The sequence below is a fragment of the Martes martes genome (assembly GCF_963455335.1).
Source record: "Martes martes genome assembly, chromosome: 1".
Classification (NCBI taxonomy): domain Eukaryota; kingdom Metazoa; phylum Chordata; class Mammalia; order Carnivora; family Mustelidae; genus Martes; species Martes martes.
In genome coordinates this window covers 28,436,690-28,580,868 of record NC_137888.1, presented here as the reverse complement: position 1 = coordinate 28,580,868, position 144,179 = coordinate 28,436,690, and the positions used below count along the sequence as shown (strand labels likewise).

The 144,179-nt window shown below is 37.5% G+C and overlaps 2 protein-coding genes and 1 pseudogene across 3 annotated transcripts; 1 reads left to right on the top strand and 2 right to left on the bottom strand.

Moving 5' to 3' along the window:
- Window positions 1-32,178: 32,178 nt before the first annotated feature.
- On the bottom strand, window positions 32,179-32,939 carry LOC308357854 (transmembrane emp24 domain-containing protein 2-like; annotated as a pseudogene). Its single transcript has one exon. The product of its transcript is annotated as a transmembrane emp24 domain-containing protein 2-like (transcript).
- Window positions 32,940-48,605: 15,666 nt separating this feature from the next.
- LIPI (lipase I) lies at window positions 48,606-109,885 on the bottom strand (the record flags this gene model as incomplete). The annotated part of the gene is made up of 10 exons (XM_080825201.1): window positions 48,606-48,740; window positions 56,367-56,543; window positions 64,081-64,192; window positions 73,033-73,122; window positions 74,796-74,963; window positions 76,162-76,251; window positions 81,244-81,345; window positions 84,484-84,592; window positions 86,709-87,094; window positions 109,840-109,885. 10 exons carry the CDS (start codon window positions 109,883-109,885, stop codon window positions 48,653-48,655), a joined length of 1,368 nt encoding a protein of 455 aa, XP_080681327.1. The 3' UTR covers window positions 48,606-48,652.
- Window positions 109,886-116,785: 6,900 nt separating this feature from the next.
- Window positions 116,786-130,450, top strand: RBM11 (RNA binding motif protein 11). The gene is made up of 5 exons (XM_080817241.1): window positions 116,786-116,934; window positions 120,722-120,884; window positions 122,188-122,260; window positions 126,284-126,380; window positions 127,930-130,450. The coding sequence occupies exons 1-5, from the start codon at window positions 116,839-116,841 to the stop codon at window positions 128,212-128,214; spliced, it is 714 nt and encodes a 237-aa protein (XP_080673367.1). The 5' UTR covers window positions 116,786-116,838; the 3' UTR covers window positions 128,215-130,450.
- The last annotated feature ends 13,729 nt before the right edge of the window (window positions 130,451-144,179 follow it).

The window sequence follows — 144,179 nt, the reverse complement described above, 5'->3', positions numbered from 1 at the left end:
TGATTATACACATACACACACACACATACAGAGGAATATTACTCAGCTATAAAAAAGAACGAAATTTACAATGATGTGGATGGAGCTAGGGACTATTATGCTAAGCAAAGTCAGTCAGTCAGAGAAAGACAAATACCATATGATTTCATTCATATGTGAAATTCAAAAAACAAAATGAAGGAGCAAAGGGGGAAAAAGAGAGAATGAGGGGCAAACCAAGAAACAGACTCTTGTGATGAGCACCAGGTGTTGTATGGAAATGTTGAGTCACTATATTGTACACCTGGAACTAATAGTGCACTGTATATTTACTAACCGGAATTTAAATAAAAACACATATAAATACATACATACATATATACATAAACAAACAAACAAACTGAAAAATTACTACTTTAAGTCATGCCCATTTCAGATCTCTCTAAAAATGGAAATTGGAAAACAATAGCAAGAAGCTTTAGCAGGAAAATCTGCCCTTTTTATTCCCAGGAGGAACTATAGGCAACAATATTATACACAAAGTTAGAAGAATTTTATAATTGTTTGTTGTCATATTTTATAAACATTGAGCAAGCTGAATTGTGAATCAGAACTGCCTGATGAGTACAATACTCTGTTTAATATAATTTTCTTACTAGACAAGAACCTCGTTGCTGAAAAATCTTAGTTTTTCTTTGCTAATTCAGCTTTCAGAACCTGGTACTGATACATGTAACTCTTATTAAATGTAGCTGTGCATATGATTTGGGAATCGTGAGGGAAATTGTTAGGCTTCATAGCATATGTCACTAGACATATGTCCTAGCTACTCATGTCACTACTTTTAAATGTAGTCTTGAATTGAGGTTTTGCTACCTACTTACCTGCAAAGTATAAAGATAATTCATTTCTCTGATTGAAAAATTTTGTTCCCTGGGGACAGAAGATTCAGACTTCTCTCTTCTCTGTTTAGTATGAAAATACAAAAGGATGTGACTTTTAGAGTCTGACGAGCCTGAGATTCACTGCGGTTTCTTCTCATAAGCTGTGAATTGTCAACAAGTTATGAACCCTTTCAAAGCATGGAAACAATTACATTAGCTGGAAACATGAGTATGATAATTGGAAGAAATGGTATCAATATAATTTCTGGGACATAGTCAATTTTTATAAGTGTTGACTTTCTTCTTTTATGATTCAATATCTAATGACTGTGCAATCAATCCCCATGTGTGAGGCTTTCCCCCCAAAATCAAGCAATTCTCTATACCAGCTGAGTGTCCTACAGTTTCACTCACTTCTGAAACTATCTACCTGTATACCTATCTACCAATCCCAAAAGACTGTCCCTCACTTCAGAGGCCAATCTCAAGTCACCTGTGCTTCTTGCCAGGCTGTGAATCAATGGTTCCCATGACCCCCTACTAAGGTTCAATTAATTTGCTAGAATAGCTCACGGAATTCAGGATACCATTTATTCCCTAAATTATAAGTTTATTATAAAGGATAATAAGGGATACAATCAATAGCCAAAAGAAGAAATGATGCAGAGGGCAAGGTATGGGAAAATGTGTGGAGTTTCTATGCTCCGAATGCACTATTCTCCCCAAATCATGACATGTTTTGCAACCGAGAAGCTCTATGAATCCCATCCATTTTGGGGTTGATAGAGGCTTTGTTATATAGGTATGACTGATTAAATCACTCACCATTGGTGACTGATTCTACTTCCCTGAAAATGAGGGAAAGGGACTATTCATGGTGGTTTCCCTTAGTTGCCAGCATCCCCCCCCCCCCGCCCCCTCCCTTAGGGGATTTCTAAAAGTCACTTCATTGGCAAACTCAGGTGTGGTTGAAAGGCACTAGTTATGAATAAGACACTCATTTCACCTTTATAGTGCTGAAGCAATTTTAGGAACAGAGGACAAGACACCAAATATGACAAAAAATGGTCCCATTTCTCCTATCGCTCAGGACTTTGCAAGGGTTTGAGGAGCTCAAGGCCAGGAACCATAACAAAGACCAGAACATATATTCTAAGTCAGAATGTCACAACATCTAAATAGAAGCCAGTTGGCAATTGTAAGACATTAGTATAAAAATGAGGTTTGCTGTTGGACCTTCAATTATTGAGAGCTTATTTTATAGGAAGCAAAATTAACATTTTCTCCTCACACTCACACAGACGAAGGAGGTAGAGACAGTGTTCCTACCAGGATGGAGACAGGATTCTGTGTACAAGAAGAATGTGAGAGAATGGTTTTATTATCAGGTTCTTTCCTTTTACTGGCAGTAACATCTGAAGAACTTTACGGCATATGAAATAGACCTTAAATGGACTTAAGTGCTGGGAAATTTTCATAAGCGTGTTTTATTCCGTCTCTGGAAATCTGGGAACCAATAAAATCGCTTTGCTAATTCATTCAGTATGTTCTTTCCAAGCGAAGCTATTTATATTCTAAACTTTATAGATATACATAATTATTAATGCAAAAGCACAGCATCTCATTTGTGACTACATGAAAACTAACTGTATAACAAGGGAAATGTGATTTTGAGACACCTGAAAGGAGGGTTGCATAACTTAACAAATATTTATGAATTCCTATCCCAACTGTGAAAGCATATATATCTTGAACAGATGACTGAAGGTAAGTGATCCCCTTAAAGAACTTGACTGTGAAATAGGTTTTAATTTCCATGCAAACTGTAGTACTGTTGTTCTAAAAAAGAAAGATTAAAAAGAAAGTACTTAAAAGTGAGAATAAATATGTAGCTTATTAGCACCTTATTTTGTGAATTGGACCTGCAGAATGAAACCTTTCTTAGGAGGAAATTGAAGTTAGTTGTGCATATGGAATGTAAATTGATAGTGTCCATATTTTCCTCTACTCAAAGAGAAATATGTAATTTGCACTTCAAAACCCTGCTACAAATTATTAGCTATGTCCTAAGCAGTTATTCATGTTAAAATTATTCTCACTAATTATCAAATAGGCCCTGGTTCATTACAATGAGATGTTCCTATGATCCAAAGTTGAATGATAGAGAGAGACTTGGGAATTTTAATCTTTTGTTAATCTTTTGGAAAATCAGTTCTATTAAGGGAAATACCTGTAGAATACTAGTTCTACTCAAGCATGTTTCCACTTTCAACACACTTTATCTATGTTAACCCCACAAATGTTTCTGACTAGCAGGAAGAGCCATTATAATTATGTATAATTACCCAGGGGTGAATTAAACATGGATTGAAAGAATTCAAGGTTCATAAGAATAAATATATCAGGCATTTCTTTTTTTTTTTTTTAGGCATTCCTTGATATAGTGCTATATTTGGTTATTTTTGTGACAAAAAACATGAATACCTTGAATATCTAAGTTATCAAAGGAAAACACATTCAAAGGCATGATTTTATAAATAAGCCATATGTGTACATCAAAATCATAAAACCCTACATTTAAAATTTTCTTTATAAAAAAAAGAAATAAGGGGCACCTGGGCGGCTCAGTGGGTTAAAGCCTCTGCCTTCGGCTCGGGTCGTGATCCAGAGTCCTGGGATCGAGCCCTGCATTGGGCTCTCTGCTCGGCAGGAAGCCTGCTTCCTCCTCTCTCTCTGCCTGCCTCTCTGCCTACTTGTGATCTCTGTCTGTCAAATAAAGAAATAAAATCTTAAAAAAAAAAAAAGAAATAAAAACAGACAATTGGACAGCCAGTTATTGGCACTATGGTAAGATTACCCTGGTAACCTGGTACCAAGAGAACCTTTGGTACTTAAAAGCCTAATTAGCCATTTGTCCGAAGAAGGTCATCATTGCTGCCACCAATTTTTACTCAAAAAGGCAAGTGGTAAAGACTGATGTGGAATCTCATGGGTATTTAAACCAGAGATTTACCAATTATTACATAAAACTGACTTAGAATACACTATCCAGAGGTTGAAAGATTCGGCCTTCTATAGAAACTTCCATTAGGATAGGCAGGCCCTCCTGGAGACTGTTACTAAGTATTTTGGTACTTAAGACAGTGTACTCTTAAGTATCTTGAAAATGATACACATTCTTCAGAGAGCAGAAGTTACCCAATTCTCTTGGGCTATTCTAGATTTTATACTTTACAGTTGAAATGCCAAATTGTTTTATCATTATGATGAAAACACACCCAATTAGCCTTTGTTTCATTCTCAAAATTTGGAATAACACATGGCAGCTGGAGAAATGTTACATGGTTAGGGATATACATTCAAGGTTGATGACTGGCACTTTCTAATAAACTACAGATATGGCATATACCCATTTACTGCCTAAACTCGCTTTATAAAACCCTGTTAAATAAAAATCAGTGTTGAGAAACTAAGAAATAAAGATAGAAATAGAGAAACTAAGGAATAAAAATAAAAATAGACAATTGCACAGCCAGTGATGGGCGCTATAGCACCCCACAAACGATGCCCGTGGATGGCGCCCAAAGATGATGCCCGTGGATGGTGCCCATAGATGATGCCCATGGATGGTGCTCATAGATGATGGCATACACCTGTTTACTGCCTAAACTCACTTTATAAAACACTGTTAAATAAAAAGCAGTGTTGAGAAACTATTTTTAATGACAAACTGTTACACAGAAAAAGAAATACATACATTCTGGACAGGTGAAAAGATTATACAGCCTCTTACTCTATATGATTCTGGTTTTAAAAACAATTCTTAAATCATTATTTCTCTTTTATTTTCAAAAACCCATAGGAGGGCTTTGAGAAAACATCTAGATAATTTAATAAATAGAAAAATAAATGTTGGGATGCTGTAAGTTAGTGATTAAACTAGTAGGTGGTAACTTACAAGATTTAAAGTGCTGTAAACGAAAACAAAAAGAACACTTTCCTGAAAACTTTTAAATGCCTGAAAATCATATTGACTGTCCTAAAACCCACACAGTTGGATATATTCTACAGCAGTAATTCAAAAAGATAGCCTTACATACCATATGGAATTTATATTTATAGTGAGTTTAAGTAAGGAATGGATTACTTGTTATCAGTGGAGGAGAAGAAACTCACACCAGAACTGATGTGTGTAAATCATGTTAAAATAAATTGATGTAGATATTAAACAATACCTTAACCCCAGATGTGCGAAGAACAAAGAACATTTTTTAAATTGGCTACTAAATCCCTTCCCTGAAAGATCTTTGAGTCCAGACAATTGCATCCATTACTGATCCTCAGAGTTGTTTCAAACCACATTCTAGGGTGCCTGGGTGGTTCAGTTAGTACGCATCAGCCTTCCGCCCAGGTCATGATCCCAGACTCCCCGGACCGAGTCCTACCTTGGGCTCCTTGCTCAGCAGGGTGTCTGCTTCTCCCTCTGACCCACACTCTCTCTCTTATCTCAAATTAAATAAATAAAGTATTTAAAAAACAAACAAACAAAAAATCAAACCACATTCTTTTGCAGTTATAAGGTAAGCAGACATTAAAAAAGAAACAATCAAATATCTAGGTAGGTAGTTATGGTGAGGGAGATTCATCCGCAGGTGGGCTGGCCCTCACCGGAGTAGGGAGTATGCCACATGACAGGCAGGTCACCAGAACAAGAACAAGAGAACCAGTCAGTAGCAGAGTCCTGATTAGAACTGAGAGCAGACAGAGGTCATGGAATCTAACCTCATTTTTCTCACTTAGCAGCGAGGGTTTTTAGTGTCCTGTGAGGCAGAGAGAGTGCCCTTCGTTTCTGTTTGTTTGATACAAGTCCTGCATGGTTTAGGACTATTCCTTGAACTTAGCTGTTTGTTGAATAATTAATGATGACTAAAATCTGTCCACAGGTCATGTGTAGTACTGAAGAGGGACTACAGCTATTAAGGTATCTATTAGAAGTCTTACTTTTTATAAAGCCTCTAATTAATTATTGATATGGATCGCTGACAATTTCACTCTCACAAGGTAGAGAAAGCGGGGAGGTTATTTGGCCTCTTGGCTCTTCTTCCTTTGCCTTCCTCAGCCCTCTCCCTTGGTCCACACACAGGCCATTTTGTCGTTTTCAATTTATTTTGTACCTCTGCTAGAACTTCTTTCCATCCTCCAGTGTAAGCAACTTGTCTTCTGCCCAATATTCACTCACAGAGGGACAAGCCGTAAGAAGTCACACTCTAGATGGTAAGGCGAAAGAAGCATCACTAGGACTAGAATGACTGTCTCCTATGGTAAAATGCATATTTCTGCTGGATCTCAGCACTGTTTTTCATTGAGCCCATGTTCCAAACTGGCCCTGAGTTAGGTAGAAGAATAAAGAATGGGACATTGTTTATCCCCAAATTCCCTAACCTAACTACCCAGCTGAACAAGTTAGAAGCTCACCTCACCACCCTTTGTTTCTTCATGTCAGGATGCTTGATGGTGTGGGAAGCTCCACTCATAACAACCCACAGTTGAAAACTGTTAGCAACCGACCTTCTCTCTCCTTGTTGAGTTACATCTCAAGGCAACCTCCCAGCAAGTCAGCTTTAAGCCCAAGTGCCCAATCATACACCTTAGTGGAGCATTCATCACAGCCAACTTCCGTTAGAACCAATCAAGACCATACCAGAGACCAAAGTTCTGACTACCTGACTTGCTGCTGTCATGGTACCTAAAAAAAAAAAAAAAAAAGAGTTTGTCATCTAAAAAAGCTGATATGTAGGCAATGCCCAGTAGCGTTTTGGTTTTTGTTTCTGTTTTGTTTTGTTTTGTTTAAGTTTCAAATCTATATCTTCAGGGCCACAAACTGGGGATAGAGTTAGCTTACATTTAAAGGAGCTAAAACATACTTGAAGACAACAGCGGTAACCAATTTTATACAGGAATTTTCTTTTAATACCTAGCTTTCTTTGTGTTTTCTAAATTGTATGATTTGTTGATATAATGCTCTCTTTTTAAATGAAGTGTGCTTTTTTTGATAAAAAGAGAATGGAAAAATACACTATTGACATCATCGAAGCTGTAGGAAAACCATCTGTATGTCCCACAAGCCTCCATCACCCACCTGGTAGCCATTTACCAAAATTGAAATCCAAATACGAGAAAAAGTAAATAATATTTGTGTTGTACTTGCCTTCCAAGCTTCCAAGCCCAAATCTATAAAATGAGGAGAAACTTCCTAATTATTCATAATTTGCTCTGTGGAGTTGAAACAGATGGATTATAAAGATGATTCCATGATAAACAACTAAATGTGGTTACTACCTTCTGTGCTTTCTTGGTTCATATTTTTATTGTTTTTTTTTTCTTTATAAGCAGATAATTCTTTCTTTTCTGTAGCAATGCAAAATTTGTAGCTGCATTGGAAATGTCATAGTTATTTTTTTTTTCTTAACTGTAGGTGTCTATTTTAAAAAGGTAGAGAAAACAAACAGGAAAGACTGGTGTTGGAAAGGGTAAAGAAAAATAAAGCTTGAAGAGGAAAGAAAGTGAGAGTTATTTGAAAACAAAAATTCTTAAGAGATAGGGGAGATAGTTACTTAATTAGATTAAGGTTCTTTTCTAAGTTTTCCTCTTTCTTCATCTCTTGGAAGACATTTATTGGTAGGAGAAAAGAAAGAAAAGTTTAAAAAGATAATACTTAGGGGCGCCTGGGTGGTTCATTTGGTTAAACGACTGCCTTCAGCTCAGGTCATGATCCTGGAGTTCCAGGATTGAGTCCCTCATCGGGCTCCCCAATCAGCAGGGAGTCTGCTTCTCCTTCTGACGCCCCCCACTTCATGATCTCTCTCTCTCTCTCATTCTTTCTCTCAAATAAATAAAATCTTCAAAAAACAAACAAACCCAAAATACTTAGGTGTAACGAGACTGACCATTTCATGAAGATGTTACTGAAGCTGCACCTTTTCCAATACTAGTCAGCCTGGCATTATGTATGCATGCAATGTGAAGGAAAGTTAACACACATTGTTGGACGGGTGATCGAATCGTGATTCCCAGAATAGAATCAGACACTGATTCATTTTCCTCTTGAGATTCCATCATCTTAGTATCTAAAATTGAAAATTCAAAGGAAGTTTAAGATACATAGTTTTGTTCAAAATTAAAAATCAACAGGAGTCTATTATTACAGATAAATGTGTTTTGATTCACTGTCCATACTAAAGAACATCTAGACTTAAACAATATTTATACATAGCTAATATAATCTAATATTGGATATTACAGTGTCATGTTGTACAAAATGCTTTTCTAACATTCAAACTGGTCTTTAAAACAATTATCATGGGATAAATTTGCACATAAAAGAAAAGAAACGATATTGTGGGTTAAGGAAAAATGTTTCCATTCAGATTATATGATCCTGAATGAAGTCATTATCTCCAAGAGATATCTGTACTCCCATGAGTCCCAAAAACAGAAAGAAAAGAAAGAAAAAAGAAAAAAGAGAAAAGAATCTCAAATTAAGATAATTTAACAAAGGTTTATTCACAAAAGACTACTTACAAAGGTAAGGGGGATGGGAGTGGAGTATGATGTAGGAGCACTGTAACTCTGTGTTGCCTCCTCACCGTGCACGGGAGATGGGAGAAGAACAAGGCACAAATGAGTCAGCTGCAAGAGAATGGGGGGGGGGGTGACGCGACAGTAGAAAAGCCTGTTGCCCCAACAACTCCTCAGTCTCATATTTATTAGAAACTGGGTAACAACCAACAAAGAAGCCGGAGTAGATTACACATTGACCATGAGTCTTGTAGATACGTAAGAAGAAAGGCAAAATATGTCTGGTCACATAACACATGACCCGTAGTGAGCAAGCTCAAAGGAAAGGATTGTCTGACTGACTGCTGGTGCTCTCTGAGGAAGGGGAGACAATGGAAAAATGAAGCAGGTGGGGTTCTGGAGTGAGCCAGGCATCCCCAGCTGCTCAGCTTCTAGGACATCTATCATCCTCTCCCCCAGAGGTCTTTTGCCAGTACATGTTTTTCTTAAGGCTATTATCTAAGCATGCTTTGTAACTAGTATAAGTTCTCATAGGTTATATTTTAAGCAGTATGTTGTTCTGAGGGATGGTTACAACTCTGGGTTAGTAGCAGCAGAGAAAATCATTGGGAAGAAACCATCTTTTTTTTAATTTTTTAATTTAAATTTTTTTTTATTTATTTATTTATTTATTTATTTATTTTTTTAAAGATTTTATTTATTTATTTGACAGACAGATCACAAGTAGGCAGACAGGCAGGCAGAGAGAGAGAGGAGGAAGCAGGCTCCCTGCTGAGCAGAGAGCCCGATGCGGGGCTCGATCCCAGGACGCTGGGATCATGACCTGAGCCGAAGGCAGCGGCTTTAACCCACTGAGCCACCCAGGTGCCCCTAATTTAAATTTTTAAATTTTAATTAAATTAGCATCATTAGTTTTAGGTGTAGTGTTCAATGACTCATTAGTTCGTATAACACCCAGTGCTCATCACATCATGTGTCCTCCTTAATGCCCATCACCCATTTACTGCATCTCTCCACCCACCTCCCTTTCCACAACCCTCAGTTTGTCCATCTTAAGAGGGGAAGGGAAACGTGAACTTCTTATGAGACACAGAGTGGCCAAAGAGACCTAGTAAAGAGGGAGCTTGGAGAATAATCCCTGACCCCTCTCTACTCCTTCCCTCTAATTTCTTTAACATAAACAGAACCTAAAGGGCAAAGGAACCTACTGAGGTATTCAATGTAGGTCATTCTACTTGGATAAAAGCAGGGTAAACTGTGCACTACAGCTGGGGATGGGGACAAACAGAAGATATCTCTGGCATTTGTCAGTCGGATCAATCCCGTCAGCAATGGGAGTGGCAGCTTCGGTATCGGAATTGTCCAGGAAAACTCACACGCATTACCATATCGTAGCTTTGCATTTACAATGATTCAAGGTACAAGTGCACACATAAAAATGGAATTATCTTCCAGGGTATTTTAATATGCAAATACTTTGGCACAACTATATGCATTCTTTATTATAAATTTATTTCAAATTATTTCTCCTTTACATAACTTGAGGCATTATATTCGTTTCTGAAAGACTCAGATATGTAGATTATGTTTTTTACTAACACTTTAGTGTAATGAAGGGGCCATTCAAGAAAGTGTTATGATGTAGAGGTATTAGGTCCCATGCAGCTGAAAACCATTGGCTTAGACTTATCACTATTCATTCTAGGGCAAGGAGCACCTATTGAAACATACTTCCTGTCCAATTCCTGTATGAAATGGGAATTCTATTAACCAGAGAAATTGAGAATGTCTCATGTAAGTAACAAGTGTGTCTTCTATGATTTATAACATTATGCACTCTCTTATTAACTAGCAATTGAATAATTAAAAAGTTACAGCCCCATAATGTGAAAAACATTTGATAAGTTCTTTGAGACAAAAAAAAAAAATAGTCCCTGTTTTTAAGTAGTTGGCAGTCTAGTTACTGAGACCGTAACAGGTCTTTTGAAGGACATTAAAGAGAAGAGAAAGAAAGTTGTCTCTTTAATAGTGTCTGCAGTATGGACTTTCCATGCTTCCTGTTAAAAGCACATCCATATGATCTAATAATTAGCTGAGCATAAACCAGCCTAAAGGATAGTTTATGGTTTGGTTTTATTTTATTATTTACTTATGTATTTGCCAACCAACATAAATTTCCAGATCACAGGGCAACCATCCTTTCCTTGGGAATTCTCCCTGGGAAAAGCTGTGGGCAGAGGCAAAGGTCAATGGTAGCCCCACGGTAACTCTACACTGGAAAATATCCAGATTGTCTAAGTCTAAAACCTACTTTTTTCTATCAGTCAGGTCTTAACCGAATCACTTCGTGACTCATTCTTATGAAGTTCTGCTGCCAGCTTTTATCCTAAGTGTTCTCAAAGCACTCATTTAATGGACCTTCCTGAAATTGTGCTCAGGATCGATAAGAAGCTCACTGACACTTGGAATTCACCATTTGCTTCTTTTTTAAACCTGGGTAGTTACCTATCTTCTGGGTTCTAGCATCTCAACCCCTCTCCATGGCTCTCTCAAATTCACCAACATTGCTTTCAATGTCATTCCTAGAAGACTTTTTGGTCCAGTGTATTTATCTGACACTTGAACTTTTTTTTTTTTTTAAGATTTTTTATTTATTTATTTGTCAGAGAGAGTGAGCACAGGCAGACAGAGAGGCAGGCAGAGGCAGAGGAAGAAGCAGGCTCCCTGCCGAGCAAGGAGCCCGATGTGGGACTCGATCCCAGGACGCTGGGATCATGACCTGAGCCGAAGGCAGCCGCTTAACCAACTGAGCCACCCAGGCATCCCGACACTTGAACTTTTGTAGCAATAAGAATCTAATGCTATCCCCACCCAACCTAAACTCACAACTACACATTTTAGATCACCTTTGACGTCCCTATCTTTAATATTAGAGATCTGTTCTTTTATAAATTTCAGACTTAAAAATAATTTCTACTTGCATCTCTATGAAGTTAGCTGAAATTTTTTACTTGTATTCTATTATTACCAGAATTACATAATATATTGAAGGCTGAATCTCTCCAATTTTCTGATTAGATTAAGCTGGAAATGGGTATATGTTTTTTTTTTTTCTTTTCCTAACTAGGCAAAGGTTCTGATTCTCATGCAAACTGTAGGCAGATTAAAACACCCAGGTTCTGAGTTTTTGAGAGACTTCACACCAGTGGACTTCATCTGAGTAGTTCCAGCTTCTAAATTAGGATATAGACATTGAACAGAATGGGGGAAATCAACTGATTACTTGGTAAATGTTGCCTCTGTGATCTCCAAAGGAAACCATGTGTTTTGTGCTGGGGCTCACAGAGCAAGAACATTTACCTTGCTTGGATATCACTAAAGAAGAGTTTTGTAATTATTTATAGAATCCTTACGCATTTAAGCCATCTTGAGAGTAGCACTCATGAGAAAAAGAACATATGGAAAGCTTATTGTTTTTTGGTTTGGCATTCCTTTGGATTAAATTTAGCACTTTCTTTTAAACTATCTCCCTTTGCGGGTCATGTGTGATTTACATCCACTTAACTTTCTAGGTGTATATCCAGACCTATTTCCACAGGAGGAAGAGGATAACCCTACACCCAATGAGGATTCTTTGCTTGATACTGTTCAACTAGAGCACTTTCTACAGGTAGGTGTCTAAACAATGTTCTTTTGGATTCAGATTATTCACCTAGGTATGTTCTGAAAATCCCACCAGTTTATGCCACTGTAAAGCTGAACATAGAGTCTAGCATTCACAGACTTTAGATTCTGACAAAATGCAATCATATTTCTGTGTTGACGTTGAAAGGAGTTTCTTTCGTTCGTTTTTACTTATTATTTTGATCCTTGTACACACAATCACATTGCTGCCTTGCTAACTACGGGAGCAAAGTCATACCCATCACAAATACCCCAAAGAGAGATGTTTATTACTCTTCTATGAATTCTGTCTCCTATTATGCCTTAAAGATGCTACGAACTTGAGCCATTACTACATAAATGACATTTCCAGCAAGCCCCCAAATAACATCTTATGAGATTTCAAATGCCATGATTATGAAACAGTAAAAGACTTAGGGAAATAAAGAACAGCACAGGATATGTATAGAATATATTAAAACACATATTCTCAATTATGAAAACATATAATAAGTAGTGAGCTTTATTCTAAACACCAATTAAATCAGAACCACCACACAGGGAGTACAAGGACATATTAAACCATATACCAACAAAAACAAAAAATCTCTTTCTCCCGCATGATGAAATTCAGCATTTACTAAGGAAAGCATAACATCAAATGCCTATAAAAATCCTTCCATCAACTTAAGAAATGTATACACTATTAAGAAGATTTTAAAAAGTCTTTGGACAAAGACCAAAAATGCCAAAAATGAGTACCAGTCAATAGCGAAATAACTACATTTATTAATGTTATATTAATAATACATTGACTACTGCTAAGCACTAACATTTATTCATTTATTGAGCCAAAACTCACTTAACATCAACCATATACATCAACATGGTATACTACTGAGAAAATAAGAGTTTACCATCTTCTAATTCCTTTGAGACCTTCACATGCATTCCTTCATGCAATCCTTATAATAAATTTATCAGACATGTACTGATTTTTATAATTTTACAGAGAAGAAAATTGAGTCTTATAGATAGTAAGTCGTAATGACAGTCAGATAATCAGTGACATAGTGGCCATTTGAAGTCACAGGAGAGTAGAGTCTAATTTAGAGACCAGTAAAATGATGGTTGGGAGCATAGGCTCTGGATTAAAATCTTAGCTCATCCCTTTAGTAGCTGTTTGATTCTGGGAAAGTTCCTTTACCTCTCTGTGCCTCAGTTTTACATAAACATCAGTTTGTGTCTCTCTTAGGAGCTGCTATTACACGAGTTTAAGCTTGTAGGACACTTACAACAGTACCTGGCTTTTGACAAATATTAGCCATCTTGTACCATTTTCTTCACCCTGAGTAGCCCATGGTCTGACAGAAATCAATGCCAGCATGAATAAATGGTTATAAACGCACCAGGAAGAAATGTAAAACCGTAGATACAACTCTATTTGACTGGAAAGCATATTTGAAAGCTCTGTTAAATTGAGAAGGGGAAGGGTGAGATCACAATGGTGAATCAGTGACTGGAAACTGATGAGGCTTGTCAGAAATATTCTGTTGGAGAACCCAAGTCATAAAACAAAAAGTTTTGACAAAGGGGAGGAGATGATTGGCTAGTGTTGGGAAAAGACATCTTCTGAAGTCAGCAAGTATGATAGTTCAATATCAAGAAAGACAAACACAGTAAAGGAAGATAACATAAAGTAATAATGTATTTGAAGTGCTCTCTAAAGGGTAACATGTGTAAAATCTGCTGTATGTAAATTATTACAATTATAAGATCATTATTGCTCGGCTAACACACTCCAGACCCATCACTTGGCCATGTGAGATCAATTTCCCATGCCTCAGAGAATACCAATAACATCCAATCAGAGGTATCAGCAACCTCTGTCTGCAGCTGAGTAGACCCTCACAGCTATTGGGTGAAATTGTCTCCAAAGGCAGTTTTGGAGATATTAAAAATCTATTGCCAGTAAGCAAAATGTAGGTTGCCATCAACACCTCTGCTTGCAGTGTGTCTCAGATCACTGTACAAAATGATTATCAATTTATCTTTTATCACATTCCAAACTTATTCCTTCTTCCCTGTGAAAAAATATCTTCTTTGAAGATTGAGGCATCCAGTTGTTTCTCTATACCTTTGGAGTCTGGCATCCACTGGCTATCAGCCTCTTACTCAGTCTTCCATTTAATCCCAAATTCTGTTTATCCGATGACAACCCTGCCCCAGTGCAGTTCCCTAATCTTATTGCTAGTTCTGGGTAGAATGTGGTTACTGGGCTCTATTACCCATTTCGTTCCCTGAGCTACATCTTCAAGTGCTTCTCTCCAAAATTCTTCACCTCTAAGCACCTAGGATCAATTTCTTATTTTCTGATTATACTTCCTCGGTTTTTTGGATCTGTCTCCCCATCACCTCTTCTACTCTTGCTTTTCATCTACACAGACATTTCAGTTTACTGACTCCCCCAGTTTCTCACATTTTCACTTATTCCAAGACCTTATGGGTCCTTAAAATGTGTGTCTATCCTTAGGAATTATGGTCCTACAATGCATATATGACCATGGATCCCATGTGAGGCATGATGGAAATAAGGATAAATACATCCCAACCCCTGCCTACAAGGAGCTGGTTTCCAGCCTAATCCACTGACAAACAAGTAAAATCCAGAATGGTAAATGTCCAGAACTTCATCTGCGTGTGCTTTATACAGACTGAGAATATCAAGAAAACTTTTCGAAAGTGGTTATATGTACTGTGCCCAGAAGAATAAAAAAAAATTAGAAATAACTGAAAGTAAATGAGAGGATGATATGGGTATGATGGTAGGGAAAGGACATTATCTTCAGGCCAAGGGAGCTTGGAGATGAGAGAAGACATGAGAATATATAGGGAATTTCATTAGCTCAATAAGGTTGGAGAAAATGGTATGAAAGGAAAAGCATGAAGGAAGGAAATTAAACTGTATCATAATGGTATAGCAAGGATCTATATAACTTGCTAAGTTTCTTGGACTTCTTGCTTAGGGCTTATAGGAAGACATTGAGAGACTTCGTATAAAAGCATGACATGCTTACACTGTGTCATACGGCACCATCACAAGATGTGTCATATGGCACACATTGCACTGTGTGCAAGATGTTTAGAAGGGAGGCAAAACTTCCAGTAACAAGAGATTCTAAAAATCAAGTACCAATAGTTAAGCTGTAAAGAAAGTGTTAGAGAGAGGCCAAGGAGTTGGAAGAGGTAGGCTATATGGGACAAAGTGCATTGAGGTAGAGGGAAACGTCAATGTTGAGTCTGACCCATTGATCTTGGATGACACAGTGGCTGCTAGTAGCTTTTACAAAATATTAACAAGTAGTGAATAGAGAGGTAAAGAGAAAATTATTGCAGTATTGTATTTCCTTCTTGGTAGAAATCACAGCAAAACTTATCATCAATACTTGATATTTTAACAGACCAATATTCATCTTACTTCCTCGATTAACATTATTTTTCTGCCTGAAAAACTGCTCATACCTTCTGGCTGGCAGGTTTCTTGTGGCTATAACCAGGCATTTCTGATAATACCACTGAGTTGTGTGTTCACTAAGGGTGCCTTGATTGTTCCTCATTGTATATACACTATTTTCTGTTATCACTATAAACACGAAACTTAATTAAATATTGTGAACACCAATAATATGAGTGCAAATGCAGTTACAAATGCTATGAAGATTAAGTTGGTGCCTTTTCAAACTGTCACTTCTTAGATGTTGAGTTTGGAGTGTGTGTTTCTAGTAAATGGATAGTTCACTTTAATCATTTGGTTCATGACTAGAATATAGGGGAATGGCTTTAATCTTATCTTAAAACTTAGAAAACAGGAGGCCATAAGGGGAGTGGACAGTGATTCAGAGTATGCATAAAACACAACTCACCAGTGTCAAACTTTGCTGTTTCATGGAAGCAAACTTATCAGTCAATATTCAAAATTTACGATTTCAAAAGCAGAACATTGGACTGAGAAAGCTACCATTGCATGTGTGGAAGAAGGGAAGAATCTGTCTGAGGATAGCAGTTCTAGTGATTTCCTTCATCAATGGTTCCCAAATGCAAGCCCATGAAAATCTACATAAGGATAATTTGGAAGGACCTGTGAAAGAAATACCTACGCCCAGCTCCCCAACCCAGAGATCTAGGAGAAAGGTCAAAACCCCTCCTAATCACATATATAGGTATAGTTACCAGTAACTATACAGTGGTTTTAGTGAAGGCCTCTAACGATGCTTTTAACTACACAGAATTGACAATTAAAATGGCCAGAAGGTAGACTCTTAAATGGCACTTACCATTCACATCACATCTTTTTTTTTTTTTTTTAAGATTTTATTTATTTACGGGGTGCCTGGGTGGCTCAGTGGGTTAAAGCCTCTGCCTTTCGGCTCAGGTCATGATCTCAGGGTCCTGGGATCAAGCCCTGCATTGGGCTCTCTGCTCTGCGGGGAGCCTGCTTCCCCCCTCTGTCTCTGCCTGCCTCTCTGCCTACTTGTGATCTCTGTCTGTCAAATAAATAAATAAAACCTTAAAAAAAAAAAGATTTTATTTATTTATTTGACAGACAGAGATCACAAGTAGGCAGAGAGGCAGGCAGAGACAGAGGAGGAAGCAGGGCCCCCGCGGAGCAGAGAGCCCGATGTGGGGCTCGATGTGGGGCTCGATCCCAGGACCCTGAGATCATGACCTGAGCCAAAGGCAGAGGTCCCAACCCACTGAGCCACCCAGGCACCCCTTCACATCACATCTTAACAGCACAAATATGATACGATTTCACTCACAAGTGCAATCTTTTTAAAAAAAATTAACAAAAAGCAGAATCAGACCTTTACATGCAGTGAAGAAATTGATGGTTTCCAGAAAGGAAGGGGAGTGTGTGATTGGGCAAAATGGAGAAGGGGATAGATACAGGCATCCAGTCATGGAATGAGTAAATCACAGGAAGAAAAGGCAGAGTATAATGGTAGAGTAGAATGCACACTGTAGCATACATACTATAATATTGTATAATGATACTGTAACAGTGCTGGAACAGGACAGATGGTAGCTATACTTGTGGTGAACATAACATAATGCATAAACTTGTCAAATCACTAAGCTGCACACCTGAAACTAATGTAATGTTACCTGTCAACTATACTCAAATGAAAAAGAAGAGCATTTCCCAAACTAAATACTGTCTTCTATGATAAAGAGTCAGAAAATCATGACCCAAGTTTAGTCCATAATATAACTGCAGAAACATTCAAGACAGATCAATGACTGCTCTGTTTAGAGGTTAACAAGAAAGTACATGTATTTTTTAATCTTCTTTTTTTTTAAATAGGCTCCACACCCAATGTTGAACTCACAACCCTGAGATCAGGAGTTGCATGCTCTACCAACTGAGCCAGCAAGGTGCCCCAAAACTACCTGTTTTTATAATGTACAAATGTGCCTCGTTTGACACCAGGTGGTCTTCTAGAATTTATCAGTCTACATTCTTGGGTGGCTGCATGGTTTCAGGAGAACAGCCACGTAAGCAGGAAGGAATTCCCATCTCAGGTGATCAGAAGTTAGCAAACACATTTTTCATTTGTTGAAATCACAGTGGGCATTTGAATACTCATTTATTAATTTTTTCATTATTAGATATTACTATGGGAACTTGATGGGAATTGGGAAACTATAGCTCCATCACAAACAGAAACAATTAGTTATGAATTACAATTATACTGGTAGCTATGGGTCTCACAAGAAATCTTATAAGGACATGAATAAAAGGACATGAATAAAAAGATTTCTAAAAGGCAACTACTAATGTTCTGAACAGCTTTCTTGACTCTCTGCTTGTTCACATTTGATCTTATCATTTACTCTGTTGTTCCAGAAGCATCTTACATTAATTTCCCAACTACCACTTTTTATTACGTTACCACTGCCATCCTGAACGATAGAAAAATAGAACTCACTCAGTTACGTCTTGCATATGTATGACATCATCTTCCACCCACGCCAAGAGCAGCCAAATGTACAGCCATCTAGAGAACATTGATAAGAGAGAACCCATAGATAAAAAGGCGAAGATGAAATGTCGGTGCAGGATAAATGGGCCATCCAGCATCCTGAGTCTGAATATGTCCAGAGTGCTAGTGCTATTCATGTCTCTTCAACAGTCCCAAATCTATTGATCTTCTGGGCTTCCCCTACTTAGACTGCTAAATATCTAGGAAATAATACTGAACACAGTTGACTCTTAAACAATGCAGGGGTGGGACGCCTGAGTGGCTCAGTTGGTTAAGCGGCTACCTTTGGCTCAGGTCATGATCCCAGCGTCCTGGGATCGAGTCCCACATCGGGCTCCTTGCTCGGCAGGGAGCCTGCTTCTTTCTCTGTCTCTGCCTGCCACTCTGTCTGCCTGTGCTCACGCTCGCGCTCTCTCTCTCTCTCTCTGACAAATAAATAAATAAAATCTTTAAAAAAAAAAAAACAAACAATGCAGGGGTTGGGGTGTCGATCTCAGCCTCACTTAGCTGAAAAAAATCACTTATTAACTTCTGACTCCCCAGGAGCTTAACGACTAACAGCCTACTGGTGACTGGAAGGTTTACTGGTAACATCAACGTCAATTAACACATATTTTGTAAGTTATATGTATCATATACTTTATTCTTATTGTAAAGGACACCAGTGAAAAGAAAATGTTATTAAGCAAATCATAAGGAAAAGACATTTACAGACTATATTGTAAAAAAAAAAAAAATCTGTGTATCAAAAGACCCGTGCCGTTCAAACCCATGCTGTTCAAGGGTTAACTGTATTTATGAACTGGTCTTAGGCCTTTAAGTGCTCTTATCTTTAGTCATGTTTTCCAGTGATCTAACTTGGGGTTTACCCTAAATTTTACTTCCCTCAATAAGGTGGAGTTGTTAAGACTTTTGTATTTCTTGCTTATTGTTACACCAATAATTGATTTACTGAATTGCGCCGTGAGAAAAATTAACTTCCAGCTAATAATAAACATATCTTGTAACCTAGACACATCTTAGCCAAGTACGTTCCCTGGTCTTGCCACATGCAAGAGTGGGTGGAGACAGAATGAGCTGCAGTGTTACAGTTGTTGCCCATGAGGCTCATGGGAGATGCAGGCCACTGAGGGGAGCTTATGCATGGCACATTTCCCACCAGCAATTTGGGGAAGCTCTGCCCACACCCCATATATCTTTTGATAGGGGGGTTATGTCTGAAAGAGAGAAAGAAACTCTGAACACAAGCATCGAATACTTTACAGTGTTACCTAGAGCTGGACGGGTCCCAAAGCTTTTGCATCAACTTGCTTAATAAGCAACTGTAGCCCAGTGGCACACTGACTGTACAATACACACTATCAAACTTCAAAACAGGAGACCAGGGGCACCTGAGTGGCTCAGTGGGTTAAGCCTCTGCCTTCCACTCAGGTCATGATCTCAGGGTTGTGAGATCAAGCCCCGCATTGGGCTCTCTGCTCGGCAAGGAGACTGCTTCCCTCCCTCTCTCTCTCTGCCTGCCTCTCTGTCTACCTGTGCTCGCTCTCTCTCTCTCTCTCTCTCTCTGTCAAATAAATAAATAAAATCTTAAAAAAAACAAACAAACAGGAGACCAAAATTTATATTTTATGTTTCACAAAATTTAATAAAAATATTTTTAGGGGCGCCTGGGTGGCTCAGTGGGTTAAAGCCTCTGCCTTCGGCTCGGGTCATGGTCCCAGGGTCCTGGGATTGAGCCCCGCATCGGGCTCTCTGCTCAGCGGGAAGCCTGCTTCCCTTCCCCTCTCTCTGCCTGCCTCTCTGTCTGCTTGTGATCTCTGTCTGTCAAATAAATAAATATTTTAAAAAAAAAATATTTTTAAGCTTATACTCTCTTATAAATGCAATTAATTTTTTTTAATTCCAGGATATGCCAATTAGGAAATTTCTCCTAGTTAAATTTAACCAGCCCCCTGCAGGTGGGCTAATTAGTTCTAAATTGCAGTTACACTGGTGGCTATGGGTCTCACAAGAAAGTCTTAAGAGTGTTGCTCCAGCTGTGAAGACATGAACAAAAAGATTTCTAAAAATCAATTATTGAGAAGGAAGAACTGTAGTGGCCTAGCTTTTCACTTGTAGGATCCAATTAATAGTACCATTTAATATTTTATACTGATAGGTATTCAATTTATAAACTTATAAGGACATCCACTTGCTGAAACTTGCTGAAAACAAAACAAATTGTCCATACACTTTTGATGAAGGTAGCCATTTGGGGCTGAGATTTTGCCAGTGAGACCCCCCCTGAAAATCCACTGGGGGATAGTTTCAGATTAAAATCAAGATTATTGCTTTTAACGTAAGAATAAATAATTCATCCACTATCAATGATTTTTGAGATTATAATACATAGCCCTTATGGCTTGTTTCATGGCATAATATACACACACAGTTGATCCATCATCTCACATGGTACATTTAGAAAATACTACCTGGTAAAGTCAGGTTTTGAAATTACCTCCCATCTGATCATTTTCTTATAAAAACAATTCCACTTTCTATTTGTTCCTAACTCTCACCTTCACTCTATCCTTCACCTCTTGCCTGTTGCTCATGATCAGTGACCTGCAGCATTGCCTATTTCTGGAAATCCTTCAACATGAAGATACTACATACAGAAAATAAGCATCTCTGTCAAATATTTGTTCTATTCACAGGTGTCTTTGCCTGCTCACCTACAGACAATTCTTTATAGGTTTTATATGCTGTTAATTTATATGCACTTTTAGAAGAAGTTTCCTCAAAACAAAAGGCTCATATAATTTAAATTATATGCTATTGTTACTAGGTAGTGCTTTCTTTTGTATTTCTCAACTCATAAATTGAAGCAATTAACAACCAATTGCACAGAATTTATAATATAAGCCCAAAGGTTGTTACAGAAAACATCTGCTTTATTTTGTCTAATTACTCTTTCTATAATTTCATATATACTAGCAAAGCTGGAGGCCTGGACTGGTCAGTAACTATATTAAATAGAAGAAAGAAAGGTTGTTCAAATTTCAACAACAACTAAATGAAGGAGCTGACCCCTTTGAATAAAATAGACACAAGACAGCCTTTAAAAATTTATCATTTTCACTGTTTTGGAAAAAGTTAGAAATAATCCATTTAACTTTTGCAACTTTATTAATCAGAGAGAACTCATATCCTAACTTCATGAGTATCCTCTCAGGTTAAAAAAGAATTTTTTTAAAAAAATTTAGATAAATAAGTTAATGTTGACATTTATTTGAAGAACTCTTAAACCTCTCAAAAAATATTTTGACAACTAATTAGCCACAAACCACCACAACGCAGGATAGTAATAAATGGAAATAATGAGTTTCATTGTAAAGTTTAAGCCAGTGGTAGCATGACCGGGAGTTTTTGTTAACCTAGAATGCATAATTAGCTCTAGAGGGGAAATGAAAGGCAAAATCACTTTATATATTGGTGTAAAAAAAGGTATAAAAAATTAGAACATAACTTCCTAAACCACTATTGTCCCATTGCTATTAAGAATCAATGAAATCTATAATTAGGAAACATTATGGAAAGGTTAAAGATGAGAATACATGTGGTCTATCTACAGGAAACCTAAACTGTTTAGGTTAATGAAATGTCTATGACAGTCATATTAATTAGCAGGTTCACAGGAACCTAACTTTTATTTTATAAATGTCATGATAAAAAGTATTAAGGCTCCATGCACATACCGTGTTCCATCTAGATTACTGCACAGTGCTCACCTCTTTCAATCTTCTAATTATTTCCCCCCTAATGATCTGCATGCTATTAAGTATTGCATATTGCTGGAAATCCTTCGTATGGTAGAAATTGTATTTAATGATATTGTTTTGAAGATAATTAGAAATTCTAGAAACTTGCTATTTTTTGGAAGAGGATTATTGCATTGTCAGTGCTTCATCAATATAATGTTATTAAGATGACAGATTTCTTAATTTTCCTCTTTGTTGCTATTTCTGTCTATGTCAACCAAAACCCTTTCTTTCATTCAAAAGTCAGAATGTTGTCCATCAAAAGCCAGTTTACGCCAGGAAACAAAAAGCCAGAATCAAACTGTATAAGAGACATTATATACTGTAGAGATCGCAGGGCCAGAAAAAAAAATGAATCAACATTAAAAAAAGGACAAAACCAAAATATCATCACAATCAAGCATTACCATCACACCAATTCTATTTCTATACCATGAAGTTAACCACTTATCCGCAGGAAAACAATCACTGAAGACAGAATTCTCTGGTAAGAGTTATTGTTGTTCTTGCCTGCATCAATTAAAATATCTATAAACAGTGCCTCTTACCACTTTTCCTACTTTCAAATGCATGAGTATGTCTGATGAGCTCAGCCTAAATTTCAAGTGCACTTCTGCCCGCGAGGACATAGAGGGATTTGAGCCTTGCTTCACTTTAGAGAGGAATTCACAGCTTGGAAAATCCCATAAATATAGGGTGGTTTTTCAAAAGATGATAGACAAAAAATTCACTTTACAAAAAATTTACAATTTACTTTACTTTACTTACAATTTCCTTTATAATGTGCGGTAGTAGTTCATATCTGGCTAACCCAAATGCCGAGGAAAAATTATAAACACTATGAAAACTTTTTTTAAAGATTTTATTTACTTATTTGAAAGAGAGAGAATGAGAGAGAGAGAGAGAGAGCATGAGAGTGGCAAGAGTCTGAGGGAGAAGCAGGCTCCCTGCCGAGCAGGGATCCCCAACACATGACTCGATCCTGGGACTCCAGGATCATGACCTGAGCCGAAGGCAGTCGCCCAACTGAGCCACCCAGGTGCCCAAATCTACGAAAACATTTTAAAAACAGACACACATGTAATGTTATGGGGGAAAAAAAAACAGAAAGTAGGTGGAAATATCAGAGTACTCATCCTGTGACTGAGTGTTTGACCATCGAAGGCAGATAACTGCTCTGGTTAAGTGTGCATTACTATGGTTTTACAGCTGGTGACACTGCAGTCTTACAGAACTGGATGACTACACCCTGAGCAACAAGTTGAGTCTAGTGTGAGGAGGATGAGTACAGAGTTCCAAGCTAAGAAAACAGAAGAGGTGGGAAATTGAGTGGAGTGGGAGAGAATCCCATTCAAGTGAAAGTCACAGAAGGGAATGTCACAGATAGTGAAGATCTGAAATATTCATAAAAGCTCCATACAGATTATGGGTGACCCCTAAACTGCTCATGTGTAGAGGAGCCCCCAAAAACCCCCTGCAGAAAGCAAGAGCTGAGGGACTAGAACAGAGAAGATTTCAACTACTGTGTACTAAAAAGATTTGAAGGTTTGGTGTTTGAGCTACAGATAGATGACTAATACTAGAAAAGAGTCACTCCTCAAAGAAAAATAACAGAACACAGAGTCTCTACAATGTATCAGCCCCAAATCCAGTATATAATTAAAAACAGCTAGATGTAAAAAGACAAGGAAAATATAATATATAGGAAAAAAGTAGATCATGGACAGACACATTGAGATGGCCTACATTTGGGGATTAGAAGGCAAGGACTTTAAATTAGCTAGTATAAAGTATGATCAAGAATTAAAGAAATAGATGATCATACGCATGAATATATGGGGAATTTCCAGGGAGAAATAAAGACCATAGAAAAAAGGAAATAGAAATGCCAGAACTGGGATGCCTGGGTGGCTCAGTTGGTTGGACGACTGCCTTCGGCTCGGGTCATGATCCTGGAGTCCTGGGATCGAGTCCCGCATCAGGCTCCCAGCTCCATGGGGAGTCTGCTTCTCCCTCTGACCTTCTCCTCGCTCATGCTCTCTCTCATTGCCTCTCTCTCAAATAAATAAATAAAATCTTTAAAAAAAATAAAAATAAAAAAAAAAGAAATGCCAGAACTGATGAATACAATATTGAATATGAAAAATTTACGAGGTAGGCTTACTGGACATGGTAGAAGAAAATATCAGAAAACTTAAAGATAGATGAATAATTTTTTTTCAAAAGGAAAAATAGGAAAAAATATTGGTTAAATTGTATACTTTCTAAACACAAAATTTAATTAAATTCTCTAAATTAACTGGAATGTTTATTGTCACATCATTTGCTTTTTCCATTACTTAAAAGTCACAGATTTTCTTAAAAAATTTAAAATATCCATAAGAACTGAATCAGTATCTTAATGGGTAATACTCAGACTTCTTTCTTATTATAAAGTCCCCAATGTTTCCATGATGAAGATTTAGACTTACAAACTTCTGTCTTGTTCAACAACATCCACCTCATTCAATTTCTCTACTCTTCCTCTCTATATAAAAACAAGTTTTGACTATAAACTTGACCAGTTAATTACTTAGAGAGTATAATATGTCCATTTATTTAACCAATACTTATTGATTAAATATATTTTTAGTTAAATTCAGGACCCAGGAATATAGCTGAAAATTACCTAAGTAGTTTTGCTATTCATTTAAAGAGAGAAAGAGAAGTACACTCAGTCTAGAATCAAAAAGAAATTTCAAGTCTCAACGATAGAGCTACATCATTGCATGGAATTCCCAACTGCTTTTATCATTTAGCCCCAATCCAGTTAATGCACAGGAAACAACTATACCACATCACAAAGAAATGGTTTAACTTTTATAATCTTCTGGTGTTAAAACATTATCAATGCCTTTCAAAAATATTTAATTTACAAGTATTCCTTTTGGAGTTTGCTCATCTAAAATCCTTAAGCCACAAATTGATAAATTTCTCTAATTACATTCAATGTGTAAAAATACTGATTAATGGGGCATAAGGCTTTGAATTATAGAGATAATGTGAAAAGTTAACCAAGTTCATATCATACATTTTATATATATATATATGTATACATATATATTTTTTTAAATACTGTCTTTAGTACTTCTCATCAGCTTTAATCAGATTTTTTTCTAGCTTGAGACCAAAATGGCCTACAGTGATTAGATTCGGTGCCTTATTATGCAGCGCTGAAATGTTTTCAATACAACTTTACATATTTTGCTGATATACTATCCAAATTCCCTAGTAATTTATATTTTAAACTATCGCTTTAGCTCTTCCAAAAAATTTAATGAGCTTCTCTCTTGAGATAAAATAAGTTTAATGAAATTCAAAATACATTAAAAATTTATATTTTAGATTGAAAACTGATGTGTTATGATTTTTGTGATCAGGATATAAAATAAATATTTTTAAAATCTCACTAATTTAAACAAATTCCACTCCGTCTCACATGAAGGTCATCTGTGTATGTGTTATTAATCTTTAGGGGTAAAGATCATAGTGTGCTCCATGTTTGCATATGGATGGCCAGGTGTGTGATGTTTCCATCATTTTATAAATGTATAAAGCAAAGTATTACTTTTTACTAAGAAAGTTAGTCCCTACTGGTACAAGGCTGAGAACTGCTGTAAGTCACCACCAAATGGAGGACAGTGGCTAGTTGAATGTACATGTTATGTACATAGCCACTAGGTGGCAAAATTTAATTATTGATTCAGATTCTCCCCCATCTTCTTCCCAGAACTGCATCTAGATTTCAGGGACCAGACAGGAGTTTCCGAGTTTGCCTGGGCTGGAAGTAGCACCAAACGTTAACCGCCGAGACAGACTCACTCTTTCGGTCTCAGTCATTAGTCCCTGAAGATCACTCTTGTCCCCACTCTGTCCCCAGCACAACCATAAATCCTCTCCAAATCTGCCAGGTCTGTAGAACACACATTTCTGACCTCAGATCCACAGGATCATCATGGAACTCTCTTGTCATTCCATCCGCTGTGCGACATGCCCTAGTTTGACTGAGCGCCTCGCCACTTTTTTTTTTTTAAGATTTTTTTTTTTTATTTATTTGACAGACGGAAATCACAAGTAGGCAGAGAGAGAGAAGGAAGCAGGCTCCCCCTGAGCAGAGCGCCCGATGTGGGGCTCAATCCCAGGACCCTGGGATCATGACACGAGCCGAAGGCAGAGGCCTTAACCCACTGAGCCACCCAGGCGCCCCGCGCCTCGCCACTTTTTGACAGCAGCGTGTGGGATGGGGTCACTGAGAGACTCCTCTGTCTCATGACTATAACTGGAATACTCCACAGCTGTCAGAAGTGAGGCACAAACACGACTTTAAAAAATGAGGTCTTTCAATCCCTTCTGCCATAGGTCAGTATTGGTCCTCAAGGCAGGGCGGCAGTATAGCCTATAGATGTCAGTGTGTCAGGAGCAGGAAAAGGGGAGGGGAGGGCAGCTAAAGGGCCAGGCTGTGGATAAGAGAGAGGTAATCAGGCTGAAAAACTAGATGCAGTCTTTAAACCTTACAGGGAGATTTGGTCTTGTGTTACTCTCTGCCAGTAGTTGCTAATAGTCCTCAATTAGAATCACCTGGAGGGCTTGTGAAGCCACTATTGGCTGGGAGAGTTTCCCATTCAGTAAGAAGAGAAACCCAAATCGGAGTAAGGGGGGGCAAGGTGGGGTCAGGTAGTTACAACACGGTGAGCTACTCCTGGAAATGTCTCATGACTTTGGAAGAAGTAATTCTTTTTTTTTTTTTAATTTTATTTATTTATTTGACAGACAAAGATCACAAGTAGGCAGAGAGGCAGACAGAGAGAGGAGGAAGCAGGCCCCCCGCTGAGCAGAGAGCCCGATGTGGGGCTCGATTCCAGCACCCTGGGATCATGACCTGAGCCGAAGGCAGAGGCTTTAACCCACTGAGCCACCCAGGTGCCCCTGGAAGAAGTAATTCTATTCAGCTGTATTGCACACCGAGTCCAGCCACACACCAAGACCTCTTGCAATTTACTCTAACAGCAGCATTGTGTCTTTAGACACTTAAAAATTTACAAATCAGAAACAAGCAATCCAATGATATTAATTTGCCTGTGGCTAATGTATCAGTCTGGATGCCTCCAGCTTGCCTTGCTTGGTCAGACACATTTGGTCACACAAAACTCTGGTGCACTTGACTCATCCATTGGCCTACCACTGACTCGATGTATTAAAGGTATCACCTGCGTAAAGCCATCTTTCTGCATGAGACAATTCAGCCCTTGTTTTCTTTATAGATTTGAAATATTTTTTTGTTAGCAGTAATGAAGAAAAAAGCCAACATACATAAAGCAACGTATCTGCTTGAATGTTTTACATTGTTTTTTATTTAGTTGTGTGGCTTCACATAATTGTCTTAAAATCTCAAGGAACGCCTACAGGTTGAGGAACAATTCATGTTAAAAGGCTGCCCTCTTGTGACAATGTGTTGTATGTTTTTGCTGGTAAAACTTGACCTTACACCCTCTAAAATCCAATTCATAATAGCATTAAAGAGATATAAAACCTCAATGTCCTTTGGGATTTCTTTAAAAAATATATTGTTTATACGACAATTTTAGATGATGAATTGTTCTGATTAGGTAAGGTGTTCCAGGGAGCTGAAACTTAAGCCCTTCTCATTATTTAACTAACTTAATATATACATTTCCGATATATACGACCCTCTTCTCTGCTTTTAAAAAATTAGTTAGATTTTGCTACAGACTGAGGTGTCAGTGGCACACATCATAGAACTTGATGACTCATCTATGTTACGGTAAATATGAATGTCACCCCCAAATTGAAAAGCAGTTAATCAGTAAATATCACTAGTGGCAAGATGAATAGTTCATACCTTCTGGCTTTGAAGGGCTCTAGGTCTAATGCAGGAGCTAGCTGATGTAAACAAACGATCACAAAGAAAAATCATGAATGCCATAGTACAGGTGGCTGTATATACCACACCTGGAAGTATAGAAGAGAGAGTACTTAGTTTTCCTTTGGAGAACCAGGGAAACAGACTACAAACAGCTAACATTGGAAACGCTTGAAATTTGAATAAGACCCATGGGATTGTATTATATGCTAAGCACCCCCTAGAAATTGGAGATATGTTCATGAAAATACTTAATCCCTACTTTTAAGGAACTGAGTTGTAATGGGGAAACCACACCATAAACAATTTGAACGCAGTGTGATGAGGGTTCATAATAGTCTGTGGATTTCCTCTCCTTCTTATCTCTTGACACTGTTTCCTTCTTTTCATTTCATCACCACTCTGTAGTATAATAGTGACCATGGTGTTTTTATGATGTTGATTTTGGGTTGTTGTGTTGTTTTTGTTTTTGTTTTTCTGCCAGTATTTTTCTAGGTCTTCTTGCCCAGTTCTTTGCCCAGAGCAAAGTTTCACTGGTTTCACTAATTTAGAGGAATGGGAAGAAAGTATTTTATGGAAAGAACAGTAACTTACAATTTTTTCTGACTTTTAACCTCTAAAAACAGGCCTTGGGGAGAACTTAATCATGGAACTAGTGGAGAAAAGTATTTGGGTGAATTAGAAACACTGGATAAATGTGAAAGGAGACAGATTTTCCCCAGATTAGGAAAAAAAACTTACTCTTCACATCTCTACATTCCCTTTCTGTGGTTGAAAGGAGGGAAAACAGAAGGTCCCTTGATCAGCAAAGGAGACCTAGAAGTAATTTCCTAGAAATAGCTCATGAGATGTAAACGTCCCAGGGGGAAAAAAAAAAAGACAAAAAACTACAATGATGTTTAGGCAGAAGGGGCCATCGAGAGACTCATGAGGGGATTTTTGCACTCCAAATACGAGAAAGAAGCAACATTGGTCTTGTGGGCCTCAATGAGCCATGTGGGGATGAACAAAGGACAGGCCAGCAGCAGCTATGTGGACAGGTGATCAGTTAAGGACCTAACTACCATCCATCCCCCCGCCCCGGCTCTCCTTACCAAGGCTGTGCTCTGCCATCCAGATGCATTCTTCAGGGCTAAAGCACCATTCTCCTAGCTCCCAGGTGTGCGGACAGCTGATTCCTTGCAGTAATGTCACAGCTGACTCAAAACATCCAAATTCACAGACCCTTCTCCAAGACGGATCATATCCACAGCCGGGTCAATGTGGGTATATAAAGTCCTGGCTCCTTTACCCCAATTTAGGACAGTTTTAGACCCATCAGAGTCAAGCTCCCAAAGAAAAGGGGGGGCTGGGGTGTGGTAATTTATCAAAGACAACGATTATTCCTAATGGTGTGACATCAAAACTGCAATTAAACACAACTTTAATGATTAAATGAAAATTTTAATTCTAGTAAGATAAAAAAGAAATTGGTAATAGCTTTGACTCCAGGGCAGGGAACTCTGGATATATGTCCTTTTAGTACATTTTGATTCTGTGTCATGTCAAGAGATTAAACAAACAAGGAATAGGAAATTCCTTGTGACACATTATATACAGGTTTCAAAAGTTCTATAACTCAAGACAACTTAGACAGACATGAAAAGTATGGCCTAGAAAACCCTGTTAGATAACACTAAAGGGGATTTAATTGGTAAAAAGACACTGATATAAAAAATGCATGTGAAGAGCTTGATTAAATTATTTCATGAAATGTGAGAATTTCTAAGTGTGAGAATTTCTAAAAATGTCTAAGAAATCTGAATTTCTTACATGGTATGTATGATTAATAAATGTAAGTAGATATTTTGCTTTTATTCACAGCCTAATTTACATATTCAATTTATATATTCAATTGTGCTCACATGAAAACCTGAATTTCCTCGATGAGAAAACTGGGGAGACTTCTGACCCGTTCTCCTCCCCCACACATGGATGTGAACACATAGACATAGTTGTGAGTCAGTGATTTTTCCTAGGTAAAAAGAGAAAATAAAAAGAACATCGAAGGCCCCCCATCATGATCTCTATTAAACAACAACAACAACAAACAAAAACAGAACAAATTAAAAATATCCTTATTCTGGAGAATAAATGACAGAGATCTGATGCAATTCCGACCTAGAGAGGACCGACCTAACTCATGTAGACTATGCATGTTTGGCAGGCATGGATCTGCCAAACACGTCTACTAGCAGCCCCTCAAAGAGCACGAACTGCCCAGATATACCTCTACCACGCAGGTCAACTCATTGGGCCGTTTCTCTCATGTCCCTGCTATTGCCGGAAAGAAAGTCTATTGTGTCTTTTAAAACAAGACCCAGATGATGGTTAATCCTTAATTGTTTCTCCTGTTTTGCGCCTCCCTCCACCTGAGCCAGCCTTCAGGTCTTCCACTGGAGTTTCGCTTTGATAGGGCTGGAACGGGCATCTCACCATGCTTCAGAAGGGATGAAAAAAATTAGGCCACATTAGACGACCACATCTTTACAATGCATAAACTTTCCTTTCACTCCTGCCAGGCTGATGTGGTAAAATGTCAATGCATTGCTGGGCTGAATTTCTCCAACTTCTTGGAGGTGCCCACCTTGCTTACCTGATGTCTTTTATTATCCTACCTCGCAGGCCCAGCGCCCCGGCATCAGGGCTGGAGAAGACCTCTTCGGTAAAGCATAGGAGAGATAGGTCTTTTTGAAAACGCGAGTGTGCTCATGCCCTGTTCTTACCTGAGAATCTTAAATAGGTCCTGTTTAGAGTAAATCCTTTTCTGTGATACACAAAACTTCATGGAATCAGGCCTGCCTGTGTCCCTTCTGTTCTTCCTTCCTAACTCATAGTCTACAAGTCTACCAGGATGCATTCTTTTCTATATTTCTCTCTTCGCATATATTTATCCCTAATTATCCATCAAGAACCAATTTTGCTTGTTTGTTTTTAAAAAGAATTATTTATTTACTGAACTGGGACAGATTAGATAACAACCAATTCTAAGTTTAGATCTTTTAACTAAATTTTGCGGTGTTTTCAAACACACCAGAAAAGGGAAAAAAAAAAAAAAACCCAAAACACCCAAAAATGACATTGTAACTGTTGTCCTAAAGTAAAATACAATCACTTTAAACTGTTGCAAGTATAGGCACCCCAGGTTGAGAAATTGTTTATCTTAAACATGAAAACCTGTAATAAATTTAGATTAATTATATAAAGCATATTACTTCTAGTTTTCCCCTTGCAAAGATCCAGATCAAATGTTCAAGTAACTAATATACATCAGTCACAATACAATCCTGGATTATACACCACAACCAGATGCTCCTTTAATTTTAAACTCATTGTCAGAGACCAAGAGAAAGTCATTCCATTTTACACAAAATTCACATGGAAGTCCCAAGAAAAACAAAAACAAAATCCTAGTACTGACAGTGATGTTCAGTACCCTGATGAAACAGTGGCCAAAATGCCACTGATCAAAAATAAAATAGTGGTTGTATATCATGGCAGTGAAATTCAGGAGGCTGTAATCCTTAGCATCAGAAATCCAGTTTTTTTTTTCAGTTACATGAATGCACACTTACTATATGACAAGAGTGGAGAAGGCAGATAGGCCCGCATACGAAGAGAAGAGCTACCATTCACTGCACACCAGAGAACTGGCTTTAGTAGATACTTTTTACAAGGTTAGGCAGAAACCTACAAATGGTTATTAGTTGCTTCTGTCATTAATTCAGGTTGGAGGTGACTGAGTCCTAAGGTTCAACATATAAATTTAGGGGGAGAAATGTTGTTAGGCTTATCTTGTTGTTAATGTAAATGTTGTAATGTAAATGTTGTTAGGTTAGGGCTTATCTTAAAGAAAATCACAAGACAGACAAGTATAAAGGTGACCATATGACCAGCCTGGTCATACGCTCTAGTCAGAGCTCTGTCAATAGGCTGGGTAGAAATTGTCAAGATTCAGACTGCTCTTTCTTGTAAGGACCCAACAGAATGAATCTTTAATGACTCGAACTGTACGTTAAAGGATCCAAAGAATGCAGTCATTTTAGTTAAAGTACTATCAGTAAAGTACTAGTCTGAACAGACTGCATTTTATTTTATTGGGAACACAAAAGGAAAAGAAGATATAACCGGGACTGTATGCCTGTATTTCATTTACAGTGTTTGAGTTCTGACAGGCCTGTATAATGGAGGCAGAACTCAACTAAAAAAATATGCCAATCAAGTGTCAGATTTTCACTATAACTTTCCTAAAAAGGTGTTTTCCCCAGTATCTACAAATCACAAAGAAACATGAGCTGTGAATCCCTAACTGTACATAAGTACTGTTCTGAAAAAAAAGTAGAAACAGATGACATTAGCATGACCAAGATGTTTGGTAAACAGTGAATTATGATTTTGAGATCATCCAAAAAAGGCTTTTTAAACAACCCTCCAGACTTCAAAAATTTCTTCAGGTAGTAGATCGGTCCCAGTCTCACAGCAACTAGAACAAGAGTTTCAGTGAAGGACCCAGGGACCACTCTGCTGCTTGAGTCATCGTTGATCGCTCTGCGCACCCCCTCCTGATCTTACATGGACTCCTGTTCATGCTCGACAGCCGCCATCATCCCTGCCCGCTCATTAATCGTTTCTTGTCCTGGTGAGCTTCTATTTCAATGTCTTGTCCTTTGGGGTCCTCCCCAATATCAATGGAGAACATCACTGTCTTTGGAGTCATGGTAGACATCCTGTTGCTAAAACAAAACCTAATGTGTTGCATCCATGCCAGCAGCAAATGTGTATTTCCCACTGGACTCTCGGTCTCCTTTATAAATTCTTCTATTATCAGGCCCTGTCTTCCCCACATCGATATCAGTAGGAAGCCTCCATCCACCATCTTGGAGAGTAGGCCCACCGTGGTGCCCAAGGTGACCTGCCCCAAGAAGCACTCCTCTTCATGCCTGTGGATCCTGGCAAAGTAGCCCACGGCTGTGACCAGAAGGGCAGCCACAAGGGTGGCCAGGAGCACCAGCAGCTCAGTGACCACAACCATGGTGTGAATGGGGCCAAAGCCAGGACCTGGAGTGGGGCCTCCAGAGCCGCCACCACCACCACCACCACTGCCTCCCCAGCCACTGCTGCCTCTGCTCCTTCATCAAGAACAAATTTAGTCATCTCTATTATCAGTCAAGCCTTGCCTGACCTCATCCACTGAAGCTGATCCTTGCCTTTCTCCACACCACACCTGGGAGTAATCATTACTTCTGTAGTTATCACGTGGAATTGCAACATATGTTGATACAAGTAGCTTTCCTAATACAATATAAATTCTTTGAGTCTAAGAATTCAAACTTTTCCATTTTTGTATTCCGTATACCTGTCATACTTGAGTAAGGCTTATTGATGAGATTGAGATGATTAGGCACATAGTAACCCCACTCCTTTTAAGGAGATGCATGAGGAACACCTGTGTATTTCCAAAATATTTTAAAGATGCAAAAGCAAGTCTTCAGAGATATACTTCCATAGAAATATTCCAAGAAGTAGCTACCATAATATTGAACGAGATTAACAAAAAGTTGGAAGAATGACACTACCTGACTTTGAGACTTACTTTAAAGCTACAGCAATTAAGACAGTGTGGTATTGGCAGAAGAATCACCAGAACAGAATAGAGAACACAGAAATAGATACAGTTAACTGATCTAAGATAAAGCAGCAAAGGCAATACAATGAAGGGAAGCAAAGACTGTCTTTTCAACAGTGGTTGAACATTGGAACAATTGGACAGCCACATGCCAAAAGAAAAAAAAAAGTATATCTAGACAATCATCTTACCCATTAGAAAAATCAACTCAAAAGAGATCATAGATCAAAATGTAAAATGAAAAGCTATTAAACACCTAAGAAAATAACATAGGCAGAAAACCTGGACAACATTTGACATGACCATGACTTTTTAACACCAAAGGCACGATCCACAAAAGTAATAAACTGATAAGCTGGACTTCATTAAAATTAAAAACTTCCACTCATTGAAAGACAATGCCAAGAGAATGAGAAGACCAAGCCACAGACGGTGAGAAAATATTTATGAGACCCAGCTGATAAAGAACTTATCCCAAATACACAAAGAAGTCTTAAAACTCAACAATAAGAAAATGAACAGCCCAACTGAAAAATACAAAAAGACCTTAGTAGACACCTCACAAAGAAGATATATAGATGGAAAATAAGCATGTGAAAATATGCTCAACATCATATGTCATCAAGGAAATGCAAATTAAAATAATAATGAGATTCCACTACATTATCTATTAGCATGGTCAAAATCCAGAACACTGGCAACACCAAACGCCTGTGAGCAGGTATAGCAAAGGGAAGTCTCATTCACTGTTAGGGGCAGTACAAAATGGTATAGCCATTTTGGAAGAGAGTTGAGCAATTTCTTATAAAAACTGATGAAGGATAGCTGGAAAGCAGGCAGGAAGAGACTAGCGCGCCACACCCTCCCCCCACCCCAAATCCTTAAAAGGATTTTATACTACCCTGGGAGGAGCCCTCTACCCTTTGGACAGATAGTGACAAAAACCTGATCTGATCGGATGATAGGCCAGGGAGGGTTAACCAGATTAAAACAGCTCTCCAACAAGCCCAGGAAACCCCCTATACTTAGAAACTCTGATGGGTGGGGCATCTGGGTGGCTCAGGGGTTGGGCATCTGCCTTTGGCTTGGGTCATGATCCCCCCCCCCCCCCCCCCCCCCCCCCCGTCCTCAGATCAAGTCCCACATTGGGCTTCCTGCTTGGAGGGAGGCCTGCTTCTCCTCCCTCTCCCATTCTCCCTGCTTGTGTTCCCTCTCTAGCTATCTCCCTCAGCCTGTCGAATAAATAAATAAAGTCTTTAAAAAAAAGAAAAACCCTGATGGCAACCCTCTCAGCACCGACAGAGAAAAAAAAATCCTGTAACAAAACCAAACATACTCTTGCCATATGATCCAGCAATCGTGCTCCTTAGTATTTACCCAAAGGAATTGAAAACTTATGTCTACACAAAAATCTACACATGGGTGTTTATAACAGCTTGATTCATAATTGCTACGACTTTGACGTATCCAAGATGTCCTTCAGTAGGTGAATAGAGAAATAAACTATAGTATCTCTGGACAATGGGATATCATTCAGTGCTAAAAAGAAATGAGCTACCAAGCCATGGAAAGACATGGAGGAATCTTAAATGCTTATTTTTTAAGTGAAAGAATCCAGTCTGAAAGTGCTATATACTGTATGATTCCATACCAAAGGGGGGAAAAAAAGGCAAAAAGCAAAAGCAAAACTAGGGAAACAGTAAAACTATGGAAGCTGTAAAAACCAAAACTATGGGAAAGGTAAAAAGACAAGAAGTCGGAGAGAAGCAAAGGATGAGTAAGTAGAGCCAGAGGATTTTTAAGGCAGGGAAAAACTTGTATGATATTGTAGTGATAGATACGTGTCATTATACGTTTGTCCAAACCCACAGAATGTACACCACCAAGAATGTTAACTCTGTAAACCATAACGTAAACTCCAGTGGGGATGAGAATGTATGAATGCAGATTCATCCATTGTAACAAATGTATCACTCTGCTGGGGGATGTTGGTAAAGGAGGGGCTTGCAAGTGTGCCAGCAGAGGTGCTAGAAGGTGGAGGAGGGGCCGTAAAGCATCTTCCACACCAAGAAGGCACTTTGAGACCAAAAAACACAAAGCAAGCCACTCCACACCATTTACACAGTTCTGTTCAGGGTAACTCACCAACAGGGAGAGGGTTTCGGGCGGGCAGGCGATCCAGGTGCTGGCAGCTGCTCTCTGGGAAGTCTGGATTTTAGAGAGGGAGGGGTTACTAGTTATCTACAGTGATGCCATCTGTGTACCAGCAGGGAGAGAATGGAAGAACTGAGCTATCTCTACTAGTTATCGACAGCTTTAGGGAAGATCAGAACTAGCCTTCCTGCATTCGGGTCAGGATATACAGTAACCTCCAAGGGACCCAGCACATGTAGCCCCGAGGAAGGTCATCGCACTGACATAGACAAGCTGGAGCGCCTAATATGGAGTCAGTATTGTCAGCCGTCCCTACAAAGGAAATTTCTGTAACTTCCCCTCCCTTTTGCTGTGAAGCTTAAACGGCTCTAAATTAATAACAATAATAAAGTCTTAGTAAAAGAAAATGTTTCAGGCAGTCTCTGAATTGAGACCATCTGGCTAACAGTCAAGCCAGACGACCAGCTTCTAATGACTTCATAGCACAATCTTGCCCTGTCACAGACTGTGAACACGGCATGACTTCTCTGTAACTTCTAAAGTCACTGACACCAACGACCCATGCCCAATGCCTTGCTTCTTGCCTCTACCATATGTAAAGGTAGTAGTTAGCCCCCATGCAGGCAAGTGTGTTCTGTTACTAGGTGCTAGACATTGTGATGACTTAATCCTTATGCCAATCCCGTGAAGAAAGCTTGATTACTGCCACCATTTCTCAGCTGAGGAAACTGAGGCAGAAAGCTTAAGTAGTCAGATGCAGATCACCAGCTAGTATGTGGCAGAACCAAGATCTGTACTCTGGGAAGCCTGGCCCCTGGGCTTGCACTTGAAACCACAAGACCCCCACAGAGTTGCTGTAGGAGTCCCCCTCCCATGAGGTCAGAGTCGTAGACATTCTGGTTCTCTGGAAATGCACTCACAAGTGCTTAAGATGTGAAGTCCTGAGCGACAACCAATAGCCTTCCGCAGCTTATTTTGCAAAATGAGATTTCGGGGAAGAAAGAGCGACAGTAACGGAGGCACAGCATTTTTCCACTTATAAATTTATTCATCACAACATTTTATGCACAAACACATAGTTTGTGTGTTCATCGCACAGTTATAAATAGATACACTCAATCTGGTAAAATGTAGAGGAAGTGGGCAGAGTATTTTTAATCTTGATAAAATGCTTCAAAGAGAAGCCCATTCTCAGGCTCTTTGGGGTCAGATATAGGGATGTCTGTGGGCTAGATTCTTTACCGCTTCCTCAATAGCCTTGAATGTAGATGTTCCATGTTGAGTCTATTTTTGATCCTCAGAACAGCTGGTGTACCCAGCACCGGTTCTTCTACCTGATTTAGGTGATCCGATGTCCAGGAAGTTCTTGCCATTAAGGGATGATACTTCATGGGCGTTTCTGTTGAGATCTTTTTTCTCAGAAACCAATTCCACTTTCCCCTGCCTACATTTGAAAATGCATCCTTTAATTCGTTTCTTCTAATCTCTTTCTTCGCAGTCCATCAATTTTATAGCAGAAAATAAACACTACACCCACTACTGCAACTAGGAGTGATGACTGGCATTATTTTTATATGTCACCTCACAGTATTATGTGTTTTTTTTTATAATAATATAAAGGTAGAATAACTCTTAGTTACTTCAATCATTTCTAGTTCAAGTAGTACTAAATAAAGTTAAATTCCTAGTACCCTTCTCGATTGAGAAATTGGAATCATTCTTAATGCTATTTTAGAATATGATAGCATATTAAAGGTGTATAATTATGAGAGAAAAAGAGCCGGTTTAAAAATTGGATTTTAAAAAACTGGATTTGGGTTTTTTGGGGGGGGGGGTCTCATTTCTGCACAATTTGTGAGCACTGGCTGCCTTGTTCAAATATCTTTTCAAGAATATCTGTATAGAAAACAGCCTTGGAGTATAGAAGTAGTATCTCCTTCTGGAGCGAAAGACAGGCTTGTTTACTGTTCAGTATAATATAGAGCATGTCCCTCTCTGGGGAAAAGTCCTGGCAAGTAAACTGCCATAATAAAAGATGTAGGTTCCCTAAGCTTGTTGTTGTTCTCCGCAGTGCAAGGTGCAGACATCACTGGACCCCTTTGTGTTGCCCTGTGAGAGTTGTGTACTCGGCTATGCTGTTGCTAAGACCAATAGGGTTTTTTCCCTCTGAACGAGAAGTCTTACATTTTCAGCCCGCATCTATTCAACTGTGGCAGAAAAACGTGTTAGCTTGCAAGTAGGGTATGTCTCAGCCCCTTCTAAGTTATTGACAAAAAGATCTAAAAAATTTTTAATCCACATTGTTATACATAGATACAGGTTGGGGGTGAATTAGTGAAGTGGGGGGAGGAAAGAGAAATTAAGAGGAAACGCTAATAGGGATAGGATTTATGATTTTTGCATTCTACTTCTTTTTGTTTTTCCATGTTTTTACAATGGATATGTATATAAACAGAAAAAAAAATCAATGTTTCATAAAAATAACACGCCAGGTATACATACTTTATTACCAATGTGAACTATATTTCTTTTGAAATGGTAGTTCCAGTGTTTTCAAACTTAGGAATATAGAGAAGTGATGAATTTTTCTGTATTCTTTTACACCCTATCACTTTATAGCATTCTTATTTGTTACAAGGGTAGCTGATTCTATTGTATTTTGTTGGTATAGGGTATTACCATCTACTAATAACTTTAGAAAGGAGGACGCAGAGTTAGTGGTGTCTGTAGATGGTAGTAATACATAATATAATATGTTACTAAAGTGTCTTAGATAGCATGCTTCTATAAGCTATATATCAAATATACCTTCTTTGTTGTCCATCAAATGTATATGTATTTTATATACACATGTGCTTCCATCTCACATTTTATTTGGGTAAAATTTCCAGATAAAAATAACTACTAACAGTGATAACAGGTTTTCTTATCTTGATTCTGATTTCCGCAAGAGTAACTTGGCTGTTGCGTTGCTGATTAAGTGAAAACCATTGATTTAAGTATTATCATCTTAAAAATGTTTTGTTTTCTTTGTCATTTAATAAAGTTTTATTTTGTCCTCTATTTTTTTGAGCTAAGTTTTGGATTTTGTACTGGGTTGAACAGTGTCTCTCCTCCTGCCGTTCCCCAAATCCACATGCACTCAAAACCTCAGCATGTGACATTATTTGAGAATTGGGTTTTTTGGCAGATGTAGTTAGTTAAGAAGAGGTCCTGCTGCACCTTTCCTCCCTCAACTTCCATATTTAATAAGTTGGCTTGTTAATAGTTCCACCTTCAAAATACTTGAGTCTAATCACTACAACCAGCAAAACAAACGAGACCAAAACGACAACGACAAAAACACCATAGACCTGGCCACCATGATCACACAGCCTTCTTAGTGGTTCCTCTGCTTTCCCACTTTCCTGCCTAGGGGAGTGGCCTTCCAGTAATGAAATACAAACACTGTGACTCTTATGTTTGAATGATATTAGTGGTTTTATATTGTATTTAGGATAAAATCCAAACTATTACCATGGCCAAGAAGATCTTTACAACAGGGCTCCTGCCAATGTCATCAACCTCAGCTCCCGCCACCCTGTCTCTGGATTCATGAGCTCCCAGCTCCACTGGCCTTTTTCCTATTCTTCCAACACACTTTCATTCCTCGGGTCCTTACACTTGGCTATACCCTCTGCTGGAAACGCTGTTCCCTAGATCCTTGCATGGGTGGTTCCGTCTTGGCACCCAGGCCTCTGTCGTACTATCAGTACCCAGTTCAGTACCCTCTCAGGGAAGCTTTCCCTGACCATTTCAAAGAACTCAATCCCTCTCATATCCCTATATATTTTCATTGTTATTCTTCTCACCACCTCATCACTCTCTGAAATTGCTTTTGGTTACCTTACTGATTCTTTGCTTGAAGCCTACGAGTTCAAAACCTGCTCCCTTTTGCTCATGGCTGGGTCTCCAGCAAGATGTCAGGCACACAACAGACATTCAGTGCATGTTCGAAGGAATGAATGTTTACGTAGACACGTCTCATTTACACATTCTAGGTGCAGCACATAGTCTGTCTTGCCACGATCCACGCTATATCTATTTCATGTTTTAGAATTCATTTTGCTTGACTTTTGCTGCCTAATAAACCATCCCAACACAGAGTCTTAAAACCACCACCACTGGGTTTAGCACATGATTTTCTGAGTGTATTATATTTCTTCAGGTCTGGGCCAATCTACCCATCTCTGTGTCTGTGGTCAATCTGCTGGATGGCAGTTGTTTGGCTGAGGTATCTTAATTTTCCTCCATTCCTTGTCTCATCCTTCCAGCAGCCTAGCTTGGGCATTTTATTATTTTTTTCCCTTTTATATAATTTCTTATTTTTATTTTTGTATATTTTTTTAATTAACATATAATGTATTATTAGCCCCAGGGGTACAGGTCTATGAATCACGAGGTTTACACACTTCACAGCACTCACCATAGCACATACCTTCCCCAATGTCCATAACCCAACCACCCTCTCCCTTCCTCCTCCCCCTGGCAACCCTCAGTTTGTTCTGTGAGATTAAGAGTCTCTTACGGTTTGTCTCCCTCCGGATCCCACCTTGTTCCATTTATTAGCTTGGGTATTTTAACATGATGTCTCTGGGATCCAAGTCAAGAAAGTACTTGTCAGGTCTCAGGTCGGGTTGCATTTGCTATTGTCCCGTGGCCAAGGTAAGACACATGTGCTCAGATTCAGGGTTTGAAGGTGTTATCTACTGGAATGGTTACAGGGGGATTTGAACAAATTGGGTGGTATTACTGAAACAATCTACCCCAGGTGGAAAGCCACCATACACTGTGTATATTTGTTTCCAATAGTGTAATTTTCCTGGATTTCTGGGCTACTGATGGCTAGAAAGTGAAATAATGTAGGAGAATTTGGAGAGTGGAAATTTTCTTGCTCTCAGAAAGTATTGAGTCGGAGTAGATAAATGACCACACACCTCTGGCAGGAGAGTGAAATGGAATCACAGTACAATGAGTCAATCTCTCTTCCCTCCTCCTATTCTCAGTTCAACCATCCGCCTCAATTTACCATTTGTGTCTGGTTATTATAATTTCCTTCTGAAGTTTGGAAGATTATAAGTAATTTTCCTAGATTACAGATATTTTCAATCCTAGATTCTGTGTATTTCCTTGACTTGTTCAAATGAAAGGGAGGTAAGGGTGAATCCATCACGGTTGGCTTCCAACATCATAACCCTATGGTGTCTTCCAAATTTTTCTTTACATTAAAACTGCTCCTAGGGGCGCCTGGGTGGCTCAGTGGGTTAGGCCTCTGCCTTCAGCTCGGGTTGGGATCGAGCCCCACATCGGGCTCTCTGCTCAGCGGGGAGCCTGCTTCCCCCTCTCTCTGCCTGCCTCTCTGCCTATTTGTGATCTCTGTCTGTCTGTCAAATAAATAAATAAAATATTTAAAAAAAAAACTGCTCCTATACTCAAATCTTATTAGTCAACTGTTATTTTCTTTGGTACAGATTATGGGGAAATATGGTTGAAATAAGATGGCCCCTATGATCAGTAAGTCATTATTTCACAGAAACTCTATCTTGTGTTTCAGAAGAAAGTTTCTTCAGGGTAGTGCCCTAGGTCATATGGTTCTGAGAATACATTTAGCTTGATCATTAAGATAAAGTGTATTCTTTTTTTTTTTAAAGATTTTATTTATTTATTTATTTATTTATTTGACAGACAGAGATCACAAGGAGGCAGAGAGGCAGGCAGAGAGAGGGGGAAGCAGGCTCCCTGCTGAGCAGAGAGCCCGATGCGGGACTCGATCCCAGGACCCTGGGATCATGACCCGAGCCGAAGGCAGAGGCTTTAACCCACTGAGCCACCCAGGCGCCCCAAGATAAAGTGTATTCTTAATAAATTCTAATTCTCTTTGTAACTCTCTCATCTCATACTCCCTCTCAACTTAAAGAGTCTTCTTCTAAGAGTAAACCACCTTCTAAGTCCTTCCTTCTTCATTTACTTTGACAACCCTCATCTTGAAAACTTTTTCCACAGACACTTTCCCAAGTGAGCATCTTTCCTACCAAGGGTTAAAGAGTAACAGAACACTAACATGTGCGGGAGAGTAAAAAAAAAAATCCTTTGATAACTTACAACAAGTTCAACTGACAAAGGTCCAGTGATTTTAGAATCTATGCCTGTTGCAGACATTTTTTTTTCTTTTAACCTTCAAATTGTTTCCTTTCCCAGGGAGTTGTTTTTAAAAGACCTGAATTTTATCATTCTTCAATGCGTTTCAAGTGTTAGTGTTTTAATACTTGAATGATATATGTGGAAGAATTTTTTGGAATTGAGTTCTAAATGCAAATTATTCTTAAGCACTCTGTCTTGACTAACATCATCTAATGTTAAAATCTGGTTTTACTATATTTTTAGGAAAGAGTTTAAGACACAGTTAATATTAAATTTGATGTACTGTGAGAGCTCTGTGATCTCTAATCAGAACAACTTGTAACATTTTGTTCTTCCAAATAGCCTGCAGTTAAATGGTGACTGCCTACTCTTCCTGACTAAGCTAAAAAGAAACTCACTGCTTCATTTAATTTTGCATTTATCATTCAACAAATATTTATGAAACCCTTGAAACAGGCCAGGCATTGGTCTCAACCCTGAAAATACCAGAATGTCCTACTCGGGAAGATCACATCCTCGTGATGGATACAGACAAGGAAGCTACGAGTTAATAGCCCATGCTTTAACAGGGACATGAAATAGCATCTCTGGGAAACAGAGGAGGTGAAAGCAAAGGAAGTGATTTTTTGAGACGTAACAAGCTAACTATGGAAGAGACCAAGAAAAGGACCAAGTGAGAAGTGAGGACAAAACTGAGTTAAGCCTGGAAGGTGCTAATGGGGATCAAACAGGAAAGCTAGAAAAGTATTCAACGGAGTCCTAGAGAATCTAGGGGAATGATCTGTTGCTTTGAATCTTCAAACATTCTCTGCAATATTATGTTCCATTTGAAACACTTTAATCATGACTGTTAGCCTACATGCAAACACATTCTTCCATGTCCCTGTAAGAAATAATTCTACCCCTAGCCAAGAGCCTAGCATTCCAGAAACTTAAGCCATGATACAGAAATCCAAATTCAATTCAACACCATCTGTATAACCAGCTGTTCACCTCCCATATTTCCTTCTTTTTTTCATGTACCACATGTTCATGGGAAAAAAGAAATTATGAATGAAAATGTTATCTGTGCTTTGAAGTCCTACATTTTCATAACCCCAAAGTCATCGCCTGATGTTCTCTGACAGCGGCATTTCTGCCGCCTGGAGAAGCAGACTATATTGTCTTGAGGCAGGACTCAGGTATTTGGTAACTGTTAACAGGGTCTTCATACTAGGAGCCTAAAAGCGTATTTCAGAAAACCAGCACATGTGTCTAGCAATTTGCTAGAATGGTGACATTCAACAAGACCCTTGGCAGCTGGCAGGCACTCACCAACCACATCACAGTTTCTGAGTCAGGCTCTTCTTTTTGGAATATGCCATCTTCTCCAGTGACTTCCTGTGACTTCCTGTTCACACGTCCATCCATTTACTCGTCCACAAACATTTGCCTAATGCCTATTACAGACTCAACAGACAATAAACAACAAACGTATTGTTCAAGTATTGTCAATTACTCAAAGGCTTTCTTTTTGATCTTTTACTCCCCGTGGTCACTGAAGGTAATAAAAGTATCTAACTTATAGGGCATTTTTTTTTTCTGGGCCACAGGGAAACTTACGTATTGTTGAGACATAGACACATTATACAATAAACATGCTGATCAGCTGTGTACCTGCTAATGGTGAAGTGAGACAATTACTGAAAATAGAGTTAAAGAAGCTGATGAAATGGCCTGAGGCTATCACTCAACTCCAACACCCACTGCACCGCTTTGTATCCTGTAAATATCACATAAATTGTCCTTGAGAAGTAGATCGACTTGGGCACATATGAAACAAGTCTGAATTTGAGGTTAGTCATGTTATTAAGAGTTTCCCACAAGGAGTGAAGGAAAGGCTCTAGTTTACGTAGGTGGCAATCACCAAGAAACATAAGGAACCTTCTATTAATGGTGTAATGGCATGTGTATGGCTTGTTAGCTCATCTTGTTTCCCCATAAAGTGCCCTAGAAAATGTGGGGGTCTCTTTCATAATGAAGTTGAACACAAAGCCATGGTTACATCTTTGCAAATTTAGTATATACAATATCTTATGATATTGGAAGTTGGGTCATACAACAGGCCAAACTTTAGTCAAAGAGAAATTGCTTTGGAATCTAAAACTAGGTGTTTATCACTGCTGGAAAGATGGCAATGCCCATGGCTTCTGCTGAAGCAGAGTTAAAGACAATCACTGTTCCGCATCTGTGTTATTTTGGGGTCCTATCTTCTCAATATAAAGTCACATAGTAGCAGTTATGGTTTGATTTGGCAGTAATACAAGGTCAATTCTTTGAACACAATAATCTATCTTCGATCTGCATCCTATGCTCAGCAAAAATATATGTACTCTTCAAAACATACTACGCTCTTAGCACAATGTTATAGAAGTATGCAAATTCTTCAGAGATCAAAGTGCTGAAAGCCTCTTACAGAATAGCCCATTTCTTTTTTTTTTTTTTAATTTAACTTTAAAAAAAATTTTTTTATAAACATATAATGTATTTTTATCCCCAGGGGTATAGGTCTGTGAATCGCCAGGTTTACACACTTCACAGCACTCACCTTTATAGGGCGTTTTTAAGTACTAAGTGAAATAGTGCAAGTCAAGGACTTAAAACAGACTGGTGGGGCACCTGACTGCCTCAGGCGGGCATGTGACTCTTGACCTTGTGATCTTAAGTTCAAGCCCCACCTTGGACTTGGAGTTTACTATCAATCAATCAATCAATCAATAAGTCAATCACAGACTGGTCCATAGTAAGTATGCATTGTGTATTTGCTATTAATATTATAATAACATCAAAAAACAGCATTAAAAAAAATAAAAAAAAACAGCATTAATACACAGGCCATAAATGTTATGGCCCACTATTTACCCTAAAGATACAAATGTAGTGATCCGAAGGGGCACATGCACCGAATGTTGATAGCAGCCATGTCTACAATAGCCAAACTATGGAAAGAACCTAGATGTCCATCAATAGATGAATGGATAAAGAAGATGTGGTATACACACACACACACACACACACACACACACACACTCACACAAAATGGAATACTATGTAGCCATCAAAAGAAATAAAATCTTGCCATTTGCAATGATGTGGATGGAACTTGAGGATATTATGCTGAGCAAAATAAGTCGATCAGAGAAAGACAATTTCATATGATCTCTCTGATAGGGGGATTTGAGAGGCAGGGTGGGGCAGTTGTGGGGGGTAGGAAGGAAAAACGGAAACAAATTGGGATCTGGAGGGAGACAAACCATTAAGAGACTCTTAATCTCACAAAACAAACTGAGGGTTGCTGGGGGGTGGGGTGTAGGGAGAGGCCTGCTGGGTAATGGACATTGGGGAGCGTATATGCTATGGTGAGTGCTGTGAAATGTGTAAGACTGATGATTCACAGACTTGTACCCCTGGGGCAAATAATACATTATATGTTAATAAAAATAATTTTTAAAAAATAAAAAAAAATGTTATGACCCACAAGAACAATTTTATGAATGTAACTAATTAAAAGTATTCTTATAATTGTACCTTGTGTATTTTGGCCACACATACACACAATTTAAACAATTATCCAGTACATCAGAATGGTTTTACAGCTTATAAATGATACAATTAGGTTTTTTTTAAGTGTATAGTTCATTAAACAAAATCTAGGATTATACTTCCTTGTCATTTCAGTCAACTATCGTGGGAACCAAGGTATAACATGTTGGTTTATTGGTGATTTTTTTTTTAAATATAAAGCTTATTATGCCATAGAAACACAAAACAGGCAAATCAGTAAAACAGCAATATAATATTTAATTAGAAAAATCCTAAAATTAGCCTAAAAATAATAAAACGATGTTGTTGAGAGGATTTTGAAAGACAAAGTTGAGTCTGATTCTGTGATGCATGCCGAGTAGGCATTCTGAAAGATAAAGAATCTAAACATCTCATCTCCCTGCTTCCTTTCCTATCTGTTCCAGAACAGTATGTCTTTAAAGCAGCCTGGCATAACGATTTTGTGCATAGTAATCTGTGTGTACCTTTTGTTGTCTCAGATAATTGTTGTTGAAACTTGTGCCTCATTATGATCCTCCAAAAAAGTGCATTTTTCCCCTTTTATTTTTGATCTAGGATTTCCACAAGTTAAAAAAATATGATTAAAATAAAAAGTTCATAGTTTGAAGACTATGAACTTGAGGTTAGAGGAGTCAAAGCCTTCTTCCTTTATCTCAAAAAAAAAAATGGGAAGAACTAGGATTCTCGAGAAGTTATTGCAATATGGAAACTTCTAAACACTTTGCAAGTTTATGTCTTCAAGTTATCCTTGGAAGATCTTATGGCAAGGAAGTTTTATTATGAGGGTTGCAGGACCCATTAATATGCTATAAGTCTCTCTATTACCTAGAGACCCTAAGCAACCAGGAACACTGGAACAGAATTTCTGCTCCTCATAATGTATCTATAGTGCATTTTATTTAATTTTAAATGTCATTAATATCACAAAATGAGACTCAAAAGCTGCTGGGGCTATCTGGAAAAATAATTGGAGGGGATTAGAAAAGTGAAATTGCACAAGAGTTTGTGGTTTTGTTTAAGAATGTGGGAAGTCTGCAAGCAAATGCTTACCTGACAGAGTAGAGAGCGGGAGTCTCTGCAGGCTTGAGTCCAAGGCCTGTGGAGTGAAGGGTTAAAACAGACACTGAAGGAGCTGTGTTCAAGGACTGTAGGATAGTCTGGGGTACAGGCTGCACTGATCGGATCCCTAGACAAAAAAGTGAGGAATCTTCTACTTATTTCTGTCTGGAACACACATCTAGTACTTCAAGGGACTTCACATAATGGCCCCAATTAGCCATCAAAAGACTTAGGAGGCTAAAGTCATCATTGTGGAACTAATGAGTCATGGTAGGTATTATAGACTGAACTGTGCCCTGCCCCCCAATTCATATACTGAAGCCCTAACCCCCCGTACCTCAGAATGTGACTATAATTGGAGATGGGGATCTTTAAAGAAGTGACTAAATTAAAATTGAGTCCATTGGGGTGGGCTCTCACCCAATCTGACTGGTGATTTCATAGGAAGAGGAAATTTAGACACATTAAAGAGACACCATGCACACACAAAAGACCATGCATGTAGGATACAGCAAGAAGGTAGCCTCTGCAAGTCAAGGAGAAAGGCCGTCGAAGAAATCAAGCCTACTGACACCTTGATCTTAGACTTAAGGCCTCCAGAACTATGAGAAAATAAATTTATGCTGTTTAAGTCGCACTTTCAGTGGTATTTTGTTATGGAAGCCCTACAAACTAATGAGAGACTGTGACTGTAATGGACAGACTGCTTTAGAAACATATGAGGGGCACCTGGGTGGCTCAGTGGGTTAAAGCCTCTGCCTTTGGGTCAGGTCATGATCCCAGGGTCCTGGGATCCAGCCCCGAGTTGGGCTCTCTGCTCAGCGGGGAGCCTGCTTCCCTTCCTCTCTCTCTCTCTGCCTGCCTCTCTGCCTACTTGTGATCTCTGTCTGATAAATAAAATCTTTAAAAAAAAAAGAGACATACATGAAACCAACCTTGGGAGTATTCAGACTCAGGTGAGAGCGAGCTGAGACCCAGGAATCCTTCAATTTCTTCATCAGTGGAAGTAGCAAGGCCAACCTCACAGGGTCTTTTAAGGATTAAATGAATTGATATATATACATTAATAAACTGTGTAGAAAGACAGTGAAGTATGTGTTAGCTATCAGTATTTTTATTATTATCATTACAGGCAGACACTAGTCAAAGTATTGACTCAATCTTCACAAAAATTCTTAGATTGACTGAGACATGGCGAGGTTGAGTTTTTACTCAAGTTCAAACCGCCAGTAAGTGGACCCAAGATCTGACCTTAAGCCAAATAGATCAAATGGAGCACTAAACAGAAGTTATATTTATGTTCACAAGATTTAAATTAATCCAAGTGACTTCTCCAAGTGACAAATTTACAATTAAAAGCATACGGTGCCTGGGTGGCTCAGATGGTTAAGCAACTGCCTTCTGCTCAGGTCATAATCCTGGAGTCCCTGGATCCAGTCCTGCATCAGGCTCCCAGCTCCATGGGGAGTCTGCTTCTCCCTCTGACCTTCTCCCCTCTCATGCTCTCCCTTGCTTTCCCTCTCAAATAAATAAATAAAATCTTTTAAATAAATAAATAAATATATATATTCACTTATTTTACTACTACAGTCTGAGATGTAGAGAATGATACTATTTAGATAGTACTGAAGCAACACGTTTCTCTTTTTTTCTAAAAACATAGTATCTGTTAATAATAAGTAATTACGGGAAATACTCAATGACAAACATTTGAGGTAAACAGCAACAAACAGCTTTTGGAATACATTCAGAATGTGAGGCACCTGAGTGGCTTAGCTGGTTGATCATCTGACTCTTGATTTTGGCTCAGGTCATGGCTCAGGGTTATGGGATCAAGCCCGGGCTCTGCACTCAGTACGAGTCGGCTTGCCCCTCCCCTGCCCCTCCCCCTGCTTGTGCTAACCTCTCTAAAATAAAATAGATAAAATCTTAAAAAAAAAAAGAATATATTCAGAATGTTTTATTATATGCACTTTAATAGTTTTCTGTATTTTTTTTATTTTAAAATTTTTTCAGGAAGTAGAAATATCTGAATCCCAGATTGATCTAAAAGAATGCATTGATCCCATTTACAAGTTCTTTAATTCACAAACAAGTTTTTATATTTGACGGAAGAAAGCATTTTATATTTCCTTTGATGTGCATGTGTGTAGATTGAGAAATACTTCCACATTTTCATCAAGTACAAAATTGTATTTGCAAAGTGGTGGTCTATGGAAAGAGAAAAAGAGAGAGAAAAAAATAATTATTAGTAAAAAGTGGCAAAGTTTATATTTTTTCCTCATAAACAGTAGGATATTCAATACCTGCGACTGATTAGTTTTCCAAATGCAGTGACAAACTTATGGCCTCTTTTCCATTCCATCTCATTTGGCTACACAGGGATGAAGTAGACACAATATTTACGAGAAAGAAAAAACTCTCTGTGTTTCAATTTCTCCTCTCCTTGATGTGTCATTGAGATATTTACTTTATATGGAAGACATTTCTGGATACTGAAATAGCTGAAGCCTGAACTCAACACTTAGTGGCTGGGCCATTTTTTCTATCACGATAGGCATCATTAAAGAATGGGGCTTAATTGCATACACAGATTTTCTAATAATCTAATCAGTCCTCTTTTCCACCTACTAAAGTGGAGATGATAATCAGTAAAGAATTCTATATCTTGGAGAGACTATGTATTTAGCATTTGAAGACTTCTGAAAAGTCAAGTCACTATGATGAATCAAGCATCTTGTCTAGTTTTTATCTTCCTATTAATGTCTTTCAAAGAATCTTAAAAACCTTCTTAAAATCCTTAAAAAGGTAATCAAGTAGGATAAGAAAAGACTGGTTAAAGTTCAGGAAAGGAGCTAAAGAAAAAAAATGGTTGAAATAAATGGAAATTTCCTATGTGAGCAACAGCAACTTAGTCAAGGAAAAGGGGCAGTTCAGCTGCACGAGTGCTGACGGCTCCCCTTTACTTGACAAATGCATTCTCTAGTTCAAGATGTACATTGTTCCAAGGCTCCTTCTAGCTTGGTTAGGACATCATCAGACAAGTTTTTTAAATATTCACCAGCATATTTAGGTTAAGTTATTCAATTTTTAAATAACTCAATTTTCTACATTTGCTCATGTGTTTAAAAGTAATAAAATATAGACATTCATTTTTTATTATAAACATGGATACAGAATACTACAGTATCTTCCATTTGAAATAATAAAGGCATCTTATACGTTAGTTAAAAATAATAAAAAATAAAAATATGGGGCGCCTGGGTGGCTCAGTGGGTTAAAGCCACTGCCTTCGGCTCAGGTCATGATCCAGGGTCCTGGGATCGAGCCCCATGTCGGGCTCTCTGCTCGGCGGGGAGTCTGCTTCCTCCTTTCTCTCTGCCTGTCTCTCTGCCTACTTGTGATCTCTATCTGTCAAATAAATAAATAAAATCTTTAAAAATAATAATAATAATAATAAATAAAAATAAAAAAGGAGTAAAAAATATGTTAATAAAAAAGAATAAGGCATCTTGAAGTTTGAATTTTAATACTGTAACAATAAGTGTAAAATGGTAATACTTCAATCTTGTAAGAGTTTTAGGTGTCAGCAAAAGTAGCTTTTTGTTGTTATCAAAGATCATCAACCTTCCTTCTTTATTAAGAAGTGTGGGAATGACTTCACCACTTTTCCAAACAAATGTATATATACTTACGTCAATTCTTTATCTATCCTGTTATATCCCTTAATCACTGAATGTGCCTTCAGTGTTCTGCATCTCCCTGATCTGCCTCATTTTTCAGTTGTCACAGTAGGACAAGTGTGTCATTAGACTTCTTAATACGTAAATTACCTCAGTCTTAACCATTGTATTCACATATTTACAATATAACATCAAGGTGAGTACGATTTTATTTTTTTTCCACAAGAAAAGCTCACAACCCCATTTCCATTATATATGTTCAATCAGTAATATAATAAATGTATATTTTTGAATTAAATATTCCATATTTTACAAAGTCTTTACAAGTATTACAAGACAGTTTAGGCAGGTTTACAATGCCTACCCAAAGTTCACTTTCACCAAAATGTGTGAGAAAAATTAATTTTCTTGATTTTTACATTGAGAAAAACCTATCTACTTCCTCTGCCATGGCTCTAAGTTTGACATCATTAATTCTATGTTATGTTATTCCATAGTTCCTTCTCAACAACCCATAAAAATGTTTATAAAGTATAATTTAAAAGAATACTTGTATTTTCATGTTCAACTACCATGTGAAGATTTTTTTTTTAAATTTCAAAAGGGCACAGAATATTGCATTTCTAATGCTTCACTTACACAAACCAGTGAAATGAATACATTACTTTGATAGAGTATCTAAAATAATAAAAGAAACCTGTGACAAAACACTCCAAAATTCAAACATAATTCAATTATTTTAATCCATGAATTATTCCAAATAATAAGACATATATAAACCTATTTGAAAAAACTCCCAAGGGCTTTTGTACAATATATCACCACATCCAAGCTTATAATACTGTTTTTAAAAGTTACTTAAGGGCGCCTGGGTGGCTCAGTTGGTTAAGCGACTGCCCTCAGCTCAGGTCATGATCCCGGGGTCCTGGGATCGAGCCCCGCATTGGGCTCCCTGGTCAGTGGAGAGCCTGCTTCTCCCTCTCCCTCTGCCTGCTACTCTGCCTATTTGTGATCTCTATCTGTCAGATAAATAAATAAAAATCTTTAAAAAATAAACAAAAGAAATAAAATAAAATAAATAAAATAAAAGCACAATGTCTAAACACCTATTAGTTTGGGGAAAATAAAAACCAAACAACAAAAACATTGGGGAAGGTGCAGTCTTTGATGATGCGGTAGAAGCAATGGAACTCTGCTAAGTGCCAGTGGGAATGCAAAATGTACAGTCACTTTGGAAAACAGTCTGGCAGTTTCCTCTGAAGTTAAACATACACTTAGAGTATGACCCAGCTATTTCACTTCTAGGTATTTATCCAAGAGAAATGAAAACTTATGTTCACATGAAAACCTACACGCAAATATTTATGTTGGCTTTATCCATAGATAGCTATCAAAAACTGTGAACAAACCATATGTCTTCAAACTGGTGAGTGGATAAACGAATTTTGGTATATACATACAATGGAATACTATTCATCAATAGTATTCCATTGGTATAAACAACAAAATGCATAAAGTTTGAATGTTCGAAGCTAAGTGGAAAAAGCCACACTCAAAAAGGCACATGCTATCATGATTCCTTTTTACATAATGTTCTGGAAAAGGCAAAACTTGAGACAGTGGTTGCCAGGGGCCAGGAACGGGGTTATTGGGCGCCTGGGTGGCTCAGTGGTTTAAACCTCTGCCTTTGGCTCAGGTTGTGATCTCAGGGTCCTGGGATCAAGTCCTGCATCAGGCTCTCTGCTCAGCGGAGAGCCTGCTTCCCCCTCTTTCTCTCTGCCTGCCTCTCTGCTTAATTGTGATTTCTCTCTCTGTGTGTCAAATAAACAAAATCTTAAAAAAAAAAAAAAAAAAAGAAAGAAAGAAAGAAAAGAAGGGGGTTAGCCCAAGACAGTTTTCGTCATTGATGGAAATGTCCTGTATCTTGAATGTGATGGTCATTACATGACTCCATGAATGTATCCAAACTCATAGAACCATATACCAAAAAGAGTACATTTTACCGTTCACTCAAGTTTTAAAAAGTAGCATTAGTCCAACTTCTCTCAGGAAGTCATCCCAGGTCTCCTGCACTGTGAATATATATTCCTCTCAGTCCCTAAGTTCAAAGACCCCGCTCTGCTAGAAATGCCCTGAAGGGGAATTTTGCTGTAGCATCAGAGTTTATTATACAGAGATCATTACTGGTTGACTGCATACACAGCTTATCTGGACCATAAGACATCACATTTTTAAAACTCACATTCCCAATAATTTGGCAGCGCTAATTCTCATTAATTGCACATTATCTGTGCGGACAGATCTAAATAGGAAAAGCAGCTAAACGGTTACGGTAATTATCTAGGTAATTAAACTTAAAGCATACATTTCATCCAAGCATCTGTTAGCATCCCCAGCCAGGAGAGAATGTTGAGTTTTCTAACCACCCACAAAATGTATTTTTGGTTCCCCACCCCCCCGCCCTGAGTAGAAACAACTGCATCTAAATTTTATAAACTTAGTAAATTTTCATTGCTTACCCACTGTTAAGATTTTACATAAAAATTGAAATTACATGCATGCTTATTTTTCCTCTATAGCATATTCCAATTACTTTACCCTATTTTTTTAACCTATGAACCAATGAGTAAATTGTGTACAACAGCTGTCTATGCAAAAATGATTAAGAAGACAGGGAGTCACATTTAATAGCGGACACATCTGTCTGCCTTTTTCCCCTTTCCTTTCCCCTTGTAAAAAGGGACTTAAAAAGGAGAAAGCAACCAGTGTCTGTAGACTCACCACCAACCTATATCAAAGTGTGAACATTGTGTGCTGGGGCAGAAGATTTGAAAATATTCCTCCTCCTCGATGTTCCTTCTATAAATACAGAACAAGGAAACTGTTTACTGTGCAGATAGGTTTCTATGCATCGAGAGTCAATACTCATGATAAGCAAGCATTGGGGGGAAGAAAAAGCACCGAAATGCCTAACAATAAAGGAAAGACTAATTTGAATATCCCACAAAAGACGGAATAAAATGGCTGCCATTAATTTATATTTTGGAAGGAAAAAATGCTTCTAATCAGGTCCCTGGTATTGCACAGCTCCAAGTACATTACGCTCACCTCGTTATCTATGCGAACAGTGATGCCCGCAGCTCAAACTGCATGATTCTGCACAGAAAGCTGGCTTGTCATTTAATGCAAATAATTAGACTCATGATTCACTTGTCACACGTGTAATGATAAGTAAGCATGACAAAATAATAACAGTGATAGCTCCTGCTTGTAGCATTACATTTGAATTAAATTTTCCAAATACTCCACAATGGGAATAAATCACTATATTAATTAGTGGAAAAAATGTTTACTCCTATCAAAATAACAGCAACTAGAAGAAAAGAAAACAACAACATCAAAAACCAAGAAAAGTCTGGCTTTAAATCACTGCAAAGGCACTTCTCAGCTGAGCAACCTTAGACGTGTTATAGGAAGCCTCTCAGTTTCTGTTCCCTCACAAATAAAAAGAAGAAAAAAATTAGCTCAGAGAGGTGTTGCAAAGGTTGCAAAAGCAGTGTCTGGGATGTGGTAAATCTTAACACATTTAACCAGTATTATTCATCTTGAAAATGGCTTACTAAATGTTAAAACTATTCAACTAAATGCAACACGAAATAACTAGGTAAATTAATAGGAAGTAAGTAAGGCATTCAGGACAAAGCTATAAAATCACTGATTCAAATATTTAACTAATTTGAAAAAGGACGTGTCTAAAGTTATACATCAACCCTCCATGATATATTGGAGTAAATTATTTGAGGAGTTACTGCATTGTTCAATCTCATGTTGTCTTATCAGGCAAAATATTATATTATGGCTATCCAGAACAATACATATAACCACTTCAAAAACCCAACTTACCCCAAAATCGTTTGAAGTATTCAGATCTTGAAAAATCTGAATTTGAGTGACCCAGCTTACCTATTCATTTATTGCTTTCAATCACAGGTTAACTGCATCAGCCAATCAAAATTATATTGAGTTTTTTATTGTTGTTGTTAAATCAATATATAACTACAGTAAGATAAATTACAAGCCAATCCACTTTTAATTAATGTTTTGCCTGTTTTATCAAAATATTTTCAGCCTTTCTGTAGTGTCCTGTTATTTTTTTTCACCTTAGAGGTCATATTATCTTCTCTGGTGATACTACTTTTAACATTCTTCATCCTACTTTCAGTGTATAAACTCTGATTGAATTTGATCCCATCTTATCACAGAGTAAGCATAAATCAAAGGACTTATTTCCCTCGCCAATCAGAAGAATCTACTTCCCTGACCACAGTGTGAGGTTCAAAGGTATGTACTTGCCCAGTCAAAGTCAGTGATGTGCAAAGAGACTATAAAAACTCTTTTCCCAACCATCCTCATGGAATTTGAGTTTGGAATCAAGCAGCAGCCAAGTTGGTATTATAAAGACTGAGGATAAAGCAATGTGAATGGCGAAGCCAAGAGCTAGCACAGAAATGCACTTGGTCCTTTGAATGCAGCTAAGCCAGGAGCCATTATCTTCTTCTTCTTCTTCTTCTTTTTTAAGATTTTATTTATGTACTTGAGAGAGTGAGTGAGAGAGAGAGAACAGGAGCAGGGGCAGAGGGAGAGGGAGGAGCAGGCTCCCCTGCTGAGCAGGGAGCCCGATGGAGGGCTCAATTCCAGGACCCTGGGATCATGACCTGAGCCAAACGCAGACGCTTAGCAACTGTGCCACCCAGGTGCCTCCCCACCAATTCTCCTCTTTTGATAGAGATCTCATCTAAATGCATATTCTTACTATTTATTAATTTTGTTCTCCAAAAATTCTTATTTAGTATGGGCAACATTCATAGAAAGGTAATTAAGGAATCAAATATATAAATACAGAAACATAAAGAGAAATAAAAAGAAAGCTCTGCAGTGAACCAAAACCCAGCGATTTCTAGCAATCCGCAAACCGTGGCTATTGGCTCTCAGTTGACTCTCATGATTGGAACAAATCACATGTCACATATCCAAATAGACAGATGGTCAACTCATTAAAGAGGTCTTAGTGGTTCTTAGTGCTTTCACAGAGGTGTTTGTGTGGGAATATGAATTCTGCCATGGTGAACACATACATCAATATCGTGGGGACAAGGATAGTAGGAAAACCTCTTCAGTTATGAGAACAGGGAACTAAGAAAAGCATATTAAATAGACATATAAATACTGCTGGATTCTATCATCTTCAAAAAAAAAATCAAGTCATAATGTGGAACGGAGATATTTGTGATATAACAGACAAACCAAGACATCTGATCGTCAAATTAAGGTATAGAGTCAGATTTTCCTCATGCTGTTATCGTATATATGCTAGACCTTCACTTCTGCCAATATACTCTTCGGGTTGAATTTCCAGTGATATATAGACTCTTAGATACAATAGATGAAAATAGACTTTTTTTCTCTTCCCAAATAAAAATAAATTTAAGAGAAAGAAAAAAATCATTGAAAGTTATGATGACTTCTACCTTCTATGTCATATGCCTCCTTATACAGTTTTTAGCCATTGAGCCCCATGCAAAAACTGTATAAAAGGAATCTCAACCATTCTGTAAATATATATGTATACATAAGAAATTATTGATCAACTTCTGAGGAAGACATCTGTCTCATTTTTTTTTTCATTTTTATTGTGTCTAGTGCAATGATTGTGTTTTTTCTTGGCTTAGGTAATGTGATTCCAAACTAAGTTTCATTCAAACTAATTTTCACTTTTAAAAAAGTACATTTTGCACCTTTTAGATATTCTAATATTTATGTGAAATATAACCTGAGATACACAATAAACAGATATTTGAATATATAAACTTTTAAAACATTTCTTAGCATACCAATATTTTCAAGCTTAAAAGACTATACAATGAGGGGTGCCTGGGCGGCTCAGTGGGTTAAAGTCTCTGCCTTGGGCTCAGGTCATGATCTCAGGGTCCTAGGATCAAGCCCCGCATTGGGCTCTCTGCTCATCAGGGAGCCTGCTTCCCTCTCTCTATGCCTGCCTCTCTGCCTACTTGTGATCTCTCTGTGTCAAATAAATAAAATCTTTAAAAAAAAAAAAAAAGGATTACACAAAGAAATCAAAATTTAGTTTTCTTACCTTTCTGGATGCGTAAGTGATTGTAACATGATACGCTGGATGTTGTAACCAGCTGGGAGACATTGCAAATTTGTGTTCTGAGAATATGTCAAACTCATGCTTGAAATATTTACAACATCATTTAAAAATTGAGCAAGAATCTTGACTTCTTGGAGATCATTAAATGATGTGCTCTCCCTAAAGAGAGAATTTAATATGTTCAGCGTATCAATAAAATATAATTTAACTCTAAAGTCAATGTCATGTTAACAATGCAAGACAGAAAGAATAATTTAAAGGAAAAAGGCCAAACAGTATTTGTTAAAGTATTTGATAAAATAATTTAAAATATGACCCAGCAATTGCACTACTAGGTATTTATCCAAAAGATACAAACATAGTGATCCGAAGGGGCACCTGCACACCAGTGTTTATAGCAGCAATGTCCACAATAGCCAAACTATGGAAAAAGCCCAGATGTCCATCAACAGATGAACGGATAAAGATGTGATATAATATATATATATATATATATATATATATGCACACACGCCCAAAAATAGAATATTACTCAGCCATTAAAAAAATTAAATCTCACCTTTTGCAATGACACAGATAGAACTAGAGGGTACTATGTTAAGTGAAATAAGTCTATCACAGAAAGACAACTATCATATGATCTCACTCATATGTGGAATTTAAGAAACAAGACGAAGGATCATAGGGGAAAGGAGGGAGAAAATAAAATAAGACAAAATCATAGAGGGAGATAAACCACAGAGACTCTTAACTACTGGAAACAAACTGAGGGTTGGTTGCTCAGGGTGGGTGGTAGGAGGATGGGGTAATTGGGTGATGGGCATTAAGGAGGGCACATGATGTAATGAGCACTGGGTGTTATATGCAACTGATGAATCACTGAACTCTACCTCTGAAACTAGTAATACACTGATTAATTAATTTAATTAATTAATTGAATTTAAATGAACATTTAAAAAACTAATTTAAAATAAGTTAAAGCAAAATAAAATAAAAATATACACACCTCCATACAAATTATTTGGGGATACTTTCTGAGAAAACAATGGGACATCTTATCTTTCTGACTTGGTGTCTAGATTGTATGTTTAAGATTAAAGAACTTCCCTTATGCTTCTTTTTTTAGACACCTCAACAACTATCATAGTTCCCTGAGTGGGCTGGACACTCAAATAGTAATTTTTCATTCTTCTGTGCCATTTTACCAAGTATTTGTGAATTAAAGGAATAATTATAAAAGCCTCAGATTCAAAAGGAAAAAAATAAAGGTAGAATTAAATAAGTATATTTTTCTGAGCATTTACAGTGCACCCAGAACTGTAATAAAGTTTGACACTTGACCTTACCTTAACAACTCCCTGTATTGCCATAACAGATGAGAAAACTGAGTGTCAGAGCATACAAGAGCCTTTCCTAAGCTAGTGACTGCAAAGCTACAATGCAAACACAGTCATGTCAATGTTCTTCAACACTCTACTCAAACTGCTCATCTTTGTGTCCCAGGAGCATTGCCTGGAGTCAGTTAGATCAGTATGGATCTGCTTAACTACAAAGAGAACTCCAAAGAAGAAGGAAATGGAGGAGGAGAAGCGGAAGTAAGAGGAGGAGGAAAGAAAAGGAGGGAGAGGGAGAGGAAGGGGGAAGCAATGGAAGAAGACAGAAGAGAAGAAAAAGGAAGAGGAGAGAAAGAAATTAAAAAAGAAAAAACTATTGTACTGGGACACCTGGTGGTTCAGTCAGGTATGCCTCTGACTCTTGATTTCGGTTCAGGTCGTGATCTCAGGGTCGCAGGATCAAGCCCTATGTTGGGCTCCACACTCAGCATGGAGTCTGCCGAGATTCTCTCCTCTCCCTCACCCTCTGCCCCTCCCCCTGCTCACCTTCTGTCCCTCTCTCTCTCTCTCAAATAAATCTTAAAAAAAAAAAAAAAAACTATTGTGGGGCACCTGGGTGGTTCAGTGGGTTAAGCCTCTGCCCTCAGCTCAGGTCATGATCTCAGGGTCCTGGGATCGAGCCCTGCATGGGACTCTGCTCAGCAGGGAGCCTGCTTCCCCCTCTTTCTCTCTCCCTGCCTGCCTCTCTGCCTACTTGTGATCTTTGTCTGTCAGATAAATAAAATCTTTAAAAAACAAAACAAAACAAAAAATCTGTTGTATTAATTTCCTCCTTTAAGGCAACAATGATTTGTTGAACGAAGGCAACAACCACATGTAGAACACATGAAGAATGAGTCCAGTTCTTGTGCCATCTTTACGTTTATCCCCACCTTTTCCTCCTCTTGATTCTTCAGAACAACTAGGCCCAAAAAAGGTTGTCATCACACTCCTCAAAGCCCACCACTGCTCCCTGCAGGCACTATTATTACCTCCTCTTTCACGGAATAGAACATCAGTGATCCTCTAATTTCTATCCAAGACCTTATCTGGATTTCTCAGTGATACTTCCAAGTCAGTGCGTCCAGATGGGAACGTGCTAACTTTCCCTACAATTTCACACCCACTTTAATGATTTCGAACACCAACTGTTTGCTCAGGACCACCAGATCTCTGCCTCTAGCTGAACTCTGTCTGCTGAGATCCAGACATACACATGTACTGTTATTCACCATGTCTACTTGGGTATCTCAAGGATGTCTGCAACTCAGTAGGTTCAAATCTAAATGACATCTTCCCTAACAACCCTCCCCACCAAGAAACAAAACGAAACAAAACCTGACAGCTTTGGGATGCCTCGGTGGCTCAGTCGATTAAATGTCTGTCTTTGGCTCAGGTCACAATCCCAGGGTCCTGGGATCCAGTCCCACACTGGGCTCCCTGCTCAGCGGGGAACCTGCTTCTCCCTCCCACCGCTGCTCTCCCTGCTTGTGCTTTCCCTCTCTCTCTCATAAATAAATAATAAATCTAAGGGAAAAGAAAAAAACAAAACCCAACAGCTTACAAATTTCTTTGTCATTTTAAATGGTGCCACCACCAATTACTCAAGCCAGACAATGAAGATTCACCCTTGATATACCCTCTTTTAACCCTTACTTCCTATCTATCGTAACTTCCTACTGATTATACCTATGAAATATCCTGAGTCTGCTTTGAATCCATCCTCAGTTTCCATCTCCACTGCAAGCACGCAGGATACCACTGTTCCTTGCCTATATTCTTGCAACAACAACCTCTCTCTTCCCCATAAACCCACTGTGATCGAATTGTTTTTCCAAAATAAAGATCCAGGCCCGGCTGCAACCAGACTGCCCCAACGAAAACACTTCAGTGGTCTTCATCTTCCCAGGGAGGAAAACAGAATCCTAGAAATGCCCTGTTAAGTTCTAGTTCTTATAAAATCAAGGCGTTTTCTAACTCTCTCGTATCTCTCTTGCTTTCCCTGCCTCCATTCTAAGACATTATACAATTCCTTCAGTTCTTAAAATGGGCTATGTTCCCTTCTACTTCAGGATCTATGCATTTGTTGGCCCTTCTGCCTGGAATATAGCAAAACATGCGAATTTCCGCCCATCATTTGGGTCTCAACTAATATGACATGTCCTTAGAGAAACTTTAAGTGACCTCACTATCCCCTATTTCATGTTTCCACACACACTACAATTTGCTTCAAGACATTCTTCGTATTTTGTTTATACATTTTCATTTATTTCTGAATACTGTTATATCCTTCATTAAGCTGTAACTTTAATGAGGGTAGGACCATGTCTATTTTTCTCATCACAGTAACCTCAGCACTTTGCACAGTCCCTAGCTCAATGGAGATACACATTAAAAATTATCTGAAGAGAGGGGGGCGCCTGGGTGGCTCAGTGGTTTAAGCCTCTGCCTTCAGCTCAGGTCATGATCTCAGGGTCCTGGGATTGAGCCCCGCATCGGGCTCTCTGCTCAGCGGGAGCCTGCTTCCCCCTCTCTCTGTCTGCCTCTCTGCCTAGCTCTGATTTCTCTCTGTCAAATAAATAAAATTTAAAAAAAAAAAATATCTGAAGAGAGGAATGATGAACATCATCATTTTATTTGTATTATGTATTTATATAGTCTATTAGCTACAATGGACAGAAATTATGCAAAGACTGCACTCTAATCTGTCCAGAACTGTATCCCTAATTCCTAGTACAGTTATTTGCCTATAGAAGCTTTCAAGATATTATATTGAATGATTAAATTGGTTCCTCTCCATACCTCCTAGCTCAGTAAATGGCACCATAACTTAAATGTTTGCCTCAAAACTTGTTTCTTTTCTTCACTTTCACATATTTGATTTATCATAAAAATCCACCTATTCTAAATCTTAATAAATAAACAAATCAATAAATAGATAGATAAATAATTTCTACAGATTTAGTCCAGGCCTCCATCATCTCTCACAGAAATTATTACAACAGCCACCTCTCTGGACTTGTGTCACTCTCGTATCTCCATTACTCATCCTCTGAGGGAATCATTCTAACTAGAATGTCCAAAATTGAACCTCCTGTTTAAATTCCTACATTGATGTATTAATATATTTGGCATCATATTATAATGTGTGGGTAATTTTTAGTGACATAAGAAATGATTACACTGTAGCATTTGGTATAAAAAATCAGGATAAGATCCTTATTTTGCTAAGTGAAAAAAATAATGCACAGGGCTATGTACAAGAAGAAAGAGGAAGGAAATGAGGAGGTAAAAGAAGAGGAGGAGACAAAGACGTAGACCAAATAGTAAATGTGGACATCCCTGAATGATATAATTATATATGCTTCTCCTTTTTTACTGTATGGCACATTCTCTACAGTGAGCAAATAGTCCCTTTCAATTTTGAACAGGGAAACAAAAGGTCATTTAAAAGTTTCTGACTTCCCTGGTTTCTGAAACAGTTCAAATCCCAAAGCATGACCAAAGCTATTAGCAAAGCGTTATTAACAGAAAAACAAGAAAGCCTATGGCCAGGCTTAAATGGACAGATTTACCATGAGTATGTCATCCATGTTTTATATTCCTTCATGAAAAATGCACTAAGGCAAGTATGTGAATAAAGTGCATCAATATTTCATGGTGTTCTGCACAGACATTGATGTTCATAAAGGAAATCAAGAATCACAACTTCACTGCCTTCTGAACAAGCTGGCAACAGCTTCTCTAGGACTATAAGTGTTTGTGCTGTTACTGAACTCTGGTACTTTCCTGTTTCCGTGCCTTTGAAAGCACTCTCTCTCCACTCCTGGACTGCAGTCTCTCCCCTTCAAATGCTCCCTTGCTTCTTTCTCTATACACCCACAGCACGTAAGTATTCTGCTACTACAGAACTTATTACTCAGAGCTACCAACACGCATTAGTCTCTTCCAGTATTCTGTGGCTTCCTTGAGAACAATAATAGTACTATTTTATCTTGAATAACCATTATTTGGTGAAATGTCTGAATATGGTCCATTGGTGCTTAAGAGGTGGATTCAAAAACCAAGAAAGCATGGGTCTTATAAGAACAAATAAAGGATCATACACCTATGTCTTATCTATATGCACATATATCCACTATTTTATGCGATTTAAAGCAATAAACTATTATAAACTATTTATCATTATAACACTATCAGTGCTCAAAATGAAGTGGCAAGAACTTAAGTTTCTCTTAATAAACGATGAGCCATGAGGTGCCTGGGTGGCTGAGTTGTTAAGCATCTGCCTCCGGCTCAGGTCATGAGTCAAGGGTCCTGGGATCAAGTCCCGCATCAGGCTCCCTGCTCCATGGGGAGCCTGCTTCTCCCTCTCCTACACCCCTGCTTGTGTTCCTCTCTCGCTGTCTCTCTCTGTCAAAGAAATAAATAAAATCTTAAAAAAAAAAAGAAAGAAAGATGAGCATTGATGTAAATGAAGAATTTGAAGAATCAGAAATCCTAATTTGATTTATTTAATATTCTTCTTTGGGTGACTGAGGGGAAGTTGAAGAAAGGGAAAAAAAAATTATTGATGCTCACTCATTACCAGTCCTATCCAACTACTAAATTATCTGTGCAATGCCATTAATCATTTTAAGAAAATTAAAGTTTTAAGGATCTAATATTAAAAATATGTTTAGCTCGATGTTTAAAAATTTTTCCCTGACTTATTACTCAGAATATTATTTCCAAGAATGGCCTTAGTATCCCATGATGAAGTAGTCTTTGTGTTACTTCAGTATATAGGTTCTTGATATTTTATCATAATATACTTCTTTTATTTTTATTATAATATACTTTATTTATAAAGTATATATATACTTTATATATACATAATATATATAATACATATACATAATACATATATACATAATATATATACACACACAATATATATACATAATATACTTTATTTTATCATAATATACTTCTATTATTTTTCTTTGTGAATTTTAAGGTTTTAAAGATTGATGTACAAAACAAACTTCATTTATTATGAGTTATGGATATTTTTTACATTGTAGTATCATTTTAGATTTTAAACAAAGGTTAAAATTACAAATATCACTTCCATTGTTTGCTATGCTAATGTGCAAATATATAAGCGTGCAGAGACTTTTCCCTGGTTCGCTTTAATGGTTGATTAAGTTTGGACATCATGACATCTGAAGCCCAACACACTTCAGATTTCATCAATTCAGGTACTGTAACTACCAAGACTACGACAACAGTAAACACTGGACATGCCAACTATGCTTCTTGAAATATTAATGATGTCATCAGGAATAAGTCTAAACTTAAACCAAACTGTTCTAAATCCAGGCACAACAAAATAAAATGTTATCTTTTATTTCATCACTAGACATGGTACCAGTGAGCCTTTTGAAAAGTTAGGTTATTTAATAGATTTCTAGAAGTCTAGCACAGCAGGTTAGAAACCACAATTTTAATGGTAGCACATACTTTAGTATCATTCTTTTGTTTAAAAGGAAATAATGAATTTCTTAGTTTGAGTAATTATTAAATATACAAATATGCATTCAACAAACTCAAGCTGAGAACATTCTTTGAAATGATTAGATAACTTTAAAAAATATGTATATAGGGGCACCTGGGTGGCTCAGTGGGTTAAAGCCTCTGCTTTCGGCTCAGGTCACGATCCCAGGGTCCTGGGACAGAGCCCCACATCAGACTCTCTGCTCAGTGGGGAGCCTGCTTCCCCCTCTCTCTCTCTGCCTGCCTCTCTACTTGTGATCTCTGTCTGTCAAATAAATAAATAAAATCTTTTTTAAAAATATGAATATATACCTACATATACATATATACACAAAGAGTTAAGTAGAAGATTAAGTAAAAACAAAACCCTCTTCTATTATTTGTGGGATTTGTGGCTGGGAGTGGTTCTCAGAAATGCAGAAACTGGGTCACTCTACTGACAGACATTTATTCATACCAGTGTTGCCTGAAAACCAGAGAGCATTAGAAGGCAAGGTAGTTTGAGAAGAACACTGGAATGAGAGAATGAGAGGGAAAAAAAATGTTTCCCCTATTGTTTGTAGTTCCCAGGTGTGTATGACATAAACAAGTTAGTCAACTTTGTATTCAGCATCTTCCACCATAGAATGAATATATTAAAATACACACTTGAGATTCTTTTAATATTGAACATCTTAAGGCTCAATGGATAGAAAATTTGTACCATTTGTATCATATTCCAAAGCAGATGCTTAAGAAAACAAAACATTTAATTAACCAAAGAAAAAATACCAAATTATACTTACTCATAGAGCTCTGGCTCTTCAACCTTTCCAAGATGGTTTAATAATTTAAATCTAATATAGCCATCCTCCATAGTTTCATCCAGAAGAGTCATAGTGAGAACAAAATAATAGGCTGTAACACAAAAATATAGAATGCAATTCACATTATTATTTTTAAATTATTTTTATTATTTTTATATTATTATTATTATTATTTTTATTTTTTATTATTATTATTTTTTCCTTATTTTTGGTGCCTATGCAGATACACGTTTGTATATATGTAATGTATGTATGTATGCAGTCTAGACACATATTATATATGCACATAATACTGAGAGCCACTCATTTAGTACATGGGTAATATATTTTATTTTTTGGCAATTTTTAACTAGACTTGAAAATGAGGAATGAAAAAGCCTGCCAGACAGTCATAGGTATGGTGAAAAGGAACGTGACAATGTTCCTTAATTATCTGATGAATAGTCTTAGGTAAAATTGTTTGACAAATACAACCCCCAGTTTCACTGGTTGTTTAGGAATGACTGTAAAATTAAGTATGTCTAGTTCTTCTTCAAAATGCCCCAGCTAAAAATTGATAGAGTAAATCTTCCAGAAGTAAGGATGCTGAACTTACCCCTATATTCAATACTGTCTGAGCTACACAGAAAGTTCTGACTCCCTGGGAGGATTGTTTGTTTGTTTAGCACAAGAAGAATTTATTAGGAAATATGTAGTTCAAATAATTACTGAGGACCAGAGAATAAGGCTCTGCCAGAAACACCAACCTAAAAATTACAGCCCAGAACTGTTTCAAGATCCCACTATTCCCACCTTCAAGCAAGAGCTAGAAGATTAGCTGAGATTGCAAGTTTCAGATACTTTCATTTCTATGATGGGAAGATGTTGATGCATCTGGAGGGGAAATACCCAGGAAGAGGGAGGATTTAAATTCACAGCAAAGAGCTATTTTTAAGTGCTCACAAAGTCTACCCCTTTTACCACTTAACATCAATATCCACTTTTCCTCCCATACTTCAAGTAAGATGTCATCCCCCAGTCCCAAGAACAGCTAAATGGACTACATTTTGCTACAATCCGGTGTAAGGTGATACCCATTCTTCTAGTTCTATCCCAATCTTGTTGTGATACTGTAACTTATGGACTAGAATGTGCAGTCCATCTCTATCATACCTTACATAAGAGAGGTAGACACTAGTCCCTGTACTGTGAACCATCTTAGAAAAAAATGTACAAAAAAACAGAACAAGGACTATGAAATTTTCCATGAAAATACACGTACTAAAATCATGCATGCTAGCTGTTAAATGTTGCTCCTAACCAGGCAAGAGTAGTAACTTCTTGTTTTATTCCTGATGCTGAGTACTACCTCCAATAAGGTCATGTATTTATCACTGGACCTCATCAATTTCTAACACAAGAGAGTTGAGGACCACTTCTTACTTTGAAGTGACTGCTCAGCTTTAGACAAAATACTTTGTTCCACCTCACCCAAAAAAGCAGATGCTCAGACTTTCTCAGATGACTTCTGGTAGCATGACACGTTGAGATGTTACAGAATAACCCCACCTCTCGCTACAAGTACATGGAAATGAAGAGTGTACAATCCCTAAATGAAATACACAACCAAGCGTCATATGAAGGTAGGAAAAATATCAGGAAGCAGAAATGCAGAGGAAGTAAAGGCAAAACTTAAGATGAACTAAAAGCTCTGGATACCTTCAGGACTTGAGAACAGGATGTAGGGAGGCTGCGGCTGCAGTGTTAGCTTCCACGCACAGGAGACCCGATGCCAAGTGACAGAGCTGAAATGAAAGTCCCCGCCCAGAGCCAGAGACCTTCATTCTCTGCTTTGCCATTCAAAGAGGAACTTGGAAAATTCTTCCTACTGGTTGTCTATGAGTCTTAGATGAGGGAAAAATTTTACCAAGACTAAATAAAACTCCAGGTAACATGGAATTTTTTTATAAGATTTTATTTATTTCTTTATTTGAGAGAGAGAGAGAGATAAGCAGACTGCCCTGAGCATGGAGCCAGACACGGGGCTCGATCTCAGAATCCTGACATCATGACCTGAGAGGAAATCAAGAGTCCCATGCTTAACCAACTGAGCCACCCAGGTGCCCTGGTAATATGGAATTTAAATTAGCACTCATCATTTGGTGAAGACTCCCCAGCCCCTCCAAATTATATTAAAAATGCTCCAAGATTATGCTACATAAATTCTGAAAAAACAAAATCCAACTTGCTCCGAAGAAAGAATTTTGAAGAGCTGACTACTGAGTTTTTCTATATTAAAAGAATACATGAGTCTTTATTTTGAAATAGCACAAATATCTTTCTTTAATTTTTAAGAGACTTAAAATGACCACTGAGACTAGAAAATGATAATAATAAATCACAAATAAATAGGTTAATTAATTAATTAATTAATTCAACCAGAAGAAAACTATAGATTATCTGCAGGATACAATTACACTGACAATAAATGAAGAAAACTTATCTGAGAAGAAAATTAATACCTTCAAAGTGCTGAGTGAAAATACTCTCAATGTAGAATTCCATCTTGAATTAAATGTGCATTCCACATTTAAGAGTAAGGAAAAGATAAGGACATTTTCAAGGAAATAAACAAACCGAAAGAGACCTGTAGTAAAAAGTTACTAAGGATGTATTTTAGTAAGATAGGAATTAGACTCAGAAGGAAAAAGTGGTGGAGGGAAAAGATAACAAGAAAAAAGGAAGAAAACTGGGGCACCTGGGTGGCCCAGTGGGTTAAAGCCTCTGCCTTCGGCTCAGGTCAGGATCCCAGGAACAGGAGCAAGCCCTTCCTCTCTCTCTGCCTGCCTTTCTGCCTACTTGTGATCTCTGTCTGTCAAATAAATAAATAAAATCTTAAAAAAAAAAAAAAAGGTAGAAAACTAAAATTGGCAAATAGGGTGAGGATTTGTTGTAATGATAACATTCCTATAAAATACTGATTGTTAAGTAACATGTGAAATAAAATACTATAGAACATAATATTCAAGACAAAAAAGAAAACACAGGTTCAAAGTCTCTATGAGATAAATTGTTGTTGTCATAGAATCAGATAAAATTGGGAGTCAAAATGCAATTTTATGCATATATCATCTTGAACTTTTATACATCTAAGAAACCACAGCCTCAGAATACATAAAGCTAAAATCTAAACAAAGTTGCTGCCTACTTAGAAACAAAAGATTTAAATAGTACTCAAATTCCAACATAATAAACAAAATGACCAGGATGTGACTGAAAATTGCCCATTATACTGAGAACAAAGACAACCACAACTTCGGTGAGAAGGGACAATGAAATGACGCCAATATTGAGATGAATCAGATGCTGGGATTATCTGACAAGGATTTCAAAGAAGCCATCCCAAAAATGCTTCAAAGTCAGTTAGAGCCTCTTGAAAAAATGAATAGAAAGATGTGAGCAAAGAAATGGGAGCTGTTGGGGTGCCTGGGTGGCTCAGTGGGTTAAGCCTCTGCCTTCGGCTCAGGTCATGATCTCAGGGTCCTGGGATGGGGCCCCGCATCCAGCTCTCTGCTCAGTGGGGAGCCTGTTTCCTGTCCCCCACCTCCTCTCTGCCTGCCTCTCTGCCTACTTGTGATCTCTCTCTCTGTCAAATAAATAAATAAAATCTTTAAAAAAAAAAAGGGAGCTGTAAAAGAAAACAAAGTAGAAATTACATACACGAAAGCTGCGGTAAATATATAAAACTCACTGCATGTGCCTGTTGGTAGGTGGATGATGGAGGAAAGAAATCAGCGAATCTGAACACAGATCAACTGGCCAGTCAATCGCAGCAACAGAAAGAAAAGAGACTGAGGGAAAAACAGGGGCCCCGGATACCTGTGCGACCACAACAAAGATACAGTATCTGTGTTAACGTGTCAAGAAGAGAGAAAAGAAAGCGGGGCCAAAGAATATTCAAAGAAATAATGGCCAGGAATTTTCTAAATTTGGTGAAGAAAACAAATATGCAGATTCAAGAAGCTGAGTGAACCTGAAAGACAATAAACCTGAATAAATCTTACCCAGTCCTATCACAATTAAATGTCAGAAAACAAAAAACAAAGAAAAATATTGAAAGCAGCCCAAGACAAGTGATGTATTATCTATAGGAGAACACCAATTTGAGTCACAATGAATTTTTTTTTTAAGATTTTATTTATTTATTTGACAGACAGATCACAAGTAGGCAGAGAGGCAGGCAGAGAGAGAGGGGGAAGCAGGCTCCCCGCTGAGCAGAGAGCCTGATGCGGGGCTTGATCTCAGGATCCTGAGATCATGACCTGAGCCCAAGGCAGAGGTTTTAACTCACTGAGCCACCCAGGTGCCCTGGATTTTTTTTTTAAATCTGAAATAATGGAGGCTAGCATTTTTCACACATTATGTGGCACCTTTTTCAAAGGCCACAAGAAAGAGCTCAGCTCTGAAGCTCCTATCCAGCAAAACTATCCTTTGAGAATAAAGGAGGAATAAAGGCACACTAAGACAAAGAAACACTTAAGGAATTTCTTATTAGCAGACTCAATCTCTTAAATATTGTAAGAAGGGATTTCTTCAAACAGAAACGAATTGAAATGATCTTAATGCATCAAAAACAAAGAGGTAAAAATGGGAAGGGAAGACAGCTGCATACATACAATAGATTACCCTTTTCCTTCTGAATTTTATATACTTGATGATTGAGACCAAAATTATCACACAATCTGCTACTCAAGACAATCTGCTACTCAAGACAATGAGAATGTAAAGAAACCAAAATGCAAGTCAAGTTCTCACACTTCACAGAAAATGTTGGTATTGGGAAACTGTGAAAAATCCTATATGCTTATTGTCATGGTGGTAGACCTCTCCAAATAGATCCACATCCTAATCTCTGGAACCTGTGAATATCTTACCTTAAACAGCAAAGCATAATGAAGATCTCAAATGGAATTAAAATTGCTCATCAGCTGCCCTTGAAATGGGAAGATTATCTGATTTATCCAAGTGGGAGCAGTGCAGTCCCAAGCAAGGACTGTAATCACAAAGCCTTAAAAGCAGAAGTGGAAGACAGAAGAGAATCCTAAAAAGAGATGGTGAAGCAAAAAGGGTTGAAGAGAAGCAGTGGGTGTGAGGGAAGACTAAGCCACCACTGGGGAAGAAGAGGCCATGAACCGAGGGACACAGCCAGCCACCGGAAGTGCAAAAACTCAAGGAAACAGGTTCTTCCCTGGAGTCCCCTGAAATGCAGTCCTGCTGACACCCTAATTTTTGCAGTGACACCTGTGTCAGTCTTCTGACCTCTACAGGACTAGAAAGATAACAGATTTTTGCTTTTTTAAGCCATTAAATTTGTGGTAATTTGTTATGTTAGTGACAGAACATGAATCCATATTTTTATGTGAAGAATGGGAAGCTCTTGTATCAAATATCTAAAAAAGGAAGAGGTTTTTGAAATCGGCAATGAACAGAAGCTAAAAGAACTTTGAGGAGCATGATTTAAAAAAACAAAAAACAAAAACCACCTAGATTACCTTGAACACATTGTTAGTGGAAATGCAGATGGTAACAATCCTGCTGGTGAAGCCTCAGAAGGAAGGGACATGTTATTGGAAACTGGTAGAAAAAAGAATACTTGCGAAATAGTCACAGAAAGCCTAACAAAATTATGTCCTGAAATTTTATGGAAAGCAAAAGTTGTAAATAAATCTGGCCTTGTTTCTTATTGGTGTTTACGGTGAAACTGGGAGAGGAAAAATGTAAATTGAGATAAAAGTGTCACACAAAAACAAATGTGGACAGAATGATTTAAAAAATCCTTATCAGGTTTGCGAAAGATACTGAAACTAAGATTCGTCATCAGGAAATCAAGCTCTAGAGAAAAATCCAGGAGTATGGCTAGACAACTCTTTGACTTAGAAAGATCAAAAAGTCAGTAGTCAGTAACACAAAAGGCTCTTTGGAAAGATTAAGTATGTGGTTCTTAGATTCCCTCAGTCAGTTCTCAGTTCTCAGATTTCCCTCAGAAAGCCAAAAAAGAGATAGGATTATCTACAAAAGATATTTGGAAGTACCTCTCTTTTAACAGAATGAATCTCTGACCTATATGGACATCTACAAGGTTTCTGACAATGTTGTAGTAGCATAAACAATGCCAGCTTGGACTGAAGGAGACAGGGTACAAAATGAAAGAATGTTGTTGGACCTCCAAAATTTTTCGGGCAAGGAACAGACTGTTAAAACCATTCAGCTGTAAGCATAAGTTACCACTGATACAAAAAAAAATAAATAAAATAAAGGAAAATAAAAAAGAAGAAAGAAAGAAGAAAAAAGATGACTCTAAGAAGCTAGAACATGGAGTCATGAACCCACAGAGCAGATGCCAGGGGAAATATTCCCGACCCTTGAAACCAAATGGGATTTGCCTCATTGGACTATGTAATTGCTTCAGACTACTGCCTCCATTTCCTTTCATTTTTTTCCCCTTTCGAACAGGAATGTCTATGACTAGTATCCTATGCCTGTCTCACCAATGTATTTTGGGAGCAGATAACTTGATTCTTGAGTTTCATAGACTCACAAATGAAGGTAATTGTGCCTATGGGTGGATTCTACCCAGAGCTTTATCCAAATCTGATTTAGATTTGGAATCGAATGATATGATTTGGAATTTTTTATCTGATGACATTAGGTGAGATTTTTTTACTTCGAGTTGATGTCAAAATGAGTTGATGATATTGGAGACCAACAGAATCTTACTGACATATATTGAATACTGCACCCAACAAAAACAGAATATACATTTATTTCAAGTGCCTGTAAAATAGTCACCCAGATAAACTATATCCTGGACTATTAAAAAAATTCAAAAATTTAAAAGAATTGAAATTATATAGAATTTGTTTTCTAAACATAACGACCCTAAATAACATAATCAATAACAGAAATCAGTAATAGAAGGACAACAGGAAAATCTCTAAATACATGGAATTAAGCAACATGCTTGTAAATAACCCATGGTCAAAAAACCTACAGTAGCAAACAATGCTTTCTTCTAAGATTAAGAATAAGACAAGATGTCTGTTCTCACCATTCTTTTTTAACACAGTACTAGAAGTACTAGCCACTGAAACAAATCAAGAAAGAGAAATAAAAGGTGTACAGATTAGGAAGGAAGAAGTAAAAGTTTCTCTTTATTTGCAGATGATATGGTTGTTTCATAGAAAACTCTAAGAAACCTATTTTAAAAATCTAAGAAATAATAAATGAATTCAGCAAGGCACCAAGAAACAAGCTCAATACAAAATATTCAGTCCTGTTTCTACAAACTAACAATAGACACGGAATATAAAATTTTTAAAATATCATTTAAAATCACTCCAAAAATTTAAAAAAAATAATTATTTAGGCACACACGTAACAAAAGATACACAGGGCCTCTATGCTGAAAATTACAAAATGTTAATGAAAGAAATCAAAGAATCAAAGTAAGTAAGTGTAGAGACGTAACATGTCTATGTGTCAGAAGACAACATGATGAAGATGTCAGTTCTCCCCAAATCAATCTATAGGTTTAATGCAATTCCTAACAAAATCCCAGCCAAAGTCTTGTAGACGCAGAGAATCTTATTTTAAATTTTTACTGAAAGGCAAATTATCTTAGAATATCTAAAATCATCACGACAAAGAATGAAGAAGAAATAGTCATTCTATCTGATATTAAGGTCATAGTATTAGCTATAGTGGTTGATAATGTGTGATATTGGAAAAGGGATAAGCAGATAAATAAAGGACAGAAAACGGAATCTAGACCAAACAGAAATACGCCTAAACAAATATGCTTAACTGATTTTTGATAAACGTACCAAAGCATTTCAATAAAGCAAAGATAGCCCTTTTTCAACAAATAGTGCTGGAGCAAATGGAAATCCACAGGCAAAAAAACCCAAAAAACAAAAACAAAAAAACTGGACCTCAACCTAAACCCCACATACCATACAAAAACTAAATCAATCAGTAATGAATTACAGAATTAAATGTGACGCGTAGAACAAAAAACCCTTTACGAAAAAAAAATGTGGGAAAAAATCTTCAGGACCTAAACTCAGCAAAGAGTTCTCAGACACAAAAAAACATGTTCTATGAAAAGAAAAATGATAAATTAGATCTCATCAAAATTAAACGCTTTTGCCCTTGCAAAAGCCCTTGAAAAGAAGATGAAAAGATAGTCAACTTATAGACTGGGAGAAAATATTTGCAAACCAAGCATCCAACAAGGACTACCGTAAAAAATATATGAAGAAAACTCTCAAAACTCAACACTTACAAAAAATACAGTTGGGACATGGGCAAAAGACATGAACACGTATTTCACCAAAGACAATATGCAGGAAAGACATTCATTATCATAAACCATCAGGTCAACAAAGATTAAAACCACAGTAAGTCATCACTATCCACCTATTAGAATGAATAACTTTTTTTTAAATGATGATAACACCAACCACTAGTGAGAAATCAGAGAAACTGTATCACTCATACTTTGCTGGGGGGACTGCAAAATGGTACAGCACCCTGAAAAACACTTTGTCAATTTCTTATAAGGCGAATTAGCTTCTGACCCAGCAGTTGCATTCCTAGGCCTTCATAAAGGAGAAAAAAAAATGTAAATTCACACAAAAACTTGTATATAAATATTCATAGCAGCTTTATTCATAACAGTCAAAAACTAAAAATATCCCTGATATCCTTCAAGAGACGAACAATTAAACAAGCTAAAAAATGAAATCCTTATTTGAATTGGACTCTAATAAATTTCAGAGTTCCTTGAAATTACATGATGGAATTTAAGTGGGTAGGGAGAACATTCTGGAGGAAATATAAATTAGTATACAAAAGCAATCATTTGTTTACTTGTTGAAAATATTAACTTACTACAGAATGGACTCTTGCCAGTAGTATCCAAAAACACAGTGGTCTCTTTTCTTGTGTTTAAAACATCTTTCCATAGCTCAGCTTGATAACCTAAGATTTGAGAAACATTAGAAACCAGATTTCCATCAAACATACACAAAGCTTTCAAATCACTAAAGCAACTAAAGAATCAATGTGTTATAATAATTATAATAATAATTTATGATTTTTATAACTTAAAACCACTTTCCAAATAATTGTATAGTCTATTCATTTTAATTACATTATAAATCAAATTCAAGATTCACAAACAAGTGCCCTCCCTGGAAACCATATCAGAGCTGCACGGACTCCATATGGCTACAATCCATTCGTAGCAGTTTTTACTATTTTTCAAAAATTCAGAATTTTACATGTACCTCCTTTTAGTAAATTCAGCAGAATAAAATGATAGATAAAACAAACACAAAATTTAGTTCCATGAGTACAGCTCCCAGTTCTCCTACGTATACACATTCATAGATGTATGATGCATGTGTAACATAAGTAGGTGTGTTGTATAGATAACATCTATATACACTATATTCCAGATACCTATGTTATTACAGTACGTCTGAAATATTATCACACATACACATATATTTAAAATGCTTCCTACTTTATGTATTTGGCTGTTCCCACATTGCTACCACCGAACTTGAAATCTGAATGTAATAGAAAGAAAACTGAATCGAGAATTAAGAAGTTTAACTCTATTTCTCACTTGGGTCCTTACATAATCCTTCTGTTCACACTGGGTCACAGTTTTCTCACTCATATGGAAAAGCAATGAGACCAGAAAAGCAATCCCCAACATGAGGTCTGGAGAAAAAAAAGGAATCCCACAAGATGTCTTCTGGACAGAAGGGGTCTATGAGAAAATAGGTCTGGCAAAGCCTGCAGATTGCCTGCCTCTCAGCAATTCTCTATGTGCCTTAGTATAAACCTCCTGCCCAAGAAAACTGCAGAAAGCTGTTTAATTCAGCCACTGTAATTGCTTCCCATTTCATTGAGCCCCTTTGGCTTTGGAAACATTTCTAGCAGATCCTCATCATGACACTGATAAGATGTTACATGTTCATGACAAGCTTGGGGACTGGTGATCTCTTCGGAAAATCCTGAGCAAAAAACAGCCTTTGAGATTCTTTCAGCTCTACCGTTCTATTTTTATGTGGATTCTTTTTTCCTCTATAATTTCCCACCGCCAGGCTGTCGTTATCGAAAGTTGCAATACGTAATCGCTCTTGCCAAGATTTATCGATTTGGAAGGTGTGAACTATATATGATTCATGCCTACTTGCTAATAGCAAATGAAAAGCTAACTATGGTTTGCACCTCTCCACTTGCTCCTAAGACTTACCATAAAAATAAAAACCCTCAGTGCCACTAAAAATGTACAAGTCTCAAGGAAAAAAAAATGCAGTCTCTTTCTTTAGTGGAAATACAGGTGAATGATAGTGAGATTCCTTCACAAAGTAAGAGCAAGGATCATCATGGACCACCAAATTTGCACACTACATTGAGCACAGTTGCTTAAATTCCACTGAGCCGCTGATTAAATTCTCTTCACTGAACACCTTAAAACTATTTAGTAGGAAATAAACTGTTTTCTCTGTTCCACAGGTAATTTTTTCCATAAAATGCTAACATGTTCACAAGTAAATATGGAAGCTTCCAGCAAAAATACTAACAATTATGTGATTCATTTTCCATTGAAACTTAGAGTAATTTTAAGTCTCACTTACCTAGCCTAGGACATGATTTGCCCTTGTTGTAGTCACAGTCTACACATGAACCAGCTTTGAAATCTTCATATGAAGGACAAGGAAATGAAACAAAATTGCACTTTGTTTCCAAAGAGGCCATGAACAAGTAAACTGCTCTCTGGTGGTCACATTTAATATACTGAATTCCTTAAGTGTTAAAAATCAAGCAGAGGAACGACAGATGTATTAAACTAAGTTCAAGTAAACTAGAGAAAAATTAAAGGTTACGTTCTACTCAATACTACGCGCTTGTGAATATTAAAGTGTTGAATACAATGCACAGTTTTATCTCAAGCGATTAAATAAGTAGTAACATTGAAAATTTAAATTTAGTAAGCTTTTACATGAGATTTATAAGAACTTTTTCTAAGTAATAATTACCACAGGAAAAAAATGTTCAATTTCAATAATTTGACAAACTCCATAAACACAGTGCTACCATAGTTAATAACTATGTCCACATCTTTCCCTTCTAACCTCACACCACTAACATTTCTACTTAGTGTCAGAGAGGACCAGGAAACCAGGTAACATTAAAGCTTTATCATGTCTATTTCTTTCTCCAACGCTTCACATCCTTCTAACATTTGACCAAACTTCCCTAGTTCCAGTGGCCTTTCGCTGTGTGTTACTTGACCAGTTGTCATTGTAGACATCAAAACATTGCTTCCTATTACTCTGAAGTGAGCCAAATTCCACACCTGGAGCAGTGGCTCGGCTACTTATTTAAGAACTGAGAGCAAGAGGGCACCTGGATGGCTCAGTGGGTTAAGCCTCTGCCTTCGGCTCAGGTCATGATCTCAGGGTCCTGGGACCGGGTTCTGGGACCAAGTCCTGCATCAGGCTCTCTGCTCCGCAGGGGGCCTGCCCCCTCCTCTCTCTCTGCCTGCCCCTCTGCCTACTTGTGATCTCTCTCTGTCAAATAAATAAATCTTAAAAAAAAAAAAAAAGAACCGAGTGCAAGAGATTATGAATCTGTGCTTGTACGATATCGGAGTGATGGTAAAGATTAAATCCTGATACCAAACTCATGTTACATGACACTTGGGCCCTTGGTGCTTCTTCACCTACTTAGCACTTCGGATGTTTAAAATCATGAAATAAAGCTGTTGAAACTAATGCAATGGATCCCACCAAGACCAGATGGGATACCTACTGCTAAACTTTATGAACTGAGAAAAATCCAATTCAGCCATTTTTTGCCAATTACTCCCCCGAATCATGAGCAAGGGTGATCAAAATCTTACCTACAGATTAAAAAGGAAAAAAGTAAATTTGATTTTCTTTCATCATTTGAATCATATGTAATTCATTCAAATCATATGTAATTCATTCATTGGTATACCTGATAAAATGGACTTAGGACAGCCAGGTTGTGTTTTTCCTCCGTTTGGATAAAAATCTATATGTCCCACGGGCTCTTTAATGCCTAAACCTAGGAAGAAAAACACTCAGAAATCACAAAGTGAATATAATCAGGTCAACAACACTTTTACAAAATAAAATCTCCTATAAATTCCACTGAAAGTGACTCCTAAGATTTGAATTGAAAATAAAATAGAGGCCATTTTTTTAAAAAGATGCATTTTTCTGGTATTAATGCCTCACATTAATTCCTCATGAAAATTATATGTCATTAATTCAACATATTTACCAGTCACCAATTTACTATGGGTCCATCGCAGTTCCATGAGCCACACATGTATAAGAAAGAAAGTAAAACAGAGCAAAACTCCTTTCTGTAGTAGAAATTACATCTTAGTGGAGAAAGACATAAAAAACAAGTACAGATACAGTTTGTCAGAGCATAAGTGCTAAAGAGAAGACACAGGGGCCTAAGAGGACCCTAAGTGCCTGGTCAGGGTGGTAGGCTGGTCGCACTTTTAAGTAGTTTGGTTAGGGAATTTCCCATTGAGACAGTAGAGTCACACAGTGACATGAAGGATGTGAGTGAGACAGTGAGACAAGTAGGAAATTATGTGAGCATACCTAAAGTATTCAAAGAAGCCAGGTTAGCCAGAGCATACGGTGTAAGAGGGAGCACCGGAAGAAATCAAGTCATATAGGACCTTTTAGGCAAGTGGGACTATTTGCTTACACTCTGGATAAGGCCTAAGACTTGGTACTAGATTCACTAACTGGAAAAATCTACATAAGCTCCTTCAGCTGGAACAAATTGGGCCAGAGTGACATAAATGTGCAGCTATGTCTTAAGGGCGTCCGTATATCTGTGGATCCTCCAGGCACTGGGTAAGGTGCAAATGCTGGGTCCACTATTACCAATATGGGGGTTAAAACCCAGGGAAGTCATGGGAATGAGACAGGGTAGGAAGCTCAGAATACTTGGGGAACGTGATAAGATCTGAAAATCTTGCTGCCAGATGAAGTCCTAACTCCTGACGCTTTGGCTTAAGGCACAAGAAATTTCCTACAACATGATTAACTCTTGAAAGTGATCCGCAATAGATTTACATAACAAAGACAAATACTCGGTTCTGACAGTAGGATTAAGATGCAGGACAGGATTTAGTGATAGTACCTCACAGAATAAAATAACTGCTGGTGAGTTAGCAGAGCCTGAGGACACTGGGCCTGTGCATTATGGGGGAGGGGAGGGGAGTCAGTGTGTAAGGAAAGGCAAAGTACAATTCAGATAACCTCGTCAGAACTTCTTAGAATCCAGGGAAGCATGAGAGTGATTTGACTGTGACCTGGTGAGGGTATGCTACCCAATCCTTCTTTACATTCCATCATCTGCTTGCATTCTCTTAAATATGACCAAAAAAAATAAGTCCAATAAATGTATTTTTTTTTTTAAATTTTAGAGATTGTTACAATTTCCCTATGTCTGAAATCAACATGGAGTTCCAAGACTAGGAGTTCCGGGTTGGAGACATCATTTTCTCCAATCTGCCACTAAAGTAGAATCAAACCAAGAAGACTCCTCAGGAATCAGGGAGAAGCAAAAGTTATATTTATATTAACTAACAAGCAGCCCTTGATTCATTCAGGCATGTTTTTCCCCTTTACCAGATGGAAGGGGCAGAGAAGTTTGGTCTGTGTAGGTCATTCAGTCCCTTGGTTTCAAGGAGGGTAAGAATAGCTATGGCTTTTTAAATTTTCTTTTTATTATAATTTAATATACATGCACTCAAACAAGAACATAAATCTATAGATTATTATAAAGCAAATAGCCACTATTTATAAATATCACACCCATGTCAAGAAATAGCACCTAGAAATCCCTAGCTCTTACCTAATTACCAGCTTCTCCCTTCCTTTATAAATAATAACATCTTTTAATAAAATAATTTTTTTGCTATCCTTTACCTTCCAAGGATGCCTCCCAAAACATCACAGTTTAGATTTGCCTGTTTTGGAACTGTATATAAATTGACTCATAGTTCATGTAGCTTTTGTGTAACCCTTTTATTATAAACTTGCTTTTTTCTAATAATCCAAATTGGGTGTGATTCATTATCCCTTTTTATATGTTGCAGAATTGGTTTAATAATGTGATGTTCACATAGAATTTTTGCATCCATGGTTATAATAGAGAATGTCTACAAATTTTTTCTGTAATGTCTATCTCAAGTTTTGACATTTTTATGATGGCTTTTAAAAAAGTTATAAACAGTTTCCAACTCTTTATTATTCTCTGAAATCATTTGTGTGAAACTGGTTTTACTTTTCCCTTAATTGTTTGGTAGAGATGAATAATTTGCCTAGAATTTATTTTGTTGGAAGTCTTTAAATTACAAGTTTTATTTCATTAATATTTATAGAACTATTCAAATTTTCTTTCTTAATTTCTCAGTTTGGTAAATGCTTTTGCTTTTTCATAAAAATTTTTCTATTTTATATTCCATAACATATAATCACAGATTTTCATATTTATTTGCATAATATTGTTCATTACATCATAATATGATCAATTTCATACCTGTAGTATCTGTAAAGCTTTTTCTTTTTTATTTTATTTTTTCATATATATATATATATGGATTTTCTTTATTTTTCAGAGAGAGAGAGCGAGCGCACAAGCAGGGGGAGTGGCAGACAGAGGAAGAAGCAGGCTCCACAATGAGCAAGGCACCCAAGTGGGACTTGATCCCAGGACCCTAGGATCATGACCTGAGCCAGAGGCAGACACTTAACTGACTGAGCCACCCAAGTGTCCCTTTATTTGTTTTTAAGGTTTTATTTATTTATTTGAGAGCGAGAGAGGGAGCGTGAGCATGAGTGGGGGAAGGGCAGAGGGACAGGGAAAAGCAGGGAGCCAGGTGCCGGGCTTGATCCCAGGACCCCAAGACCGGAGCAAAGGGCAGATGCTTAAACTACTGACCCATCCAGGTGCCCTTTTTAAAATTGATATTCACTGTGCCTTCTATTTTTGTCCTATTTTTTCTCCCCAAGAATATATTAAATTGGAGGGTGGATATATAAAGTTTAAGCATTCTATATTCCTCCATTTCATGGAAAGAAGGTAAAAATAAGATATTTTACAAGCCTCATGTAAGGGTTTCAAAAATACTTCCCATATTCTAAGCATCAGGAAACCTGCCATAAGAAAAGTGACTCCAAATTACCAGTTTACTTCCCTGGAATTTTTCTATCTTCTGGATGTTGGACTGTAATTTTTTCCTGGTATCCCAGCAAGGATGTTAGTTCAAATTATCCAATTCACAATTTTGGAAGGCCACGTAGTGTTTTTAACATATACAACAGAATATGGACAAAAACTACTGGTAAGTAGATGCACTCGCTGATTATTATTCAAGGAAAAGGTAGTGTCTGTCAGATAGGTGCTGACCCCAAGTATCTCATCAGAAATTCCCTGAGACAGGTGGATATGCAGCATCAAAATTCTGTGTCCCTCATTTGCAATGGTTGTGAAAAGATTAATCGAAGGTGCCAACAATGTGGCATCCGGTGGTAAGTTAGGTCTGATAGACTGGTCATGTTGAGATGTTGGGACTGAAAGACAATAGAAACAGTTTTTTTTAATTAGGAAAAGCCAAAAATGCAAAGAAAAATAATAAAAAGTATGAAGAGCTAATTAAAAGGCCACAGGCAAAGCTGAAGTTGGGATTTCAGAAACAAGAGCTCAGAGAACTGCAGAGAACTGGGCAACAGGGGTGCTGTGTGTGGGAAAGTCAAGCCGATATAAAGGGATAAAGACAAGGAAGGCTTGAGACGTTGAGGTATCACATTCGAACTATGAACCCCTGGGCACTAACTCCCTGTGACAAATAAGTGAACTTGGATTCCAAAGAAGGAACAGAACAACAGGCACAGAGAGGCTCAGTCCCCTGGCATGTAGCCATAGAAGCTGAAAAGTTGTGCTCTGTGGCATTTATGGCATTTGTATCTCTCACAAAGGCATTGGTATGAATCACCACAAGGACAATTCAGAGGACTATGGGAGCAAATAAATTACCAGAACCAAAGAGAAAAGAAACCTGAGGAACCAGGGAAATCAGAACAGCCTTAGCATCACTTCCTCGCTTCTCCAAGGTAGCCCCGTATCCTGCCCATGCCCATAACCACAGCACATGTAAATTATCAGCTGGTCAGAGCAACAAACTGGGGAGGCGTAGACTCTGGAATCCTAAGATTCCAAATTCTGGCTCTGCCACTTGTGGCCGTGACCCTAGCTTCCCGAACAGCAATAAAAAGGGGATGATATTTCCTTATCTCATGGGGACTTAGGAGAATGCCGTAATTTCATTCACAGGAAGATCTAAAACACTGCCTAAAGTATAGGAAGTGCTCAATAAATAGTAGTATCAATTTCACATGAGGAAGGGCCTCGGGGCCATCTAAATTCTTCCTTGAAAGTGTCTATCCAAAGCACTCAGGCTCAAACTACCAACAGCCTGTTGGACATTTTCAGGAAGATAATTAAAAACAATAGAGAAATTATTTCCCTGTCTTTATGGGAGGGTATTCTCCATCTGTGCCTGAAATGGTATGCTCACTTCTACTTGATACACATCACATGAGAAAGTGAGTGGAGAGAATGGTAACCTAAATACAGCAGGAACATTAAGCATGGGAGAAACTCTGATCAGTTAAAATTGTCAGCAGCATGAACAAGGTGAAGTACTTTTTATCAAGTCTCCATTTTTTTAGGATGATAAGACCAGTCCTTGAAAGCATAAAGAGGGTAGGCGGATGGCAAAAAGTGCCATTTGACATCACGAACTCCAAGAAATATTGCTTGTCGTAAATAGGATCATTTTATAATAATTAATATTTTATAATAATTTATAATATATAATATATGTAATATAATATTTATAATTTATAATAACGACTCATCGTCACTTTACCCACTACTCTTTTCCCTTTTATGTTCTCCTCTTCCCCAATGTCTACAACTTTTCATTTTCAAATAATTTAGCAATAAATCCTACATTGTTACCATTGGCATCAGAATGGATAACATCCACAAACTTCGCATCGGTGTAAGCTAATCTGTCATTAGGTGATTTTCCAGAGAATTTTGGCCCAGCAGGGTCAAGACCTGAAATTCAAGAAAGAAACTATCAATCGATGAATCAATTTCTACTACAGTGTTTATTAGGTCATATGTTTGCATTATTATTACATTATAAGCATGTCTATATAGTTTCAGCTTAAACTTGTGCAAGAACTAATATTAAGATAAATGAAACTGGATGAATAGCAAATACCTTCGTTATCTGAATGATACTTTTCACCAATCGTCAGTTTATCAACAATCTAATGTTAAGCCACACTTAGAGATGCCTCAACAAAACTGTAGGTTTTATTTTCTTAGCATTTTTACTTAAGAAGTACTTAGGGATAGGAGCAAATGGGTGGCTCAGTCGTTAGACATCTGCCTTCGGCTCAGGTCATGGTCCCAGGGTCCTGGGATGAAACCCCACATCGGGCTCCCTGCTCAGCAGGAGGTCTGCTTCTCCCTCCCCCAGTCTCCCTGCTTGTGTTCCCTCTCTCACTGTCTCTCTGTCAAATAAAAAACAAAAATAAATCAAAAACAAAAACAAAAAAAAAAAAAGGAAAAAAAGAAGTACTTGCAGATAAACTGCTAGTAACTTTATAGTTAATCGTAAGTAATTACTACTGCCCTGAGAGGGAGGGGAAATGAATAATATCCTGGTCCTGTCTTGAACCTCATGCCTTATTAGTTCATCCCAGATCTATCTTCAATTCTAATAAGATTTTTAAGTGCCAAATACAATTTGGGCTGTGGCATAAAATATACTATTATCTTATCATTCATTTTTCACAAAAGTTTCCCACATACACACAAGAAAAGAAAAATGTATTAAGAGTTCCATGGACTATAGATATTATTTCTGGTGTATTTGAAATTTTTTTTTTAAGATTTTATTATTTGATAGAGAAAGAGAGAGCATAAGAAGGGGAGCAGCAGAGGGAAAGAGAGAAGCAGACTCTCTGCAGAGTAGGGAGCCCCACATGGGACTCGATCCCAAGACCCTGAGATCATGACCGGAGCCAAAGGCAGACCCTGAACTGACTGAGCACCCAGGCACCCTGTATTTGAAATTTTAAATAGAAATTCTAGGCTCATGACCTACTGGCATGTGTTAAAAAGGTGAGGGGGTGGGAAGGAGGTAAAATTCAACAACTTGAGAATTTCCATGCAATGGAAGATACAATGATCTCAAAAAAGATATTTTAAAAAATAAAATATAATGTTGCTCATCTCAAGCCCTTCTCCTATCCTAGTTTATTTAGCTCACTTAACTGAATGAGGCAGAAACTTCTCTTCTCATGAATAATTCTGATGTAGAACTACCACATTTGCTGGACTTTCAAACCTTGATGATTGCTTGGCCTATGCAGTCAATCGAACTGGAATAAAGTGTGAGTGAACACATTTTTTTTTTTCTTTTAAAGATTTTTTTTATTTATTTGACAGACAGAGATCACAGGTAGGCAGAGAGGCAGGCAGAGAGAGGGGAGGAAGGGAAGCAGGCTCCCTGCCAAGCAGAGAGCCCCATGTGGGGCTCTATCCCAGGACCCTAGGACCCTAGGACCATGACCCAAGCCGAAGGCAGAGGCTTCAACCCACTGAGCCACCCAGGTGCCCCGAGTAAACACATCTTAACATAAAGTAGGATGACTATGGTGGCTGAAACAGAATGGACTTCGGATGCTAGAAAATTTTGTATAAATCCTGGCTTAGCTGTTCAAAACTTTTTGGCCCCCTCCCCCTATATTCATTCCATTAACCTGTTTTCACACCTGAATAATGGGGATAATATTAAAACTGATCAGAATAAGTATAGTAAGGTTATACTTAAGGTTTGTAAACATCCTGTCTGTGCATTCATTCACCTCTCCCTGCCCCCTTTGCTTAACTTAACACTCTATTACTTTTATTAACACTTGAAATCATTATAAATCTTCTATGGACACAGATCTCAATAGTTGTTAAAAAGTTGAATTGACTGGAGAGGGATACGATCTTTCTATTCTAAAATCACCACCATTCCCAAACGGAAGCATGAAAATCCATGTCAGCATTATTTGGTTACTAAGCTTTCTGGACGCAGGAATTTTGTTAAGAAAATATGAGGGGTAGGGGCACCTGGGTGGCTCAGTGGGTTAAAGCCTCTGCCTTCGGCTCAGGTCATGATCCCAGGGTCCTGGGATCGAGCCCCACATCGGGCTCTCTGCTGAGCGGGGAGCCTGCTTCCCCCTTTCCCTCTGTCTGCCTCTCCGCCTACTTGTGATCTCTGTTGTCAAATAAATAAATTTAAAAAAAAAGAAGAAAATATGAGGGGTATCAGGACCTAGACTCCCTCAATCTGGGATATCAAGTCCTGATTCTCTTTTCTGGTGTTCAAATAAAATTTTTAAAAGAATTGAATTGTGTCAAAGTTTATGAAAATTAAGTACATGGTTCTTTTTTTTTAAAAGGTATTATTTATTTATTTGACAGACAAAGAGAGAGAGAGCACAAGCAGGGGAAGTGGGAGAGGGAGAAGCAGACTTTCTGCTGACCAGGTAGCCTGATGCGGGGCTCAATCCCAGGACCCTGGGATCATGACCTGAGCCAAATGCAGACACTTAATGACTGAGCCATCCAGTTACCCTAAAGTACATGGTTCTATATTTAGTATATGAAAAAAGTTTCATATTTAATGGGTCAAATTTTCCTCTGGATTGTTACAATAATGTGTCCTTAAAATTCACTTGGGGTGGGGCGCCTGGGTGGCTCAGTGGGTTAAAGCCTCTGACTTCGGCTCGGGTTGTGATCTCAGGGTCCTGGGATCAAGCCCCGAGTCCGGCTCTCTGCTCGGCGGGGAGCCTGCTTCCCTTCCTCTCTCTCTGTGGGTCTCACTGCCTACTTGTGAACTCTGTCTGTCAAATAGATAAATAAAATCTTTAAAAAAAAAATTCACTTGGGGTTGCAGAAATTGATTTTCTACATTCCATTTCCATAGGAGTACTTCAACTCTGTTAAGAACTAAAAAAGAAACAAGACTTTAGAATCTAACTAGAACAAAGCCCAGCATTTGAATATAATACAGAAAAAGAATAAATGTGTGTCATTTCTACTATTTAATTATTGTGCCTGATAACTTTTAAACAATAACTTCTGATGCTTTAAAGAATGCTGAAACACATTTTATCAAAAATATTTTACCTGTTATTCTTCCAAGTTGACCTCGAAATATCTTTCCAACAAATCCACTAATATGAGCCCCTAAGCTCATACCTATGAAATGAAAATTATGAAGAGACGCTCCATGGTCCTGCAAGTGAAAATGCAATGTTATGATTTTCATTTCAGAAATCACAAATTATGCCCTGCACATCAATATTCTAGAATTTGTTTTTTTTTTCCTAGTTTAATACATTTCTGGCAGATGGAGAATGGGATTTTATAATTTGAAAACAACTGTATCTTTGTTCAACATTTTCCATAAGAGATCTGATTTTTCTCCATATACTTTTAGTAATACCAGTACATTTTTAAAAACCTTTGTTATCTGTTATCTAAACTGGTAGATGCAAAATAATACATTTAGTTAAAGAATTTTGTAGTGATGGTAGGAGACATTTTATGGTACTTACCTTGAATAAGTGCTTTGTAAATCTCATATTTGGTATTCACATTAGTCTTACGAGGTATTTATTTTTATCCTATTGCCTCAAACTATTCCTGGAACCTATTAAATGTTGATTAACATGGCTTGATACTGAGTTGCCCAAAGCCACATATACTTAACTACTGTAAGGGAAAAAGACGGACGTCAAGTTTATAGACTATAAAAACAGATGAATCAATTACCTCCACTGTCTCTCTAGAGAGATGGTTTGTTGTCCAAATTGGGGGATGTAAAAATTATACTATTCCTGATTATATTCAATGATTATTATATGCCAGGTACTGGTTAAGAATTAATTTCATGAGCACCTGGATGGCTCAGTGGGTGCTTCCCCCTTTCTCTCTGCCTGCCTCTGCCTACTGGTGATCTCTCCCTCTGTCAAATAAATAAATAAAACCTTTAAACAAACAAATACAAGAAGAACTATTGCTTTGATATGCTAACATTTACAGCCATCTTTAATTTGTGTAGATGGATATAATTCTGTACCTAGTTATGAACTGTCTTATTTTTTTAAAAAATCTTAAAGACTCAGTTATGATGTTTTATCTTAAAATCTTTTAGATTTTAATTTTTCTAGGGGCACCTGGGTGGCTCAGTTGTTAAGCATCTGCCTTCCACTCAGGTCATGATCCCAGGGTCCTGGGATTGAGCTCAGTGTCCGGCTCCCTGCTCAGTGGGAAGCCTGCTTCTTCCTCTTCCACTCCCCCTGCTTGTGTTCCCTCTCTGTATGTCTCCCTCTCTGTCAAATAAATAAATAAAATCTTTTAAAAACTTTTAATTTTTTTAAACTCTACCTATACGGACTTGATGGTAGGGTAGTGATTCCATGTGGACCAAGGGGATAAACTATATAATCATTAGGTTCTTTAGATATCCTTTCCAAGGTACGGCTAATATGTTTATAGTTAATCAAGTGTGAATTGGTAAAAGTGAGGGGAAAAACATCTTGAAAAGTAGCATACTTCTGCCGACCTTGGAGGGAATTCTTAGTACCATTTAGATCTGTCCAGGATTTAGGAGCAGGGTTGGGGTGAGTCAGTTACATTCAGGCCAGTTTTAGGTCACCTGCAGTTTGAATGATCTACATTTACTATGTCAAGCCATATGGAGATCAGTGTCTGTTATAGAGAGAGATGTGATGGTGATGAGCACTTGAGAGAAGGGTGATTTCTGATGCGGAACATTCTGGGGCTTGACATCTGCTTTGAGTTGTGTCGTGCTGAATTTCCAAGGCTCCCTGAAACTGAGCAAGCTCACCAGATCCAAAAAGCAGTTTGCATGTAATAGTCAGGAGTCAGACTGGAGAGTTCAGAGATCAAATCTACCTCTTATCTTCTCTGTGACTTTAAGCATTTGCTTAATCTCTCTGCCTCATTTACTTATCTATACATTTGGGATAACCAAACTTTATAATATTTTATATAAGTATTAAATGAAATTAATTATTTTTTTTAAGATTTTATTTATTTATTTGACAGAGAGAGAGATCACAAGTAGGCAAAGAGGCAGACAGAGAGAGAGGAAGGGAATCAGGCTCTCTGATGAGCAGAGGGCCCGAAGCGGGGCTCGATCCCAGGATCCTGAGATTCTGACCTGAGCCCAAGTCAGAGGCTTTAACCCACTGAGCCACCCAGGCGCCCCTCAAAGCAATAATTCTTAATGCGTATAGGAAAAAAGTATTTATCTTACTACTACCTGGTGGTATTGCACAAAACACTGTATATTGTAAAACATATAGAATATATAAAATTCTTACCAAAAGATTCCGAATGTAGCTACTCAAACTCGCAGCAACTTTTCTGGTGTTTTTAACCGCTCTGTTGTAAAGGAGAGTTGTAGCACCCCGGTTCCAGTCTACTACAATTACATTTACATCATCTTGATTCAACAAAACCCTTAGGAAGTTCTGAAGCCATACAGGAGCAGAGCCCGTTGGTCTGTACCCATGAATAAGCCAGACTGTTTTCTTGCTGACATTGAAATTAATGTTAAGTGAGTTACTCTGCTCAAACAGTGGCTCAGCACAGTTGAAGTTGTTCCTTGTATACATCATTAAGGAAATCTCCATTTGGGGAGAAAACAAATCTTTGAGAGAATCCTTTATACCCAGATGAGAAAATTGAAGGCATGATCTTTTATTCTCTGAAATAAGAAAAAAAAAGTCAATCAAACTGAGTACTGGGATAGTATTTGATACAATTTCTATGGCTGTTACAAAGAACAGATTTGAACTTGGAGTTAGGATTTTATTTCATTGGTATTTCCACACAATACTCTGAGCAATGACTATGTTTAATGTGTTGATTATGTAAAAAGATCCTTTGAACAAGAAGCATCCAAAAATTTTTAATAAAATATAAGAAGAAATGATTGGTTAAAAATTAAGAATTATTTTTTATCTGTACAAAATAGCAATGGTGTCACCAAAATCATTGCTACTGTTAGTAAAGGGATGCCTGGATGGCTCAGTCAGTTAAGCACCTGCCTTCAGGTCAGATCATGATCTCAGGGTCCTGGGATCCAGCCTTACATTGGGCTCCCTCCTGGGCAGGGAGTTCTGCTTCTCCCTCTCCCTCTGCTCCTCCCCCACTACCTCATTCATGAGCGCTCTCTCTCCCTTTTTCTTTCTCTCTCTCAAGTAAGTAAATAAAATCTTTAAAAAATACATTGTTAGTAAAGAAAGTATTATGCCCACCAATAAAATAAACTAATTATGAACATAACAGAAATTCTGCAGAATAATATATATGGATAATAATCATTCAAGAAAATAGATTTCATCTAACTAGTGATCAAATAAATACAAAACAAAACAACAGGGTATCATTTTCTTCCTATCAAATTCAACAAAAAGAAAAAATCATTTTAATACATAACATTTGTGACATGGATGCTGAGAGCATATGTGGATACAACCTCCTTTTGAAACTGAAATTATATGGTACACATACATGTGTTAAAAATATGTGTTCTTCCTTATTTTCTTCCTAGGACTTATATTAATGAAATAAACAATTTGTATTAAATGTAAAGACATTAATAACAGGATTATACATAACTGCATAAAAACTTAAAACATTTTAAATATGATCGTATAGTATTTTCATTGATGTGTGCATCCTATGTGTCTGCCTATCCATCAACCTGCCTTCCTACCTACCTACCTACCTTTCTTACCATCTATCTATCCTAGAAGGAAGTTGGGCAGAATGAAATAACTAAGCCAAATCAATAGCAATAGTCATATGTCCGCAGTGAAACAATGGCTGTTTTTTAATTTTCTTTTTCACAGAATCTCAGAATTGTAATTTCTTTCAACATAAGCTTCTGATCCCAATTTTTTTTTTAATGAGCATATGCTTATACTGTTTCTGTAAGTTCAACTTATTAAAAGATTAGGGGAAACGATCTGTCAATTTATATCAAAAATTCACAAAACTGTTAATATAATTCATGCCAATAATTCTACTTCCAAGAATTTATCCCAAGAAAATAGCCATTTAAACATATAAAAATGGAGATCAGCTAGATAGCTTATCTAACCATTGTGAACACCTACAAATCCAACGGGAAATCGAAGAGAAGAAGAGCAACAATTCTAGAAACAGAGAATCAATCACTTTCTGAAAGGTAGGACCTGCGGAGAAGTGAATCCAAAGCGACGGGAAGATAGACCCCGGTGGGAGGGGCCGGCTCCCGGCAAGCGGCGGAGCTACGGAGCACAAAATCGGGACTTTTAAAAGTCGGCTCCACTGGGAGACATCGCTCCAGAGGCTAAACTGGGGGGAAACCCAGGCGGGGTCAGCATAACCCCAGGTCCCGCGGGGTCACAGAAGGACTGGGGGTGTCTGAGTGCCGCAGAGCTCGAAGGTATTAGAGCAGGGAAGCCGGCTACAGTGACAAAGCCGAGGAGCGAGCTCTAAGCCCGGGGTTACCTTGTGCCGGTCGCAGGCTGGGTGGGCTCGGAGCGCGGCTGGAGGCTGTGGAGACGGAAGCGACCGGGCGCTTTTCTCCGGCTCCAGCAATTGACTGCTTTCCTCAAGGTGCTACCGCAGGCCAGGGAGGCGGGGCGGTTGGGCGCTTTTCTCTGAGAGCACACTGAGGAGCGGAACCCCAAGCTCTCGGCTCCTCCGGGCCGAGAGATCGGGAGGCCGCCATCTTCATTCCCGTCCTCCGGAACTCTACGGAAAGCGCTCAGGGAACAAAAGCTCCCGAAAGCAAACCCGAGCGGATTCCTTAGCCCGGCCCCTGGCAAGGGCGGTGCAATTCCGCCTGCGGCAAAGACACTTGAGAATCACTACAACAGGCCCCTCCCCCAGAAGATCAACAAGAAACCCATCCAAAACCAACTTCAGTCACCAAGAAAAGCGGAATTCCACAGCAGGAGAAAGCAAATCCTACCTGGACAAAATGACAAGGCGGAAAAACTCACCTCAAAAAAAAGAACAAGAGGCCGTACCGAAGGCTGGAGACCTAATCAATACGGACATTGGTAACATGACAGATCTAGAGTTCAGAATAACAATTCTCAAGGTTCTAGCCGGGCTCGAAAAAGGCATAGAAGATATTAGAGAAACCCTCTCTGGAGAGATAAAAGCCCTTTCTGGAGAAATAAAAGAACTAAAATCTAACCAAGTTGAAATCAAAAAAGCTATTAATGAGGTGCAATCAAAAATGGAAGCTCTCACTGCTAGGATAAATGAGGCAGAAGAAAGAATTAGTGACATAGAAGACCAAATGACAGAGAATAAAGAAGCTGAGCAAAAGAGAGACAAACAAATACTGGACCACGAGGAGAGAATTCGAGAGATAAGCGACACCATAAGACGACACAACATTAGAATAATTGGGATTCCAGAAGAAGAAGAAAGAGAGAGGGGAGCAGAAGGTATATTGGAGACAATTATTGGAGAGAATTTCCCTAATATGGCAAAGGGAACGAACATCAAAATCCAGGAGATGCTAAGAACGCCCCTCAAAATTAATAAAAATAGGTCCACACCTCGTCACCTGATAGTAAAATTTACAAGTCTTAGCGACAAAGAGAAAATCCTGAAAGCAGCCTGGGAAAAGAAGTCTGTAACATACAAGGGTAAAAACATTAGATTGGCAGCGGACCTATCCACAGAGACCTGGCAGGCCAGAAAGAACTGGCATGATATATTCAGAGCACTAAATGAGAAAAACATGCAGCCAAGAATACTATATCCGGCTAGGCTATCATTGAAAATAGAAGGAGAGATAAAGAGCTTCCAGGACAAACAAAAGCTGAAAGAATTTGCAAACACCAAACCAGCTCTACAGGAAATATTGAAAGGGGTCCTCTAAGCAAAGAGAGACCCTAAAAGTAGTAGATCAGAAAGAAACAGAGACAATATACAGTAACAGTCACCTTACAGGCCAGTGGCACTAAATTCATGTCTCTCAATAGTTACCCTGAATGTTAATGGGCTCAATGCCCCAATCAAAAGACACAGGGTATCAGAATGGATAAAAAAACAAAACCCATCAATATGCTGCCTACAAGAAACTCATTTTAGACCCGAAGACACCTCCAGATTTAAAGTGAGGGGGTGGAAAACAATGTACCATGCTAATGGACATCAGAAGAAAGCTGGGGTGGCAATCCTTATATCAGATCAATTAGATTTTAAGCCAAAGACTATAATAAGAGATGAGGAAGGACACTATATCATACTCAAAGGGTCTGTCCAACAAGAAAACCTAACAATATTAAATATCTATGCCCCTAACATGGGAGCAGCCAACTATATAAACCAATTAATAACAAAATCAAAGAAATACATCGACAGTAATACAATAATAGCAGGGGCCTTTACACTCCCCTCACTGAAATGGACAGATCATCTAAGCAAAAGATCAATAAGGAAATAAAGGCCTTAAATGACACACTGGACCAGATGGACATCACAGATATATTCAGAACATTCCATCCCAAAGCAACTGAATATACATTCTTCTCTAGTGCACATGGAACATTCTCCAGAATAGACCACATCCTGGGTCATAAATCAGGTCTCAATTGGTACCAAAAGATTTAGATCATCCCCTGCATATTTTCAGACCACAATGCTCTGAAACTAGAACCCAATCACAAGAGGAAATTTGGAAAGAATGCAAATACATGGAGACTAAACAGCATCCTTCTAAAAAATGAATGGGTCAACCAGGAAATTAAAGAAGAATTGAAAAAATTCATGGAAACAAATGATAATGAAAACACAACGGTTCAAAATCTGTGGGACACAACAAAGGCAGTCCTGAGAGGAAAATATATAGCGGTGCAAGCCTTTCTCAAGAAACAAGAAAGGTCTCAAATACACTACCTAACCCTACACCTAAAGGAGCTGGAGAGAGAATAACAAAGAAAGCCTAAACCCAGCAGGAGAAGAGAAATCATAAAGATCAGAGCAGAAATCAATGAAATAGAAACTAAAAAAACAATAGAACAAATCAACAAAACTAGGAGCTGGTTCTTTGAAAGAATTAATAAGATTGATAAGCCCCTGGCCAGACTTATCAAAAAGAAAAGAGAAAGGACGCAAATAAATAAAATCATGAATGAAAGAGGAGAGATCACAACCAACACCAAAGAAATACAAACAATTATAAGAACATACTATGAGCAACTCTATGCCAACAAATTTGACAATCTGGAAGAAATGGATACATTTCTAGAGACGTATAAACTACCACAACTGAACCAGGAAGAAATAGATAACCTGAACAGACCCATAACCAGTAAGGAGATTGAAACAGACATCAAAAATCCCCAAACAAACAAAAGTCCAGGACCAGACGGCTTCCCAGGGGAATTCTACCAAACATTTAAAGAAGAATTAATTCCTATTCTCCTGAAACTGTTCCAAAAAATAGAAATGGAAGGAAAACTTCCAAACTCATTCTATGAGGCCAGCATCACCTTGATCCCAAAACCAGACAAGGATCCGACCAAAAAAGAGAATTACAGACCAATATCTTTGATGAACACAGATGCGAAAATTCTCACCAAAATACTGGCCAATAGGATCCAACAGTACATTAAAAGGATTATTCACCACGACCAAGTGGAATTTATTCCAGGGCTGCAAGGTTGGTTCAACATCTGCAAATCCATCAATGTGATACAATACATTCATAAAAGAAAGAGTAAGAACCATATGATACTCTCAATAGATGCTGAAAAAGCATTTGACAAAGTGCAGCATCCCTTCCTGATTAAAACTCTTCAAAGTGTAGGGATAGAAGGCACATACCTCAATATTGTCAAAGCCATCTATGAAAAACCCACCGCAAATATCATTCTCAATGGAGAAAAACTGAAAGCTTTTCTGCTAAGGTCAGGAACACGGCAGGGATGTCCGTTATCACCACTGCTGTTCAACATAGTACTAGAAGTCCTAGCCTCAGCAATCAGACAACATAAAGAAATTAAAGGCATCCAAATTGGCAAAGAAGAAGTCAAACTATCACTCTTTGCGGATGATATGATACTGTATGTGGAAAACCCAAAAGGCTCCACTCCAAAACTGCTAGAACTTATACAGGAATTCAGTAAAGTGTCAGGATATAAAGTCAATGCACAGAAATCAGTCGCATTTCTTTACACTAACAACAAGACAGAAGAAAGAGAAATTGAGGAGTCAGTCCCATTTACAATTGCACCCAAAACCATAAGATACCTAGGAATAAATCTAACCAAAGAGGCAAAGAATCTATACTCAGAAAACTATAAAGTACTCATGAAAGAAATTGAGGAAGACACAAAGAAATGGAAAAATATTCCATGCTCATGGATTGGAAGAACAAATATTGTGAAAATGTCTATTCTACCTAAAGCAATCTACACATTTAATGCAATCCCTATGAAAATCCCATCCATTTTTTTTAAAGAAATAGAACAAATAATCCTAAAATTTATATGGAACCAGAAAAGACCTCGAATAGCCAAAGGAATATTGAAAAAGAAAGCCAAAGTCGGTGGCATCACAATTCCAGACTTCAAGCTCTATTACAAAGCTGTCATCATCAAGACAGTATGGTACTGGCACAAAACAGACATATAGACCAATGGAACAGAATAGAGAGCCCAGAAATAGAGCCTCAACTCTATGGTCAACTAATCTTCGACAAAGCAGGAAAGAATATCCAATGGAAAAAAGACAGCCTCTTCAACAAATGGTGCTGGGAAAATTGGACAGCCACATGCAGAAAAATGAAATTGGACTATTTCCTTACACCACACATGAAAATAGACTCAAAATGGATGAAGGACCTCATTGTGAGAAAGGAATCTATCAAAATCCTTGAGGAGAACACAGGCAGCAACCTCTTTGACCTCAACCGCAGCAACTTCTTCCTAGAAACATCGCCAAAGGCAACAGAAGCAAGGGCAAAAATGAACTATTGGGATTTCATCAAGATCAAAAGCTTTTGCACAGCAAAGGAAACAGTTAACAAAACCAAAAGACAACTGACAGAATGGGAGAAGATATTTGCAAATGATATATCAGATAAAGGGCTCGTATCCAAAATCTATAAAGAGCTTATCAAACTCAATACCCAAAGAACAAATAATCCAGTCAAGAAATGGGCAGAGGACATGAACAGACATTTCTGCAAAGAAGACATCCAGATGGCCAAGAGACACATGAAAAAGTGCTCCACATCACTCGGCATCAGGGAAATACAAATCAAAACCACAATGAGATACCACCTCACACCAGTCAGAATGGCTAAAATTAACAAGTCAAGAAATGACAGATGCTGGCAAGGATGCGGAGAGAGGGGAACCCTCCTACACTGCTGGTGGGAATGCAAGCTGGTGCAACCACTCTGGAAAACAATGTGGAGGTTCCTCAAAAAACTGAAAATAGAGCTACCCTACGACCCAGCAATTGCACTACTGGGTATATATCCTAAAGATACAAACGTGGTACTCCGAAGGGGCACGTGCACCCGAATGTTTATAGCAGCAATGTCCACAATAGCCAAACTGTGGAAAGAGCCTAGATGTCCATCAACAGATGAATGGATAAAGAAGATGTGGTATATATACACAATGGAATACTATGCAGCCATCAAAAGACATGAAATCTTGCCATTTGCGACGACGTGGCTGGAACTAGAGGGTATCATGCTTAGCGAAATAAGTCAATCGGAGAAAGACAACTATCATATGATCTCTTTGATATGAGGAAGTGGAGATGCAAGGCGGGGGGGGTTGGGGGGAGGTAGGAAAAGAAAAAATGAAAAGATGGGATTGGGAGGGAGACAAACCATAAAAGGCTCAATCTCAAGAAACAGACTGACGGTTGCTGGGGGGAGGGGGGACGGGAGAGGGTGGTGGGGAAATGGACATTGGGGAGGGTATGTGCTATGATGAGTGCTGTGAAATGTGTAAACCTGGCGATTCACAGACCTGTACCCCTGGGGATAAAAATATATTACATGTTTATTAAAATAAAAAAAAATTATAAAAAAAAAAGAATTACCCACTAAAACTTTGAGACAATTTAAAAAATATATAAAAATGAACTAATATATATTATTTTAGCACTGGAGAAATAGAAGTGATTTAAATGCCCAGAAACAATGATGTGATTAAGTAAACTACAAATATATTTAAAATAACTATATATTATATATACATATATTTAAAACTACAGACATATAATGCATATTTGATAAATCCATAATAATATGCACGAATTATAACCTACCTTTTAGTTTGGAAAGTATATATGTGATATTATCACAATTGTTCAGAAGATAAAGGAGGAAGAAAGTGAAGGAGAGGCACAATTAGTTCCCAGGTTAACAGGTGAGAGATACTCAGACAAGTGAAAACTTTGAAACAAACTTCATTTGTCCTAAGTACTAGAGAATGAGGAAGTGGAGAGGAGAAATAAATCAAACCTCAGTGCAACATCACTGCTTACTACGCTATACAAATTGCATAGGGAATTGTGCACATCCATCTTTCCACCGTCTGAATGTTTCCATCAGCTGAAACTCTGAGAAGGCCAAATGCAATCAATATACCCAAACTGCTGGTCCACTCCAAGCCAAGGTAGATTTTACCTGGCTCTCCGATGAGTAATGAGGAATAAAAAGTAGGATCTCTCTGATAAAGTAAGGGACAGAAATCACCTGAAACAATCAACAGAGCAATCTATTATCTACTGCCCGATGTAGCAGTAGTTGCAGAAAATTCAATAGCACTCTCATTCCAATACAAGAAAAATCATGTCTCAAAAATAGGAGGACATCAAGAGAAAATCTGTTGAGGTAAAAAAACAATAGCATAAAATTAAAAGTGGAATAATGAGATACTACAACTCAAGAACATGCAATTGTAAAATAAGAATTTGTATTCCATGTGCTAAAACATGGAATGCTCACCTGACAGTAAGAAATGAAGGAAGAAAGATTAAGAAAGGAAAGATTATGAAGGGAAACATAGATATGGGATAGGAAGTGATGATTAAGTGACAAGAAGTTAAAAATCATCACTGTTGCCCTTGAAGGAACTGGAGAGGGAGAGGGTTGCAGTTATAATGACTAAGGAAATAATTGCATTCCAGGGTGTGCAAACTGAAAAGTCACATCACAATCTAGAGCAAAGCAGTTAATCAGACTCACCAAAAGGCTTCCTAGAAACTAGTTTGTTTTTTTGATTGATTGATCGATTGATCAGAGAGAGAGAGCAGGAGAGGGCACATGCAGCAGGAGCACAGGCAGAGGGAGAAGCAGGCTCCCTGCTCAGCAAGGAGCCTGATATGGGACTGCACTCCAGGACCCTGGGACCGCGACCTGAGCCGTAGGCAGATGTTTAACCGACTGAGAAAGAGAAAAATAATTCTAAAAACATCAAGGCAAAAAATCCATGTTAAATTAGAGGAATGAAGTCACAATGACTTCAGATTTGTCTTCCAAAACAATACATTAGACAGATAAAAGTGTAATGAATGAAAGTTATAAGTGAAAAAAGTTTGTGGCCTAATGATTTTATATCCTTCCTAAAGTACACCACTCATAAATGACATAGGACAGTTCCTGACATCATCGCTGGTAGATGTATGTCAGATTTACTAAAGACAAGATTCACAGAAACTCATAGTATTACTGTAAGATCGAAAGTTCACATGGAAATAGGTAAGACACCAATACAAGCATATATATTACAAAACTGAGTGAAACATACATGCAATATCAAAGGCATTCTTATTCAAAAGTTTGCTAAGAATATTTAATTATTAGTATAAGTCAATATACTAATAAGATGGAACTATAGGTTAAAAGAAGTATAGAGAAAGTAAGTGTGGTACAAAAATTCCTTAACTGGGGGATTGAAATGATGTCAGTTTTTTAAAATTTTAATAAACAGATAAGTGTGGCTTTAAAAAGATATTGAAAGGGGCGCCTGGGCGGCTCCATGGGTTAAGCCTCTGCCTTTGGCTCAGGTCATGATCTCAGGGTCCTGGGATTGAGCCCCACATCGGGCTCTCTACTCAGCAGGGAGCCTGCTTCCCCTCTCTCTCTCTCTCTGCCTACTTTTGATCTCTCTCTCTGTCAAGTAAATAAATAAAATCTTTTAAAAAAAAAGATATTGAAAACCTTAATGTTAACCACTGTGTGATATAAAACAGTACTCATAACTTTGTACACACTTAAAAAAAAGTATAGCAAACAGTGTATATACACAAAAGATAAGAAAATGAAAAAACATAGAAAGTAGAAAACATGAAACAAAATGACACAATTACACTAGAGGAGAAAACATATACAATACATAAAGTTATGTAATTGTATAAAAATTGTCCATTAAAAAGCAAAGAATCTCAGATTTCATTCAAAAAACGAGCACTGGGTGTTGTAAGTGATTAATCACTAAAATTACTCCTGAAACCAACACTGCATTGTATGTTAACTAACTAGAATTCAAGTAATTTTTCTAAATGATACTTAGCTATACGTTTAAGAAACACACAGGAAATTTTAAAGAAATGGGGGAGTATATTCTACACAACATAAAATAAAAGGAAAGCTGGTTGGTGTACTCGATTAAAAGGGTGTCTCCAATTCATCACCCTTTCTTGAATCCATGCCATTTTCCCTGTAACTTTTGAGTCATTCTTCTACTGTCATAAATTAGTGATTTGCCTCATTTCTTGATATGGGCACAAACATACAGCTTGCCATGGAAAATAGGACCCTGGTAGATACAACGCAAGCAGAGGCTTAAAATGGGCTTGCATGTTATGAAGCTGCCCTCTCATACTTCTGCCATCACCATGAAAATATCCTTGGTCTGGCCGAATAGAAGAGGAGAGAGCGGGGCAAAAAAAGCCAAGTTGATGGTTGTTGCCTAATCAATTCCCACCTTACCCCACCTAGTGTGAGTAATACTTCTTTAAGTCATATGCTACTGAGGGAATGAGTTTTTGCTTTGTTTCATTTTGTTTAGCTTTACTGGGACATCATATAATTGATTACATTGGTAATATTAATATCAGGTAGAGAAAATAAAAACAAAAGTTTTCAAATGATAAAAGATGTTAACTAGTGTATATTAAAACTCCTAAAAAACATTAAACTGACTCAATTCTGGTAGATTAAGTTAGGAATAGAAAAATAAAGTTTTAGGTATCAAAAACTTACCAGAATCCCCAATAAGATTGTCCAATTTCTCAGCAGAAACTTTGCAGGCCAGAAGGCAGTGAGATGATATATTTATGTATTTAAAGTGATGAAGAGAAAAAATTTCTAACTTCAATTCTATAACTAGCAAACTGTCCTTCAAAAATGAAAGCAAAATTAAGATATCCTTAAACAAACAAGAGCTGAGGAGTTTATTACCACAGACTTGCTCTACATGAAATGCTAATGGGAGCCTTCAAGTAATAATGAAAACATGTTAGACAGTAACTTAAAGTCATATGAAAATATAAAGAGCTCTGGAAAAGGCAAATGCACGAACAAATATAAAAAACAGCATTTTTGTATTTCGATTTGTAATTCTACTTTTTATTTTTTACAGAATTTAAGACAAATGCATTAGTATAATTATAAATCTACGTCAATGCTATGCAATATAAATTTTTGTCATAATAACTGAAAATGAGGAAAGCACAGAGCTGTAAAGAATTAGCTATTTATGCAAAAGTTAACTTTTTATTGATGTCTATTTTTTTAAAGTTAAGTTAGTATCAATTTAAGAAAGGCTGTCATAACTTTAGGATGTTACATATAATCCATATGATAATCACAAAGAAAATAACCTATAGAATACACACAAAAGAAAAGGAAAAGGAAATCAAAACATGTCACTACAAAAAATCAACTAAACACAAATAAAAGACAGAGGAAATGAAAGACAAAAATAAGCTATAGAGCATATAGAACATATAAAAAACAACAAAGTGGCAAATATAAGTGCTTCCCTATCAGTAATAACTTCAAATGTAAATGGATTAAACCCCCTAATAAAAAGAAACAGATTGAGAGTGGATAAAAAGCCATCATCCAACTATATGCTATCTGTAAGAGACTCACTTTACATCTAAAGACACTTATAGTTTGAAAATGTTAGGATGAAAAAAAGATACTCAACACAGAAAGTTACCAAAAGAGAGCAGGGATACAACCTACATGTCCAGGGAATGAATGGATAAAGAAAATGCGGTATATATACATAATAGAGTATTATTCAGTCATAAAAAGGTATATCCCGCCATCTGCAACAAATGGATAAAACTAGAGGGCATTATGCTAAGTAAAATAATGCTACTGCCCCTCGGAACAATGTATTACTTAAACCGTAGCCCCTGGAGGATTTTACTAGTTGCCAAGCACATTTAGATACGGCCTTAAGAAAAACATATACTGGCAACAGGTCTTTGGGGAGAAGGATGATATACGACCGTGAAGCTGGGCAGCTGGGGATGCCCGGCCCCCCCACCCCAGGGTGGAACGCCCCCTGCTTCTGGGAAGCGGAGCACCCAGGAACGCCTGGTCAGCTCAGGGTAGAACGAAATACCGCCGGCTTCCCTTTTCCGTTATCGCTCCTTTCTCTTCCCAGAAGCGCCCGTTGTTAGTTACATGAGTCCTTTGAATGTGCTTGGTTAACTATAAACTTTATCCTCCTTCTTGCTTGTCCACAAGACATGTGACTAATGTTTGACCTTCATCGGTTCTTCCGTTGGCTATTGTTTCTATCTAATAAAAGTGAGACTGTGGAGGTGCTCGTGGCAGCAGTCTTTCGACTGTTGTCCCCTGCTCCCAGTCTCTTGCAGCTGACTTGTTTGTGCCTAATTCTTCTCCCGTTCGCCTACCGGAAGCGGGAAAAGAATTTTTTACAGAGAGATAATTTTTTACCAGAGGTTCGGGAAGGATAGGTGGGGAGATAACAGATCAAAGGGTGCAAACTTCCAGTTGTAAGATGAGGAAGTTTTGAGGTCTAATATGCAGCATGGTGACTATAGTTAATAATATGAAACTGTATATTTGGTTCTGTAATAATACTGTAAACTTGAAAGTTGCTGAGAGTAAATCTTAAGCATTCTCATCACACACACACACACAGTCTTAATTATGAGAGGAGATGGATGTATGAATTACCTTGATCTTGGCAATCATTCCACAATGTATATGTGTATCGTCACATTATACAATTTAAATATACACAATTATATTTGTGAATTATTCCTCAATAAAGCTGTACAGTGGGGAAAGAACAGACTGGGATGTCTATACTTCTGTCAGAGAAAATACACTCTTAAGTTGAAATTCTTAAGAGAAAAAGAAAAGACAATGACAGAATTAAAATCATAAAACTCCTAGAAGAAAACTTAAGAGAAAACTTAATGACTTTGCATCAAAAAGTCATTACTTTTTGAACATCACTAAAAATAGCACAAGCAATGAAAGAAAAATAGATGAACTGTACTTTATCAAAATTCAAAACTTCTGTGTATTGAAGGACATTATCAACAGAGTGAAAAGGCAACACAAGGAATGGGAGAAAACGCTGACCAATCATATATCTGATCAGGCATTTATATCCAGAATACATGAAGCTCTCCCATAATTCAATGACGACAACAGCAAATAAACAACCAATTAAATATTTGGCAAAAGATTTGAATGGACCTATAGGTAAAGATATAAAAATAGCTAGTAAGCACATGAAAAGAAGTTTAATATCACTCATCATTAGAGAAATGTAAATCAAAACCATAATGAGATACCACTTCAAATCCATTAGGATTTGAAAGTTAAAAAAAAAGTATGACTATTATTAAGAAACAGAAAATAACAACTGTCGGCAAGAACATGGAAAAACTGGAACCCTGTCCATTGCTAATGGGGATGGAAAATGGTATGGTGGTTCCTAAAAAATTTAAAAATAGAATAACCATATAATCTAGAAATTCCACTTCTAGGTATACACCCAAAAAAACTGAAAGTGGAGTTTCAAACATACTTATAAGCCCATGTTCATAGCAGCATCATTCATAATAACCAAAAGGAGGAAGCAACCCAAGTACCTGTCAACAGATGAATGTATAAACAAAATCTGGTGTATACCTACAATGGAATATTATTCTGCCTTAAAAAGAAGGAAATTCTGACACATGCTACAACATGGAAGAACTAACTGAAATTAGCCAGTCACAAAAAGATAAGTACTATATGATTCCATTTACATGAGGTACCTAAGGTTGTCAAATAGAAACGTAAAGTAGAATGGTGGCTGCCAGGGGCTGGGATGGAGAGGTAAATGGAGAAATACTGTTTAATAGGTAAAGAGTTTCAGTTTGGAAAGACAGAAAAGTTATGGAGATGGATAGTGGCAATGGCTGTACACCAATATCAGTGTACTTAATATCACTGAACTGTACACTTGAAATTATTAAAATGGTTATTTTTATGTATGTTTTATCACAATTATGCTTTATAGACTTCAATTCCTGTCATGAAAGATATCCAGACTCCTCTTACTTCTATGAACAACTAGAATTCTGGATAAAATGTATATATAAAAGTTTAGACACTGGACAACAAAGGGCTCAGAACTGTGATCTCTAAAAGAAAGGAAATAAATTATTTGAACACTATAATCTAATAGCTTTCTGCCTGGAATAGTCTGCCATGCAGGAAGGTTGGACCCAAGGAAAGCAGGGTGGTATTCCCAAGCCAGGGATAAAGATGGGAGTTTAGGGAGGGTAACCAGAATTTATATCAGATGCCGCAATGGAAGGAGCTGTGTGGAGGCAGAGTTCTGAAATCTGCAGCAGGGTCCCCATGAGTAGGTTGCTGGATATAAACCTATGTATGCCGAGGGTGACATTCCACAAAGAGCTCTAAGCTGAACAATTCAAAGGTCACAAATGCTCTGAAAGACAATAAAGTTCTGGCGAGTCAGAGTCAAAGGACCTTAGAGAAATTCATGGATATTAAACAGAAACCCTAGAAGGGTCTTTTAATTTTAGGTCTTTTTTTTTTTTTTTTAAAGATTTTATTTACTTATTTGACAGAGAGAGAAATCACAAGTAGGCAGAGAGGCAGGCAGGGAAAGAGGGGGAAGCAGGCTCCCCGCCGAGGTGAGAGCCGGATGCAGGGCTCAATCCCAGGACCCTGGGATCATGACCTGAGCTCAAGGCAGAGGCTTAACCCACTGAGCCACCCAGGCACCCCAATTTTAGGTCTTTCAATTTTAAGGGAGTGTAATTAGCTCTGGTGTAAAAGAGACCCATCTTTTCTCCTTCTCATTCTCTCAATTCTGCTTGCTTTGATTTGGCTTCATTTTCTGGCAGGGAGCAGGCAACGTGTCTGAAATACTGAGAGAAAATATTAATGATTTTGAAGTAAGCAAGGATTTCTCAAAACAAGTTTACAGTAAGTGGGACACGTAAAAGAAAAAGCTGATAAACTGGATACTGTCATAATGAAACACGTCTGCTCCTAAAAGGACATTGTTAAGAATATGAATATGCAGGCTTGCAATATGTACACCTGAAAACCACCTGTGTCCAGTGTATGTGGGGTAGAGGGAATGTACATTTGTATATACACAGACAGGTAAAACATTCAAGAACTGTCAAAAGAATTGAAGACACTTAACAAAAGATGGTATAATGGCCAATAAGCTCAAGAAAGGATGCTCAACATCATACATCACTAGGAAAATATAAATTAAACCAAAATAATATATCACTACACACCCATTAGGATGGCAAATATTTTAAAGACTGACGAAACCAAATATAGGTGAAGATATAAAGCAACTTCAAGATTCCTTCATTGCTGATGGAAGTGACCAAATGGTACAATATTTTGGAAAACAGTCTGGTAGTTTCTTAAAATGTTAAATGACCCTAAAAAGTCACTTTCAATTGTAAGCCCATGAAAAATGAAACACTTGGAGCACCTCGGTGGCTCAGTCAGTTAAGCGACTGCCTTTGGCTCAGGTCATGATCCCATGGTCCTGGGATGGAGGTCTGCCAAGCCTCCTGCTCAGCAGGGAGTCTGTTTCTCCCTGCCCTCTGCTGCTCCCCCTGCTTGTGCTCGCATGCTCTGTCAAATAAATAAATAAAATTTTTAAAAAAGAAAAAGAAAATCACTTGTCCACAATATTTATAAATTCATAGAAATCTTTTTCATAAGGACCCCAAACTGGAAAAAACCCACATGTCAATCAAAATGAGTATGGATATATAAATTGTGGCATAGCTATACAATGGAATACTACCCAGCAATAAAAAGGAATGAACTGCCCGTACATGCAACAACCTTGATGAGTCTCAAAAACATGATGCTAAACAAAAGACTCCAAGAAAAAAAGTACATATTGTTTGATTCCATTTGCATGAAATTCTAGAAAAGGGATATTTAATCTTGAGTATCAGAAAGCAGATTTGCTTAGAACCAGAGATGGAGAGGGGATTAAATGCAAAGAGCTCACTTTTGGGGATGCAGTGAAAGGTTTTATATTTTGACTGGTAAGACTCTTAACATGCTACGTAAAATGTGGTGCACATACTTTTTGAAACTCATCACAGTGTACTCTTAAATGAGAATTTTTTTAAAAAATATTTTATTTATTTATTTGACAGAGAAATCACAAGTAGGCAGAGGCAGGCAGAGAGAGGGGGGGAAGCAGGCTTCCCGCTGAGCAGAGAGCCCGATATGGGGCTCGATTCCACGACCCTGAGATCACGACCTGAGCTGAAGGCAGAGGCTTAACCCACTGAGCCACTCAGGAGCCCTTAAATGAGAATATTTTATCGTATTATGTTATAACCTCAATATAATCTCAATAAAGTTAAAACTTATAGCAAATATCAACTTTTTTACAAAGTGTGAAAAAATACAAAGCTTAGTAGATCATTTTTAAAAGACAGAACAACTCTAATATCAAACATAACAAAGATAGGACAAACATGCCCACAGATAGATACGTGAAGTAGAGATTATTACAACTCAACCAACAATTCTGAAGCAAAATTCCCAAATAATACACAACTAAGCATCCATAGTCCACAGCACAGTCCACAGCATAAGAGTAGGACAAGAAAAATTAATTTTAACTAATATTACTTTACATAATTAAAAATAGTATATTTTATTAGAATGATAAAATATTACCTATTTCATTCCAATAGCGATTATCGTATTAACAATGAAACACTGGTGACATTATTTCCATTAAAACTGGAAGTATAAAAATACCTGCTGCCATATATTCTAACTTAGCAATAGTATAAGAAAAAGAAATATGATATAATCATTGGATACAGACATCATTGTTTCATGTGATACAATATTCTACCTAAAAATATGAAAATAGGGGGTGCCTGGGTGGCTCAGTGGGTTAAAGCCTCTGCCTTCGGCTCAGGTCATGATCCCAGGGTCCTGGGATCCAGCCCCACATCGGGCTCTCTGCTCAGCGGGGAGCCTGCTTCCCCCCCTCTCTCTGCCTGCCTCTCTGCGTACTTGTGATCTCTGTCTGTCAAATAAATAAATAAAAAATCTTTTAAAAAAATATAAAAATAGAAACTAAAAAAAATTAATCCAATGGGAAGTTGTAGTATAGACATATAAATAAATACACAAAAACCATTAGCCTTGGCTCATATTAGCAGCAATCAATATAAAATATAATAAAGGAAAGTATTAAAACACACAAAAATATAATTATTAATATTGTAAATATATTTTATATTTTCTCAGCTCTCCAGCTTTTCTTTTTGAAAACTTCCCCATACCCCAACACTACGTGAATTTTTGGAACTCACCATAAAGACACACTCTCCCTTCATCCAGGGCCAATCTGAATGCCCCATCAGCCTACACCCAGGATTAGACCACAGGAGGATATGAAATTCAAACAGGTCCATTTAGGACCATTTAGGGTAAGTTGAGAGAGAAAGTGGCTTTCTTCCTTCCAGATTTCAAGCTATAAGGAAACACATCCTGAAGCTACAGACGGTAATCATTTTTTTCCAGTATCGGATCCAGTGGTATTTAGTGTAAAACTTTTCAGTTATATGAGGTAATACATTTCTTCTTTCCTTAGCTAGTTCCTGTGATTTGCAAGTTAACTAGCTCTTTGAAAAGAGGAAGAGAAAAAGAGGAGAAGGAGAGATGAAGAAAAGGAGGAAGACACAGAGCAAAGAAGACCAAAAGGAAAAAAGAAAAATACAATACCCTTAAAAGAAAACTACAAAGCTTAAAAACCTTACACAGGAACAGAAAAGATTTGAATAAACACTGAGATATACCATGATCCAGAAAGGAGGAGATATTACAAAATCAATTAGACTCATATTAACTTATATGGGTAATGTGATTCTAAATTAAGGTCTCAATGAGATGTCTCCAGGAAGGAAATAAATGCCCAAAGAAAATAAATGATTTTTTAAAGATAATAAAATCATAATTTTATAGCAAACAGCTATAAAATTACAACAAGAACAGCAAACTGTCAGGTATGATAATAAAATCATAAAAATGATTAAAATTATGTTTATATTATAAACCGATTAAAAAGAGGCCCCTGAAACTGAATCAAGAATTGATACACAGATTGAAACAGAATGGTAACACCCAGAAATAAACCATATTACCCATGATAAAGATGGCAATTCATAATCAAAGATAATAGATTTTTAAATAAACAAGGACTAGGATAATTGATTCTAGAAAAGTTAAATTATATGACTAGAAGAATACAGTCAATATGTGCATGGCCTTAGTTCAAGGAATGACTTCCTAGCATAAAAACAAAAGAAACTATAAAGTGTGAGACTAATAAATTTCACAGCACATAAATTTCAAACTTCTGTGCATAAACACTACACACTAGCCAAAAGACAAGAATATATAAGCTAGGGAAATATTTTCAATGCAAGGTATGAAGGAAATTGATATACTTACATATAAAATACAAAGGAAGAAAATACCCAACTGAATATCAAGAGAAAGATACAGATACTTATAAAATAAAATAGGAAAATGGCTCATTAAGTCATTAAAGTGTGCTTAATCTTCTTAAAAATCAAATAAAGATTAATTAAAATAATATTCCCATATCATTTTTATTATTATACCCATTGACTATTAACATCAATGTTTATGACAGGATTTTTAACAGTGACTATTTAGCAGTCAACTAAGTACACAGAAGCAGATCCCCTTCCTCTCCACCCCAAGGAGGGAGCCTGATGAGGGGCTTGATCCCAGAATTCCGGGATCATGACCTGAGCGGAAGACAAATGCTTAACCCACTGAGCCACCAGGTGCCCCCTGCCTTGCAGCTTTGAATGTTGACCAAGTCAGTAATAGAGGAGACTCAAAACCCAGCCAAAAAAAGCCAACAAAAAAAGCTAACACATCCTGGAAAGGTTTAACCTGACTTCCTCTGGTACTCCTCTGAAACCCCACTCTCACCCTCAAAAGACTCTATGAAAAACTCTTCTCTCCTTTTCCTCATTTCTGGAAACAATACATATTTGTTAACAGCGGTAACAATACCATCAAAGATAGTAATAATGCTTAGTGATTATTCAGCACTCATTCCAAGTCAGGAACTGTGCTGCTTTATATTTGCTATCCTGTCCCTCATTTTATATATGAAGATGGCATAATTAAAGAACACTTATGAGTGACATCTGAAAAGCACAACCATACTCACGGCACAAATGATCATGCAAACAGTTGAGCAACCTAAATTCACTAGCTCCGTTATATTCATGTGCAATAGAAAGAATGAAGATCTTTTGGGGCCAGCAAACTGTCAGGTACGAAACAACAGACTGACCTTATGCCTACAAAAACACAGGTTTATACAGCCACAGAGTCAATTAAGATGCAAAACTGTAGCCAGAACTTTAGTACCTCTGAAGGTTAGGGGCAGAAGGCAAAATAAGGGGTAAAAGTTTGTTTAATCTTCAGGTTCTGAAATAATCAGAGCACATTTAGAAAATACACACTATTTAACAAGTCATAAGTAACCACGATATTCCATCAGTAACTCTTCCAAATGGGCAAATCAACGTTCGGGAAGTTGTGGAAAATGAAGCTGACTACGCAAACGAAATAAAGTAGATGTCTGGTAAGTCTTTGGATCAAGAATTCTCAAGCATGGGTTTAAAAATGAGGGTTAAAAAGACTGGGAAAGTTTGTTTAAAATGATACATCTCCAGAGATTCTGATTTGGTAGGGAAATCTGCATTTTAAAATGCATACCCCAGGGGATTCTGATACCCGTAGTCCATATAGGTCTACCCCAACTGTGTAATGTGAAGGCCTACACCTGGCAAGTACTTTGAGACAATTAAGGAGAAAATGTACATGGAAGAAAACACAGTGGATTATACTAACCCAATTTATAATTGACCAAATCACACATTTATGTTACCTCCTCCGAGATTTGCCAAGCGGCAAGACAGCATTATGACTTCCACTGCCACTTAAAAATGAGGAAACCGAGGTTCAAAGAGCTTAAGTGATTTGGCCTTGAGATAACAAGCCAGTGGGACTTGAATTTGGATCTTTTAAATGCAAATTCCATGTTCTTGCAGGTTACCCTTATCTTAAACTTTTGTCCTAAAGCTGCTGGTCGGCATGGGATTTTAGCAAATCAGTAGAAGTAAATTACTAGTCACATGGGATTTTTTAATACAAATTATACAAACTTATACAAATTTTATAAAAATTTCATACAAATATATGAATTTTTATACAATGTAGAGAAAAATAATGATGAATTTGTTGAGTCAATGAGCTGAGTGCCATGGGTTTTGGAAAGATGACTGCCCTACAAAGCCTACTAAGCTCTACAAATTTCTACACTCTCCCTTCTCAAAGGTAGTTCCACACACCCACAGGGGTTAACTGAGAGTTTATCAGAATTGCAGAATCTTGGGCCTCACGTCCAGCCTGTGGATATAAAAATCTCTACTTCAAACAAGATTCCAGAGTATTTTATATTGCATATTACAATTGTTATCTTAGAAAAATGACTCAGTTTTTCTGAATTTCACCATCCTCAACTGTAAAACAAGAAAGAAGAATTAAGTATCTTTAACTCTCTTCCAAGTTACTGGAACAGGAGATTTGGCAAACTATGGCCTGAGGGCCAAATCTGGCTGGCAAGATAAGGCAGGTTTTTACATTTCTAAATGGTGGAAAAGAATTAAAATAATAACATCTTGTGACAGGTCAAGATTGCAACGAATTCAAACATTATTGTCTATAATAAATTTTACTAGAACACAACCAGACTCATTAGTTTATGAATTGTCTACAGCAGTTTCCGTATTACAATGACAGAGCTGATTAGATACAGCAGAGACTGCATGGCCCTCAAAGCCTAAAATGTTGACCATCTGGCCTGATACAGAAATATTTGCTGACCCTTACAGCTACAACTACCATTTAAGCACTTAATATGAATCAGAAACTGTACTAAGACTATATATGAATATAATTTGAATATATGTGCATATAGTTACAAATCTATAAACAGTTTGTTCAGCTATCTCTCCATTCCCCTTTTATTCCATTTAAAATTTTTTTTAGATATTTATTTGAAGGAGAGAAAGAGAGTGTGAGCCAGGGGGCAAGGGCAGAGGGAGAGCAAGAGAGAGAGAATACTCAGGCAGACTCCCTGCAGAGCACAGAGCTCCATGGGGAGCCCTACCTGAGAGGTGATATGGGCTCCCCATGGGGCTCCACACAGGGCTGATTCCAGGACCCTGAGAGATTGCAACCTAAGCCAAAATCAGGGGTTGGCTGGCAGCTTAACCCACTAAGCCAGCCAGATACCCTCCATTTAAAAATGTTTAAAACGTCTGATAATCCCGGGTTTTCAGAATTTTTTTTTCCTTTTTTGAAAGCAGATGCAATCATGTAATGATTTTCATGTTGAGGAGTGTGAGGCGGGCTCTCTAAGAGGCACCTATCAAAATCTCTAATGGAGAAGGAAGGGGAATTTATAATTTGAATAAAACATACTTATATGAAATTAATTACTGAAAATTCAACAAATGTGGGATTTCGAGGAAAATGAGAGGGAGCACCAAGAGTTTGCGTGGGTTAGGAATGATTTTGAGAATAAATGAAATCTTCAATTTCCTTATTTTCTATTTACTGTCATTAATACCTAAAGGGCCTACTATTCTATTTCAGTCAACAGAGACAGAAACATACATAGTAATTATATCAGAGTTTTCCCAAATGAAAATTTAGGTAATTCCTAAGTACTAATCAAAACAATAATCTTAGAAAGTTTGCCACAGGAGCTTAGAGTATAAACTATGATTCTAAAATAATGCAAATAAGAAATGACACAAAGTTAGGGGCTAGACTTCAAATTTCTCTGACTTCTAAATTAAGATGCCACTATCATACATTACACAAATATATAAATGCTTATCAAGAAACATCTAAATGAGAAAAATATAATAAACTATATAATAATATCACTTAGATTCTGCATTTACTTATAAAATTCAAACATTTCTAGAATTTGATCAACCCAAATATCCAATTTGATCAACCCAAATATCCAATTGAATTTCTAGGTGATATTTTAAGGTTATTCATGGATGCATTCAAGAATTTTTTTCTAAAAAGAAATTTAAAATAAAGAAAATCATCTGCCTTTGCAAAGGCACAAAAATCTATTCATCATGAATTTTAAATTTGTTACTTATTATCATAAAGTAGAACAAGTAGTTCTAGTTCTACTTTATTACCAGAAAGAAGTAAATGATATCACCAATATTAATAAACTTTATTACTATAAACCAGTAAGCCAGGAGAATAAAATTCTATTTTATTACTCTAAACCCATTTTTGTTTTTGTTTTGTTATACTTTAGCATAATAGGTTAAAAAACAAAAGTTGTAGTACGTTTACTTTGTTTGCTTGGCAATTAGCAACTTAGCTATGTAAAAAGTTTCCTCAAAAGTAAGATTACTTGAGCACTGAAATTGAAACAACATGTTTAGTAAGTCATGATTTTCAAATATTGAATTAATTTCTCTATTATTGAATTATTCTTTCTTTTGAATTTTTCTGTTCTCTATTTACATCTTCCTGTAAAAGGATTTCTAGTTATTAATTTTCTAGAAAGTAAATAAAATACAGAATATATAATTTAAGAAACACACATACACACACACATATATATACAAATTTTCTTCATAATTACCCATTTGATATAATTAGTACCCAAATCATACTATCTTTTTTCATACTAGGATGTCATAAAATTCTCTATCCCAGATTCATAAGACTGTACCGATTATCTGACACACAATTTGGTAAGATAAATCAAATCATTTAGTTCTTACCAGATTCTGCCCAGCACATCAAACAAAGAAAAATGTATACTTTCATTTGGAATCCAATAAAAGTAAAAGCAGCACTCAGACTCCGCAAAAAAGAAATTCTGAAATTCATTAAGGTTTCTCTTTGGTAAGATTGTCAGAGTCTGGTAGGTTTTAGCATAAAAGATTCCTGACCTTTTGCTCCTCCCTGTTTGTAGAAAAGGTAAGGTGGTTTGTATTCTCTTATCTGGCTTGTGGTGGTAAGAGGATTTTTAAGTCAAAACTCTAAGAAGTCACCAACAGTGGCCCAAGTTAAATTTAAGGGAAAGAAAAACTAATTATATCTTTCTTTATTCCTCTTAACCTCAAGATTTCAGAAGTGGTCAGGAAGAATATGTCTGTTCAAAGCCTAGAGTAAATGTGATGTTAAAAAATGCTAGAAATGGAAAGAGTCAGAAAACGTTGTGGTTTATGTTCATTTTGATTACAAACGAAGTTGTCTTCATATACCATAAAATCAATAATAAAATCCATATCCATCAAGCTGTCAAATATAAAACGTGGCTTTTTCATGTTTGTGTAATTTTGCAACCTAAACTCAGTGGCTATTTTAAAATTCTAAAATGCTGGGTTGCCCTTGAATTCTACAATTGGAAAATAAAAAATATTTTTGTTTTTAATTTAACAAACATTTTTAAATCATGGGATTTTTTTCCCCCAACATGTTAACTCCATTTTCCCCCTTATTTTGCTTCCAGGAATAGACTTTAGTAGGTCTGGAAAATGGAGAACTGTTGTAAGTACATGCGTGATCAGTTCAAAAATTAAGTTTGTTTTTTTGTAAATTCAAGTCTCTGTAAATTTCCAAAGATACTTCAAGAACAGAAGTCCCTAATTCATATCCTAGATCAGCAGAAATTAATCAAGGTCTGGGAGGTATTTCAAAGAATCCACAAATAAAATGAGATATTCATTTAAAAACCATGAAAAATTTAAAAATCATCAATTTAAACTGTTTGATCTCCAGGGATTTTATGTGAGACTTCACTTTTAGAAGGAGCCCACTACTATAATTTGACTGGAGACCACCAATGCACTTCTCTAACAAAGATAGGAATAAATCACATCATTTTGGAATGAGGAAAGAAAGGTAATATAAATGTCACACATGTTAAAAGAGATTCTTAACAAGTTTATACTTAAATTAAAAGACAAATCTTTCCTATTTAACATTTTTCTTTTATCTTGTGCTTTTGATGTGACTCTGAAATATTAATCTTATACATTATTTTCATCTTAACCATTCTGAAGAGCTCATATTGAAAATATCAACTTGGCAGCAAAGGAAACACTTAACAAAACCAAAAGACAACTGACAGAATGGGAGAAGATATTTGCAAACAACATATCAGATAAAGGGCTAGTATCCAAAATCTATAAAGAGCTTAGCAAACTCAACACCCAAAGAACAAATAATCCAATCAAGAAATGGGCAGAGGGGGCGCCTGGGTGGCTCAGTGGGTTAAAGCCTCTGCCTTCGGCTCGGGTCATGATCCCAGGGTCCTGGGATCGAGCCCCGCATTGGGCTCTCTGCTCAGCAGGGAACCTGCTTCCCCCTCTCTCTCTGCCTGCCTCTCTGCCTACTTGTGATCTCTGTCTGTCAAATAAATAAATAAAATATTTAAAAAAAAAAAAAAAAAAGAAATGGGCAGAGGACATGAACAGACATTTCTGCAAAGAAGACATCCAGATGGCCAAGAGACACATGAAAAAGTGCTCCACATCACTTGGCATCAGAGAAATACAAATCAAAACCACAATGAGATACCACCTCACACCAGTCAGAATGGCTAAAATTAACAAGTCAGGAAATGACAGGTGCTGGCGAGGATGCGGAGAAAGGGGAACCCTCCTACACTGTTAGTGGGAATGCAAGCTGGTGCAACCACTCTGGAAAACAGCATGGAGGTTCCTCAAAAAGTTGAAAATAGAGCTACCCTATGACCCAGCAATTGCACTACTGGATATTTACCCTAAAGATACAAACGTAGTGATCGGCAGGGGCACGTGCGCCCAAGTGTTTATAGCAGCAATGTCCACAACAGCCAAACTATGGAAAGAACCTAGATGTCCATCAACAGATGAATGGATAAAGAAGATGTGGTATATATACACAATGGAATACTATGCAGCCATCAAAAGAAATGAAATCTTGCCATTTGCGATGACAACGTGGATGGAACTAGAGGGTATTATGCTTAGCGAAATATGTCAATCAGAGAAAGACAACTATCATATGATCTCCCTGATATGAGGAAGTGGAGATGCAACATGGGGGGTTTGGGGGTAGGAAAAGAATAAATGAAACAAGATGGGACTGGGAGGGAGACAAACCATAAGTGACTCTTAATCTCACAAAACAAACTGAGAGTTGCTGGGGGAGGGGGGCCGGGAGAGGGGGGTGGAGTTATGGACATTGGGGAGGGTATGTGCTATGGTGAGTGCTGTGAAGTGTGTGAACCTGGCGATTCACAGACCTGTACCCCTGGGGATAAAAATACATTATATGTTTATAAAAAAATAAAAAAAAGTTAATAAAATAAAAAAAAAGAAAATATCAACTTGGCATGTAAGACAGTACACTACATAGCAGAATTTCAAAATGTAAAAAACTATACTATTTTCATAGTTTCTACTTACTGTCAGTAGTAATAAAATTGAAATTACCATCCATTACATTAAATAGCAAAATACTGAGAAATGGCAAATTATATAAAATGTCCATAGTTTAGTAAGAGAATAGTTCCATGCTTATTTAGTGCTCCTTCAAAATAAAAACTGACTTTATTTAAGTTTACAGACATGGATACAATATAAATAATATGATAAAAGTGATAATGAGGATGATAAGGATAAAGATATAAAATTGTTTGAGCCCTGTGAGGGGCACCTGGGTGGCTCAGTGGGTTAAAATTGTTAGAGCCCTGTGCACCCGGTACACTTCTACCAGGCACTTAACAGTAATTATAATGGGAAGTTAAGTGGTGTATACTGGAGATGGGGGAGTCATTGTTTATAAGAATTTATTTTGGCACAATCTTTTTGTGTAAATTAGAAATATGTGTCAAAATATTTAATGGTCTTACCCTTTGATTCAGCAATCAAATGTCCAAGATATTTTCCCACAGAATTACCAACCCATGTGCACAAAGACATATGAGCAAGAATGTTAATCTCAGCATTTTTATAATGGCTAAAGAAGGGAAATAATGTAATGTCCAACAGTGGGGTATTAGTCTAATTATGTATGTACTGTGGATTAAAATTAATGATGTAGATAAATCAATATTAATGGTATAGAAAGTCTCCATTCCATAGTTCAAAGGGAGAAAAGGCAAGCTGCAAAATAATATGTACCTGAGTACATATTTATTTTCCTAAATTTATTTTCCTAAATATCCTAAAAATTTATTTTCCTAAAATATGTTTTATTTTCCTAAATATCCTAAAAATTTTCCTAAAATATGTTTTACAGGTATATGCATAGATCAAAGTTAGGTTTTCCTCCAAAAGGTTTATCCCTGCATGGTAGACTTATTGATGTTTTTTACTTTATATCTTTAAGCATTAAAAATATTTCTTTACCATAAGCATCTAATACAAGTAAAACAAAAAAAGCTCTATTTACTTGGGACAAATACGGTTAGGATAACAGAATAAAGAAAAAACGAAGGTAGGAAAAAAGTGAAGACAAAAGTGAGGTCAATTTTAGCAAAAGCATCCGCCAGAGTCCCTTAACACTATTTGATCAAGTTTCTCCATTCACTCATTCATTTATGCAACTTTTATTAAGCATGTACTGATTTCTGGGCAAAATGTAGTTGAAGACACAAAGTAAAGACGTTCATTTATTCAAACTGTATCATGTCAACAACTATTTAAGATACATCCACAGGTATGTCAGGGATTGTCCTAGGTACTGAAATATATTTACCCTATAGAAATTCACAGTGAGGAGGGCTTGAAAAAGGTGTGTCTATGGAACCATGGCACCACAGAGCAGGGAAGCCAGCTAATCTAGAATGCAGAGTTCAGAGAAGCCTTGTAGGAGATGCTGCCTGGGCTGGACTGTAAAAAAGAGTAAAAGTCAGTTTGGCAAAGAAAGGAAGAAAGAAGCTCTTGTTTTAGATAGATAGATAGATAAATTTATATACATAGTTTACAATTTTATATATTATATATAAACATTTTCATTTTTGGATACATTAAGTTAGGGGTATAAAACATCCTGATATGAGTGAAGAAAGGCTAATTCTTTATAGTATTACACACATTTAATCCATTAAATCTTTTATTTGACTAATGGTCCAAGAAATGCTGAGAATAAATTATTTTTTCGCTATTACTAGGTTCACTACAATGTGTTACTTATTCAATATAAGTTAGGAAATACAGTAAGCCTAAATCAGAAAAATGATACATATTTAGGTCAAATTCTGAATAAACAGCTAACTGCATGAGCTGAGTTTCAGAGCTTAAAATACTAAAAAAATACTCTAGAAGTCTAAACACCATGAACTCAGGTCGTGCCGAAAGAAAAAAGGATGCTAAAATCATACATATTTGTTTTAAAAAAAAAGTATGATGCAAACTTCAATATAGCAAAACAATATGGCTGTTAATTATTTATAAATACAGCTAAAAGTTTCGATCATTCACAATCAGATATGTACACTACAAATTTTACAATGAAACCTGAAGATCCAACTCCCAGATCAGCTGTGACTGAGGGGAAGTTAAAGAAGGAATATGTTCATTTGGGTAAGATTTATGATATAAAATGAATTTAAAATCAATAGTATTACACATAATTGAGACCTTCAGATATCCATTCCTTGATTAACATATATTTGTTATATAACTGCAATGTGCTAGTTTCCTTAATCCCCTTTTACTGTACCACAACAATGTTGATGACAGAGGAAAAGGAAGGAAAAACAGAAAAGGACTTACATATTTAGGATATCGACAGAAGGTGACTGTAAGGACCTATTTTATATTTTTATTTTAGCCAGAGGCTTCCACTGAAGTTAAACAATAACTTTGTTGTTTAACCCTTAAACTGTCCTTGCTCCCCTTCCCCCAGGGGACTTAAAAACAAGTCCCGGAAACCAGTTCCAGGTAACAAAGCCCAGGTACAAGGGTGTGTCAGGCCAGGTGGAGACACCCGATCAGTGGGGGCACATACTGTCTCCTAGCTACCAAGGTGATGGGCTAGTTTCCATGGCTACTGTGGGGTGAATTGTAATTCAATTAGCCACCTGTGTGTGGCCAGGCCCAACCACATGGCCTTTGCTCTATAAAAGTTAGTCTGGAAAGCAGGGAGGGGTCGTCCTCTCTGTAGGGGCGTGCCCGACCGGTCTGTTTGACCAACGGTCCGATTCTTGATGCTTGGCGCGAAATAAAGCTTTGCTTGACCTTCGCTTTGTATCAGTCTCGCTCCTTTAATCACGGACCCATTAAATGGGCATAACAGTGACTACTAAAGTTACTGAACCATGATTTTGTTGGGAAGTCTATCTCTCCCGTTATGCTGAAAGCTTTAGGAGGACAGATCTTTATACTTAAACCTTTGCTCCCCAAGGATTAAAGACAGTGCCTGGCACATAGCAAGCATTCAAAAAATACCTACTAAATGAAGTAGTGCAATTACATTAACCCTACCCACTCCTTAAGAAATAGAACTTGAATTCCAAAAAGAGAAATTGCTTAAAGTTCTAAAATTAATGTCAGAGTTAAATTAGAAACCAGGGTTCCAAAGATGTGTTCCTTTTCATTAGAAAAGATGGGGCTTTTTTGGGTCCACCAACCATGTACACTCATGCCTCCTTCAAGGCAAAATGAATTATATCACCTCTCCTAACTAACAGCCAAATGATGTCCTGATTACTTGTATATTCATAGGATAATTTCAGGGTCGTTCATAGACCTATGGATTCTTCAGAAAGGAAGCCAAGTTAATAGTAGACAGCTGATTTATCTATCTACTGAGATTCTGAGTGGGTTTTCTTCTCCCTTTTACTTTTTTTTTTTTTTAGGATTTTTTTTTTCCTAACCCTCCTCAAGAATTGATTACTCACCCACTGTATACGAAGTAGGGCCCTGATAAAAGTATAAACATTGACTACCACTACAACGGGATTCCATCCTCAAAAATTCGGGCTTCAGTCACAAAACTTGCTATACTCCTGGTAACGTTCCTCGGTAGAGGCTGTTTTCTCAAGCTTTCAAATGCCTTCTGCAGTCCACCTAAAACCTCTGTGGCCCATTTTCAAAGACTTCTCTCGGGGGCGCTTCCTAGGTAAATGAACTTTAATTCTAGGATTCTATTATATTTCACATCCACATCTATGCATGCAGGATTTATTCTTTCAAAAAAGTATCTTATACTGTATAAAAAAGTATTTTATATAGAAGTATTTTATATGAAGTATTTTATATAAAGTATTCTATATAAAAAAGTATTTTATACAGAATATAAATTCAAACTCCTAAAGATTTATTCATTCACTCCTTGGAAACAAATCTTCCCACATTAAAAAAAAAAAAAAATCTTCCCCCATTATCCGGGGAGCTCCCTTACTGCAGCTAGTAACGTCTTAAAACATCTCTACAGACATTTTATTGAAAATATTGACTGAATAAATGCAAAGTCAATTAATAAATGCTGTATCTGGGAAAACGGAAGGCACTCCACAAGCTAGACGCCAAATCCCCGAGGCAGTAATCTTTTTTATTATTCTCACTCACTCTCCCAGGGTCTCGGCGGGATCCGACGCACGTGGAGGCGCGATGGGCGGCTCCCTCAAGCCTCGGGGGGGGCGTGGCCCCGCAGCCTCGCCCCGCCCCTGGCGCGCGCGCTCCCGTCGCCGGCTCCGCTCCCTCGTTCCGAACGGCGCAGAAAAGCGACGAGAGGGGGCGGGGTCTGGAGACCTCCTCCATCCTCGGGCGGAGACCGGAGGGATGTTCCCCGCTCAGGAGGAGGCCGACAGGACGGTGTTTGTGGGGAATTTAGAGGCCCGAGTAAGGGAGGAGATTCTTTACGAGCTATTCCTTCAGGTATCGTCGGCCGGGGGCGGCGGAGGGGCGGGTAGCGTCGAGCCGGAAGCACAGCCGGAGGGGCGGGGCGCGGCGCACCTGGACCACCCGAAGCCCGGCCGCCTTCCCGCGGCATCTTGTGCCTCGGTTTATAATTCTGTTCCGTTTTGGCACACCTGCCCCTAGGTGAGCAGCTGGTAGTGAAGTGATAGAATATGTGCTCCATCGCCATAGTAGAGTCCTGGGGGTGGGCGGTGACTTGGCTTCCCCCAGCCCATGTCCCCCACCCCCCGCCAAAGCTCTCTCCGCTTTGCGGAGACTACCTGGGCCTTGGGTGTCTAGGGCAAAACAGAAAACAGCCGTGTCACTACCTTCCTTCGGGTAGTAAGAACCGTCACGCCTTACATCCAGCGAAATGATTGGTATAGATTTTAAAACGTTGCCCTATACATTACTTATTTCCCCAAACCCTTTCATATGGAGGATGTTTTTACTCCAGTATGGTCAAGTGAGATTTAATGATTCGGACAGTCAAATCATGACTATAACCAGTTGATTCCCTGGGCGGTTCCTTACATTTCTTTTCATGCCAAGAAGACCTTTTGGAAACTTCTAGAGACTTAGGACCTTCATGAGTCAGCCTTCTGTCCCGTGTAAACACTCACCTATGGTATACATGTAGGTGTCACTTCTAACGTGATCTACTCATCCAGCCATTCGTCTAGCCGTTACATGACAAACACGAAATAAAATGCTGAACATACAACTTTAAGAGCTAGCCCTTGGTCTTTCTAAAAGGGGAAATTTAAAATTAATTACCATGATCTAGGGTAATCCAAAAAGAGAAGGATACATAATATATTGTAGTTGTTTGGGGATATGAACTTTAATGTCTTAATGTCTAACGTCGATGGGACTTTGGACAAGAAATGAATATCTCAGTCCTGCAGTTTTCTTTAAATGTCAAGTGGTAGTAATAGCATCTACAACATGATGTGGTGGGAAGATTAAATAAATTAATCCAGGTAAAACAGAATTGAACTTGGCATTTCTAAGTGCTTCCTGCTGCTACCGCTACCAGTAATAGTACTATTACTAAAACTGCTAATACTAATATCAAGAGAAATCAAGAAAGACAGACTTCCCCCTATCAGAATAAGGGCAAATTGCAGGGCAGACAATGGCAAAACTAAGTTTCTAGGACTAAGTGATAGTACCAGCAATGAAAAGTGTTCTCTACATAGTTTTTGAAAGGCCCTAACTTTCTGTCTTCTGTTAATTTCAGATACAGTTTCATAAAGACAATCCACTGCCTCCCCCCACCCCCTCCCCCAGGAACACAGTTTCCTTTCCTGGACATAAAACCTTATTAATTGAAAAATACTGTTGATTTTAAGGCTTTTATGCTTACTTTTCTAATTTGCCATCTTTTTGAATTTGCCCTTTTTAATCTGGTCTGATAGTTGTCTTATAGTTATTTCCCCCAATATCATTTGAAACTTATCACTCTAACAGCGAAAAAAAAATTAAAGGAAAACTGAAAGAAAAAATCTTATAGTTCTTTTTCCCCTGAAGGTTTTCTCATGTTGAGCCTCCAAAAAGGAGGAGGGGAGTTGGTGAAGGGGTTGGGGGTAGGCATAAAGACCCCAAGCATGCACTTACATTATTTTTAGTCATCAGAAACTGGGTCGATATGAGTTGTATGGATCGACAAGATGGATAGATAGATATTATATATATAAAATCTCGTTTTAAAAGATAATTTCTACCTAAACAAAATGTTCATCTCTTTTAACAGATCAGGCAACCAAGCATATGTTTTTATTTTTGCCCAAGTACTTCTGTATTCTGTAAAGATTTGCTAAAGTGAGGTATCTTTTAGAAAGACTTTTCAAAACACTTGAACTTAGTCTTCAGAAAGCCTAAAAGATGATGGGATTGTTACTACAAACATGTTTTGTTGAAATTTATCTTTAGAAATGCTTTGGTATATCTTCAAATTTATAAAATTTAAGCATATTCTGTTCATTAATGATTTCATATATTTAATATCTGTAGTAGAACAGTACCGATTAAAATTGATTTATTTTATTACTGTATGTTTATCCTTTTACTAGTTTCAGGTTTACTAGTTTCAAGTTTCTGATTATCCTTTGAAGTGAGAAATCAGGTTTAAAGTTTTTGTACTTTGACTAAGAAATACTGAAGTAGACATTTGGAGGATAAAAATAATGAATTCAGTTTCGAATATGTTGAATTTGAAGAACAGTCACACAGAGGTCTCTAGGAGACGAGTGTAAGAAACAGATTTGTTGATGAAGTGGTCCTTGAAACCAGAAGGGAGGATGAGCTAGTCCCAAGAAAGCAGAAAATGAAAAAAAAAAAAAAAAAAAAGACTGAACCCTAAAATATAGTATCATTTTAAAAATGATAGTTAAGGGACGCCTGGGTGGCTCAGTAGGTTGGACGACTGCCTTCGGCTCAGGTCATGATCCTGGAGTTCCGGGATCGAGTCCGCATCGGGCTCCCAGCTCCACGGGAAGTCTGCTTCTCCCTCTGACCTTCTCCTCACTCATGCTCTCTTTCACTGTCTCTCTCTCAAATAAATAAATAAAATATTAAAAAAAAATGATAGTTAACATTTTTCTTTAGAATTAAAGCAATTTCTTTATCCAACTTGACAGAGAGGAGTAATCAATCATTAAAGTACAATTAAAAATTATGAGACACGGGGCACCTGGGTGGCTCAGTGGGTTAAAGCCTCTGCCTTCGGCTCAGGTCATGATCCCAGGGTTCTGGGATCGAGCCCCGCATCATCGGGCTCTCTGCTCAGCGGGGAGCCTGCTTCCTCCTCTCTCTTTGCCTGCCTCTCTGTGATCTCCATCTGTCAAATAAGTAAATAAAATCTAAAAAAAAAAAAATTATGAGACAGTTGCCATTAAATCTTAGTTGTTTGTAAGTCTTTGTGGGTGCCTCCTGTAATCATTATCATGGAGGACATGTAACTTTTTTAGTTTTATTGTTTTTTACAATATTTCATTCTACTTTTTTACTCTGTTTTACTAATTATAGATTTTACTATCAGTACAATCTGAATATTTTCCATTTGTTTTATTCCATTTTAGCAATACATGATAGAATAATATTCTCCCATTGTTGGAATTAGAACCTTTCTAATTTTTCACTCAGATAAACAAAACCTACTTAAAAGTTGTAAACTTACTAAAACATTTTTTTCCTTTGGGAATATTTACCAAATGGGATTATTAGATCAAAACACATGATAAATTAGTTTCTCTTGTCAAAATTGTTAACTTTGATAAAAAAAAAAATTTAAGACTGTGCTACAATAGAACACTTTTTTAGGCTAACTCAACCTGACATGAGGTTTGTCATTTCAATTTGCTTTTGAGTTATATACAGTTTTGCTTTTGAGTTATATACAGTTAATACATATGGAGATAAAATAGTATTTTATTCTTAGATTTAAATGCTCTCTAAATTAAAAAAAATAAAATAAATGCTCTCTAAATTGTTTTTGTTAAATTTCTTTCTTTTAAGATATGGAACTATTACCTAAAATTTTCTGTTCTTAACACCATAAATGTTTCCTTGATGAGCCAAAAAATACCAGAAAGTGTGATGAAATACGGTATTTACTGTTAGGAAATGCATTATTCACAGAGCTACATAAAACAATTATTGCTAACAGGTTTTTTGGAAGTCTGAAGTTGAATATACCTGATTTATCTGAATGTAAAAAAAAATCTTTAGATTTATGAGAAAATAATTTTTAAGTTTTTTATAGGCTGGGCCATTAACCAAAGTGACTATATGCAAAGACAGAGAAGGAAAGCCGAAGACTTTTGGATTTGTCTGCTTTAAACACCCTGAATCAGTGTCTTATGCCATAGCTTTGCTGAATGGAATTCGTTTATATGGAAGACCAATTAATGTACAGTATCGATTTGGTAGGTCTTGCCACTGATGTATCTTCCAAGTGTGTTTTGTTGATGGTGTTGTTCTCAGATGTGTGAACATTGTGTTTTCATAATGCAAGACCCAAAAAGTGCTCCTGTTGTCTCTGTTAAATTTTCTCAGAATACATGTAGACATTCATAATGTTATATGGTTAACTAGTATTACCAGTCCTATAGCATCTTTTCTATATTAAAATTTAAACTGTTCTTAGTACCAGCCAGCAAGTAACTATGATAGTTGGGGTTGGCTGTTTTAAATTAAGCAAATCTAAATGAATTAAGGGCACACAGTTCTGGCCTTTGATACATCCAGGCCATTTGCTAATCTTCTTGTCAACTCTAGCGTATGGTATCAAATACCTGCTGTTTGGAAGGTAGAGTGAGTGCCTAATCATTCTCTTGGAAACACCATACTCCACATCCTGCCCTGGATCACATCCTGTCCTTGCAAGAGTAGCTGGACAAAAGCAGCCACAGAGTGACCTACAGTCACTGTGGAGAAGAGCTTCCAGACACAAATGACCTCAAATGCCTTTTCCTACACACCTGTCAAAAGCGGATTTGATACCAGAGAACATCGTACTAGCACTCTACCTCTCTCCTGTTTGGAGGGACTGAACGAGGCGATGCTTCTGGTGTCTCCCCTAAATGATGCAGGCCTATTGACAGATCCGTTGTTTGTTGATTTTCTTCCTCTTGTTAAACTAAAAACAGGTAATAAGAAAACAATGCCTCATTGCAAAGAAAAAGTTTTTCCTTGTGTTTCTTTCTTTTATTTATATTTTTAATGATTTCGCAAAGGTAATTGGCTGTATCATTGCTTTCAAGTACTGTTTGGTTAACTCACACAGACTGGTAAAATGGGCCAGAATGTACTGTGTTCTGACATGTCCTAGCCAGCTGCTCAGCATCCTCTGTGAGGTTGCATCCATTTTGGTCAGTACAGTTTAAAGAACTCTTGCATTCTCTGCAAGATGCAGATAACACTAGGTTTTGCCATTGTTAGCCTATGAGCGTGTAGAACAGCACAATATCATGTGTCTTATGGTCCCATGTCAGTATCATTCTTCCGTACAGCCGTATTTTGGACAAAGCTTGGTTATAATTCAGTCATTCATTTGTTGTAAACAATCTGTAAATATTATTTGGGAGATCAAAGGTATACTCAGGTACCTTATATGATTAAGGAATTTTAACCAATGCTACATCCTTTTAGGTTTGGAATTTTTCTATGGTTTAACAGTAGAACTTCAAAAAATTGTACCATTAAGTTATTTATCTTTTTCTTATACAGGGAGCTCTCGCTCTTCTGAACCAGCTAACCAAAGTTTTGAGAGCTGTGTTAAGATAAATTCACACAGCTACAGGTAATTAAAAATATTTTTTCAAAAAAATAAAGCAAATAAATATGGGCGAAATAGGAGGGGGAGACAAACCATGAAAGACTGTGGACTCTGAGAAACAAACTGAGGGTTTTGGAGGGAAGGCGGGGTGGGGGGTTGGGTGAGCCTGGTGGCAGGTATTATGGGGGGCATGTTTTGCATGGAGCGCTGGGTGTGGTCCATAGTCAATGAATTTTAGAACATTGAAAAGAAATTAAAAAAAAATAGAAAAATTCCAAAAAAAAAGTGTTCTTATATAAGAAATAGCTTTAATAGTTTAATATTTTAATTAAAATATTTTAATAATCAAAATGTTTTTATTTAAAGTTCAGCTTTAATATTTTCAGTAGTACGTAAGAAAGATTTATATTTCTAGTGTTCTTTATGATTTACCTTGTGCTTTTCATAGATGTAAAATCACTTAAGCTTGCAAGGTGCCATTGTGATGGATCATAGAGATACTATTATCCATATCTTATACTTGAATAAACAGAGATGGAAAAGTTAACTAAGTTTCAGGGTCATAAAGATGAAAAAGTGATAGTTGCTAGGCTTGAAATTAAGCCTTCTGACATTAAGTCATTCTGTTATTTATTGTACTACTTTTTAGAACTTCTTTATGATAATTTTCCAAATATTCTAAAATTTTGTATTGGCTGATTTCTTGATGCAACGGTAGCCTCTAAGGACTCTGTCAGGCACGTTATCCCAGAGGTCATGGAAAAGAAAGGCTCTGAAACTGAATTAAGATGTCCAAATTACACCATTTATTAAACCAATTTAGAAGACACAGTGAAAAGCAACAGGAAAGATCCTGGATAGTTCCACACACTTAGCATCAGGTGCAGGTGGACCAAAGGTCCAGCACACTGTATTCTGATTATGCTAATATTCGTGTGTCATGTTTCTTTCTGCAGCATCAGCCTTCCTTACTGCTAGTGTGATTATGAGGGCTAGAGTTGAGGTTTAATAAGGGTCTCCATGCATATGGAAAATTCCTGGAGCTAATCTTGCTCGCCTGCTTAGGGGCAAATACATGGAACCACAGGAGTAACTTCCTGGCTAGTCTGCCAGATGCACCGAGATTTACTGAATTTCTGAGGCAGAGCAAAGACAAGAAGAGCAGCGTAACTGTTAGCCCAAGGGTGACGTGATGAGGACTTGCTGTTTCTTTCCCGTTTTGGTCTATAACGCTCTTACTTACTCCACATATTATCGATTGAATCTATCTGTAGTACACTTGACAGGATAGTAACTTTTTTATTGTCTATATTTAACATATATTATAAATTCTGCTTGTATCTCCCAAGTGATTTGCTTATTCTGTCCCTAACAAGGTTTTATCACTGTCCCATAAACTCCTGGCTTATTTAGAGTTTATTACAAGCATTTCATCCATCTTGTTTCTGTCTTCTGCAGCAGAACTGAATATTCTCATGTAAACTAACAGTAGCTGAAACTCTTCTATCTCTCGGAGGCATAAGAGAGTGCCACTGAGGACTGGCAATTACACAGGCTTATCTATAGGAGAAGTATTGCCTCCCAAATAAAACACAGTATGTTCCACATCTTCGTTCTTCCCAGCATTTGTGTATCAGTGAAATCAGAAGAAGTTAAAAAGTAGGTGCTGATATCAAATTATGTGAACTTAAATCTTGATTTTGCCATTTTATTAATGGTATGACCTTGGACGAGTTATTTCACCACACCGTAACCTGTCTCTAAAACAAGGATCATACCTCAGAGATTATTGTGATAATCAAATTTTGTAATACAGTGTATTTAAAATACTGGACACATAGTAAGTATTCAGTAAATACTTTGAACCAATGTTACCAGAAAGGAGGGAGTGATTTACTATGTTGGTAGGGAACCTACTATAGACTCATGATTTGAACCATGTATGTAATATGAGTTTCCTCTCTTCTACTAGTGGGAAAACATACCTAATTTTTCTCAGGAATTAGGAAGAAACAAGCTATTGCTATTTGGGCAGAGGTAGAAAGACAAGCACTTTAAGATGTCATAACTTTTGTATTTTGTGTTTATGGTTGTCAAATTAAATCATCTCAAATTCTAGAGTAGAAAATCAGAATTATATGTATATTCCATAACAGTATACTTCATTGGCAGTATCTTATCTTCTAGTATTTGTTACATTATAAAGGAAAAATGAGAATAGGTTATAGTGTCCTAGAAGTAATGTGATGGTGTACATGGTACAGCCTTAGTCTCTCTCAGGTCTTTCTTTGAAAAGGATTTTTTAATGCTTCTATTGCCTCTCATACCATTTGTTTTTGATAAATAGTTCCTGCATTAGTTTACTAGGGCTCCCATATAACCACAAAGAGGTACTTAAACAACAGAAATGCATCGTCTCACAGTTCTGGAGGCTCGAAGTCCACGATCAAGGTGTCCACATAATTAGTTCCTTCTGAGGGCTATGAGAAATAATGTTCTGTGTCTCTCCCATAGTATCTTCTGGTTATTTGGCAGTCCTTGATATTCCTTGGCTTGTAGACACATCACCCAGATCTTTACACCGTGTTCTCCTGTGTATACCTGTCCTTAACTTTCCCCTTTTTAAAAGACAACACTCCTGTTCGATAAGCGACTCATCCTATTCCAGTATGACCTCGTCTTAACCAATTACATCTGCAACAACCCTGGTTCCAAATAAGGTCGGATTCTGAAGTATTGGGGGTTAGGACTCCAACATAGAAATTTTGGAGTGACACAGTTCAGCTCATAACTCTTCAATTTACATGTGATTCAGCTCTCTAAACAACTATGCATTCCCTGGGAGTCACACAAGAAAGATAGTGGTTTTAGAGAATCTGCAGCTGTTTTCATCATGGTGCTAGTCTCAGCACTTCTGCTACTGAGGTCATATCTTCCCCACTCTATAATTTCATTGCACTTTTTCTTTGTTTCTTTACTATCACTTACTCTACACACACATTCTGGTCTGCTCCAGCCTTGTCTCCATATCAGACTGTTATATTTTTCCCCTTCTTCTCCCTGAAAAATCTGTCATCTTCACATCCTTACTTCCTACATGCTTCTTAACCACTATTGTTATATGGAAGGTGCTCTTTTAAAGGTTATCAGGAACCTTCTGAACAATAATTCAGTAGTTTCAATGCTTATTTGGTTTACTTTTTTTATAACAACTAACACCTAATTCCTTCCTTAGTGAAATTTACTCTTCCACTGGTATTTGCGATACTGCTCTTATCTCTTACAAATGGGATGTCCACCTCGCCATCTTACTCCTGTCGTTCACCTGCCCTCAGCTTTGCCTCCTTTCCTAAGGATTATTAGTATTTGCATTAAAATTGTGGAATGCTGTGGAGCATGTAGATAAGTGAAGGCTAGCTATAGAATCTAACTAGTAATTGTAACTGAAATTTATTAAATATCTTCATAGAAGCAAATATTACGACACTTGTAAATGAAACTTTAGCTTTAGTTTTTAAATTAGGGATTTTTATTATCTTAATTCATGTGTAAAAAAAATCCGCAAGCGTGACTTTATGGTAACATTAGCAGTCCATTTAGGAAGGAGCATAATTTTTATAGCTAAACAGTGAAGATATTTTCAACAGTAAAGAGAATTTCTATATTTCTTTCATTTCTTCAATCTGTAGAAGATTGAATGTACCCTTGGTGATTACTAATGACTTGCTTTGCTCTCTTCATATCCAAGTGTCTATTTCGTTATACACATAGAACGCTGTTTAACATTTTCCTATCAGAAGGCCAGATGTGACTTTAAGTATTGAAATTTCGTTAGGTAGCAACTAATAAGACTTAAGGTAGTATTATGTCACTATATTATCAGTATAATATCTGGTTATTTGTGTGCATATGTTTAAAGTTAATCTTAACTGAGTTGTCTCAGAGAAGCTTTGTTTTTCAATTACAAGGACCTTTTCTTTTTTTAGAAAAAGACATTTTGTGTAGGGATTTTAACTTTCTGTTAATTTTTCTTTTACCTCCCCAAAGAAGTGAAGAAATTGTGGGCAGATCTTCCATTCCCATGCAGTTCTTTCCAATTAATAGTACAGCTTTACCTCAAGAATATTTTTTGTTTCAGAAGATGGTAAGTTTAATATGCCTTTGGTTCAATATATAATATGATACAGACTGTGATGGAACTTGAAGTTCTCAAACCTAAACCTGGGGTGAAGGCAGAAGCTGCCCTGAGCACTGTCTCCCCAATGGCATTCTGCTTGAACACAATCATCTTCAACCACACACCTAGTCCTTTAGCAAGTGTGTCAGCACAAGAGGGGTGGATGGTAGTGACGCTGCACTGTGGTCCAGGTACAACTGGAATGGAGAGTTCTCATTTAAACTTTAATTTAATTTAGATTCTCAGTGGTAGGGTAAAACTATGTTATTTCCAGAGACTCTCAATAATATGGTTCTGGCCTAGAAATCATAATTTTGGTCATAATAAGTTAAAGGGGAACTTAGGAAATTTTTTTTCTTCCAACTTCTCATTTTATACATAATAAAATTGAGGTCCAGGGATATTAATCAGTAGGCCCAAGGCAGTGCAGCTTATTAGAGACAGATGTGGGACTATAACACAAGTGTTGTGATTCACAGGGGGTGATTGTTGTGAACATCCAACATGTCTGTGAGCTTCAGACTTTTCAAGTAGCCCTTTTCATTTATTTTGTAAACATAAGGAAAATGGAGAATTTAAGTTCCGGAAAAAAATTTTTCTTAGTTACAGTGAGATATTAAAAACAACCTGTTCTCATCCAAAATTGTCAATATCCTTCTTCCCAGCATTTGTTATCCTTGGTAGGGATGAGAAACACAGACACACAGCACACGCACATACACAAGTGTGTATGCATACACACGGAGTTCATGTTGTCTCTATTAATCTGTAGTCTACTTTGAATAGTTAAAAATTTGAGTTAGAAACAAGGAAGGGTCTATCTTAATAGTTGACAAAATTGCTGTACCATCCTGTGGCCATTAGCCACATGTGAGACTAAGGAGCACAGTTTTTAGTTTTTTTAAATTTCAACTTTTATTAAAATGTAAAGGCAGATACTTAGTTCAGTTATTAGAATATTTTTAAGAATATTTGCAGAAACTTGGGTATGTGAATCTACTTTTTTAAATGCAAATTTTAGATAATCTAAATTCAGATCAAGTATTTCAGTGAAAATGTAGCATCCAAATTGAGAAGTGCTGTAAGTATAAAATGCACACCAAATTTCAAAGACTTAGTGTAGAAAAAGGGACGTCAACTATCTCAATGATTTTTATATTGTTTACATGTTGAAATTACAATATTTGGGATTTGGGGGAATAAATAAAATGCATCATTAATGGAACCTGTTTCTTTTTTATTTCTGTATTGCAGCTACTAGGAGATACAAAACTGTGTATGTGGCTTGTATTCTATTTCTCTAAGGCAGAATCTGTATTGTAATAAACTGTACACTACCTTGAATCTTTCCATTAACGATTTAAGGGAACTACCACATTCCTGTTTTAGAAGGTCACTGTTCTAACACGTGGTTTAGTTTGCCGGTAGTTTTTTGTGTAATGCATGTAAACTGTTAACTTTTTCTTTTAATGTTTTGGACTTGTTTTGCTAGATGATTGTCCTTTTTCCCCAGCAGTGGCACGCCTATAATCCAGCCCTGCAGCTGCCATACTATGAGATGGCAGCCCCACTTCCTAACAGCACATCTGCAACATCTTCACTAAACTGCGCTCCAGATCTAGAGGCTGGACCCAGCTCCTACGAATGGACTCACCAACAACCCAGTGACCCTGACCTTTATCAGACGAATAAACGAAAGAGGCAAAAACAAACCAGTGACAGTGATAGTAGCACAGAAAACAAGAGAGGAAATGAATATAGCCAAAAGTTCCGAAAGTGTAAGAAAAAGAAAAGATATTAGCATTATGTTCACATGAAATTTGTCTACCCTGGTCTTCATTTTCTTAGAAAAAAAACAACCACCTATATTCTTCTAAATGACCAATTTCTTGTGTTTTTTGGAAATATATAATACAACATCTGATTTCAGCTATTTCATTTTTGTCTTGAATGACAAAAGCTTATAAATAATACAGTGTAGTACTTTTTGTAACAGTATTTTTGACACATTGTCAACAAGAAATATGAGTTGTTATATTTTAGTACTGATGATGAAACTGCACGAAATTATCAATCAGAAGTCACTCACTGAGCCCTTGTGGATAAGGCCCCCTGCTCTCCTAGACTGTTGCCTGCACGGAGTGGTGGGTTTGGGCAACTGTTTAGGAGTCTCATGTTGTTCCTAACAAAGAGGGAAAAGCAGGCTTTAGTTTCCTTTGTGAATAACATTTTATTTTTTAAGTCTACATATGTTCCTTCTGAGCCTTACTTTCCTACAGGTTTATTTCATAAAATGAGAATATCTGACAGTGATACCAAAGGAAAGATGACTATCATGGGACTAGTTTTTAGATCCTTCCTTTTTTATATGAGTGTATATAAACAAATACCTGCGTGTCTACTTCTCACTTAATTGTAGTTCGTGAAAATTAGTTGGCTATGACAGTATTTATTATGTACCTCTTTTGCCAACTGGGTTTGAGATAGTATATTTGACATACTTAAATCTTGATAATGAACAATAAACAGAATGATATTTCATTAATATATGATACTTAATATTTATTCTTAAATCAGGTTTCTTGTTTCTGGTTCATTTATTTTTAGAAGAGAAATAGAGTACATGTAAAATTCATGTTTTATTTGGACACTTTGTTAACTTTGCGCCTCATCATAAGCATACACGATGCTACGTATGAACTACAGTGACATAATGATGACAGTATTTATTTACTAAGGCTAATTAAGAGAATCCTGCAGCTTTCATTGAGGGGTACCCACCCACTTCAATAGGAAAAGCCATGCTTATAGATATCTCTTTTGCAGGTTGCATAGCACTTTATAGATCTTTATTTAAAATAATGAAGATGTTTTTAGCAAAATGAGTAATTGAATTTAACTTTTGATTATAAATACACAGTGCAGTAGAGTTTTGAATATAAATATTAATCCATTTCCATCTGATGAACATGAAAACTTAAATACTGCTTGATATAGCTTGATCTATATATGTTGTATGCTCCTGAATAATCAGACTACTTTTTTTTTGCCTTCACATTTTTGCAATTTAAAACATCTTCAACTCTTACACCTATAGTTCACCTTCGCCCTACAATATTTCATAGTGATTGACATTATAGAAAATATGTACCTAAGAAATGTCTCTTAGCAAGTAAGAGTGTATATTTGTAAGAGAATTACCTTGAAATACTGTTACATGAACCAAAATCTTAGAACTGCGAGGAATTCTGGCAACTTCTTCCATCACAGGCAGGAATAACCCCAAAACCAACTTTAGAAAGTTAGCCAATTTGAGCCAACCAGAAGAAGGCAAAGACACCTATTTGCCCTTGCTGTCTTTCATTTTTAAAAAAATAGAAAACTTTCCTTAAAATGTTACTATAATCTACAGTTCTGTATAATTTTAAACAATCAGTTTTCCCAGTGCTGTGTTTTTGAGTTAAAAATTCTATAAATTATTTGCCTTAGAGGGTTTTATTTTTCTAATTTTAATTCTCTATTCTCACAATGTATTTTTTTATGTATGTGTACATTCTGTTGCAAATGCTAGGAGAAGGCTGGAATTTGAGAACCAAATTAATTATCTTTTTATTCTCATATTCACTGAATTTTTAATGAATTTTTATAATGCATCAGTCAGTGGCAAAACCATTGAGAAAAATTACTTAGAATTAAAGTTGGTCAAAAAGATGAGTGCAAAACACACCCTTGAAATCTTTACTGAAATTATGCATCCTGAACTATGATTCAAGATAACTATGTGTAGCTACTAAGACGGTTGTCCCCTTTGAAATCTTAGCATTAAATGCAATTATTACAAGATTAGCAATAAGTAATTAATTATAACGACATAAAGTTCTGATGTAATAATGTTGGTCATCTGTTTAGAGTGTAATGAAAGAAAAAGAGTTAATTATTACACTTTCTTTAGCACTGTCCGGGTGCAGGAACATTGTACACCGAGTAGTCAACCTCTTCCTTTGTATGGCTAAATTCTAATAAATTATTGGGCAATTAAACAGTGAAATTTTCATCTCTTGCGAATGCAGTACTTCTGAAACCATATCCCCAGACTGTCTCCTCCAGTGCCTACTGAACATTCCCTCCTGAATGTCTCATTAGCAATACAAACTCAACACTTTCAATTTTACCCCAATTTTTTCGTCTCCCAGTTTCCTGCCCCATTTTCTTCTGTGATCAGTGTGGACCAGTATTTCACTACGGACTGGGTGCTGGAGGATTGGAACAATTGTTGACCTCACTTCAGTGACTGAACAGAGAACTGTTTCAATCTCTCTCAGCCTGTGTGCCTACCTGAACAATAATGAAGCACTCTTGATGTTAAGTACTTAAGGAAATTAAAATAAGCCTAAATATGTTTAAGGAATGGGCATATTCTCTTCAAGGCCGATGCGCCTCATGACAGATGTGGCTTAAATAGCTGCCCCTGGATGATAGTGTGGCCGTTTGGTTCCCTTGTCTTCCTTGTCCCTAGAAGAAAGGCTGGAGGAGTAGGCTTGGCTTTTAGAACCCCATCCGAAAGAACTGATGGGACACCAACTGAGCTACTCAGGCGTATAGTCAAAGCTCGGTTTAAAGTGTCCGTATCTGGGGTGCCTGGGTGTCTCAGTGGGTTAAAGCCTCTGCCTTCAGCTCAGGTCATGATCCCAGGGTCCTGGGATCTAGCCCCACATCTGGCTCTCTGCTCCGCAGGGATCCTGCTTCCTCCTCTCTCTCTCTCTCTGCCTACTTGTGATCTCTCTCTGTCAAATAAAAAAAAAATCTAAAGTGTCTGTATCCTACCTCTATTTTCCATTTCTATACATCCTAGCAAAGGTAGTCACATCAGAAGTAAGAGCCTCTCATTAATGTATTTCCCATTAAGAAATGTGAATTAATAGCCTGGATTTGATTTTGGGTAAAATGAGGAGTAATACATAAATCTCCACAGAAATTATGTTTGAATGCAGAAAGTTCAAAGGACACCTTTTTAACAAAGGATGACGTCTGCTTCTTTGCCGCAAGCCTGAAGAAGCTCAGTGAGCACAACTTCTCCAATTTGCAATCAGTGATATTTGCTGAAGTTGTTAATGATATTTGATCAGAGTGGGTTCTACAGAGTCACATGATACTGCAACTGTGGACTAAGTCAATTAGCAGTCATGCCCGACCTGTAAAAATTATTTCATGTGCCTGCAAAAACTGCCTTAGCAGGTGAAATCAAGTAGTCTATTACCTGGTTTCCCGTAAAATTTCCTCTGAGTTCCCAATACCATCTTGTTATAATATTAACAGGTTTTATAAGGATTAAGAAACACATGGGCTACTTGCATTATAATTAGAAGACCTAAACAGTATATAAGAATAGACCGTCATAAATTTCCTGTGTTATAAACTCTGGGAATGATTGGCACCTAACAAGCTTACATAATATTACCTGCTGCAAGGAACCTGGATCTAACAATAGCCATTTCAACTACTTGACCTTGTTTGGGGAGCTTAAATGAAAACATGCTTTAAATGAATAGTGTTGATCAGTCCAACACACTATTTGAAACCTGGTAATTATTGTCTTTGCTTCTATTTCTATGTGAGACAATTAGTAATATCCTGAATAGGAAAATAACTCTCGCCCCAGATGCTTGCCCCAGGCTGACAACAAATCTTCATTGATTTTATCCCACTTAAGTTAATCACGAGGGAAATATTGCAGACTCTTCTGCATGCCAATCAAAACCCTGGGAGTTATTCTAGACAATTCCATTCACTGCATTTCTAAATGGTCATTAACTTCTCATTGTGACCTTGTTCAGGTTGTTTTCATTTCCTGCTTGGAGTATTCATTAGAGCAAATCAATCAACAAGGAATGATTATCATTCCAAACACAGATTTTGATGCCGGGGCCACAGCATCAGTGGAAAAATTTGATCCCAACATTCAAGGAGTTTATGATCTTCCAGCTTAGATGGACAGTTAGAAAGGTGATTTCAGGATAATGCTACAACATGATAGAGGTAAACATGGAGTGCAATGATGGGAGGGCATGGGACTCTCCATTCCTCAAGAATATTAATCCTGGGAGGAAGAAAGGCAATCACCTGGATACACACACACAAAAAGATACACACAAAAGATATTTAGGGGCGCCTGGGTGGCTCAGTTGGTTAAGGGACTGCCTTCGGCTCAGGTCATGATCTTGGAATCCCGGGATCGAGTCCCGCATCAGGCTCCCAGCTCCATAGGTAGTCTGCTTCTCCCTCTGACCTTCTCCCCTCTCATGTTCTCTCTCTCTCAATCTCAAATAAATAAATAAAATCTTAAAAAAAAGATATCTGGTAGTCCAACAATTTTCCATCCTGACTCTCAACTCTCCTCACATTTTTAGCCTTGTTCTTCACCTGTCCTTAGAAGAGTGTCTCCAGGTATTAAATCTGTGCAAGTAAAATGGCTTGCCTCCTGTCAGTATCACCCCAACCTCTTAAGGATACAGGAACTTGGGTTATGAAGATCATTAAAAAAAAATCATGTTCGTAGGGAACAGTCTAGTGGAAAGAGAAAAGGTAAGATAAAGATAAGAGAATAGGTAAGATAAATAACACATAAAGTTGGATATTAATAACTGATAACTGCTGAGGAAAACAATTTTTTTTAAGGGAAATGTTTAGGGACTAAAAACCTCAAAGCAGGAGAGAAAGTAAGCCATGTGCATATCTGAGGGAAGAACGCCAGGCAGAGGAAATGGCAGGTACAAAGGCCCCCATGGAGGAAGCATTCCAGGGAAGAAAGGGAAGGAAGCTAATATGGTGGAAGAGGGCGATCACAGATGAGATGTGAGCAGAAGTTACTGGGAACTCATAGGCCATTGTGACAAGTTGAACTTAAATGCTTAATGGGGATGTCTTGTGCACCGGGTGAGGGGAGTGAGGGTGGGACAATACCAGACATGTCGAGACTATTGAAGTTATCTAGTCAAGAGAAGATGGTTGTTTAGCTCGAAACAGTAGCAATAGAAGTGATCAGATTCTAGATGTATTTTAAAGGTAAAGCTAAGCATTCTAATCCTGGGAAAGAGGGAATGAAGGGTGAATGACTCCAAGGTATCTGCTCAAAGCAACTGGAAGAACTAAGTTATCATTTATTGATATAAATAAAATTAATATGACTTAATATCCTATGGAGGATCAAGTTTTGGAGCAAGATCTTGAGCAGAGTTTGGGGCATATTAATTATGATTTGTGTATCAGAAATCTAATAGGAGATATCAAGACATTTGTACGGATAAGTCTGGAGTCCAGAAGCAAGGTTGAGGTTGAAGATTTAAACATTAGCATGATTGGCATATCGATGGTATTTCAAGTCTCAAGACTGGATAAGATCATCTAAGAAGTGTGTGTAGATAGAAAGGAGATGAGCCCCAGGGTCTGTGCCCTTTTAGTATTGCCAGGATTTTGTACCTTAGGGAGATGAGGAAGAACCTCCAGTAGAATGACAAGCAGAACGTAGTGTCTGGGAATCCAAGTGAACAAAATGTTTCCAGAAGGAAGAAATAATTAGTTGCATCGAATGTTGTTGATAGGTCAGGTAAGATAGGGACTCAGAATTGGTCACTGGACTTAGCAATGGCACTTCATATGAGACAATTTAGATGAATGATTCTGGCAAAAGCATGACCAGAATGATTTCAAGTGAGGATAGAAGAAATAACTGATGGGCAGCAAGCAGAGATAACTTATTCGAGTTTCTTGCTCTGAAAGGGAGGAAAAAAATAAGACCATAACTCAAGGAAGATACGTGATTAAGAGAGATTTTCGTTGGGTTGGTTAGTTTTCTTAAAGATCTAGAGAACGTCTAAAATTTTGTTATGGTCTCTTTTCCCACTCTCTGCTGCTTAAATAGGTTTGTTTGTTTTTTTAATTTTTTCTTTCTTTTTTTATCCTTACTCTTATTTTAAACAGGTTTTTGGAGGAAGAAGAGATAAAACTATCTGGTCTCAGCATGTCAGTGTGTCGGCTTTAAAAAAGCTCTTTTTACTGATTTTTAAATCCTCTTTTAGCTTAAGAAAATTCACAATCATATATATAATATATATATATATGATTTTCCAGTTTACTTTTTGTGTTTTCTTGCCAGAGAGGAAGATTTTAATTTTCATATGGCTAATATATTGTCATACATATAAGTCTTTCTTACAGTTTGGGGGGTTTCTCCCAGAAAGCCTTTTACAATCAAAGATTAAGAGAAAATCTATTGTGTTTTCTTTCAGAATTTTGCCTAATTCAGGGGCATCTGGGTGGCTTAGTCGGTTAAGCATCTGCCTTTGTTTGGCTCAGGTCATGACGTCAGGGTCCTGGGATTGAGTCCACACTGGGTTCTCTGCTCAGTGGGGAGTCTGCTTCTCCCTCTCACTCTACCTCCTCTTCCCTACTCATGCTTTGTCTCTGTCTCTCTCTCTCTCAAATAAAGAAAATCTTAAAAAGAAAAGAATTTTGCCAAAGTCAATTTTACATATAAATCATGGATTGTGGAGTTCTTTATTAGGATATGAAGAGATAAAATCTTTAGATTTTTGTACAACATAAGCAATTTTTAGTTTCTTTCTGAATGCTTGCTTGCCTGAAGGTTTTTTATATTAAAATAGCAATTGTGTTCTTATGTTAGGTAATCCTGTAGAGGATACAAGTCCTGAGGGATGGAGTGATTACTCCCACTAACTGAATTTTTGCCTCGACCCATTTTAATGGGAATGTGAAACAGAAATTAAGTTGAAAAGATGCCAGCCTTTTACATAAAATAAACAGTATAGTCAGCAAAGGGCTCAAATAAAGTAGATTTCATTTTCACCTGAGGTGACAAGGTAAAGTTTATGAAAGTGGTGACATTAAACTTAAATTTAGAACAATGTGTGGTGTTTTGAAACATCCAGAATGAGGAGGTTATTTCTCAGCAAAATGAACGGTTTAGAGGTAGGAAAATGACAACGTAATCAGAATATGGCAAATAAAATTAGAGGAATTTAAGGAACCGAAGTAAGATACAGTTGATGTCAGTTAGAAACTTATAAGTCAACTAAAATTTAAGTGGGGAGAATCTTAAGTAATAATATGACACACTTTAAAACAGCCTAGGAAATAGATCTGCTGTCATCAAAAATGTTAAGAAAATAGTTGAATGAACCCCTAAGGAAAGTATTAAATTGTCAGCTGTTATTCAAGGAGCAGGATTTTCTGAAAATAACCCACATACCTACTTTGATGAGGAGCTAGCCAAAATAAGTATTTCCTGCTGCTTCTTCCAGGCGTAAGGGTTAAACTCAAGCTCGGTTTCCCTGGACAAGTGGCTAACTCCCACTTCCTCCACCCCCCACAAGGGGCACTGCAACTTCCCAAGGTCTTCAAACTCAGGGCATCACAGGCAATGATGACAAAAACTCACAGGCACACAGCTTCAGCTTCTCTGAGGGAATATGGGAGGAGGGCAAACAGTGCCTTCTCTTGTCTTGCTCTGTGGGTTTTTTGTTTTTTGTTTTTAAGATTTTATTTATTTATTTGTCAGACAGAGAGAGAGAGAGAAAGAGCAGCAGGCAGAGCGAGAAGCAGACTCCCTGGTGAGCGGGGAGCCCGAGGCAGGACTCGATCCCAGGACTCCTGGATCATGACCTGAGCTGAAAGCAGACGCTTAACCGACTGAGCCACCCAGGCGTCCCTTGCTCTGTGTTTCAAGGGCATCTACTCTTCAACCCATCAACGGGACAGTGAGAAATGCATCCTGAGTCCTACCGCAAGACCCTTGGTGGCTCCAAAGTGACCCTTCTAAAAGACATCAAACTAGAAACTACTTTATGAAAACAAGCACACAAACATTAAGAAAACATGTCCCTTTTCCAAACTATCACGCTATAATATTTGAGTTTAACATCATGGGAAGTAGCGGTATATATTCAAGATGGATCGCTTTAATTACCAAGCTGGTTAGGATTAGGAGGAAAACTTTTCCCATACCACCCTAGGTGTAAGCAGTTGGGGCCTGAAAATGAAATTGGCAAAGGTTAAGTAATTTTGTTGGAATTATTTGTCTGAATTAATGACTTTAAGAAAAGTTTAATTCACAGGCGTGTGGGTGCCTCGTATGAGGACTGGCTCCTCAGGCTGCAAGGGGCAGTGGTTTATATTCCAGCTTAACAGTTGAGGGGGTGGGTGGCTTAGGGCTTCAGTGGGAAAGTACAGAAGGTTCCGTTGTCCACATACATTTACATGTGCTTTCATCCAGGTGCTGATGGGCACTCTCCTTCCTGGCTTGAAGCTCCCCCAGAGGGGTATTTATGGTAGCTGAACCCTCAAGTACCACGGCTAACCATCAGTCTTCCTTCGAACAGGAAACCCCTTCCGGGGAGGGTTATGGCTCCGCTTAAGTCAGCAAAGGGAAGTTAGATAGGATTTCTTCCTGAGAAAGGCCGCTATTTGTTCAGATGTTTTCAGTCTAAAGCTATCCTCATACCACTCTGGTGGGTTATCGGTCCCTTTAATAGCAAATATGCTTGCTTGTTTATATTTATGTAAGGAACCCAATACTGTTATGCCCCAATAATGGGTCCGTGATTAAAGGAGCGAGACTGATACAAAGCGAAGGTCAAGCAAAGCTTTATTTCGCGCCAAGCATCAAGAATCAGACCGAACGTTCGGGGCCGCACCTCCTGCAAGAGAGGGCGACCCCTCTCTGTTTCACAGACTAACTTTTAAGGGCAAAGGCCATGTGGTTGGGCCTGGCCACGCACAGGTGACCAATGAGATTGTAACACACACAGGGAACTCCACAGTGATGCTAGGTGACCAACTGAATTACAATTTACCCTTGTAGACATTTGAACCAGCCTATTATACCTTGACTAGGATTGGCACCAAAAGGGTTCCCAAAGGGCGGGGGCCCATACTCCTTGGTAGCTAGGGAGACAGTATGCAACCCCCCACTGATCGGATGTCTCCACCTGGCCTGACCCCACCTTTGTATCTGGGCTTTGTTACCTGGAGCTGGTTTTCGGGACTTGTTTTTAAGTGAATCCCCTGGGGGAAGGGGAGCAGGGACAGTTTAAGGGTTAAACAACAAGGTTTTTGTTTAACCTCAATGAAAGCCTCTTGCTAAAATATAAAAATATAAAATAGGTCCTTACAATACCACATTAAAAAAAAAAATTAGTCTTTCTTAAATGGTGAAAACTCAGTAACCCTGAACTGTATTTACCTAGTTAAGGCGTTTTGGGTTCAACTAATATGCCCCTATATGCACATCCATATATCGTCCTTTTCTTCATTGTTCAAATGCCTGTACAATACTTCAGTCTGAAAAATTCACATGTTTCCTTAGCCAGAGATTCTTAAATTAGTGATTGTATTGCTTTAAAAATTAATTAAGATCTCCTGAGCTCAAAAACCTCATTCCTAGGCAGTGGCAAAGCTCAGGGCCATGTCACAAGATTTTGGAAGGCAAATCAGACCGGTCCCATGGCCCAGTCCCTCCCTCAGAACACGTGCGCACAGGAAGAATCTGATCAAAATAAATGTCATGTTCAGAAAATAAGAAGATAAATTCCAAAACATCAGCCTATGGATTGTATGTGAAATTGGGAGTGAGGCGGTTACAAGCCATTTCTTTGATGGAAATCTCCAGTCTGTCTTTCTCACAAAAGGGTACTACCCCCACCTTCTACCTACAGGATATCCAGCTGTCCACACACAGCAGCTTCTTCCCTCCTTGTCCCCCTCAAAACAGGACTAAGACAATCATTCTGATCCACTATACACCAGAAGCAAGTGGGAACCTTATGAAAGAATTGTGCAGAGTACCTGAGGCACCTGAGTTTCTGAAGCACATTCCAGAACTAAATTTTCAGGCAATAGTAAAAAGTTCTTAAAAAAAAAATGTTTTGGGGGCGCCTGGGTGTCTCAGTGGGTTAAAGCCTCTGCCTTCGGCTCGGGTTGTGATCTCAGGGTCCTGGGATCAAGCCCTGCATTGGGCTCTCTGCTCCGCGGGGGGCCTGCTTCCTCCTCTTTCTCTGCCTGCCTCTGCCTACTTGTGATCTCTGTCTGTCAAATGAATAAATAAAATCTTCTAAAAAATTTTAAAAAAAAATGTTCTTAACTGAATAATCAAACTTCCTTTGTTTACGATTCATTACTGGATTTGGGGAGTAGAAATGAATGAATGAGTGAATGAATGAATGAGGAACTAAAGCTGTACAAGGTTAATAATAACTACTATGTACTCAGACTACTGCATGCCAGACCTCAGTCCTGAGAAGAACACCCTATAAATGAAGAGCCTCGGGTTCATTCACTTGTCCAAAAACACACATCTTTTTTCAGCAGAGAAAAACCAGAATGTAAGTCTTGTGAGGCCTGACCTGTTCCAGTGCTCTAAATACCACACTGTTGGCACTAAAAGTTTATTTACAGGATCTATAATAACTGGTCAGTGCTTTTGAATGAAAATTTGTAAACAGATATCATAATTATCTCATGCTAGGATTGATATCGTTGTCACTACTATATATAAACCTGGGCCCAATGGTCAGTGTGACTAAAAATGAAACTCTACATAAAGACTCCATCCTAACTTAGGATGAATTTCAAATCTATTGAAGTTACTCTGGGTAAATTCAACGGTGGCTTTCCAACACTATTCTATGCAAGTGCACCATTTTATGACTAACCTGCTTTTTTATCCTTTGATACCCTAATCCTATTTCAGTTCTATGTCCCAAGTTTCAATTGCCTTTTTCCATAGAATAAGCACCACTTAGGGAATATAAACATGAGAAATTTTATTTAAAAATGTTATTAGGTATGATGAGGGAGCAGGAGGCTGGCTGAGGACAAAGCAAAAGCTGGTACCTTGCAGCCCCTCTCCACCCGCTCCCCTCCCTCGGTAATATATGTGACATTCCTCAGGCACCCCTGAATGCCATAAATGAGAAACAAATAGTTAACTTGCTGAGATCACAATCCTGCAGGACTGGAGTCTCCCTTGGTTTACAAATGTCCTAGAGATCTACAAACAAAGAAGTTACATTATCAATAGCACAATTTCCAGAGGCAAATAACTCAGTTCCTCAAGCCTTAATGTCACCCTCCCCTCCATAAACAAGACTGAGGGAGGCTGGGGTAGAAGGAAATGTGAGTAAGGTTAAGTTTCTTCTATACCTAAATCTCACTAACAAAGATGCATGATAGCAGGATTGTGACATCCCACCAGGAACAACATAGTGATGCAAAAACTCTGTATTTTTTGCCAAGCTCACCCTACAATGCTATTGCAACATCATTGACTGTGTTCTTTGTGCCATACCTTTTATCTCCATCAACATGAGAAATGTTAAATGGACTAGTTGAGTGTTTGTTTAAGAAGATGGACATCTGTAGCAAAAAATTTAAAAGAATTTTTTTTAAAGATTTTATTTATTTATTTGATAGAGAAAGAGATCACAGGTAGACAGAGAGGCAGGCAGAGAGAGAGGAGGAAGCAGGCTCCCTGCTGAGCAGAGAGCCCGACTTGGGGCTCGATCCCAGGACCCCAGGACCCTGAGATCAAGACCTGAGCCGAAGGCAGGGGCTTAACCCACTGAGCCACCCAGATGCCCCTAAAAGCATTTTTTAAATGCAAGAAAACTAGCTCCTGCAAAGATGAGTGACAATGAAAAGCCATATTCTTAATGAATTTCAAATACTTCAGTTTTTGTGTTTGCTTGGTTAAATTTTTACGTCACTAGCTTAAAGAAACCTGAAATTGAGCCATATTGACTATCTTGAGAGTCGAAAGGTATGATATAAAGTAGGGTTGCTGCCCATAGTGTGGAGTTGTATGAGGTTAATAATCATAATAACCACTATTTATTCAGGTTACTCCATGCCAGATGTTAGTCCTGAGGAAAACACCCTATAAATAAGGATGTGGTAGTTCTCCCTGGAATTGTTAAATTCAGTATGAACAGTCTATAAAGAGTCTGGTCCTCCATTGTGAAGTTCAGGAAACCGATCATGTCCACACACATATTGTGAATTGCCTCATATTAAATAATCTCATTTAAAGATCAATCCTCCTTCACCATGATGACATCATAAAAGCCATTTTGAAAAAAGGACTCTGTTTCCTTAGTTACAGATGTTTGGAGCAGCTACATGTACAAAACCCAATGCAAACCAATCCTTGTCACCTCCCACGTGTGGTCAAAAGCACTTGGTTGGGATTGGCACCCAAGGTGACTGAGGTGGCTCAGTCATGGTCTCTTCTGCTGGAAAGTACAAAAAGGGAAGGAAAGAGTGGCTTTATTTTTTAAAAAAATGAAAATTTGGGAGCTGCCTCTGGCTGGCTTTTCATCTTGTGGGTAAGAAAAACAGATGAAGTCCCGCACAGAATAGAACGACACAGATGCGTGGAGAAAAGCAGAGACAGAAGAGAGTAATAAAGACATCTGAGACCCTCATTCAAACAAATCTACCTATGCCCCCTGTAATTTTATAATAAATTCCCTCCTTTTGCTCAGGTCTTAGATTTACATTTGCATAATCTTTCTGAAGGGGTCACTCAGGGTAAGTTGCTTAGCAGTTCTTGTTTTGGTTTCTTCTTCAGAAAGATTATGTTAATTGATACTTCTAGCAGCAGAGTTAGGTCAGGCTGCTGTAACAAAGTACCCTAGCGTAGACTGATGGCTCATAAAGAAAAGAAATTTATTTTTCACACTTCTGGAGGCTGGGATGTCCAGAGTGCTGGTATGGTAAAGTTTTGGTAAGAACACACTTTCAGGTTGCAGACAATGCACTTCTCTGTGTATCTTCACCTTCACTAAGGTGAAGCAAGCTCTCTCCTGACTCTAAGAGGACTAATCCTATTCGTGAGGGCTCCCCACTAACGAACCTCATCTACTCTTAACCATCTCCCAAACACCCCACCTTCTAATACCATCACCTTGAGGGGTGAGGTTTCAACATACTGTCCATGACGGTGTGAGACAGCTAGCTCATTTCCCAACAACCTCACCCTCGTTCCGTATTTACTTTCCTTTATAATGGCCAATCTAGTAAGCCAAGTATGCTACTTTTCTTGTTTAAATTTTCATGTATTTTCTAGATGTCCATCAACAGATGAATGGATAAAGAAGATGTGGTATATATACACAATGGAATACTATGCAGCCATCAAAAGAAATGAAATCTTGCCATTTGTGATGACGCGGATGGAACTAGAGGGTATCATGCTTAGTGAAATAAGCCAATCGGAGAAAGACAACTATCATATGATCTCCCTGATATGAGGAAGTGGAGATGCAACATGGGGGGTTAGGGGGGTAGGAGAAGAACAAATGAAACAAGATGGGATCGGGAGGGAGACAAACCATAAGTGACTCTTAATCTCACAAAACAAACTGAGGGTTGCTGGGGGGAGGGGGGTGGGGTTATGGACACTGGGGAGGGTATGTGCTATGGTGAGTGCTGTGAAGTGTGTAAAGCTGGCGATTCACAGACCTGTACCCCTGGGGATAAAAATACATTATATGTTTATAAAAAAAATAATAATAAATTAAAAAATTAATTAAAAATTTTTTTTCATGTATTTTGCTATAAATAAAATTTATGAAGAAAAAGAATGCAAACCTTTTTTCTAACCTATGGATCCTTTCTAGTCTATGTGAATGAAGTCCATTGTCCATTTTTTCCCTTATATTTTTCTTAATTATTTTTTTAAAGATTTTATTTATTTATTTGACAGATAGAGATCACAAGTAGGCAGAGAGGCAGGCAGAGAGAGAGGAGGAAGCAGGCTCCCTGCTGAGCAGAGAGCCTGATGTGGGGCTCGATCCCAGAACCCTGGGATCATGACCTGAGCTGAAGGCAGAGGCTTTAATCCACTGAGCCACCCAGGTGCCCCTTTCTTAATTATTTTTAAGGGGGTCCTTATAGAGGAGGAATATTATTGATTAACATTTATAATTGTTGCAAATATTTCCCTGTGTATCATTTGCTTTCAGGTTTGTTTAGGTACCTGTGAGCTAGGAGAATTTCGCTTGTACTCAAGTCTACCATTTCCTCCTTGGTGGTACCTGCCTTTGCGTGACATTGTCAGGATAGCTTTTTTTTACTATTAAGTTATGTGACTATTTCTGGGTTTTCCTCTGGCATTTTATTTAATACTTAATATTAAAATATATTATCAAGTGGCAGCTGGGTGGCTCAGTCTGTTAAGCATCTGCCTTCAGTTGGAGTCATGATCTCAGGGTCCTGGGATAGAGCCCTGAGTTGGGCTCCCTACTCAGCAGGGAGTCTGCTTCTCCTTCTCCCTCTGCCCCTCTCCATTCCCTCCAACTCATGTTCCCTTTTGGTTTAAGTTAAGAATCTAACCATATTCATTCTCCAAAAGGTTAATTAAAATGACTCCTTTGGCATATAATAAATTCTTACTTGTTTGTTGTTTCTGTGCTTTTTCTTCTATTTCATTGAACTATCAGGCTTTATAATAAGTACTACATTAATTACTCTAGCTTCAGAATATAAGATTTTATCTCCACAGCCTTTTGCCTCTCCATAAAACATTTAAATCAATAAAATTTTGTTGCAGTTAAAAAAATTTTTGTGCTTGTTTTATTGTATTGATGTAAAATAGTTTAGATTCAAGAACTCCTTGCCAGTGATTAAATAAGGAAACTGGTAGAATAATCACCTTGAAGGATTAATTTTGCTTTGGGATTCTTTTCACGTCTTTTCTAATATGAGCTTAAATTCCAAAGAATTAAAGTCTTGGTAATTTATTTGAAAAATATATATGCAAAGGCTGCCCTCTTGTGTCAATGTCACTTACATTTTGTCAATCACTTCACTTTTAAGTAGTCTCTGATATTTATGGCAAAAGGGATAAACAGAATCAATATTTTTGAACATTTTATTTGAATGTATCATTAGAAATAAATAAGATGAGACACCTTAGTCGCTTCATTGGTTAAGCAAAGAATTCTTGATTTCAGCTCAGGTCATGATCTCAGGATCATGAGACTGAACCCGCACACACATCGGATTCCACGTTCAGCAAAGAGTCTGCTTGATTCTCTACCTCTCTGCCCCTCCCCCATAAAGAAATAAATCTCTAAGAAAAGAAACAAATAATAAGAGAAAGTGAACAATCTAATGTTGCTCTCTTTTTTCTTTTCTGTGTTCTCTCATCTTTGTTGATTTGATAGCTCTTATATCATGAAATTTTTCTTCAGCAAATTCTTTGCCATTTATAAAAATGTGTTAATTCCAATTTCAATGGTATTGACACATAATACTTAAAAAGGACTAAACATCTTGTAGTTCTTAAACATGTATATCTATGTTAGAGAGGTGTTTCTCTGTGGATAGCCCTCCAATGGCATTGTCCTTTAATATTCACAACCAGGAAGAGGCTAATCTGAAATTCATATAACATGACCTCTAGTCCAAGAGCAGGAAATACTAGTGTTATTGGAGAGAATCAAGCTGGGAGAGACTTCAGAAGACCAAGAGGTTTTGAAAAACAATAAGGAAATTGTTATTGAAAAGTTTGGTAACATAGCTTCCTGTCATAATGTAAAGAATAAAGAGGGTATTTAATGACTTCATGGGCCTAGCTGGAGAGATTTATAGACAGAATGTGGAAAGTTTCAACAGACTTCCAGTTTCCTATAATTAAATACAAGATGGAAAGGGGGGGATGGGAAGAGGAAGAGAAACTAAAGAAGGAAC

Coding starts and splice junctions, on each gene's coding strand:
- RBM11 (XM_080817241.1), top strand. CDS start 116,839: ATGTTCCCCGCTCAGGAGGAGGCCGACAGGACGGTGTTTGTGGGGAAT. Junction 122,261..126,283: donor ATAAATTCACACAGCTACAG/GTAATTAAAAAT, acceptor ACCTCCCCAAAG/AAGTGAAGAAATTGTGGGCA. Junction 126,381..127,929: donor ATTTTTTGTTTCAGAAGATG/GTAAGTTTAATA, acceptor TTTCCCCAGCAG/TGGCACGCCTATAATCCAGC.